The sequence below is a fragment of the Triturus cristatus genome, chromosome 1_2, assembly GCF_964204655.1.
Source record: "Triturus cristatus chromosome 1_2, aTriCri1.1, whole genome shotgun sequence".
Taxonomy (NCBI): Eukaryota; Metazoa; Chordata; class Amphibia; order Caudata; family Salamandridae; genus Triturus; species Triturus cristatus.
Window position 1 is genome coordinate 321,145,358 of NC_140580.1, and position 144,179 is coordinate 321,289,536.

At 45.4% G+C, this 144,179-nt stretch overlaps 1 protein-coding gene across 1 annotated transcript; it reads right to left on the reverse strand.

Annotated features, from left to right (window-relative positions):
- Nucleotides 1–47,969: 47,969 nt before the first annotated feature.
- On the reverse strand, nucleotides 47,970–107,265 carry NDUFB8 (NADH:ubiquinone oxidoreductase subunit B8). The gene is made up of 5 exons (XM_085603889.1): nucleotides 107,074–107,265; nucleotides 95,076–95,202; nucleotides 66,640–66,739; nucleotides 52,108–52,263; nucleotides 47,970–48,165 (listed from the first exon to the last, which is right to left on the reverse strand). Exons 1-5 carry the CDS (start codon nucleotides 107,210–107,212, stop codon nucleotides 48,073–48,075), a joined length of 615 nt encoding a protein of 204 aa, XP_085460015.1. The 5' UTR covers nucleotides 107,213–107,265; the 3' UTR covers nucleotides 47,970–48,072.
- Between the last annotated feature and the right edge of the window lie 36,914 nt (nucleotides 107,266–144,179).

Below are 144,179 nucleotides of genomic sequence, written 5' to 3' on the forward strand. Positions count from 1 at the left end.
GATGAAGACTAACTGGACTGAAATTGTAAGACCCCTTAGAAGGGTGACCCTCACACTGTAATTAGTCCTGTGAGTGTGGAGGGCCAGTAAGGAAACTGGGGCTACATCGAGTCTCTACGATATAAACGTTACCAAAAGGTAAGTAACTGGTTCATCTGATAGAGACTTCTAGCTGCAGATTCCTTACCTTAGAATAGAAACCCAAGCAAAGCCTCCCGTGAGGTGGGAATGCAACGCGGATTTAAACCATGAAGTCCTACAAGATAGAAAGGACAAAGTGCCCGTGACAACGGATCTGAATGTGCAGGCAGCAGCGTTTGGTAGACATGTGCGGAGGTGCCCACGTTGCTGCCTGACAGATGTCCAGGACAGGTACTTCTTAGGCTTACACTGTGGTCACAGCCTTTGCTCTGGAGGAAAGAGAATGCAAGCCCTAAGGGGGTTACTTCTTGGACAATGAGTAGCAGATATTTATGCAAAGAACTATCCCTCTTGAAATGGTCCATTTCTGAATAGCCTTCCTTTTCTTAGCCCCTACGTACCCCACAAAGAGTTGATAGTCTACCTGGAACTCTTTTGTGCCATCAAGGTATAACAAAAACTCTCTTTTTGAGTTCAGATGGTTGTGCCTCTCCTCCTACTTTGAAGTGTGAGGTGGAGAAAAAAAGTTAGGCAATGTGATGCTTGGCCTACATGTAAAGTAGTCACAACCTTTGGGAGGAAGGAGGCATGTGTCTGGAATAACAGATTGTTCAGATAGAAGATGACGTAGGGAGGGTGTACAAAGAGTGCCCGCAATTCGCTGAACCTTCTGGCTGATGTAAGAACAGCAGTCTTGATGGTCAATAAATGGAGAGAGCAATTGTGTAGTGGCTCAAAGGGTGCACACATTAAGTCCCACTGGGGCATGATGAATGGCCTGAGAGGAAATATATTTTGCAAAGATTTGAGAAACAAAGAAGATGGGTTTGGCAACTACAAAAAGGCTGAAATGGCCCATAAGTAGCTGTGCCAAGGATAGACCAAACAGAAGAACCTGAGAAACGAGTGCAGACTGTTGTTCATAGATTAACACCATGCAGCAAATTTAACCTCGCGCCTGGTGTATACCAACTTGGGGGAGGGACGACTGGCTGCCAGAATATCACCACCGAGTTTGTGAGGAAGTTTCAAAGCTGTCAGATGTCACCAATCAAACTGCAAAAACATAAAGGTGAAGGATTTGCATGTTCGTTTGCAGTACCCTCCCTTGTTGCTGCAACAGAAGATCCTCTCGATGAAGTAGCCTGATCGGGGGACCGATGCTCATGTTCAACAGCTCAGGATACCAGACTCTCCGTGCCGAATATTGAGCCAATAAAATGACTTTGCCCCGGTTATTCCTGATCTTCTTTTTTTTTTTTTTTTGAAACCGTTTATTGCAATCTCAAGAATATACAGGTATGGGCCTACAACCTTCCGGCCGGCCGCTAGAATGACAGGAGCATATGACATACATACAAAAACACTTGGCGTTGCAGAGGAGCAAAATCAGGAGGTATCAGCGTCGTGGGCCACATCACTCTGACCCCACAATACGGTTTGATTTTACACAAACAACACAAAAACCACACCCGCAAGGCAACCTGCAATCGACAGTAACAGCACGTGCTCCCCGAATGGGGGACCCCAGCCATCCACAGGAGTCTAAAGAGGGGAAGGGGAACAGATCGAGGACTGGGGGAATTCCGTGCTCGGGGCTAGGAAAGGAGTCAGCTAAGGGGACGGGGCTGGTGAGGCCGCAGGCAGCAGTGGTGGCGCGCAGATACCCCCGCGGTAGGCGTTCCAGGGGCCCCATACTTTCACCCATGCCCCAGGCTTACCCCTCGCCACATACACCACCTTTTCTCGGAACATGCACCAATCCATGTGTTCTTTCCAGGCCGACACCGCCGGGGGCCTCTGGGATCCCCACAGTTGGGCAATGTCACGCTTAGCTATCATATATCCCAGAGTCACCCATCGCGTCTGCGGAACCGAGTAGTCAGTTGGTTCCCACACATTCAGCAGGCATCTCCTCGCTTCAGGCAGCAGCGCGACATGCGTAACCACTCGCAGGACCTCATGCACACCACGCCAGAATCGCTCCACCTTCGGGCATTCCCACAAAATATGCAAAAAAGTCGCCAAAGCACCACACCCACGCTTACACAACCCATCCTCAGCATAGCCCATACGCAGAAGCCTTGGCCCCGTCATGTAAACCCGGTGGAGTATCTTAAGCTGGACGAAGCGAAGGCGAGCCGGTATGGCCACCTCCTTCGGAGAGGCCACCGCGGAAATCCAGTCTTCGTCGTCCAACTCCAGCCCGTCGGCAACCCAAGCCTCGCGGAGGCCAGTCAGCAGGCCCGAGCGGTCATTAATCAATTTTTTGTAAATAAGGGAGATCGTGCTGTCCGGAACGTGGCCATCCAGCACTCTATCCTCCAGGGGGGAAGACTCCGGGATGGAGGCGACGTCTGGGAAGACTGAGCCCAGCGCGTGACGGACCTGCAAGTACCGAAAGTATTCACTGCCCTGCAGCTGAAACTCCGTCTGCAGCGTCTCGAATGTTTTAAATCCCCCTCTCGTCCAGAGGTCCCCCACTTTACTGATGCCGATCGTGTCCCACTTCTCGAAGCCCTTCGAGGTCCACAGGGAGCCCAATCTCTCAGACGCGTACAACGGTGATGCCCGGGTCAAACGGTCCTTCCACCCCATAGCTGCGTTAGCCGCGTGCCATACTCGTACCATGACACGCGTAGGTCCCGTCAGGCGGGGGCCGGGCGCGCCAGAGTAGAGCGCTCGATTATAGTCGCTACCAGGCAGGAGCATCTTGTCCATTTCAAATGCCGGGTTTAAGGCGGGCCCGTAAAGGCCATGATTAATTGCAGCTAGCTGGGAGGCCCAGTAATACCGTTTAATATCCGGGAGGGCAATCCCCCCGTCGTACCATGGGAGCGTCAACTTCGCCAGGGCAATACGCGGCCTCCCGTCCCAGAACAGGCGGCGCTGTAGACTCTCTACCTCACGGAAGTAGCGCGCCGGGACTAAATCCATAGTATTCTGGAGAGCGTACAGGAAGCGTGGCAACGACATCATCTTAAACAATGCCGCCCGGCCGAGCGGCGAAAGCGGCAGGCGCCGCCAGCGCGCGACGTCCTCCTTCAAGCGCTGGAGGGGGGGAAGCAAATTCCGCTCGTAGCGGGCCTCCGGGTCCAGAGTAATGTAAACCCCCAGGTACCGAAACCCCTGTGAGGCAATCTGGATCGGACAGCCCCGCGGGAGGACGGGAGCCTCCCCGGAAAGCACATACACACATGATTTAGCCCAGTTGATGACAAGGCCTGAGTTGCGGCCGAATGAGCGCAAAACATCAACCAGGACAATCAGTGATTTACGCGGGGAGGCTAGGTACAAAAGGATATCGTCAGCGTATAGGGACACGCGGTCCTCATATTCGGGGGTCCAACGGAGACCACGGATGGAAGGGTGCCACCGCAGCCACTCCGCCAGGGGTTCCAAGGCCAGCGCGAACAGGAGCGGCGACAAGGGACAGCCCTGTCGTGTGCCCCGTCCCAGCTCGAATGGGACCGATACTCTTCCATTCACCACCACCTGCGCCAATGGGCCCGAATACAACAATTTGACCCAGCTGATGAACCCCGGGCCAAATCCAAACTTCGCCAGCATGGCCCAGATGTATGGCCACTCGAGCGTGTCAAACGCCATGGTGGCGTCTAAGGACGCCAATATGGCCGGCTCCCGCACAAACGGGACACGCGCGAGCACCCCGTGCAAGCGCCGCAGATTAAGGGCCGTGTTGCGATGGGGAATAAAGCCGGACTGGTCTTGGTGGACCAGGTCGCCCACCACGCCGACCAGCCGGTTGGCTAGCACCTTGGCGAGGATTTTGGGCTCCGCATTCAAGAGCGAGATAGGCCGGTAGGATGTAACCCGGTCTCGAGGTCTCCCCTCCTTGTGGATCACCACGATTGTAGCCAGACGTTGGTCCGGCGGGAGGGAGCCCAGCGAGTGGGCCGCCAGGAACATCGCACGGAGGTGGGGTGCCAGTACATCCGGTCGCAGCTTATACAACTCGATAGGGATGCCGTTCGGGCCCATGGCCTTGCCGGATGCGACCGAGCGTATGGCGAGGGCAATTTCGTCGGAGGTAGGAGCGGCATCTAACGACACCCTGTCCTCCACCGAAAGGGAAGGCAGCGCGATATCCCGAAGCAGGGCATGGGAATCCTCCTCCGAGCAGGGAGAAACCGGGGAATACACCTCGCGAAAATAATCCGCGAAACAAGAGACAATGTCTTCTGGCTCGGTGACACGCACACCATCCATCCTCTCAATCAGCGGGACCACACGACTCGCTCTCTCCTTTTTATCCAACTATGCAAGCAGTTTACCAGCCTTATCACCCACATCATACAGTCGCCCCTGTTGCTCTCTATAGAGGCCCCTGGCCGCCTCCGTGACGAGGGCCCTGTAGGCCGCCTGCTTAAGTTGTAGGACATGTAGTGCAGCATCCGTCACCCCACCCTCTAGATCACCCTCCAATTCAGCGATTTCGGCCTCCACCCGGGTCACCTCCTCCTGCTCGCGCCTCCGGGCATGGGAAATAAAGGAGAGGGCCTCCCCTCTAAGAACTGTTTTGAAAGCTTCCCACAGGGAGATAGCCGAAGGGACGGACCCCACATTCTCATCGAAATACCGCTGCAAGGATTTAATCAAATCAGCGCGAATGGTGGGGTCGCGCAGGTACCAGGCATTGATTGGAGCTACTCTGCCCTCCCCCCTCGGGAAGACATCAACATGCAACAGGAGCGGGGAGTGATCTGAAATACCCCGCGCCAAATGGCGCACCTCTCCTACCCTCCCAACATAGGCCGCAGGGACAAGGACATAATCATGCCGTGAGAGGCTACCATGGGCACCCGAGTGGAAAGTGTACTGCAGCTGCGTGGGATGTTTTAAGCGCCAGCAGTCCACCAATCCCAGTGTATCTAAGAAGCCGGACAGCCATGCCTGCGCCCGGGGGAGGTCCCTAGGGGGGTGACGATCCACGGTCCCAGAAACCACCGCATTGAAGTCCCCCCCAACCACCAGAAGCCCCCCCGGAAGGTCAAGGAGGAGGCGCCCTAGGTCTGCAAAAGTCGTGGACTGTAACCCCGGTGGGACGTACACTGATACAAAGACAACTACTTTACCCTCCATTCTCCCCACTAAGACAGTGTAGCGTCCCCTCTCATCATGGCGCACCTCGTCTATTTCCAACGGGAGCGAGTTCTTCACCATGATGCCCACCACCCGTGAGCCCGACGTGAAGCCCGAGTGGGCCACCAAACGATAGCCACGCCGATTCATGGCACAAAAGGAATTACCAATAAGGTGTGTCTCCTGCAGAAAGACCACATCTGGCGAAAGTCGTTTTATTCCTGATCTTCTTGACAACTCTGGGCAGAAGTTGCACTAGCAGAAATACATCCAGGAGGACAGAGCTCATCTCGAGACGAAAAGCTTCTCCGAGCGATAGACGGCTTGGAAACTCCAGCGCACAAAATTGCAGACATTGTGCGTTCTCGGGGTGGCCAACAGATCTAGTCAAGGCTCTCCCCACTATAGAAAGATACCTTGTACCACCTCTGGATGGAGACGCCATTCGTGATCCACTAGGCATCATCTGCTCTGCCCTTCAAAGAGTCCGCCAACTTTTAAACCACCAGGGAAATGACCTGATGTTCCAGTCATGTCCTGAGCTGCAGAGCCTCTTGACAAAGGGTCTACAGCATTACCCCACCCGGTTTGTTGCAGTACCAGATGGCACTTGTATTGTTTATGAACACATGCACCAGTATGCTCTTTATCGAAGGTAGAAAGGGTTTCAATAGCAAGCTGATAATCCGAAGATCCAACATATTGATGTGATGCCCGGTCTCTGCTGGAAACCAGAGTCCTCTGATCCCATCTGTACCAGATGGCTGCCCCAGCCCAGGAGTGATGCATCGGTTCCTGTAGTCAGTTCTGGTAGAGGAAGGTAGAGAGGGCTGCCACTGACCCAATCATGGTTCGTCAGACACCATTGCACATCTATCGCAGTTACCTCCAAATTTTAGACAATGTTGGAGAGAATCACCTGATGCTGTGCCCACTGGTATTTCAGGTCCCACTGCAGAGAGCGCATATGGCAACGGGCAAGTGTTACAACCAGGATTCAGGATGCCATGAGGCCCAACAGCCTCAGGGTCATTATACCGAAATCCAGGATAGAGGCTAAAACACCTGTATCATAGTCTAAATATCTTGGACTCACTGAAACTGCACTGTGTACATAACAGCTCAGATGAAAGGGAGCACCTTAGAGAAAGTCAGGTGTGATTTCGGTACATTGATAGTGAACCCCATCAAGTACAAGAGGTCTGCCCTAGTCTTGAGGTGGGAGACAACTGCCGGTTGTGAGGCCGCCTTAAACAGCCAATCATCGAGGTAGGGGAAGATGGGAATCCCTGACCTCCACAGATGAGCTGCAATCACCGTCATCACCTTGGTGAACACTTAAGGGGTGGGTGCTGGTAAAGCTAAAGGGGAGCATGGCAAACTGGAAGTGCTCTTGGCCCATGATGAATGGCAGGTAATTCTATGGACAGGCAGGACAGGGATGTGGAAATGTGTCCTGCAAGTCCAACGCTACCATCCAGTCTCTCAGGTGCAGGGCAGACAGGACTTGAGGAAGCATGAGCATTTTGGATTTCTCCTTTTCCAGAAAAAAAGTGTGAAGGTGCAGGTCTAGGATAGTATGAAGGCCTCTGTCCTTTTTGGGCACCAGAAAGTAGCGGCTATAGAAACTGTGACCTACTTCTGATGCCGGTACCCTTTCATTGCTCTCTTGGCCAAGAGACCGAACAGTTACTGATGGAACAAGGAGAGGTGGTCTTCCGTCAGCTGGTTGTAAGTGGGAGCCATGGGTGGAGGGGTCATCACGAAAGAGATGGAGTGCCCTTTTTGACAATCTGTAAAACACAACAGTCTAATGTTTACAAACTTCAGTGGTGCAGGTAATGGCCTATCCTGCCCCCCATGGATGCCCATGATGGTAAGAGGGCAAACTAAAGGGGTTTTGCGGCTGCTGACGGGGGTTACTGGCCTGTCATTTGGCTACCTCTCCCAAGTGGTCTGTTGGACCCGCATCCAAGGCCACGAAAAGGCTGGGAAGGTATGACCGAGGTTGAAAACCACTTCAGTAGCGTAAGGTGGACTGAGGTTGGCAAGGGACCATGGAGATGCCTAAGGACCTGACTGTAGCTCTGCTATCCTTAAAGTGTTCCAGCGCTGAGCCCGCCTTCTCTCCAAAAAGGCAAGAGCCATCAAATGGCATGTCCAAAAGTGTGGCTTGGACATCCCCTGAAAAGCCAGTGGTTCTCAGCCAAGCTTGGCTCCGGAGGGCCACCATCAATGAACTTACTCTACCCAGCTAGTCTGTCGTGTTCAGTCCACATGGTAAGTTTAACTTTGTTGCGTCTCTGCTCATCAATGGCTTGGGACAGTATGCCTCAGGCCTCCTCCAAGACAATAGGCAGCACCTGCGCAACAGAGTCACAGATCATATGGGAGTATCAGCCTAAGAGGCATGCTGTGTTCACCAACTGCAGTGCAAGGCTGGCAGAAGACAAAGAGAACATCCTCTTCCCAAAGGTATCCAACCTCTTGTATTTCCTATCCGGTGGAGTGGTATGGAACACATCATGTTTGACTCTAGAGTTAGAACCTTTGGCCTTAAAGTTCTTCAGGGTTGGGTGCTGGGTAAGGAAATTGGGGTCACCAGGAGCAGAACAACCGTGGCAGGAAATTGCACTATGCACAGTAGGTCCTGTGCAGGGCTTCTACCAGGCCCCAAGTAGGACGCCAGTAAGGGTTTCATTAAAAAGTAGTAAATGTTCAGATGGGGCAACTCCCAGCTGAAGCATCTCTGTCAAGACATTCGTCTTGACAGCCACTGCAGGTCCAAAACCTCAGCCGTTTAACACACCACTATAGCAATTGAAGCACCCTCATCCAGAGACCCGGTAGGGGGAGAGACCAAGCCAGTGTCAATACCAGTTGTCCTCTGTATCATCTAGGGAATGCTGGTATTCATAAGGTTCCTCAGACTATTCCTATTAGTCTCCCTCTCCAAGCCTGTTGAATCAAGAGGAGACTGGAGTGCATGGTCCCAGCTGGTGCTGGAACAGGTGTCATATGATGCCCGTCCATCTCTGTGTGAGAGCCAGAAATCAGGATGGAGATGGTGCCACCGTCGGGTCTTGCAAAAAGAACAATTGATGGACAGAATGCAGAACAATGTCATACATTCACCCCAGTACAGAGATCTGGGCCTAAATCCATCGTTTTTTGCTCACCATGCCATTCCAGTTTGAACCCAGCCATATGCAAATCAGTCTTGACCCTGACCTCCAACCCAATTAGAAAATTAGAATGAAAATATCCATAAAGCAATAAGTCCCTAAAAGCTATTTTCAGGTTGGCAGGTCTTGCTCTCCTATGTTTAAAACGAGAATAATTTCTAATTTTTAATGAATAGAAATAATACAATAAAAGTTAATCTACCTGAGCTGTCAGAAGGCTAAAAAGCATTAACATTTGCCAACTCCCAGTCTGTACTCAAGCCTGATAATAGGTGTGAAAAATGCGTGAACTGCATTCTCGGAGCACACAGTAGGCTGACCTGAATGAGCAGAGATGACCCCTTGGAATAACACAGAATATGCAGAGGGGAGACTGTGGCCATCCTGTTGACCATGTAATGTCCAATCCTGCTCAACAGGACTGTTGAGTCATATCTAACACTTGACAGGGAGAGGACAGGATACCAAGACAATTCTGGTGTATCTACTACCTTTTACTGAAAGACCCTGCTTTTGACCTACCAGGCAACTGTCTCTTGGTTTCTTGTGGGTACAGTTAGTGCCTTAAACTGAATTTTATTCCTAAATGTGGGATGGCACTATGATTACCATGGCACACTCAGCCTCTGAGCCCAAGTTTAGTGTGGCCAAAGATCTTTGCCATCATGGATTTGCTGCGACATTGCATTTGTGGCCTGTTTACAGTAAGGCACACAGGAACTACTGCAAAAGTAGGTTGGTCATGTCTGGGAGTCTTTACTACATTAGTCTGGGTCCCACAGAACTAGGAATCTCAGAAAAATGCTGGACTTGTGAAGAATGCCAGGCAGACTGGGTCTGCTGTACTTGGCTCTGTGAGCCGTGAGAAGAATCAGAGGAATTTGGAGCCCCTTCCTCTTCAAACCCAAGGACAGAAAGGTCTCCAAAGAGCATGAGGCTGATCCCCTTGGTGGCTCCAGGAACCTAAAAAAGCTGAAGAGGACATTCCTGTGAAGAATGCCACTTGACCAGTGGAAACTGGACCTGAACTTGACTTTGCGGTTTTCCTCTGCCAGACACCCTGAAGGCGGAATTATTATTTCCTGCAGTGCAGTAAGCCACCTTGCTGCGCAATGCTGCGTGAAAGAGAAAGGTGAGGATTGCACCGTATTTAACATGATACGGTACGTTCCTGTCCCTTGCTTGTGCAGGTGCATAATGTGCTGCCTATCTCCAACGCAGGCACTGCTGTACCGTGGTACAAAGGTACCTATGTTGCAGACATAATTATTTTTGTGCAGGAACGGGCACCTTCCTGCACAAAAACAATAATCTGAGTCATTTTACTCTTTCTATGTGCGCTACAGAATGCAGCACACATAGAAAGAGGAACAAAAGAGGATAGAGAGATTTATCCTCCTTATGCCTCAACTGGGGTGGCTTAGCATTTTGACCCATTCCCAGGTCTGACTGTAATGGTATATCTGGGATTGTGCCAGAATTCATGGTTGGATGTGTGAAAACACCCATGCTCCATCCATGAAATGCTTCAGTGGGGCAGAGTAACTCGACACAGCGATTTGCACTGCGTTTTGTTGCTCTAGATTTCTCAAGCCATGCAGGCTTGATAATTCTGACTTAGTAGTTGTGTCGCAAGGGAAACGCAACTCGTTGGTAAATCTGAGTCTGAAACTACTCCACCTGAGGTCCTGTGGTCGTTCAGGCACCACAAGAAGTTTGGGAACTTTGCTCCAGAGCTTCAAGGAGATTGACAGCAACATTTATTTGATTGACAGTTCCCAGTGTCCAAATGAAATTCCTCAGAAAAACAAAAAAATTAAGATTTTGAAATTATTTCAAACTTTCCTACTTCCAGGCCCTGGATGGGCCAATATACTTGGCGTATCCAACTTGGTGAGACGGCCCTGATGACAAAATGTACAACACTCTTATCTAATGAAATTCCCCGCACGTTTGAGGCAATGCCCTCCTGTGAAGGCCTCTGGTTGTCAATAGGTGGTAAATCTCTCTTGCACTCTGTGGGTCTACTGTTATGGAATATGACTCATTACAACACGTACTAATACCACGACATGCCATAACATCGCATACTTTTACCACGCATATGCTCTTATCACGCCGACCATTACAACGCAAAGGCATGCGTGGTAAAGCTATTCTCATGGTAAAAGTATGCAATGTAAGTCACACTACCCTGCCCTAAACCCTAATTTAGTACCCCTGCACAACCCTCCCTGACCCCCAGTACTCTCCCTACATTAAGACTACCCAGCATGACCCCCTGACACAACCCTAAACCCAACAACACTACCCTGCACTACACACACCACGGCACTATCCCCAGCACTCTTCCTACATTAAGACTACCCAGCACAACCCCCTGAGACTACCCTAAACCTAACAATGCTACCCTGCACTACACAAACACACACACACACACAACAGCACTACCCTAACCCTATCTCCATCCCGACCCTCCCCCGACCCCCAGTCTGCTCCCTACACTTAAACACTAACCTGCACGACCTCCCTCCACTACCCTAAACGCTAAAACACTACCCTGCACTACACACACACACACACACACACAACCACAGCACTACCCTAAAACACTACCTCCAGCACAACTCTCCCCGACCTCCAGTCCAGTTCCTACACTCAAACACTACTCTGCACAACCCCCCGACACTATCCTAAATCCTAAAGCACTACCCTGCACTACACACACGCCGCACCACAGCACTACCCTAAACCCTAAAACACTACCTCCAGCACGATCCTCCTCAGACCCCCAGTTCAGTTCCTACACTCAAACACTACCCTGCACAACCCCCTACGACACTACCCTAAACCCTAAAATACTACCCTACACTACAACACTACCCCAAACCCTAAAACACTACTCCCATCCCAGGCCCAATCCCCCTTACCTCGCTCTCCTCGTGGTTCTTATCCCTCGTTCCTGCTTCGCTTCACGTCGGCTGAGGGACGGTGCACGATGCACGTCGTTGTGAGGAAACTGAAAAACCTGTTTCCTCACGAGGTGGATCGCCATTACATCGCATGCGTCGTAAAAGCGCATGTGATGTAATAACATGCGTAGCAATGGCTATGCGTTGTTACATCGCATGCATTGTAACGCTTGCGATGTAATGGTATGTGGTGTAAAAGCTGTGTTAAAATGTCTGTTTACCCTGTTATGTGCTATAGGTGGGATAGGGAAGGAAAACACTTATTTAGTCACAATAGTTCTAAATCTTTTACTTTTGTATAGAGACATCAAGACAGTCATAATGAACCACAAGTACTTCAATACCCAACATATTTCTTCCAATGCACCGCATTACTTATGTAGCGAGTCTGTAGATAGCATGGCTTCCATGAGAACAGAAATAGGATCCTTCACATAACCAGCCCTGCTCGTAATGCAGGCACCCTTGTAGCATGATGCAAGGGTGTCTGCATTGTTTTTATTTTTTTTTAATTTTTATAAAAACCTTTATTTCGTCAAGAGTCTGGACACAGCTATTCAGCCGACAACCCGGAGGTTCGGCAGCTTCGACAGAGAAGGACAAAGAAGCGTCCACATTGCATTAAAGGAGCAGTGAAAAGATTCCATTTTTAAATAAACACAAACACACAACAAACCCCAGCAAGGCAAAAACACTGAGTGCCCATGGTGAAAGCCCCCCAGGGGAGGTCAGACCCCAATCATCTAACAGTCACAGTTCTATGTTAAGAGAAAGAAGGGGGACAGCAGAGGCCCAAGCAGTCAATTAATCATCACATCTTATATACTGAGCTGGAAAGAATATCAAGAAGAAAGTTGTTCCTCGGGGGGATCCAAATCAGGGGCAAGACATATTCCCCCCCTATATTGATTCCACCTCCCCCAGATGGCGTGCCACTTCCGAGGGCGGCCTCTAGCGCAATACACTGTCTTCTCCCTGAGCATACTCCAATCCATATTTTCTTTCCACGCGGTCAATGTGGGGGGCCCCACGGAGCCCCACAATCGCGCTATATCTCTCTTAGCGACCATGTTACCCAGAGTCACCCATTGGGTCTGCGCCGCATTGTGATCAGTGGGCCCCCAGACATTCAGGAGACAACACCGCGCTTCCGGCTGCATAGCAATGCCCGTCACCTCCCCCATCACTGCATGGACTCTCCTCCAGAATTCCGCGATGACACCACATTCCCAGATGATATGCAGGAAGGTACCCACCATACCGCATCCCCTCCTACATAGGCCTTCCTCAGAGAAACCCATATGAACCAGCCTTGGCCCCGTCACATACACTTGATGCAGTATTTTGAGCTGCACCAACCTCAGACGCGACGGGATCGCAACCTCCTTGGGAGAGGAAACAGCAGACTGCCAATCCTCATCATCCAACTCGAGTCCATCCCTAGTCCACTGGTCCCGCAGCCCCAGAAGCGCATCCGCCCGGAAGTTTATCAATTTCTTGTAGATGAGCGAGATCGTGCTCTCAGGCATATGGCCATCAAGGATCCGGTCCTCCAAAGGAGAAAACTCAGGCACCTTCTCACCCTCCACGAGGACTGACCGGAGGGCATGACGCACCTGAACATAGCGGAAAAACTCGGAAGCCCCCAGCTCATACTCCTTCTGCAACTCTTCAAAGGACTTCATCCTCCCCTTAATCAGCACATCTCCAACCCTGGAGATGCCGATCAGGTCCCATTTGTCAAAACCTTTCGTATGCCAAAGCCTGCCCAATCTTTCAGATTCAAACAACGGGGTAGCGAGGGTGAGCCTATCCTTCCAGCCCAGCGAGTCAGTTGCCATCTTCCACACACGCACCGCCACCCCAGTAGGCCCCGTGAGGGACGAGTCCAGAGACCGCGAGTACAACGCCCTGTGATAGTTACCACCACACAGCAACCACCTATCCATGGCATAACCAGGGCTGAGGGCAGGGCCATAGAGACCATGATTAATCGCGCTCAGCTGGGCGGCCCAATAGTAGCGTCGGATGTCTGGAAGCGCAATACCCCCATCATACCATGGTAGCGTCAACTTAGCAATTGCTATTCGAGGCCGCCCGTCCCACAACAACGTTCGTTGGAGGCTTTCGATCTCCCGAAAGTATTTGGCCGGTACCCAATCTAAAGTATTCTGCAATGCGTAGAGGAACCGGGGAAGAGACATCATTTTGAACAAGGCAGCGCGCCCAACGAGGGAGAGCGGCAGCCTCCGCCAGCCCTCTACATCCCGCCGCAGTCGCGCCAATGGAGGGAGCAGGTTCCTCTCATACCGCAAAGCGGAGTCCGTGGAGATAAAGATCCCCAAATACACGAAGCCCTGCTGAGCAATCTGGATTGAACAAGTTCGCGGGATCGGTGGAACCTCGCCACTCAGAACATATAAATACGATTTACTCCAGTTGATGACAAGACCCGAATTCCTACCGAAAGATGTAAGAACGTCACAGACCACTATCAGTGATTTCTTGGGCGAGGCAAGATACAACAGGATGTCATCAGCATATAGCGAAATGCGGTCCTCGTGTTCGGGCGACCATCTAAGTCCCCGTATATCCGGGTTCCAGCGTATCCACGCCGCCAATGGCTCAAGGGCGAGGGCGAACAACAATGGCGACAGGGGGCAACCTTGCCGAGTGCCCCTCCCAAGCTGAAACGGAGTCGACGCCCGGCCATTTACCACCACACTCGCAAGGGGTCCCTCATACAGCAACCTCACCCAGCTCACAAAGCCATGGCCAAAGCCGAACTTGGCCAGCACCGCCCACAAATATGCCCATTCCACCGTATCAAAGGCCATCGTGGCATCGAGAGACGCCACAACGGCTGGTTCACGCAGCGTGCCCGCCCTGGCGATCACGCCATGAAGGCGCCGAAGGTTTAACGCGGTGTTACGATGCGGAATAAAACCGGATTGATCAGGGTGGACCAAGTCTCCAATCACCCTGACCAATCGGGCCGCCAGGACTTTAGCCAGAATCTTCGGCTCGGCGTTAAGAAGGGAGATAGGCCTATATGAGGCACACTTATCTCGGGGTTTACCATCTTTGTGTATAACAACAATCGTCGCCAGTCGCTGATCCAACGGGAGTGTCCCACTCCCCCGCGCCTCCACGAACATGGCGCGCAGGTGAGGGGCAACCATATCCGGAAACAGCTTATACAGGTCAATTGGCAAGCCGTTCGGGCCCGAGGCCTTGCCCGAGTTCAGCGCGCGGATAGCTCCCGCCACCTCATCGACCGTTATGTCTCCGTCCAAATCGTCCCTATCTACATCGGAAAGACAGGACATAGCAATATCACGCAAGAGGTCACGCGAGTCCTCGGGCGGCCTATCCGACACTGAGGTATAAACCATACGGAAATAGTCCATGAAGCATTGCACAATCCTCTCAGGTTCCACAATCACCTCTCCCCCTCTCCCATCAACTCCGGCACTACTCTATTAACCCGTTCTTTTTTGTCCAGCCAAGCTAGGAGTTTCCCGGCCTTGTCACCAACATCATACAAACGGCCCTGCTGTTCCCTACTGAGGGTCTTAGCGACATTCGTCACCAGGTCCTTATACTCGGCTTGCTTCAAGCTCAGCTCATGCAGTGAGGCCTCTGTAACCTCCTCCTCTAGCGCTCCCTCCAAAGCCACAATCTCCTCCTCAACCTGCATGACCTCGCCGTCTCTCCGCCGCTTGGCCGCCACTACAAGGGAGAGAGCCTCCCCGCGCAGCACGGTCTTGAACGCTTCCCACAGCGACACTGCCGAGTCCACGGATCCCTGATTATCCTTGAAATTTTTTTTAACTGTCTTCACCAGTGCGCTGCGCATCTTGGGGTCTCGGAAGTACCAAGGGTTAATAGGAGCCACTCTTCCCCCTCCCTCACGGCCAACATCCAGCCTGACCCACACTGGCGAATGGTCCGATATACCACGCGCCATGTGCCTGGCCTCGGACACCATTGAGGCGTGCGCAGCCAGAGTGAGCAGGTAATCAATCCTAGAGAGGCTACCATGCGCTCCGGAGTGGAAGGTGTCTTGGCTCTGTGTGGGGTGCAGGAGCCTCCAGCAGTCTATCAGGCCAAGTGTGTCAAGAAAGTCTGGAAGCCACTTCTGAGCCCCCCCGTGTCTCTGGGCGGGTATCTATCCAGCAGCCCAGAGCCGACAGCATTGAAGTCACCCCCCACCACAAGCATACCCCCCGGGAGATCCAGCAAAGCCCTACCCAGATCTGTAAACGTGGAGGCCTGCAGGGCCGGCGGGACATAAACCGAAACTAAAACCAAAGTTCTTCCTACCCACCGCCCCGCCACCGCCACAAACCTCCCCCTATCGTCAACAATGGTGGCGAGGCTCTGACTAGGATGCCCACACCCCTGGACCCAGAGGAAAATCCCGAATGTGCTACGAATTTATAACCCTTCCTATTAAGAGCATAGCACATGTTACCTATAAGGTGCGTCTCCTGCAGTAGGGCGACATCCGGTAATGACCGTTTCAAGAATTGCAAAACAATCCCGCGCTTAATGCGATCCCCCAAACCATTAACATTCCAGCTAATAACACTTAAACCCCTACCCCCATCCCCAAACGTAAGGAGGCCCACCCCACACCCGAAGAGCCACCATGGAACAGCCCTGAAAATAGTCAATACGCCTTGCATAAACAAACCCCCCAACAACGAACCCAAAATCCCAACTATCCCCCCCACCCTGCACCCCTGCTGCAGCTTATAAAGCCCCCCCAACTTGCAGTGTGCCTGTCGCCCTACCGAACCCAAAATCTACAAAAAGTACCCTAAGGGAGGAAAGAGCTCCCCTCGTCCTCCCACAACCCTCCGTATTTACTGCATTCTGTTCAAGTCATTAACTGGAGTCAAAACGAGTCAGTCCGGTTCCGAAGACATCAACCTTGTTCATCCCGGCCACTGTCCCCATCTGCGGCAGTGTCCTCTCCCGTCCGTCGTCGGGGCAGAGCGTCCAGCCATTCCTCGGCCATGACAGGCGACTCAAAAAAGAATGTTCGGTCTTCGTACACCACACGTAGTCTCGCAGGGAAGAGCATGGCATATTTCAGTTCCCTCTCCCGAAGCCGCCTCTTCACCCCCAGGAAGCCCTGCCTCTGCCTCTGCACCTGCTGGGTGAAGTCAGGATAGAAATTCACCGAAGCGTTCTGGAAGGGGACCGGGCCCGTCACCCTCGATGCTTGCAGGATAGCGTCCCGATCTCGAAAATGAAAGAGCCGGGCGACAATCGGCCTCGGTGGGGCTCCCACCTTGGGCCTACCACCCGGCACCCTATGTGCCCTCTCAACTGCGAAAAACTTTCCAAGACCCTTAGGCTGCAGATGATTAAGCACCAAGTCCTCCACTAGCAGGTCTACAGAAGTCTCGTCCGAGGACTCCGGGACCCCTATAACGCGCACGTTGTTGCGCCTGGCCCGGCTCTCAAAGTCCTCCAGCCGACGGGCGGCGAGATCACTCTCGGTCCGCAACTTACGGACCTCGGTCTGTAGTTCCGAGACATCAGCGGCGAGGCCCGTGGTCTTGAGGTCCAGGGTTTTAACTCGTTCATTCGTTTTGCCCAAATCTGCACGGATCAGATTAACGTCCACCAAGATGGCATCCACTTTGTGCGCCAGGGCATCAAACTGTCTCCCAATCGAAGTCTGCAGTCCGTCGAGCGCTCCCATGACATCCTGGAGCGAGAGCTCCGGGGCCAAGGGTGAGGCAGCCTTCTGTGCCTCCGGCGACTGGCTCGGTCCACCCGGTGACCCCTTCTGCTGGGCGTAGCGGTCCATATTGTTGGCCTGAGTATAGGCTCCCCGCCTGGTGGCCTTAGGCTTCGGCCGATCCACCTCTGCTTTGCCCGACATGGTTGGCTCAAGCAGGTCGGTTCAATCAGGACGACCCTCTCTCAGCGAAAGGAGGCAGGAGTGCGCAGTCCTGCGATGGGCCACCAGAGTAGCGTGCAGAGCGTCCAAATAATAATAAGGCAGCCGAGAGCACTCCCTGGGCAGGGCCAACAAAGGACGAGAAAGTGAAAGTGAAAGGATGTAGACCTCCATCCGGTAGTTCACACCTCGCCTGGCCGCTGTTGTTCAATTAGAGGCCGGGCATCCTGCCAACTCCAGCCCCTGGCATCCTTCGGAGATAGGCCTCAATCTTCCGCCATGCATAACTCCGGTTCCCGGTGGGCGATCCGACCGCGGGTAGCATCAATCGCCTCCCTGACTAGTCATCTGCACGATGCCATGCATGCAAACAGGATTAGAGACAGGATAGTCGACGGAGGGCACGAGGGTCTCGGGAGCTCAAAGCTCACGCGGCCATCTTGGTCAAGCGCTAGGCTCCTCCCGGTGTCTGCATTGTTAAGCAGTAACAAGTGTGCAAGCACTGGAAGAGAGCTTAGGAGTGCCATATATTTTAAATATGGCACTTCTGAACTCTCTCCCATTCACGTAAAGCAGTGCAGAAACTTGCCTTGCTGCACTGTGTTGCATGAATTCTTAGTAAATCTGGCCCTAAACCTGAGCCTGCTGATCTTGTGGCACAGTTGTGTCTTCCCCATTGCAACCCTTGATTGTGGAGTGTGATGCTATCTGGAAGGTGCACATTACTACCTAGATCCGTGTTTTGGTCCTATGACATTTTTGTTTTCATTCTACTTGCAAGGGCTAACAGCCTAACGCTTACCTAAAGGCAATTTATTTAATAGGTTTTGCAGACAATTATTAGGGGAACTCGTGGGATTATCCTTTTCCTTTAGCCTTCGGCATTCAATTTGTCATCCTGTTTCCTTGAGCCAGTTTCCCTGGTGGTGTGGATTGTATGCAGTAGGCTTGTGCAACCATTCAGCCCTCTGCTCTACAGACCCTGGATCCCTTGGAATGGTCCATTGCCCCACCTTCTTGCACACTTCCATGTACCATTCCTCCTTAGATCCCATTCTGACCTGGATCCATTCCCTGCATTTAGTTCTTTACCTTCCCATGTGTACCCCATCCTAGTATTGTTGCCTCAAACCACCTCAACAGGGTAAGAACTCTAGTAGACTTCTCTTCCTGGCCTCCACTTAATATTGTGTATTTCTTTCTTTTGCTCCCCTGTACATACTGAGTGTATCCCATGCAGTCTGTTTTTTTTCTCCATTAGTTCATTATTCTTTCTGCCATATATCCCTTCATGCTTTTTCCTTTTCTGTATTTTTGTGACTGGACTGCTGGACACCCTCATGCTTCCTACTGTTCTTTTGCACGATAATGCAATTTTCATCACCTGGTCCCAACGAGACCTTATCTCCGTATACATCTCTCCCATGCCACACCCCTCTTCTTGTGCAATTGCCTACCTGGTTCCTCTAGCCATTGCAGTCTGTTAATTAACAGAAGAACATGTTACTTACATTTGGTAATATCTTATCTAGTAGAGACTATCTAGCCACAGATTCCTTACCTTAGAATATTCCCCAGACATCAGAATAGATCCAGAGGTTTTCAAGCAGGACTCCATATATGCCAGTAGGTGGCGTGGTTCAGCTCGGTTTGCAGTGTCTGCGACTGCAATTAGATGCATGGTGCCTATATAAATGCCACCATGGAGCACTGATGTCAGTTCCTTTCGCAACTTTCCTGGTCATGGATGCAGAGCCATGATGAAGACTAACTGGACTGAAATTGTAAGACCCCTTAGAAGGGTGACCCTCACACCTGTGAGTGTGGAGGGCCAGTAAGGAAACTGGGGCTACATAGAGTCTCTACGATATAAACGTTACCAAAAGGTAAGTAACTGGTTCATCTGATAGAGACTTCTAGCTGCAGATTCCTTACCTTAGAATAGAAACCCAAGCAAAGCCTCCCGTGAGGTGGGAATGCAACGCGAATTTAAACCATGAAGTCCTACAAGACAGAAGGGACCAAGTGCCTGAGACAACGGATCTGAATGTGCAGGCAGCAGCGTTTGGTAGACATGTGCGGAGGTGCCCACGTTGCTGCCTGACAGATGTCCAGGACAGGTACTTCTTAGGCTTACACTGTGGTCACAGCCTTTGCTCTGGAGGAAAGAGCATGCAAGCCCTAAGGGGGTTACTTCTTGGACAATGAGTAGCAGATATTTATGCAGAGAACTATCCCTCTTGAAATGGTCCATTTCTGCATAGCCTTCCTTTTCTTAGCCCCTACGTACCCCACAAAGAGTTGATAGTCTACCTGGAACTCTTTTGTGCGATCAAGGTATAACGAAAACTCTCTTTTTGAGTTCAGATGGTTGTGCCTCTCCTCCTCCTTTGAAGTGTGAGGTGGAGAAAAAAAGTTAGGCAATGTGATGCTTGGCCTACATGTAAAGTAGTCACAACCTTTGGGAGGAAGGAGGCATGTGTCTGGAGTAACAGATTGTTCAGATAGAAGATGACGTAGGGAGGGTGTACAAAGAGTGCCCGCAATTCACTGAACCTTCTGGCTGATGTAAGAACAGCAGTCTTGATGGTCAATAAATGGAGAGAGCAATTGTGTAGTGGCTCAAAGGGTGCACACATTAAGTCCCACTGGGGCATGATGAATGGCCTGAGAGGAAATATATTTTGCAAAGATTTGAGAAACAAAGAAGATGGGTTTGGCAACTACAAAAAGGCTGAAATGGCCCATAAGTAGCTGTGCCAAGGATAGACCAAACAGAAGAACCTGAGAAGCGAGTGCAGATAGAGGACTGTTGTTCATAGATTAACACCATGCAGCAAATTCATCCTCGCGCCTGGTGTATACCAACTTGGGGGAGGGACGACTGGCTGCCAGAATATCACCACCAAGTTTGTGAGGAAGTTTCAAAGTTGTCAGATGTCACCAATCAAACTGCAGAAACATAAAGGGGAAGGATTTGCATGTTCGATTGCAGTACCCTCCCTTGTTGCTGCAACAGAAGATCCTCTTGATGAAGTAGCCTGATCGGGGGACCGATGCTCATGTTCAACAGCTCGGGATACCAGACTCTCCGTGCCGAATCTTGATTCAATAGAATGACTTTGCCCCGGTTATTCCTGATCTTCTTGACAACTCTGGGCAGAAGTGGTACTAGCAGAAATACATACAGGAGGACAGAGCTCATCTCGAGACGAAAAGCGTCTCCGAGCGATAGACGGCTTGGAAACTCCAGCGCACAAAATTGCAGACATTGTGCGTTCTTGGGGTGGCCAACAGATCTAGTCAAGGCTCTCCCCACTCTAGAAATATACCTTGTACCACCTCTGGATGGAGACGCCATTCGTGATCCACTAGGCATCATCTGCTCTGCCCTTCAAAGAGTCTGCCAACTTTTAAACCACCAGGGAAACGGCCCGATGTTCCAGTCATGTCCTGAGATGCAGAGCCTCTTGACAAAGGGTCTACCGCATTACCCCACCCGGTTTGTTGCAGTACCAGACGGCACTTGTATTGTTCATGAACACATGCACCAGTCTGCTCTTTATCGAAGGTAGAAAGGGTTTCAATAGCAAGCTGATAATCCGAAGATCCAACATATTGATGTGAAGCCCGGTCTCTGCTGGAAACCAGAGTCCTCTGATCCCATCTCTACCAGATGGCTGCCCCAGCCCAGGAGTGATGCATCGGTTCCTGTAGTCAGTTCTGGTAGAGGAAGGTAGAGAGGGCTGCCACTGACCCAATCATGGTTCGTCAGACACCATTGCACATCTATCGCAGTTACCTCCAAATTTTAGACAATGTTGGAGAGAATCACCTGATGCTGTGCCCACTGGTATTTCAGGTCCCACTGCAGAGAGCGCAAATGGCAATGGGCAAGTGTTACAACCAGGATTCAGGATGCCATGAGGCCCAACAGCCTCAGGGTCATTATACCGAAATCCAGGATAGAGGCTAAAACATCTGTATCATAGTCTAAATATCTTGGACTCTCTGAAACTGCACTGTGTACATAACAGCTCAGATGAAAGGGAGCACCTTAGAGGAAGTCAGGTGTGATTTCGGCCCATTGATAGTGAACCCCATCAAGTACAAGAGGTCTGCCCTAGTCTTGAGGTGGGAGACAACTGCCGGTTGTGAGGCCGCCTTAAACAGCCAATCATCGAGGTAGGGGAAGATGGGAATCCCTGACCTCCACAGATGAGCTGCAATCACCGTCATCACCTTGGTGAACACTTAAGGGGTGGGTGCTGGTAAAGCTAAAGGGGAGCATGGCAAACTGGAAGTGCTCTTGGCCCATGATGAATGGCAGGTAATTCTATGGACAGGCAGGACAGGGATGTGGAAATGTGTCCTGCAAGTCCAACGCTACCATCCAGTCTCTCAGGTGCAGGGCAGACAGGACTTGAGGAAGCATGAGCATTTTGGATTTCTCCTTTTCCATAAAAAAATTGTGAAGGTGCAGGTCTAGGATAGTATGAAGGCCTCTGTCCTTTTTGGGCACCAGAAAGTAGCGGCTATAGAAACTGTGACCTACTTCTGATGCCGGTACCCTTTCATTGCTCTCTTGGCCAAGAGACCGAACAGTTCCTGATGGAACAAGGAGAGGTGGTCTTCCGTCAGCTGGTTGTAAGTGGGAGCAATGGGTGGAGGGGTCATCACGAAAGAGATGGAGTGCCCTTTTTGACAATCTGTAAAACACAACAGTCTAATGTTTACAAACTTCAGTGGTGCAGGTAATGGCCTATCCTGCCCCCCAATGGATGCCCATGATGGTAAGAGGGCAAACTAAAGGGGTTTTGCGGCTGCTGACAGGGGTTACTGGCCTGTCCTTTGGCCACCTCTCCCAAGTGGTCTGTTGGACCCGCATCCAAGGCCACGAAAAGGCTGGGAAAGTATGACCGAGGTTGAAAACCACTTCAGTAGCGTAAGGTGGACTGAGGTTGGCAAGGGACCATGGAGACGCCTAAGGACCTGGCTGTAGCTCTGCTATCATTAAAGTGTTCCAGCACTGAGCCCGCCTTCTCTCCAAAAAGGCGAGAGCCATCAAATGGCATGTCCATAAGTGTGGCTTGGACATCCCCTGAAAAGCCAGTGGTTCTCAGCAAAGCTTGGCTCCGGAGGGCCACCATCAATTAACTTACTCTACCCAGCTAGTCTGTCGTGTTCAATCCACATGGTAAGTTTAATTTTGTTGCGTCTCTGCTCAGCAATGGCTTGGGACAGTATGCCTCAGGCCTCCTCCAAGACAATAGGCAGCACCTGCGCAACAGAGTCACAGATCATATGGGAGTATCAGCCTAAGAGGCATGCTGTGTTCACCAACTGCAGTGCAAGGCTGGCAGAAGACAAAGAGAACATCTTCTTCCCAAAGGTATCCAACCGCTTGTATTTCCTATCCGGTGGAGTGGTATGGAACACATCATGTTTGACTCTAGAGTTAGAACCTTGGGCCTTAAAGTTCTTCAGGGTTGGGTGCTGGGTAAGGAAATTGGGGTCACCAGGAGCAGAACAACCGTGGCAGGAAATTGCACTATGCACAGGAGGTCCTGGCAGGGCTTCGACCAGGCCCCAAGTAGGACACCAGTAAGGGTTTCATTAAAAAGTAGTAAATGTTCAGATGGTACAACTCCCAGCTGAAGCATCTCTGTCAAGACATTCGTCTTGACAGCCACTGCAGGTCCAAAACCTCAGCCGTTTTACACACCACTATAGCAATTGAAGCACCCTCATCCAGAGACCCGGTAGGGGGAGAGACCAAGCCAGGGTCAATACCAGTTGTCCTCTGTATCATCTAGGGAATGCTGGTATTCATAAGGTTCCTCAGACTATTCCTATTAGTCTCCCTCTCCAAGCCTGTTGAATCAAGAGGGGACTGGCTCCGGCCTGGAGTGCATGGTCCCAGCTGGTGCTGGAACTGGTGTCATATGATGCCCGTCCATCTCTGTGTGAGAGCCAGAAATGAGGATGGAGATGGTGCCACCGTCGGGTCTTGCAAAAAGAACAACTGATGGACAGAATGCAGAACAATGTCATACATTCACCCCAGTACAGAGATTTGGGCCTAAATCCATCGTTTTTTGCTCACCATGCCATTCCAGTTTGAACCCATCCATATGCAAATCAGTCTTGACCCTGCTGCCCATGGGAACAGTCCAGCCCAGACTGCCAGGCCAGATCCTCCCTGGACCGGAAACAAGTATCCAAGCACCGGTTTCGGGGTTTCACCCCTCATTAGCCAGGATAGCTTGAATCCAGTGGCATGAGTGGAACACACATTCCTCTAATTTTAAAACTTAATTCCCCAGCGCAAGTATTTACAAAGTAAGTTTACCGAAGAAGAATTGTCGACAAGCAGAATCGCCAGAGTCTTTTTCCCGTTTTTGAAGGGATGGCGCATCAGACAAGGTATTTTCTTTCTCTCTCTCAAAGCGGGTAGAGATTTGAAGTAGCGCAAAGGCATTTACGAGGCAAGTCCCGAGTTCAGTGTAAGAGACTTTCTTATTTTTCCTCATATTCAGATAAAGACTTTTCAGGTAAGATTGCAAGGAATAATAATTTCGTTAAAGGATAGACATCTAAAGAAAAGAGAAATCAGCAGTTTTTAATTTAATAGTAAAGAAGTCGGCAATAAGAATTTAAACATTACTGTTGCAACTAAAATAAAGAGAATTTTGAAAAGAAACTCAGCAAGAGTAAAATCATATCTAAATTAGAAAGACAAGAATCAACTAAGTACATATTCAACAACCAGCACAGACAGAGACTGACAGTAAGAGCACATCTATCAACAGCATGCACAGACAGTCAGGGCACATCTATAAGAGTATCATGGTTCTGACTCTAAGAGAGAGGCTCATGCCTTGTGAAATTGGGGTAAAGGTTTGATTATAATGTATAATATGTAGATTAAGAGAAAAGTATAGGAGAATGTTAAGGATGTTGTTTTCTTCCTTTCCTACACTTATAGGTACTTTTCTTCAAGTACTCAGATTGAGATAACTAAAAGAGGAGGTAGAAGAAGGCAGACATCATCCTCTATAAAGCAGTCTCTCTTGTTATTTTCTCCACTTCCCCTTTCACCCCAAGCCATTGTCACATGCTGACAGGATATTTCTTTGTGAGCATGGATAGTGGTGAGGAGGATTTGGGAGTCAGCTTCAGCTCCTGTGGAACCAATTGAGGTTCTTTTGACAGTCTGTCACAGATCTCTGCCAGTGTCAAGCACCACATGGTTCGTAACCAGTAGGGTCTTTTTGGGGATATCCACACCAAGAGAGAACTCTCTCAAAAAAACGTTTGACATAATTCAAGAAAAAACAGTCAGAAAGAAACTAGGGTAGCTCTTCATGGATCAGAGGTACCTGGCTTGCAAAGGAAAGAACTGAAGTCAGCGTGCTGGTGTAACTCCTGTATAGGCTCAGCGCATGCAAATTCTGGAATGACAATGCCCACGTGGAGCGGAACGATACCACCTACCGGCATGCAAGGGCACTGCTCAAAAAAGTCTTGATTCAGTCTGACACCTGGGAAGGGGACACATAAGGTAAGGAATCTGAAGCTAGAAGCCTCAATTAGATATACCAGCTGCTTGGGCCGTTCCCTTCCATTACCCTCCCCATACACCTTGTTTATGCTTTTAGCTCTTTCTCCCCAGCCCTAGTCAATCCGTACCATTTTAATTTCAAGTCTCAAAACCCTCCATCTTCCTTGTGTTATTTACTCATATTCGATCCTCTTATACCTTGATCTTCTGCATGTTCTCAGCCATATGTGGCCTAGACAATAATCCTTGTTACTTCCTGCCAATCACCCTTGCTTGTTTCTTCTTGAGAGCTCCATTCTCTGATTCCTGTATTTTGTCCCTTCCCTTACTAACTGAACACCCATGCACTCTATCCACAAATGATCCTTATTTTTTGCAGTGTTTCTTCGCCTACTCCTGGATCGCCTGTTGTGACTCCAGGAGTTTGTCTCTATTCACCTATGCACCTTACAAGTGCTATTATCTCTTCTGATTATACTGCACCAAATTATCACTAAGATCTGAACAGTGAGCCCTGATATATTCACCCTCTGCCCTGAAGGCCACTCAGACACTGGCTGCATGGGTCACAACACTATGGCATTCAACGTGCCCATCAATGGCTTCCCCCTTGCTCTGGGTCTCTAGATGCATGTAGCTCAATGCCCAACAAACTAAACAGGCAGGCCCCTTCTCTACTTGCCCAAGCTAGGAGATACCTCAGATTGGCCACATAACATTTAGATATTAGATTACTTTACATGTAAACCTTACACACCTTTTATGGAGATCTCAAATCTGCAAGGTCTAAGAAACTCGGCTATCTAAAACTTAATGCTAGCAAAACTTGAGCATCCTGACAGATAACTATCAATGATCTGTTAATGTGTCACCTTCAACCGTCTGGCGTGGGCGGTCTGCCATTGATCTGGCTGCATACCATGAATTCAATAAAGTTAATTTAAAAAACAAAATTATCACCTTAGCCACTCTTACCTTGAGAATCAGTCCATCCATCCCTTCCATCCTGAAGCACTCCCTTACTCATCTGCTACCGCTACCATTTGAAGTTCAACAGGCTCCCCCCAACCAATGAAACATCAAAACTTCACTAACCTCTTCTTTACTCCTATGTCACTCATTCACTTATTGTATTGTCTTTGCAGGGAAGAGACTGCCATCTAATTCTTATATCTATAACTGTAAAGCCATAAATTCTGGTTGCTGCTTTCCTCTATTGGAGCAACCCAGTTTCCAAAAGAACATGCAGAACAGGTCATCTGACATCAACACCATCCATAGGTGCCTTTGACTATCATAATTTTCAGACAACAGCAAAGCCCATGAAATTACCCACAATATTCCAATTTACCATATTAACCAATATGTACCACTAATACTTATCCCTGTTCCAATATGTTAATCAGATACCTCTGACTATCGAACAACTTACCACCATTCAATATTGTGTCTTTTCAGTTCTGTCTAGATATAGTCTTTCTTTCCCGTACTCCAAATAAGAATGTTAGACACACCCCTGGAGACAATCAAGTGGACACCATGGCACCACAGACGTGTAGGACATGAAGCTGAAAAAAGTGTGCATATTTAAACCCCTTGGTCCACAAACCAAAAGTTTACAGGAGTACCAGCATTGCTGGCCGCAAACCTGGGAAAAGTCCGGTCACTATTCTTTTTTTTTTTGTGGCAGTGTCATATTCTCCTCTGAGGAAATATTAAGCAGGGGCAAAATGAATTACAGCTGTTAAATCACTATTTTGTGTGCTGTGCATTTATAATTCTTGCAATTACACAAATTGATTTGTGAAACAAGTCAATAGTATATTGAAAGTTACCACCTCAACTGCAAATGCAAATGAAGCTATTTATTTTTCGCCCTCCACCAACAGAACAGAATCAGAACACCCACTGCGCATCATATGCTCAAAAAGGCAATAAAGTCACTTCTTCGTTAAACATTGAAATATTTTATTACCATAACATGTCCAGCCCATATCAGATCAAATAGTAGGATCGATGGGACCCCAACCTCTGCGCACTGTAGCTATTGGTAAGTCTTACCGTAATATATCTACATCATAAAACTTAAACAATTTTAATCTGGTTAGATAAATCACAAACATAAATGAAATTCTCTTGAAACTCAAGTTTGTTCAAGTATTTTTACAATAAAGTTTTTCAAATTTCAATCATGGTCATTGTCCATATGTTCATCAAGACAAAAACAAAAGTTTTTCCAGAGTGCGTTTGCTTTGAATCAACAGCTTTCCTTCATGCCCAATGCATTTCGAGCCGAACTGGCTCTTCTTCAGGGGCTTAGATTCTAAAAAAATGAACATAAACATTGTACAGCAGGTTTGTCAAAACCATCAAACGTCTCATTGCAGTAACAATACATTATAAGACTATACAAAAATATTCATTCAACTATAATATTTTTGTATAGTCTTATAATGTTTTGTATTCAACAGTGAAAAATGTAACTTTGAGCATTTGTCTGTTTTTTGGGACAGGAATTTCCCCTGCATGGTGTTCAGTTGGGTTCCCCTTATCTGGTATCTTGATTCTTGATATTTGGCCCTAGCTTCATCATAATGTAGATTGTTCATAAGGGCCTAGACCTGTACGTTGAAAGGAGCGAGACTCTGGACAGCTCCTGTGACCTGGTGTGCCCTCATTTACTAGCAAAGTACTACTGCCCCCGTCATAGGTTTAGCATGCACATAAGTGGTGGTAGTTTACCATCCAGTTTTGACCAGCCCTTTTTAGGTCTCACCTGAGCCAGCGCATGCGTTGCTCTGTGAGACATTTAGTAGGTGGGTTTTCAAAGTGCTACCCCACGCTTTGGCTGGCCTAGCGCTTGCGTTCACGCGCGCAACTGCCAGCTTTCAGCGCCCGATCAGGCACCATCTGTCTTTCCTCTCGCTTGCTCTCTGAGGTCTCCTCAGCCCCACCCCCACCGCGTCTTGCGTTAATTCGCACTTACAAGCGTTCGGGATTCTCCCAGTGGGTACATCTTTACTAAACTGCATGCTGTATCTCGAAAAGATGTTTACATTAACTGTTTAAGTTGCCTCTCCACTTTTTGGATCTGGAAAAAAATACCTCCTTGTGAGAACTTTTACGAGGAAGTCATGTTTTCTTGGCCTTTATCATGCGACCTTGGAGATGCATCTAAAGCAGCTCGTGTATATTTTTATAGCGCCTCTAACAGAACTTACGTTGTTAATCGCAGTAGATGGCTGAAGTTCTCAAGTCGAGTAAAAAGTAGTATGAAGTACAAAACTCATACGATAAATCCGTTCAACCCGTCTCTAACCACAATGCCACGGTGTCCGCTGCTGTATGTCGGAGCCAAGACTTCGGTGGGCAGTGGCGCTACGTATGCTGGGCCCCTACAGAGAGCGGGGAGTCACCTCTAAGACGTTGTAAATAAAAAACTCACAAATACTCAGAGGTTCAGTGTGGGCTGAGTTACGTCCCGGCTCGAGCAGTCAGACAATCACTCAGGCCTTGTTCGTTCTGACCACACCTGACCAGTGGTTTAGTCACCGCTGATTTTTCGAACACAGTGGTTGATCGGTACACAGATACTGCATGTAAGGATTACCACATACATAGTACCTTAAACGGACCAGATAACACCCCTCAAACTCGGTCTTTGGAATTTATGTATTTATTTAATGCATTTTTATATAGCGCGCACTTTACCCAAAGGTATCAGAGCGCTTCACAAGAGAACCAAGTACGTTACATGAGGAAAATTTACATATTTACACAAATGGTATGAAGGCACCAGCACTACGATGCCGCACCAATGGCGGGTTGCGCTATAAAAATACTGATATCCCAAATAAGGCGCTTCCGTGTAGCGTGGTCCCCAGCGCAGACCGCCCTGGGAGCACGACGCGCAGCCTTCCCACTCCTCTGAGGACGTTGTCCGGTGGCCTGTGGTAACCCTTCATCCAGTCATGGTTAAACGGCCTACTTTCTCAATCGGCTGTTCGAGGGGGCGTGCCCGCGGTGCGGCTCGTCTTAAAAGGCGGTTACTTCTCCTGCCGCGCAGGTTCTTCGGGCTGGCTTTTGAGGAAGAGGATCTCTGATGAGCTGGCTGCGCAATGCTAGCTTTGCACGACATCTAATATGCATTTATTTGGGTGCCTCGGTGGTTGAAAAGTCAAGTGTTTTTGCTTGGTTGTAAGCAGTATACATTGCACAGGCGTGCCGTGGAATGACCACCCCCCCCCTGCACCTCAGGACTGCCCCATTGCTCCCGCAATTTAGAAGCGATCTAAAGACCGGGATGTCGGAGTGTTCCAAACCTCCACGCAGCATCAGATAGCTCCAGCGCTCCGAGACCCCCACAAGTGATTTGCCGCGCTTTAAACATATTTGGATTTATTGGGGCCTGTTAACTGCTGGACTGCAGGTGACGGTCGGAAAAGGTTATTTTATCATTCGCGGGTGTTACTTGCTATTGAATAAAAGTGCTTTGTTGTGTCTTAATGGACGTGTGCGATGGTCAGAAAGTTGGTTATTTATTGCATTTTTTGTATCGCGCAGACTTTACCCAAAAGGTGTCAGAGCGCTTTACAATGGAAACAAGTACATTACATACAGAGATTGACATAATTACACGTTACAAATACAATCGGGATAGTTGAAAAAGTATAATAAAATAAGAGGTTCTCGTTTCCATTTCGTTAGTGGCAGTCTTTTGAGTGGCCACGTCTTGTGAGGGAGTGGCACGTGATTTGACATTACTACGATACATGTGTCCTTTTACGTGTTGTGTGCCGTTTCTATTCCAGGTGCCGAGTTCAGTCAAGCAGTGTGTGGGTTTACTGCATGCTGTTGTGTCGGCCATTATAACTCGAAGGTTTCTGTCCAATCTAGGTAGAAATGTGAAAAAACCTGTAACTTTTTTTTTACTATCCTAAGTTATTAGGTTGAAGCATAGTTCTGACAAAGCGGGTTAAGCTGAGACAGGCAGAAGCTGCTAGACGGGGCTCTTGCATGTAGCCTCCTCCTGGCCTCCATCTGAAGCAGGCAGTTTACTTCTTCCACCCATAGCCCAGCTACTCTGCCGCCGCTCTGGGCATGTGTCGGGAGGTGCTGGGCATTGCTGTCAAGCCTCTTGTAACTACTGAAATGCGGCAGTGAATGTTTAGTGACTGGTCTTTAGAGCATCCTGAAATGGGGTGCTAGTTCAAACACTTCAAGTGTAATCTTTGTTTTATGTTTTTTAGGACCATGTCGCTCAGTGTAGGTTTAGATTAAAGTTAACATGTACAGATAACTGTTCCAATTTTCAGACATTCCCCACTTTGATTATATTACTGATGAGTAACGGAGTTAAAGGTACAATTTTGGCGAGCGTTATCAAATCCTGGTGTATTAGCAGGGCTTCTTAATGGATGGTTGACGTATCCAGTGCCAGGCTGAACTCAGGGCTGACAGCAGAGGGCGATTTGTATTATGTAGCAGAACATGAGAGAGGGACTAACCAATCAGAAAAGCATACATAATCAGTCCTATCACATCCATGCTCATTATTGGTACCGATGCAGCACAAGTGGCATTCTTTTAACTGGTTCTAGATCATCCTTAGATGCCTGTGGGCGGCGCTAAAGTACCCCTTAATATCTGTGGTTAGAGATGTAACCCAATTCATGTATGTCCTGGGAGAAAAAGTCCAATTTCTTAGTGGTATCTTTATACATGAGAAACCATTCACATTAAAACAAGCACTAGCAAACCCAATATGACTGGCTCTGCTACCACCTTTTTGGCTGTCAGTTCTTGGTTTGTGTAGAACTTCAGTTTTAGGGGAGCTGTCAAGCATTCACTAATTTAAACAAGCATTGGCATAGCGAATAGTTCTCGCCTTTGGGACCTTATAAGTGTTTAGCCATGCAACAGTTGATGTTGTTGCACCAAGGATATTGTGCTGCATAACTAAATACTTATAAGGTCCCAAAGGTGAGACCTATTGACTATGCCAATGCTTGTTATCTGTATTAGCGAGGAGAAGCCTACTTGGCCACTCATGCAATAGTCCATACACTAACCTAGATCCTGTCGATAACCAGGAAAAGTTTAAGTTATGCGTTTGTGGCCTGAGTGGTACATGCATGTTGTGTTTGAGTGAGCCAGACTAATGGGTACCTGTGGGTTTTATTTTTGAAGACCCTGCCCTATTCTCATTTGCAAAATGCAGGCGAGGTTGTTTTCCACATAGTTGAAGTATATTGCTGCCATTCCTGAAACTGGGGGGAGATCTAGACACAGAAGTGGGGCAGAGGAAACATGACACCTTTAGAAATTCAGTCAGGCTGTGCGCTGAGGGAAAATACCGATTACTCCATATTACACTGCTATGTGGTAGAAGGTACAGTGTGGGACTGCAGTCGCTGCTGTGAAGATGAAAGTGACCCACTTTGGGTGAGGTTAGCCTTTGCGCTCTTACTTGATCACCGCTCATTGTGACAGTTGATGGCCAGGTGCAGCAAGCTCACGCCTTTGTGGCTCTGTTGTAGGTACTCCAGACTGGCAACCACCTCGCTAAGAGGAGCATCACTTCACAAAGAACGTCCTGAAGAACAGCTTGCAGAGGACACTTGAAACAGAAACACCCCAAACCATTTCTCAAAGTGCAGAGAATCCACACCCTCCAGTCTGTTTGAACTGAATAGAACTGGAAGCCACTGACTCACTTGTTACAGATCCAAGTTTTCTTTCACCAAGGAAGGGAGGGCTCCACTGAGGAATGCAGAGCTACCAGAGCTGGTGTCTGGCTGATAGCCAGATTCCATAAGGTGAGGGGTCATCACCAGAAGCCTTGTTTGGAAGGAAGAGGCTGTTCCTCTGACCTAAAGCACCTAGAATCCAATCTGCCTAATGAAAGAGGAAAGGAGTCGACTAATTGAGCAGGTGTCCCAATGCTGTGTGGGTCTGTCCCAACAGGAAGACGGAGGAGAGTAATCTGTCTGTCCTGAGGAGTGTGGGCACAGTCCTTGCATATGAATGGTTCCAGGCAGGAAGAGAGACAACAACTTTGCCCAAGAGAACTGTTCCACTGCATCAAAGAACTATACCTGAACAGGCTGTGCTGTTGCAACAAAGAATTGTGCCGCAAATGGACTTCCGCTGCATTGGCGAAACTGTGCCCAGGGCGGAATGTGCCACATTAGAGACTGCACACAAAAAGTTGACCGTGTTGCTGTCTGTGGCCTAATACCCATGTCTCATTCAAGTCCAGACGCAGGTTCATAGAAAGCCAGAGGCCTGTATCTTCACAGTCCGGACACCTCCAAGTACAACGGCGTAGGCCTCTGCTGTTACCTGCTGTGTCCTCTGGCCAAATGTGTGAAGAACATTCTGTCAGCAGGTCACCTCTGGAAGGAGGGAGCAGCATGGCATTGCAAATGACATATGTGGCATGGATTTCTTTACTGATGACGCTTGCATGTTACTCGGTAGAGTGTGTACGTGCTAGGCTTAGGGTCTAGAAAACTAATGCTTTGAACTGTGATACTACTTAACAGAGTGTGCAAGACAGTTATAGTAGCAATGTCTTGGTCACCAGATTACAAAGCATCTTCAGGATCTTATCCACCCAGATAAGACTTGGTTTGTGCCCATCCACAATAAAGCCTGACATAAGACAGCTAATACAGTTTCATTCTCCACCCCCACAACATGTCTCAAAGCCATGGTGATAGCAGCGGATATGGAAAACGCCTTTGACTCTCTTGGTTGGGAATATTTGTATACTGTCATGACTAGCATGGGGTTGGGCAGAGGTTACCTCACATGGACCAAAGTCCTCTATACCAATCCCATCGCCTGTGTGCAGACCAGTGCCTTCATCTTGGAAGCTTCCGCATTGAAAGGGGTATTAGGCAGGGATACCCCTCATCACCGGTGCTCTTTGCTCTCACAATCCAGCAGGGCCAGGCATTTTGAGGTTTGTAAATAGATAACAGCACACTGTATGTTTCCCTATACGCAGATGACCTGTTGCTCTATTTTTGCAGAGAGCCCCTGACATGGTGGGGGCACTAGAAGCTCACAGAGTTTGGTGCTGTGTCAGGACTGGGGGGGGGGGTAGACTGGAATAAATCCCACGCATACACTGTCCACGAACCCGAGGATGAGGCAACAACCACCAGACAAAGGAGAACACTTACATTGAGAACCACACACCTTTTGCTACTTGGGAGTACAGGTTTACTGAATGGCAACCTAATTGCTTGGGGGTAATCTATAAGCAACACTTGCCTCACTATGTCATATATATATTATAGCATTCTGACATAACCTCTGTTGGCTATGGGTCGTGCCGCTTTGACCAAGATGGTGATGTTGCCCCACCTACTGTACTACTTCGGCACAGTCCAAATTCAAGTATCCCCCTACTATATTTAATTAAATAGACAATCTATTATCCTTAACCTGGGGCACACAACGTCGTAGAATTTCCCTTGCTAAATTTGTCCTTCCCAAGACTGAGGGCAGCCTTGTAATTCCTAAACTCCATTATCTGGCTACACAATTGGTATAGACAACTAAATGGCGAGTGACTTGTTGCGCACCTGTCCCCAAGAGGGGAGTGTGAACACTCCCACACTCAAAACATGGCTTCAAATAATTCATCACTTACACAAATCACAAGACGCTACACCAAATAACCTGGTTGACACTCAAATATATGCTTGGTCCAGGACGTTGCAGAGAACAAGCTTTAAATACCCCTATACCAGAGAACTCCCACTAACGGCCGTGCCTAACCTACACCCCAATGGGGACTGGAGAGGAACACCCCAATGGGGACTGAAGGCGATTGAGGGAATAGGAGTAGGGGTATTGGAACCATGGGAGAGCTCTTTGAGAATGATGCACTCAAAACCTTTCAGGATCTACATGAGACATTAGAGCACCCTCCCGCCACACTGTTTATTAACATATGGAGCAATGAGGTCTATGATGCAGGTGTACTGGCATAAGGAGACAGACAAGCAAATGACACAGGAAACTCTGCAGATCATTTTTACCACGATTGGTACGATTTAAGTCATTAGCTTACTGTATAAGAGCGCTCCTTCACCAAGCCAAGGGAATGCTGAGGGGCCTGCGGAAACAGGTGCTTTGCTGACATTGATCTCCTGATCTTGAATAGGGATCAGGCCACTATTTGGGAACAAACCCCATGCACAAAGTAATGCTAGATTTTAGTTAATCCAATATTATTTTACACATAGTTTACCTCACATCTAAGAGAATAAATTTGATGTTCAGTGGAGCACAAGCAGCGTACCCAAAATGCAATAAGGTAGACACTAATTTCGATCACATGATCTAGCATTGCCTTGCCCTCTTCGATTTCTTGGGATTCAGTTATTCCATACATGGCGACAGCCACCATATTTTTGAAACACTGTCCTGTTTGCTGAGGCTTTTGCCTAGGTCCAAGATGAAAGCAATAACATTTAAATTTATTGACTTGGCACTGATGCTAGCCTGATGCCAAACTGCGATATCCTGCCCGATAGCTTTGGACAGCTGAGATGCTGAAATGGGAAGCCAATAAATAATCGGCACTTCGGAAGGAGGCGCTGCGGGGCATGCAGTCCGTGGAACATGCACAGACCTCCCCCGAGCAAGTGGGTTAGCAAGGACGTAACGGTATCAATCATGGATAGAATTTAGCGCTTAACCTGTCCCCTGGAAGATCTACAGAAAGGTAAATTGAAAAGCTGTAGGGTGGAGGGAAAAAGGGAAAAAGGGAGAAAATTGAAACGGATGCCAGAGGATGGACAGGCTGGTGCTTACCAGAAAAAGGAGGTACCAGGAGGTATGTGGAGGAACCGGACCGTTTAGGGCATCAAAGGTAGTAGCGCGGTATTAATGTAGAATGACCTGTGCAAACAAGGATGAATATATTGGGAGAAAGTCAGTGGGGGGGGGGGGGGGGGGGAAATAAGTAATTGCCTGAAAAACAGTGTATGAAGGAAGGGAGGCTTACTCATTCAGTGAAGGCAATGGGAAAAGCACGGTGGCTTGTATTTCCAGAAGGGGGAGGGAGCCGCAGCTGTGTGCTCCAGAGTCCAAACAAATGCTCTAAGGAAAGAATAGGTTCAGTCTAGGAGAAAGTGGTTTCTTCAAGCCTAGTAGTAAATTGCGGGTGAGGTGAGAGAGTGCTTACCTCGCTCCGTGGTCCTGGGTAGCAGGTAATGTGTGCTGGCTTCCGGGATGCGGGGGAGAGAGCCATTAGTCAGCTGGGTTTTTATGGCGTGTGGTGGTGCGTGATTGGACAGAAATGGTCACGTGGTCTCTGAGTGTAAATGGAAGAGGGACTAGAAAAGGATAGAAAGGATGGCAGCCATCTTAAACAGGTAAAGCAATGACAAGGTGGTAGAGTGTTAAAAGCCACTCCAATAGCCGGATTGTTAGAAAAATAACAGGAAATACAAAATGGAAAAATGCGATAAGAGTGAAAGGACTGATATCGAGAGATGAGGAAACAAGAAAATATATTTTTTTTAAAATCATAAAAACGGGGAGCGAGTATCTGGCGCTTACGATATATCTGTAAGAGACATTAGTTAGTGACAGATTCCATACCTTAAAATATCCCCGTCAGACTGGATCCGGAAAGTTTGTCAGCAGTACCCCTGCGTGTCGGAAGGTGGCGTCGTGCGGCTCCGCGTCCATCGCTGGCGTCGTAAGCGGCGAGAGGACGTCACGGAGACTACTTAGGCACCACCCATGCACGGACGTCAGTTCTGTACACAACTTTAAGCGCCTGGAATGCAGAGCCATGCAAGAAACTGACCACTGGTGCCATGAAACTAGGGCCCTGAAAGGGATGACCTTAACCCTAGAAATCAGTTTGCAGAACGGGGAGGATAGGTGAGGCGCTAAGGAATCTATCACTAATTAATGTCTCTTACAGATATATCGTTACAAAAGTAACTTGTGCATCTGAAAGAGACACGTTAGTGATAGATTCCGTACCTTAGAATAGATAACCCAGCAATACCAACCCCGGTGGAGGGTCTGCGAACCAAGATCACACCAGAAAGTCACGGAGAACAGAACGGCCAAAGAAGCTGTCTCTCCGGACTTGGCTATCCAGGCAGTAATGCTTTGTAAAAGTGTGCAGCGAGGCCCACGTAGCTGCCTAACAGATGTCCTGCAAGGGAACGCCGCGTTCCAACACAGTAGTGGCTGCCGTTGCCCTAGTAAAATGGGCACGCAGCCCCACAGGAGGCTCCTTCTTAGCCAACGAGTAACAGGCTTTGATGCACAGAACGACCCACGAGAGATGGTCCGTTTGTGCACAGCCCAACCTTTCTTGGCGCCCACGCAGCCAACAAAAAGTTGGTCATCCACTTGGAACTTTTGTGTGCGCTTTAGATAGAACGAGAGCGCACGTTTTGGGTCCAGATGGTGGAGCCCCTCTTCCTCTTTTGAAGGATGTGGAGGCGGAAAGAAAGTGGCGAAAGTGATGGTCTGCCTGATGTGGAAGGGCGTGACAACCTTTGGCAAGAAAGAAGGACGAGTCCTTAAAACCACTTTGTCCGGATGTACAGAGAGAAAAGGAGGTTTAGAAGAAAAAGCCTGGAGCTCACTCACTCGTCTGGCAGAGGTGATAGCTACCAGGAAAGCAGTCTTGAGAGTGAGAAGACGTAAGGGACAGTTATAAAGTGGCTTAAAGGGAGCGCACATCAGATAGGTCAAGACAAGATTTAAGTCCCATTGAGGCACGATGAAGGCACGGGAGGAAATATGTGAGTAATGCCTTTCAGGAAGTGATTAACGACCGGGGACTTAAAAAGAGAAGGCTGATCTGGAAGCCGTAGAATAGGCGGAAATGGCCGAGAGATAACCCTTGACAGTACCCAGAGCAGAGCCCTGCTGGGCGAAAGAGAGAAGGAACAAAAGAACCTCTGAAAGAGGCGCCGAAAGAGGATCCACAGCCTTTGCCGTGCACCATGCCACAAATTTGTTTCACCTGCAGGTGTATACCCTCTTAGTGGAGGGACGCCTGACTGCCAAGATGACCTCACAGACTTCGGAAGGAAGGTCAAAAGCTGTCAACTGTCGCCGCTCAATCTCCACGCATGGAGGTGGAGGCTGGACAGGTTCGGGTGGAGGACCGTCCCCTGCTGCTGCGACAGAAGATCCTCCCGAAGAGGCAGCCGGATCGGGGGATCAATCGCCATGCTGAGTAGCTCGGGATACCAGTATCTTCGTGCCCAATCCGGAGCCACAAGAATGACTTGGGCCCGATCACGCCGGATCTTCTTCAGCACTCTGGGTAGAAGTGGTATAGGCGGAAAGGCATACAACAGACCGCAACTCCACTCGCGACGAAAAGCGTCACCGAGCGAGTGCCGCCTTGGAAATTCCAACGTGCAGAACTGATGACATTGTGCGTTCTCTTCGGTGGCGAATACATCTAACCAAGGCTCTCCCCACTGCAGAAAGAGACCTTGCGCCACGTCCGTGTTCAGACATCATTCATAATCCACCATGCACCGGCGGCTGAGTTCATCTGCCCAGATGTTCAAAGAACCTGCCAGGTGTTGAACCACTAGGGAAATGCCCTGATGTTCCAGCCATGTCCAGAGGCGCAGAGCCTCCTGACAGAGGGTCCACGACCCCACCCCGCCCTGTTTGTTGCAGTACCACATGGCGGTAGTGTTGTCTGTGAACACCTGCACTACACTTCCCAGGACAGAGGGAAGGAATGCTCTCAGTGCAAGTCGGATCGCCCGGAGCTCCAAAAGGTTGCTATGGAGCCGGGACTCCGCCGGAGACCAGAGGCCTCTGATCTCCGCCTCTCCCATGTGGCTGCCCCATCCAAGGAGGGACTCATCCGTCACCACTGTGTGCTCCGGTTGGGGGAAGGGAGAGGGATCTGCCATTGACCCAATCACGATTCGTGAGCCACCACTGCAATTGTCGTGCAGTGTCCTCCGAGATCTGGACGCGATTGGACAGGATGCCCTGATGTTGTGCCCACTCGAACTTCAGGTCCCACTGCAGAGCCCGCATATGCCATCTGGAATGTTGCCTTAGCAGGATGTAGGAGGCCATCAGGCCCAGGAGCCGGAAGGTCATCCTGACTGAAACCCGGGATAGAGGCTGAAAGACCGGAATCATAGCCTGAATATCCTGAATATCCTGAACTCGCTGCTCGGGAGGATAAACCCGAAACTGCGTTGAATCCAGAACCGCTCTGATGAAGGGGAGCTTCTGAGAGGGACTCAGGTGCGACTTCGGCATGATGGAGAACCCCAGCAAATGCCGGAGATCCGCCGTAGTCTGGAGGTGGGAGACGACTGCCTGGGGCAAGCCCGCCTTTATCAACCAGTCGTCGAGATAGGGGAAGACTGGAACCCCTAATCTGCGCAGAGGAGTTGCGACCACCGCCATCACTTTCGTGAACACCAGAGTGGCACTGGTAAGGCCGAAGGGGAGCACGGAAAACTGTAAGTGCTCTTGGCCTAATGTGAACCGCAGGTAACGCCAGCGGGCCGGCAGGATGGGGATATGAAAATATGCGTCCTGCAAGTTCAACGCTACCATCCAGTCTCCAGGGTCGAGGGTAGCCAAGACCTGAGCTAGAGTCAACATCTTGAACTTCTCCTTCCGGAGGAAGCGGTTGACATGCCTGAGGTCCAAGGTGGGACGCAGGCCCCCTTTGTCCTTCTTGGGGACCAAAAAGTAGTGGGAATAACAACCACGTCCTACTTCTGGCCCAGGTACGCGCTTGATGGCCTCCTGGCCAAGAGGGCCGTGACTTCCTGCTGGAGAATCGCAAAATGGTGTCCGACATGCAGGGGTACTGAGGTGGCATGGCTGGAGGGGCAGTCTCGAAGGGGAGGGAGTAGCCCCTTCGAACGATTTGCAGCACCCACCTGTCCGAGGTAACGGAACGCCAGTGGGGGAGGTGATGGTGAATCCTGCCCCCCACCAGTTTGGGGTGAGTCCCAAAGCTCGGACTACGAAGGTTTTGAGGAGAATGCTGCGGGAGTGGAGGTGGACTGACCCGCACGCTGGCCCCGTCCAGCCGCGTTGGGAACCACGTCCGTGGCCGCGCTGAGGTAGGTTCTGCGCAGGCTTGGGGCTGAACGAACGTGTCGGGGTGCCCCTTCTGTGGCAACGAACGGAACGAAAAGCAGATGTGGCCGGGCATGTGGTGGAGAGACCGAAGGACTTGGCCGTAGCCCGGGAGTCCTTAAAACGCTCCAGCGCACTATCTGCCTTATTGCCAAACAGGCGAGTGCCATCCTAGGGCATGTCCATAAGAGAACTTTGCACATCCCCTGAAAAACCCCAGGCGTGGCGACGGAGGGGCACTGTCATGGAAAATCGCCCTACCCAGTGAGTCTGCGTTGTCCAATCCACACCTGATGGCGAACTTTGCTGCATCTTTCCCCTCAGCAAAAGCTTGGGAAAGCACTGTCCGAGCCTGCTCCGGACACTGAGGCAGCATCTGCGCAACAATGTCCCACACAGCATGGGAATAGCGGCCCAAGAGGCATGCGGTGTTCACCAACCGCAGCCCTAAGCTGGCAGATGAAAACAGTTTCTTGCCAAACTGCTCCAGCTTCTTAGATTCGTTATCCGGCGAGCGGTAGGAAATGCGCTCTGGGAAGTTGAGGCCTGGATGACCAGGCTCTCCGGGGTTGGGTGGGTAGACAGAAAAGCAGGGTCACCCGGGGTCAGGCGATGGCGCCTGGCTATGTTCCTATCCATGGGAACCCCCGTGGCTGGTCTAGACCAGGTGCCCATCAAGATGTCAGTTAAGGCCTCATTGAACAGCAGCAGGGGCTCCAAAGAGCTTGCCGCCGGGTGAAGCACTTCAGTGAGAAGATTAGTCTTGAGGGTCACCGTAGGCAGGTCGAGGTCAAGGGCTTCAGCTGCTCTACGGAGCACCACAGTGTATGTAGCCCCCTCCTCCTTGGCCACCACAGGAGGAGAAAGAAAACCCGGTCAGAGGAGAGGTCAAGGCCACCGGCATTCTCTAGCTCTTCTGTCCATTCCTGTTCCGACCCGTACAAGAGGGTCCTCAGACCCCTCCCAGTCATCCCCTTCCTCCACTGCCCGTGGAACAGGCTGCAGAGGTGGGGGAGGAACAGGGGGAAAACAAATTGTCGAACGGCGCCGGACAGCGTCGGTCCAGTTCGGTGTCCCAATTAGGGTCCCAACTAGGTGCAAAATTGTCCGGAAACCCGGGCAAAGGCGGAACGAACGGAACCCACGGCGGCACAGGGATCGGAGCCGCGAGCGGCGATGGGGCCGGAGCCGCTGGCAGAGGGCCCTGCGGCGCCGGAGCCACCAGCGGCACCGGCGGCAAGGGAGGACCTTCAACTGGGGCCACGGGGCCCGAAGGCATGCCGGCGGAAGCCCGAGGCCTGAAGAGGCGGTCCATGGCTGCAAGAAAATCTTGCACCTGGGCAGGAGTCAGCGACAGACCCGGATAGGGAGAGTAGGCCGCAGAACTCTCAGTCTCCAAAGGAGCCGAGGTGGCGGTACCCCCGGCCCCCTCGTCCGGAGACCGACGGGGAGACGTTGGAGAGCGGAAATGCTTCTTCTTATGTCGTCTCTTACCCGATTCAGAGTGTGAAGACTTCGACCCCGAGTAGCGATGATGATGGCCCCGCGATCTGTCCCTCGATCGACCCCTGGACCTCGAACGGCACAGAGACGACTGCCGGGCCTCTAGCAGCTTATGGGACCACTCCCGTAAGGCCTTCGGAGCCATGGCTAGACAGTCGGAACATGACCAGGAGTCATGGTTGTGCTCCAGACAGTAGAGACAGACGCCATGGGGGTCGGCCACTGACATCGTGCAGCGACAGGCCCCGCAGGACTTAAACCCAGGCATCCCTAAGTGGCACCAGGAGTCAAAGACTCAAAAAGAGAAGAGAAAAAGTCTCAAAAGTATAGTCAAAAAGTGACTAGGGTACGTGCTCTAACCGGATCTGCGCTTGCTGGCGCGGAAAAAGAAAGAACTGATGTCAGCGTGCATGGGTGGCGCCTAAGTAGTCTCTGTGATGTCATCTCGGCGCTTATGACGCCAGCGACGGACGTGGAGCTGCACAACGCCACCTTTCGACACGCAGGGGTACTGCTGACGAAAACTTTCCAGATCCAGTCTGATGCCTGGGGATATTCTAAGGTACGGAATATATCACTAACGTGTCTCTTTCAGATTATACTGTCAAAAAGAGCTAATTACGGTCGTTCAGTGGCTGCCATATCAGAAAGGTGAAAAATTACCTCCACCTCAAGTTAAATGCATGAAATGTGAACTTAAATAGAGGTACTGCGGAGAGGGTTGGGGAACAATAACATAAGGGCAATAAGGAGACACGAGCACAGTACTATGTATACATTGGTGAAAGGATAGTAATGGGTTACAGATGTTAAACACATAAACCACAATTACATTAGGCTTTATATAAGTGTGGTCCAGTCTTCAAGCCGGTTCAGTCCTGTGTGTATGCTGTCGGTCTACAGGATCCATTTTAATTCTTCCTTATTGAATAGTTTGGAGAGAGCCCTGCCTCTCGGGGGTGGCTTAACCACACTAATGAGAGTCCAGCGTATGTTTTTCTCAGTATGACCAGTTTCCTCAAAATGTTCAACAAGGGGGTCATTCTGTGTCTTTTAGCATACTCTGCTGCGGTGTTGGCAGATCCTGATACGTATCTTTTGGGTTGTTTGCCCAATGTAGATTTTGTTACATGGACATAAAATAGCATAAACAACATTATATGTGTTGCAATAAGAGAAAGATTTTAGTTCAATTTTAGGATTTTCAAAAACAAATTCTTTACATTCAATGGTGAAGTCACATACACTGTTCAAGATGGAGTGTCCCAGCATTCAGGACCCCCCAATTCTTAATGATGGTTTTGCATATAATGTTATAAACTGGGGGAAAGGTAGTGACACAAACTAAGCGATTTTGAGAGAGTTTTTCTCTAGGTTCAAGGAGGACATCTCAAGGACAGTACCAGGCTCTTTTCATGGCATTGCGGACTAGCCTACGTGGATATCCTCTGCTTGTTAGTTTGTTATTCAGCACTTTAGCCTCATGGAAATAATCTTCTTTGAGTGAACAATTCCTCCTAATAAGGAGGAACTGAGAACAGGGTAAAGAGTCTGAGTGCGTGGGGATGGTGGCTGTCATATCCTAATAATGTATTCCGCTCAGTAGGTTTGCGGAAAAGGCTGGTAGTAAGTACCCCGTCTTTATGAAGGACATTGAGGTCAAGAAATGGAATGGAAGATTTATTGTGCGTCAATGTAAAATTGAGGCCCTCACAATTGTTATTGAGCCAGTGGAGAAATAAATGCAGGGTTGTTTCAGTATCTTGCGGTCCCCACAGTCTTCATACTTCAAGGTTTGGAGATCTACCTCACCAGGAATTTTTTCCTATTCGATGAGCAGTATCATCAACAGGTGAAAGGCACATCGATGGTGGTCGTTTTTGCCCCTAACTTAGCGATATTATACATGGATTCCCTTAAGAATAACTGCATTTGTCACCTTTTAATCCATTCTAATATTGGCATTACGGGGAAGAGATACATAGATGATATTTTCTTGATTTGGCAAGATACTGAAACAACCCTGCATTTATTTCTCCACTGGCTCAATAACAATTGCGAGGGCCTCAATTTTACATTGACACACAAATCTTCCATTCCATTTCTTGACATCAATGTCCTTCATAAAGACGGAGTACTAATTACCAGCCTTTTCCACAAACCTACCGAGCGGAATACATTATTAAGATACGACAGCCACCATCCCCGCGCACACACTCTTTACCCTATTCTCAGTTCCTCCGGATTAGGAGGAATTGTTCACTCAAAGAAGATTATTTCCATGAGGCTAAAGTGCTGAATAACAAACTAACAAGCAGAGGGTATCCACGTTGGCTAGTCCGCAATGCCATGAAAAGAGCCTGGTACTGTCCTCGCAACGTCCTCCTTGAACCTAGAAAAAAACTCTCAAAATCGCTTGGTTTGCGTCACTACCTTTTTGACGGTTTCTACCATTATACGCCAAACCATCATTAAGAATTGGGGGATCCTGAATGCTGGGACACTCAATCTTGAACATCCGATGTTTCCCTTCAAGAGGAAAAAAAAATATTAAAGACCATCTTGTACATGCAGCCTTACCCAATACCAAGCCCTCGAACACCCTCAATGATTACTGGGGCCTGGCACCTCTCACTGGGCACGCGAAGTGTGGAAACTGCAGTGGATGTGACTTCACCATTGAATGTAAAGAATTTGTTTTTGAAAATCCTAAAATTGAACTAAAATCTTTCTAATTGCAACACATGTAATGTTGTTTATGCTATTTTATATCCATGTAATAAAATCTACATTGGGTAACCTACCCAAAAGATACGCATCAGGATCTGCCAACACCGCAGCAGAGTACGCTACAAGACACAAAATGCCCCCCTTGTTGAACATTTTGAGGAAACTGATCATACTGAGAATGACATACTCTGGACTGTCAGTGTGGTTAAGCCACCCCTGAAAGGAGGGGACCTCTCCAAACTACTCAATAAGGAAGAATTAAAATGGATCCTGAAGCCCAACAGCATACACACAGGGCTGAACCGGCTTGAAGACTGGACCACACTTATATAAAGCCTAAAGTAATTGTGGTTTATGTGTTTGACATCTGTAACCCATTACTATCCTTACACCAATGTATACATAGCACTGTGCTTGTGTCTCTTTATTACCCTTATGTTATTGTTCCCCAACCCTCTCCGCTGTACCTCTTTATTTAAGTTCACATTTCATGCATTTAACTTGAGGTGGAGGTAATTTTTCACCATTCCAATATGGCAGCCACTGAACGACTGCAATTATCTCTTTTTGACACTACAATCACGTAAGCGCTGGATACTCGCTGCTCAGCTTCACACACTGAATACACACGCTACTGTCCAGCAATTTAACAAAGTCTGCTACCCGTTTTTATGATTAAAAAAAAATAAAAAAATGTTTTGTTCCTATTTCCTGGTTCTTATATCTCTCGATATCAGTCCTCTCTCTCACTCATCGCTTTTTTCCATTTTGTATCTCCTGTTATTTTTCTAACAATACGGCTCTTAGAGTGGCTTTTAACAATCTACCACCTTGCCATTGCTTTACCTGTTTAAGATGGCTAGCATCCTTTCGGTCCTTTTCTAGTTCCTCTTCCATTTACAGAGACCATGTGACCATTTATGTCCAATCACGCACCACCACATGCCCTAAAAACCAGCAGGCTAATGGCTTTCTCCCACATCCCGGAAGCCAGCACATATTGCCTGCTTCCTAGGAACACGGACACAGTTATGCGCTCTCTCCTCACCCGCGATTTACTACTAGGCTTGAAGATACCACTTTCTCATAGACCGAACCTATTCTTTCCTTACAGCAAACCATTTGTTTGGACCCTGGAGCACGCGGATGCGGCTCCCTCCCCCTTCTGGAAATACAAGCCACTGTACTTTTCCCATTGCCTTCACTGGATGAGTAAGCCTTCCTGCCTTCATAGACTGTTTTTCGGGCGATTACTTAGCACGCCCCTTACTTTCTCCCAATATATTCATCCTTGTTTGCACAGGTCAGTCTACATAAATACTGATCTACTAGCTTTGACTCCCTAAACGGTCTGGTTCCTCCACATACCTCTGATCCAATTTTTCTGGTAAGAACCAGTCTGTTCATCCTCTGGCATCCATTTCAATTTTCTCCCTTTTTTCCCTCCACCTTAAAGCTTTTCTATTTTCCCTTCTGTAGATCTAGCTGTTCGCCACCGATGCCTTCAGCTTCATATCTATCAATATCTACGCAGGATTTGGCCAAATCTATGTGTCTTGCTTAAATGTTTATTCACGGCCAAGCGTATTGAATGTGCGTGCCCACTCTTCCCAGCTCACATCGTAATTGCTCGCCTTTTCATTCCTCTTAGGCACTTTCACACGGTCACGTGCAGTTTACTACTTTTTCTTTCCTTCCTTGTTTTTATCTCTACTCACACGGCCTCCTTTAGAGTTGATCGTTAAAGAAAGTGCTTATTAGTAATCTACATGTGGTGCTCCCAAAACTTGACTAGTTCGTATTTCTTGTTTTAAATATGTGTACTTGAACCGGAGCTCTCCTTTAATTATTTGTATTTCCTTCTTTTCTCCCCGTTTTTCTTCTCATTGTACCCCAGATATTACAGGCAATTGTACACAGGCATGCTTATTTTAAATGTCCTGATGATGATCCATCTATTGTTTATATGGATCGGAACGCCGTCGACACCCTATACACCTTATGCACTGCTCTAAATTATCACTTAATGTGTAAAGGTGTTCCCTTGTGAATTGTTTGTTACATTGAAAATTGAATGTTCAACAAACCCACAGCTTTACCTGAGCCTTTTGTGTTCTTCGCGGTTTGTCCCTCCCAGTTTAGTAGGATGCAGGCTTGTGTCCCACTTACAAAATTGTTTGTCTATATTGTTCCTATTTGAATCTAAAATATTAAATATTTGACTTCTGTCCGGCTGGACATGTTAGACAAATATAGTACTGACTAGGTCTATATTCAGTCCCCCATTTCTATTGTTGTTTCTCTAGGGACCACTGTTCTTAAAAATAGCTTAATTCCAAAGGTCCCTGGTAGACCTTACTTGGGTTCCCTTGCTTCTTCACAATATATCCTTCATTAATTCAGCACTCAGGGGCGTGGCTGGGTCACCAAACAAGATGGTCATTTAGCTTGATGTCTCTGACCCACTATTATTCAATCCAACATTGTCCCATCCTTCTACAACGCATCACAGCACTTACCTTGCCCCGAATATCAGCCCTAAAATTGCCACTGCAGAGTGTTGGGCGAATGACAACTACAGGCTCTGAGGAACCAATCCGGAACAAATGTTTTAGGCAGAGGCCTGGTAAACTTACCCCAGTGCTAGCACACCTGAAGAGGGAGGTGGATGAATCACCTGGGGATGTCCTGCACATCCTTTCCTGGGAGCCTGCATCCAGAAACTTGTTGTGCATGCTGGGTTGAGTCATGACTGATTGCTAACTGTGCTTGACAAGGTCAGCAGCGACCCCAGACACTGGGCCGGTCGATGCCCATACCATGGCGTCAGAGAAGGTGGGTAAAGGACAACTGGCCTCTTCCCGGGTCCCCCTAGTGCTGAACCAGCGATGCACCACTTTGGAGTAGAAGGGAATCTCCAAAGGGGTGAACGAGTCACCCAAACCCTCCTGTTCCGTTCAAGTCCACTCATTGCACAATACTGGGACAGCTTGCCTTCAGTGCAACAGACTCATCCGGAGGGCTGGGAGTGAATCCAGAGATGCTACCCACCACATGATCTTGTATTGGTGGCACGACAGTCTATACTGGCCCACTCCTTGAAATAGCTCTCACTATGAACATTTCACTATTCCCTGGCCTACAGTCGAACTGGGAAGTGGACCGTGGCACAATATTACCTTTACAGCTTGGGCCTGACCAATCCACCATTGCCTCCCTTAGGCCTCTTTGGACCAGACTGAACACAGTTGACACCCCTCTTACTTTTTGGTGCTTTCACAAAATGAGTAAAGTTGATCACAAACGAACGCAACTGTCCTCTAAAAATAAGTGTCACCTCATACCTTTGAGGGTCTTGAGGAAGGTCTGAACACCAATTACCTCAACGTGCTTCCTAATGCTTGACAGGATGAGCTAAAACCAATTCTGTTTCGAATGGGTACTTGTTTACAGGTTGGAAACATTAAGTGAAATAGCCATACAACAAGCCTTGATCAGATGACAGACTGTGTTGATGCCACACAAGGTAGAATCTGAAACCATGAAGATGTCCACAATGAACCCAAAGAAATTCAAGAACATTGAAAAGACTACTGAATGTCAAAACCAAGAATGAAGACATTGAAGTGAGATTGCAAAAAAATACATTTACCCATAACTGAATCCTCGGAAATTGGCAATCAAAACATTTTCTGGAAGCTTTAATTGACCTATTCGGTAGCGCACATCATTCCACTCAGAATTCTTTGGGGTATTAGATAGGCATTCAGCAAACTATGAGCACTGGTACAAAATCGTAAAACCAAGTACACTGTTAAAAAAATAACCAGGTGCTGTGTTATCAATTTAATTTTTGCCGTTATACATCTAAGGTGTGAGAATTTCATTATTTAGTGCTGTTTTTTCATTTTAAATATTAAATTGCATTCTATTTCCAAAATTTGTGGCGAGATGCAGTGTCAACTGACTAGCAATTGGTTTATATTAATCTGGATTTATCATTAAGTGGCTTTATTTTTTTTATAAATAAAGAAACAACAGCATGATGTAGCAGAAAGGCAGCGTTCAAGGGCTAATTTAGGTAGGCGACACTTAACTGCAGCCTCTGCCTGTTATACTCAAACTGTCACCTTTACATTGATTGGCCTTCAGACCCCACTTTGTTCCTGCAAGACAGATACCTTCCATGTCTGTTCCTGTCGGGAGTAGTGCTCACTCAAAGTATTAAGACCTCAGGACACAAGCTCAAAAAAACCTGTTCAGCTGTTAACTATGGCTAATAACATCAGTGTTAATGCGAGAGCAGAGTTACAGCATACCAAAACACACTACCATCCCAAGCCTCACATGCCACAAGGCAACAACCACTCCACAGACAATTTGATACTCAACAAAACATTACAGCAGCTGGCCTTAGGTGTATCCACCTACTGAATGCAAACATGCTTCCCTCATTTACTGCATACCTTCTTATCTTGAACCGCAACTATCACCACAGCAAGGCCTAACTGACAGGCAACGGGTCATAGCAAGATCAGATTGCGAGCGTCAATGAAAGAACATTGACAAACGCACTCTCAGTTTGCACAGCTGTTTGCCAGTAAATGGCTCTGTGGGTTAACCACTTGCTTAACTTGCTAAAAAGTCCAAGTTAATCCTTTATTCTACTAAAGTTGATAAATTAACTACCTTGAAATGTAAGACACAGAAGAAAGAGCTTGAATAAATACATTTAATTCAGACCCAGTACTGTTGAGAGTAAGAGAAGCACAGCCTGCAGGAACCAGTTCAGTACAGAGTTTTCTTGGGGGGAAAAACAGCTCATATTTCATAATGCTTCTCTTCTTCAGGTGTTTTGTTGGGGTCACCACCTCTCTCCAGGTATAGGTTATTGTATGGATACTGCTTTGGACCCTGCAAAAGAAAAGATTGACAACTACATTAAATCTAGATTTAACAGTGAAACAATGCTATTTACAGTGCAGCCTCATTATCCCCATAATTACTTAACGTGCTATATATTTTTTAGGTATGGAATAGAGAAATCTTTAGCTGTTCTGCTATCCTCAAGTTTCCTAAAATACTAATAAAAGCAGACACATGCAGGGGCTTTTGGTAAGTCCTCTTCTTCCATGGATCTTTTCAAATATCGTTCACATGTTTCAACCCACTACAGCATACATCGTGGGACAATGGTTTGGCCAACTTCATCCACTGGCTGCCGTGCACTGCGAGTGAAGACATTTTGCTTTATCACATGTGCATAGCCTCAGGAAAACAAGAGTGCATTTAAGTGCTGGGGCTGGTGTGCCCCGAAACCGGTCCCAGGATGCTGATTTCCAGTCCAAGGAGGATCTGGCTACGCAGTTCAGGCTGGGCTGTTCCCATGAGGAACAGGGTCAAGACTGATTTGCATAGGACTTGGTTCAAACTGGGATGGCATGGTGAGCAAAAGAACAATGGATTAAACCCAGATCCTTGTGACTAGGGGTGAATGTTTGCATTGTTCAGCATTCCGTACCTGATCTGTTCCTTTTGAAATGCAAGGCCATCATTAGTTTTATATTTTTGCATGTTTGCCAAAAACATAACCGCACACTTGCCAAGGTCATGCCTACTTAGTCAATGCTCGTCCTACTATTGGGAGGTCCTATTCTGCTAATATAGCACTTCCCATATTACTTACACTATATAGTAAGTACACAGGTTCCGTGTGGGCCCCCACAACCACCAGTAACCCCTACATAAGCTGTCCATCTTCTGGCCCAGCCATTTCTAAACTGCAGGCTCAGTATACCAGTTTCAGTTGATTTTATGTCTAACCTGATAGAACATAAAAAACTGTATGAAGGGCCCAATGGAAAAGCTGGCTGAAATAAAGAGGGCTGTTGGTCTAGGACTAGAGTCACTTTCATATTCTACACGTTTATATATGGGGCTGACGTCTGCCTGCCACTCCACACCAACTTCCTCTTACGCATGCAAAGTTTCCAAGCATAAAGAGGTACCAGTAATGATGGAAGATGTAAAGCACCATAGAATCAGCCAAAGATGTTGGTCAACATTGCCTCAGAAAACACAATGCTTTGAGAAACATGGAGCCAGTCTCAATCAGAGTGAATTTGGAAAAGCACTGATGCAGTTTTTTGTACCACTCCGTGAGCATTATTACCCACCGAGTGAAAACAGTTGCTGCATAAAGTATTATCAAGTTCTTCAAGGAATCTGCAACACTGAGTTTAAGCCTCTTTCTGGGATGGCACCAGATGAACAAAATGTTAAGAGTCCTGTAAATATCTAGGTTATAGAGTTAAGTTGTGTTAGAGGAACCCTTTCAAGGTCACTTCACAGGTAACACCTGTGACTCACCAAGCATTATGACAGTGTTCACTTAGATAACTTTTGTAAATGTGAAATACTTAATCACTAGCACTTAATTCTACATGCTCGTAGGCTCAGAGATTTTGTCACGCAAATAGAAAATATATGTAGTGAAGAGCACCCTCAGTCGTTGTTTGAAGGAATTCTTGCTTAAGACACCTAGGACTGCATTCCACAAGTATAGTTTCGGTTTTATTTGACCATGGAGGTGTGTAGGGTAAATCATTACACTGGAGCTACAATGATTTGTACTTTATGGTTTTAGAGGAATAAGTGTGACATATTCTGCACTTCGTTTCCAGATGCTGATCGTCCACATGTAGCCTTTTCTTCCCACAGATTTTGCAGGATCTGAAGAGGCCTTTCTTACAAGTATCAGACATAGTAGTTGTAGGCAAATCTTCATTTCTAAAGAGGAAGAAAAATGAGCAGAGCTCAGGGAGACTCCCTTCCCATGACATGTAGTAGAAAATCTGAGGAACTCAGCCTCTGTTGTGAGTGATCTAGTGGGTGCTATCACCTGACTGGTTACAGTTCAAGTTTGGAACATATTTTTTTTTTTTAAAGGACACAGACTTTATAGCCTATGATACTGATGCTGCTTTAATATAGTAGGGTTTGACCCACACTTCGCAGATGGGGAATGATTCAAGCATGTGAATCTATGGAAGCTCCAATACTGGAGAACTTGCATCACTCGCCATGCAAAAAACATACATTTGCAATAGGCACTCGAAAAAAAGGTAACTGGGAAAGAGTTAAACAAAGGGGCAATAAAAGTTATGTGCAGAAATGGTAAATTTCAGTGCTTTTGTGCATTTGAGCTAGAACCAAAACTCAGTTTTTAGTGAATTACATATAGTTATATAAATCTCTCATGACCAAGGGTTCATTCATGATTGACAGCTTGCATTGTACAATATTGGGTATCCTATGCAATTTGGTTATCTCCTACTATTCAGCCATCTCTAGGACTCCTACCTCTGACGTTTGGTTTCCTCTACAAGTCTTGGAACTGCTTCCTCACAGAGATCTTTGTCATATTCCCAGCCCCTCAGTGAATGGAGTGTCATCATAACCCAGGCCTAGTACAGCCAAGCCAAATTGATTTTGGCTGCTGTAGTAACAAACTAACATATAGAAGGAACAAATGTGAGTTTAATGAGAGCACCCATGTACAGAGTCTCCACAAGAAAATAATCGGCATCAGCAGTTAAGAACACACCATGAGACGACAAGGTGGATGCTGGAGGGTTACAAATATCTCAGATATCCATTCTGCAGACGGTGGGGTCTTCTGTGGAGTCCAGTGTTCGTCAGGAGGGGGCAGGAGAAAGCACCTACTTGTAATGACAATTGCCTTTCCAAACCAAGTAACTAGTGGGTCAGTTAAACAATCGATCGCTGTCTTTACTAATGATTGCTGCAACGTGTTTAACAAATGCTTTGTTATATTTTAGGTTGGCGGTATTTTTTACACGTTTATACCTGTAGTTTATGCAATTTACTGTAGACCACACATAAGCTGTAACAATTTATTTTATTAAATGTTCTGCTTGCTGTATTATGTACACAAAGAGGTGCTTTCAGGGCTTGCATCGATGGAATACATTGTATACAGTGGGGTGCCATACACTAAAGCTAGAAATAACAATGTCTCAAACAATTTTAGACCTCAACTTTCTTATTTGTGCTGTCAAATGGTAATTACAGGTATTGTGATGTGCTTACAGCTTGCGGTGCATGTTGGTCACTCGTAAGGGGATGTCTCACCACGCACTGGGTTTGATTTTTTCAAAGAGTCCAGTATCTGCCACTTCTTTTAAAGTTAAAGTATCTCTAAAAGGCACCTAAAAAAGCCACATTTCTTAATGGCAGATTTCAAAATTGTAATGGGGTCTCTCAGCAGAGGATTTGTTCTTTCTACATGTTTACATCCATAGATTGCATGGTATCGCAAACAAAACAACAACAAAAAACACACAATAAACCTCCGACCTCTAGATTCCTAAAACCCTTTATGAACAATTTAGTTGGACCAAGCTGAATAACCCTTTCTTTACCTTTGACCTTTTGAATACCTCTTGAGCATCTAGACTACGTTAAGTAACATGCCTGTGTGTCTTAGTCTTCTTTGAAACCATATCCCTGCAACCAAACAATATATGTATTCATTCGATCAACAGTATGCTTTTTACATAGCTCCCACTAAAGATCACATTCACCTGCATTGAATAGGTTTCCTTGAGAGCACAAGACTAATTCCAATAACAACTAGACTAGCCACTAACTTTGGGTTCTGGAGTAGTGTGCTAGTTGCAGTAAATAGCTTCAATGCATCGTCCGGGGTAGTAAGTGCAATATAAATTCCATTTTAATTCATTATAAAATATTTTCGTCATCAAACTACCATTTTCACCAAAGTCTGGAAAATGTGCTCACACAGCTACCTGTAACAAAACTCGCAAAACTCACCACTGGCTGGTATGAAGGATATTCTTCTCCAACCCAAAACAAAAAAAGCATGACACCCATAAAACCAAAAAGCTGTTTGCACATGGTGTTCCAATCGACAGGGGTTGGAGACGTGTCCACGCGGTTCCTGATGTACATGTCAAAGTGCCAATGCATCTGAAACAAAACAATTCCATTACTATTCAGTTTCATAGACTGCCAAATTGTTTTGTGTAGTCTTGCCACATCACCACGTTTACAGTGCATTTAATCACACAAAGGTAACCCGTAGGCAAACAAACATTACAAGCAACATAACCTCTAACAAGTTTTTAAATCCAAAATTGTGCTTGCCTTCAACGCACTCATTGAGGGCAGTTTTACTACATTTCCACCAAGCAAAGTCAAGCCCTAAACATTTGGCTTCTATCGAATTTCAGGCAGCAGAGTCAATGCACCAGAGGCACATATGTAGTGGGTCTTCTAACAGAGCCCTAGCCTTCACATGCACAAGTGTAAAGGTAACCACGTTCTTTCTCTAAGAGGTAAATCAAAAGGATTGTGTAAATAGAGATATGCAGCCCTGCCAAGTACCGCGCCTGCCAAGTACAGCGAATCAGGTGTTCGATTACCGTATTTCAGTGGAGTGATCCACATCACTGCATTGAAATGCAAAGTCACGCATAATAGCGCCTTCTTCTCAGCTGTGAAGGTGGAGCGCTATTAGCACCACTGATAGAAAGCTGGCTGGCTCCGCGCTGCTTGCAAGCAGGTTTGGGAGGCTGGCTCATCTCTGTTGTGTTGGCTTAGGCAATGCACAAAATAATGTAGCAACATTCTCACACGCGGTATTCACAGATGTCGCACCTCAGTGATGAGTTAACCAATAGATAGGACTCACAGCCGCACAAGCAGGTGGCAGACAATTATGCTAGCAGCGCACCCCGCGTTGTTGAGCTGCGCGGCGGTAATGATGTGAGGACCTCCCGCAACTGGACCTGGACTGGAGTGGTGCTGTACTGCAGTCCAGAAGCCATGTGAATGACACGGAGCGAGCCATCGAGCCCTGAACCGCAGCGGCAACAAGGATTTTAGTGTAGGAGGGAGGGGGCAGTCGACCTGATGGGCTAACACTGATGGCGCTGCTTGCTATAGATTACTAGTAAGTGTTTGTCACTAGAACATTCTCCAATACTGCTCCAATTTACTTTTAGCATGTCATCATGAGCCAATTAAATTAAAGTTTTAGCTGAACCCGAGGCCTCAGAGCATGTAGCTCCAATGTGACCGTCTGACTGCCCAGGTTGCGTCTGTTGCTGCGCCGGCTGAAGCAGCGGGTCTGCATCTCCATGGAAAACCGTTGCGCTAGTGACAACCCACTTCATTTATACTAAGACAAATTTGATGCCCTCAAATATCCCCCATTCCAGGGGGTTCTTCATCAGAGATAATTGTAAACCAAGGCAATTTTGGAACATGTTTTGCGGTGCGCGGACATGGCTGTCAATGCCACACCCAGAGAAGGTGGCACGGAGTAACCCTATGCTTTGTTGTCTTTGGGGCCTGTAGTTGGTCATGCTCCTAGGCTGGGCAGTGGGCGTAAGATTTTTTTATTCAAAATTAAAGCCATACATCGTTCATCCAAAGCCAAGACCAGACCTTCCTCAGTCTGCATGCCTGTGATTCCCTCAGTGTGGCCCCAGTTTGAAGATTATTGCAGCGGTCGTCGGGCTCAGCCAGTCCTTGCGGTCATGGCTCATTGGCATTGGTGTGGGCAGCGTCAGAGTGTGAGGTACAGGCAGAGTTCATTTTAAACTGCATATAAAATAACAGCGGGAACACACTTTAAAAATGAAAGACAAGTGCAGTTTAAATCAGTAGAAAATATTTTCACGAAGCCTTGCCTTTTCCGTTACAAAATGTTGTTTATCACATCCACCATACTGCATAAAAGAATTTGAAGAAAATTAACGTTCTCTTCTCTTTTCCGTTTTGTTTTTCATCTGGAAAATTAGGTCATTCAGAATGTTGTGTAGTGTTACGTGAGCAACCGTCAAGTGCTGGGTATCTGACTGCAGAGCTGCGCTGTTCTTCGTAGCGTTTCTCTGTACCTTCAGTTATCGTTTTTAATAACACTAACGTGCGCTCTGGTATTGCTACGAGCGTGGAAGATGAGACTTCCTCCTAGTAACAAGTGGCCTGCTCGGAGACAGGGATCTCTATGTGTCATGTCGGTTAGTGCCCTTATATTTCTGGTGCTTTGGACCAGTTTTAAAATCTTCTTAGTGTTTCTTGTTGCTCAGATGGGTGTAATCTCGGATATTTATGTTTTTGTATTGCTTAATTTTTGCTCGTAAAAAAGTGTAATTCATTTATTGCACGCCACTCATAATTACACTGCAATTATGAAAATGTCACAAGTATACATATATTTATATTCACGCAAGTTATAATTTGAGGATCAGACTTGCCCTACCACACAGTACCGAATGACACCTTCTTATACACCTTTACTCAGTCTTAGTACCAAGGTAAAGCCAATTGGTGAAAACCATGGAGTGGACACCAGAAGGGCAGTGAGAAAGGGCGGGTAGAAAAGGCTCTTTTAATCGCCAGCCTTTTGTGCTCCTTCCTCTGTAATGTCTACCAATTATAAAATGAGATAGCACTGCCCCCTAGTGGCGCATGCCGAAATTATTGTCAGCTATTGCACAACGGAGTATAAAGATTCCTCCTCAGATAGAGGATTCAAAACCCAGCATGATCAACGTAGTTTTTCCTCATTCCTAAGTTGATGTGTAAATGCTTAGCTGGGTAATGACAAGCAATATTCATACCCCTATGGGCGACTAAGTTTGGGGTATGCACAATGTAGGGATTTTTAGGTCTCGCCTACGCAGAGCGCCACTTTATAAAACATGTACGAAGCCTCAAATGGTTATAAGCATTAGAGTGGTCTTGCAGCATTTTTTCGAGTCGGTTTGTAATGATGTTGCTGGTACTGTGTTCTGGTACAACTCGTGTGTGCTAGAGTGTGTGCGTTAGATATTCGGGGCTCTGGGAGGTAAGTAGGAGTCTTTTACCAACTGCCTACACATCTCAGTTGGTAGACATGCCCAGCACATGGAAGCCGTCTGAGCATGTTGCAGGGTTTGAGATTTCTGTCTCGTTTTATAAAAGTTGTTGGGACGTTTCTCCAAGAATGTTTGCTATTACATCACCCCGGATACACCAAACCTGATCCATGCATTTGGAATCCTGCTTTATTTACATTGACTGGGATTAAGTGGAAGCCGGTTTGCTAATGACAGCTTGAGGACATTCGGAAACCTTCCGTGGGAATGCATTCCACCCGTTGCCCACCATTGGCTTTGTAGTTTATAACTCACATTTGCTTGCTTTCTGTTTGCTGACTTTATTTCTTTTAGGCTGACCAGTTTCAGTTAGTCCCTTCCCTTGTCCAAACTCGAATTACTAGATTATAATAGTACTGAATTTCGGTAAACGGGGCTTTAAATCTTCTTATCCTGTCACATTTGCTGTTTATTCAAAGACAGTGGTCAAATGTCAGGCTCTGTCTTCCAGGGAGCTTGGGCTTTACTTTTTTTCTCTGACTTCATAGTGAGAGGATTTATGTGACCATCATGTTGGCTACTTTTGGGACCTTATAAGTACTTAGTTATGCAGCACAATACCCTTGGTGCAACAACAACTGTTGCATGGCTAAACGCTTATAAGGTCCCAGAGACCTATTGGCTATGCCAATGCTTGTTATTACCAAGGATAGGTAAGCACTGCCTCAGGTTAATGAGAAAGGATTTGCTCTAAATTTATGAGCGGTATAACATCCCTACGTATGTACGAGATCCCACAACGCATTTTTAAAATAAGTTTTCAATGTTGACAATAATATAAACAAGAAACCATTACAGTGTAGAAGGCAATCCCAATTAATCATGACAAGGTATAACGTATATAATAACTGAAAGACAATAATAGTAACACATGTTTTAAAATGGAAAAAGAAAAGGAATTGGTACTCCAATATGGATCATGTATAGGAATGAAAATGGACACAGACATTTTGAGAACTCTACAAGTGGCCATATCTCATTATGCACAGAAGGCACTGAAAGAATATTTCTCTGATAGGAATTACAGATCACTTGCACATCATTATGGGATTATTTTTGATATTCTTGAACAGTACAATAGAGTAGCAGGTTTAACCCTACCTCGTAAGCACAAACTCAGAATCACACAGCCAATCATGCAAGCAGATTGCACAGGGAAGCCTGATCTACAACGTTATTATTTCTAGAGTCGAGGCTGTGCTTTACTAAGGGGTAGTGTTTAGTAAAAAAATAAAAAATGACTTATCACCAGATACCCATCATTGCCGCTAGGGCAGAGTTTTCCAACTGTTGCCCAGCACTTCCTGGAGGGTCGCGAGCAGATTTTTGGCGGGGTCACAAAGTCCTGCTCTACATGTAAATAATATTTAAAATGATTAGCCCTATTTGTGCACCTGTGTGAAAGTGCTAAACAATGTCCCCAAGTCCAGTTTTAAAACAAACACTTGCAAGTATTCCTAAGCAAGACTCCACGTGAAACATTTCAATATTGGTGGCTGCTGTTTTTTTTATACTTCACAAAGCCATTTCTGCAGAGATTTTGCTCACTAAATAGAATCACACACAACAATACCATTTGTGTAAGTCTTTTGCACACAAATTGTGAAATTTGGATGTGGCCTAACTGGGTAACCAGTTTTGTGGCCCAGCGTTGGCTCAATATCCTTTGATTATTGGAAAATCACTTAATCTCCAGTGCTTATGACAAAATGAATCTGTGCTTGTGCAATGTAATCTAGTGCTCATGTAATGTGTTCCAATGCCCTTCAGCCGTGTTCGCACTATATAAAGGTTTCTCAAATTTAGTAAAATCACAGGTATCAACAGACGTCTAGTAATTTTAGTGAACGAATATCCCAAGCCAGCACCATACTCAAACTATTCCACTTCCAGACTCCAGTGAAGTTCCATATCTGCCACTTTTACGGGAAGGTTAAGGTCTTGGCACCAGTCCTATATTGAAGGGCGTGGTCAAGGTTGTGGAGTTTACAACCAATTGCTTTTATTATATTAAAAAAAATCATCACCCTCACCTCTTGTTCTCTAACACTAGGTGGGTCACGAACGTTTTTCATTCTAAAAATTGGTTTGTGGCTCTAAAACGTTTGGAAAGCACTGATCTTAGTTAATGATCCCGGGGTTTAGCCAGTAAATGCATTCTGATAGGAAGTTATGATGCAATATACTATCAAACTAGTGATCCAACTTTTTTCAAGAGGCCAGAAATGCTCATAGCCCCGTAATTTACTAAGAATGTTTTCATCTTACTCATGTTGTGCAGTCTGTCTAGTCATTAATAGAGAAAACATTTCACATCCAAGGCGATATAAGTTTCCTGCCGCTGTAGAAGGATTTGGAAAAAAGTTGGACAGGAAACAGCCTGGCTGCTATGGAGATCAGCAATAAACTAAAAGCAGAAAGAAGTCATCCCTATGGACACTTTCATAAAATGAAAGATAAAGTAGGGTTCTTCAGTATAAAGAAAATGAAGTTTCCTTGCTCATCTAGTTGTCACGATACCAACTGAGAAGGAAAACGGCGCACTTTAGTAAGTACAATCTCACAATCACAATCATTGTTGCACCTACAAGTGGTTCAGTTTTCTTTGACTATTCATGATTTGTTCTATTGTACATATTTCTGGTGTGGTCAATGGTATCAAAAGCTGCAGATAGGCCCACAAGAGCCAGTGTCCTGACACCACCTCCATCAACCGCATGACTGCGGTCTTTAATTACTCATGGAACTATCAATTCTATGCTGCTAACTGGCCTAAATACAGTCAAAGGGATGAAGGGTTTGCAGGATTTTGTAACAGGTAAATAAGTGTACTTTCAAATGTTTTTCAAATTATGGCAGCAAACAAATTAGCCTAAAGTCATTTGAGTGAAATGCATCAAGGCAATTTATTTTAACAGTAGTTTGATTACAGATTTTCCTCTGCATTAGGCATTTCACTGCTTAGAGGTATTAAACAGAATGGTTAGGTCATCAACGACATTTGATGCTAGTTGCAGATTTTGAAAGGCGTAAGTGTAATGGGAGGGCGACTGCCAGAAGAAACAGATTTAGTTTTGCTAACCATCTGTAAGGTATCTATGCTTGCCTTTACAGCAGAAGTCATATTGTTATTGGTATCAATATTTATAAAGCGCACTGTAACCCTACGGACATCCTGGCGCTGAGGTACATGTGCACTGCCACCACAAGTGCTGAAAAGAAAACCAGGCTACATTAGAAATACTTGTGCTCTGGGATAGAGCCAGGTCTTTATTTACTTTCCAAACTACAGCAGGTCTTTAATCGGTCTCAGATCAGTGGGAAGATCATTCCAAAGGCGCGCTGCTGCAATGCTAAAAGCTCTTTCCCCCAATTTTGTTCTTTTAATCCTGGGCACTTTTACCAGATTGGCCGAGGAAGAGCGAAGACTGCGGATGGGGGCATACCATCCAAATTTGCTCCGCAACGGTTTAGGCCCAAGACCGTGCAGCGTCGTAAAAACAATGCAGAGCGATTTAAATTGTATCCTCTGTAATACAGGGAGCCAAATGCAGCTCTGCCAGAGCTTGAGATGCTGATGACTGTTGTGGTCTCATTAAAGCAAGCTTTGCCGCAACAATCTGGATTCTCTGGAGTCTTCCGATCAGGTACTTTGGAGACTCCAGCAGCAAAGCGTTGCAATAATCCAGTCGACCCAAAATAACACTCCTTACTACTAGTGCTCGGGCCTGGGTTGGTAACATCGGAAGAATCTTTTGAAGTACTCCGATGAGAGATAAACTGCTCCCGACAATCTTATTAACTTGAGTTTCTAGACTCAACTTATCGTTGAAACTAATTCCCAGGTTGCGTACCGTCTCAGAGGGTACCAATGGTGTACCCGTGGGAATAGGCCAGAAAACAGTTGGGAGTGAGAATGGCACTTTCCCAGCGGCACAGCATAGGATCTCTGTTTTGTCACCGATGAATTGCAGGGAGTTATTTCTCAGCCAGTGTACCGTATCCTGCATTCAGGCATGCCATTTTTCTAGTGAGAGGGAATGATCCCCCCTCCAGCGACAGAATGAGCTGTGTCGTCAGCATAATTCACAAGGCTGACATTATGTGACTTAATGACAGCAATCAGATGGCTCATTGTGACAGGGCGGACCCGCTACCCGAGTCCACTAGCGAATGGTGGTTGGCCATACCTCCATCTCTCCCTCTTGTTTCCTCTCAGCAGGGAGACTGGCGAACTTCCGACCCTTTATTACCTCCCGCAGAAACTGAAGAACACTGCTCCTTTAACTGGGGATTCCACTGGGAGGACGGTCCACCCCCATCCGACGTCACATCGGTCCCACCACCAATAAGAACGGAGGAATTCCGGAACAGCGTGTGCGTCACCACCGGAGAGGAGGAAGCCGAGTTAGGAGCTGGAACGTTGGTGATCTACGCGGAGAAGCCCGGAGAAGAAGGAGGGAAGCGAGAGAGCAGTTCCACTGTAGCCGAGGAGAAGCCAGGAGGCCAACTTCCCCACGCGCCGCCGAGCCACGCTCCCGGAGGAGCGTGGCTGACACAGGTACGGGACAGGTTCTCAGGGTAGGTTGGGAGGAGAGGTCGCCCTACCGCCGAAACCTAATTCCTACTCCTCCTATTTTTAATAACAATCCTCACGTCACCTTACCCGTTGCACTGAGCACCACAACATCGTATTGTATAGTTCACCAGTGTGCCTCACAAAACGAGTGAGTGGTGCCTTCTTCACCCCCAGCCCGAAGTGAGTGTGGCTTAAAGACTGAGCGTCCTCCTGATACCCTTTTGTTTTGTTTTTGTTGGCCTTATCTCCCCTCCTCCTTTGACTGGAATCGGAAGGACAACGGAGAGTAGACCCCAGAAGAGAAAGAGTGAAGCTAGAACCTACCGGGTTGAATCAAATCCATCTAACCACGACGGATACCGCCCAAACTGTCTCAGGAAGAGTAACAACTCGACGCAAAAGTGTCTTAATAAAAATTAAACCTTATTCTAGCAGATCTGTTTCCCAAGTTGTTAATCCTACCCCGCCACACTCATGTAAGCATTGAATAATATTGGGCTGATCACAGACCCCTGAGGGACACCGTGCCTAATATCAACAAAATCTGATTGATAAGGGGGAGAGCCACTGCCTGTCGTCTGTTGGCCAGATAAGATTGAAACCATTTCAGCACCACGTCCATCACCCCGGCTCCCTCCAGCCTCGCTAAAAGGACCGCATGGTTAACCATGTCGAATGCGGCAGACAGGTCCAGCAAGATCAATATAGCCGATTGTCCCCTGTCTGCTCGCATTCGAAGATCATCCAGAACAGTTACCAAGGCAGTCTCCGTCCCGGGTCCTGGGCGGAAGCCAAATTGCACATCCTCTAGATAGTTATTAACTCCAAGAACTGGGAGAGTGCCTTGCTCTGTGATCTTCACTGGATAAGGTAGAAGCGAAAAGGGCCTATAACTCTTAGGGCAAGCTGGATCAAGCGTGGGTTTTTTCAAAAGTGGAGTTATTATTGCTTATTTCCAGAATGACGGTACCAGCCCACTACTCAAGGATTGACTACACAACTGTCGGAGTATTGGGAAGAGTTCAGAGCCTAGCTCTTTCCATATTTTATGAGGAAGGGGGTCCATAGGGGAACCTGAAGAGACACCTAGAGCTACTTTATGAAAGTCCTCCTCTGAGGGTAACTCAAAATGATCTAAGAGGGCCAACTGATCTGATGGCTTCATACCACCTACCCAACCCTCTTGCTTATTTGGTGGTGGCCTACTATCCACCTCACCGGATATGACCAAATCGTCCACTTTCAGCCCTACTATTATTTTGCTTATCTTATCCTCGAAAAAGGTTGCTAAACTATCACATAGATCTTGTGTGGGAAGGATCTTGTTTTTTGTGCAATCTGGGCTAGCAATATCATTCACAATTTTAAAAATACCCTTAGTACTGTTGGGTGCCTTCAGAATAACGTCTGCAAAGCACTCTGCTTTTGCAGTGATGATTTCTTTTTTATAGCTAACATTTCCTCCTTCCAGGTGGTATTCTCCTTATCTACATACGCCTTCCATGATAGATTCCTGCGCAATCTGAGCAATATATTTTGGTTTAAGTTAACAAAAGGAAGTGGTGAGATTGTCTGGCGAGCCAAAGGGTTATTATTTTGGATATAATATTGAACAATTATTTAGAAATGTCAAGGATTTTAGTAACTTTAGGGAATTATATTTTGGGTTTTCTTGCTTGACAAAAAGTATATACCCTGAATATATTTCAATATATACATTTTTGGCATAGTCCTTTCAACAATATTTTTCATCATTGGAGTTTTTGATGCATTTATTTTCAGTTCATAACAGAAATATTTGTTACATCATAGATAACTTGAATCTGTGCCTAACTTGTTTGAATGGCAGAACATCACCTATAATACTTATATTATTTTGCCTCAGCCGCTCATGGCTATTCTTACAACAATCAATTTGCATGTGATACAATGGAAGAGAGAGGATTGAAGTGCTTTTCCAAGATTCCAGTTCCTGTCCTGTTTTCCCAATCCGATTTGCAAAAGGGATGTGCAGAAGTTACACATTTTAAGGTACCACATTATGACAGGACCTTGCCATGGGAATGAGGTTATGAGCATGCACCTATTTGCCTCTGGAAAAGATTACATCTAAAAAATATTTCTCAATGTACAACAGAATGTTATTGAGTATTGCTAGTTTGAAAACAGATGTTATTAAGTGCTTGTCATGACAAGGTTTCAAGTTACAGGATCAAATCTACGAGAAGTCTGGGGTAAGAACTTTAGAGAATATAATCTGCTAGATGGTTTAACTTTTCATACGCAATAAACACTACTCCCTCTGCAATTGTTTAAACCATTTCTGTGGATGATCGTCAAATTAGTATGAACTAATTTGGATATAATTGGGATGGAGGCCATCTGAGACGTTGCTCAATCAAAAGGAGAAGATCAAGGGGATATTGATCAAGCATAGTCAAAAGAATTGTTCAGTTTCTTTACTGCTCTGCAAACATTACAACAGCACAGCGTTTATATCAATATCTTCACATTTTTAAATAGCACTCAACTGTCTTGCACATGAGTGAAAACTGACAAGACAAATACTAAAATGGCAAGAGTGAAAAGGAACTACTGGCCTACTACCAAAATGACGACAATCACATACCTCAGAATAACCAATGGCTAAAAGTTGCAGGACTCAAATAGCACCAACAGGCAACATCCACACAATAAGGTCCATCAGATATTTAGATGAGTACACCAGAACATAAAAAGCTAATTTGAGGAGCCCACGCACGCTGCCAAGAGGCTGTCAGACTAAAGAGGGCAACGACAAAGCTCATAGGTTTAAACAAAACAAAAAATATCAGAATATGTACCAAGTTTAGAAGACTAGCAGGATCATCATAGTATAGGGTGGCTTAATGTACGACAATAAAAGAACTGTAAATCAGGTAAGAAGGTTTTGAGAAAGTGGATTATTGGTTGGGGTGGATGGTAGTCCACCACAAGTAATAAGGTCACTGTTCCTGTAAGGTCGAGTAAGGGCTTTAGTAATTTAAACCTGAGCTCAACGTCTGGTAGCTATGACAGAGAGCAGACCGGCTTAACCTAGGAAACGTGCAAAGCATTCAGAAGTACGAAAACTGTTAAAAAGTTGAACAAAACAGGATAAAAATCCCGAAATAGAGAGTATTTTCATTAACCAAATGACACCAAAAATGTCAAACCTCCAACAAGGGAAACCAGAGACATTAATTTTTACTTTTTAGATAAAAAAAAAAATAGCCAAAAGGTGCAAAGTGAGAACCAAGGGCAACTGGTTGCACAAGACCGGGACAGGGTAATATTTACAGCTTACCAGGATGGAGTAAGAGTTGGGCACAGAGACAAGGTTCGTCCCGTTCAGACGTTTACACCTCCTGTCTCTGAAATGGAATTCAAAAATCCTCAGTGGGGAAGGCAGCAGGCTATGGCCGAGATGGGTTCTGCGGAGCTGGAGAGCCATCGGACGAAGTCCCAGTGAAGCCATTGACTTTTGGGGGGAAACATAAAAGATTTGCACCCACTGAATACCACTTGATGGCCGATACATTTTGGTGCCTTCTCCAAGTGAAGATTTCTACCTTCGGACTTAGTCACTTTTTTGGGCGATCAGTAGATTCTATATCCGGACCAGAGGCGAGTAATATGATTTGAGTCTTTACTTCGCTGATAAAAAAAATTCACAGCAGCCATATAAACAACATCTCATTATAAAACTAACAATTCCCAGAATTCCATGAGAGGCTAGTACAAATTACCAATCAAATAATGGCAGCCCCAACAACATCCATCATTACTGTTCATGCTGCATCTTTCCTTCACTGCTCAGCAGCTGCAGATCAGCGTTTCTCAATTCTCTACTGCCTGGCACATGTTTGATGGTATTTTAATGCTGTTTTTCTTGCTCTGAAGCAATTTGGCACTGTACTGCTATTTGTGTCTTTTTTTCCCCCTGCTATAGCGGCGCGGCAGGAGTGTCTAAAAGTTGCAAACTCAAAACCTAAATGCAGCTCACAAAAACGAATATAATTAGGTTACGGAAACGGGGAGGTGGGATAGTACCCAGAAAAAAATCTGGCATGCGCGTGCAGTCATTAAAATAGGAACGTCTTTCTTACTCGAGTTAATGTCGCTCACTGCTGCTACACGTGAATGACCCACACCAAGGCCTGGGTTATCTCATCACTCAGCAAGATGACGTCAGCCAAACCCGGCTCTGGGATGCTGGCGCATCCGCCGGTGGCTTCCACTAGACAGACACAAGGGCGCCCAGACCATTAGAGCCATGACTTTTCTCCCATAGCTGTAGCTATGTAGCTGAAGCTCACACACCAACTCTACCTATTTTGGAAGTATGCTTCAGTTTATGTACCTATGCAAAATAGTAGTCTCCGTTTGCCACCATCTAAATGTTTAGCACCACCCGACCAGTTTTAAATGGTAGCAGATTTACAATAGAGAAACATCAAATTAACATGTTTTCCTCTTCTTATGTATCTAGTTAAGTTAGTTGCGGCTTGGCCACCTCTGTACTCCGCTGTTGGTCGCCCCGGGCATCGTGACAATGCGGTGGGCTAGCGAGCAGTTGAAAACACGCTAGTGTCTGACTGCAGTAGAGACGGTGCAATGTCACAGGCTCCCATTCTGCACACATTTTCAGCAAACCACTATATCCTCCTAAGCTACTTACGTCAAACACTTAGAAAGAAGGGCACGGCTCATAAGAAACAACCTCTAACCACATATGTAATTATACAGGGAAATTTATTTTCTTTAAATTAAAAAGAGGGTATCCTTAATAAAACAAGCGTGCGTGCCTCAAGTAAAAAAAAAACAAGTTTGACGAGGAGAGGAGGAGGCAGCAGGGGGAGGGAAGAGAGGAGGGGGCCTGCGCCTGTTTCCCTTGCAGGAGCGAGCAGGAACCATCTGTTAATTACAAACAGATGGTTTCAAAGCTCGCTCCCGCAAGTGAATCGCCAAACGTGCACGCGTTGCCATTCAAAGCAATGAAATGCGTGCACGTTTTTGCCTGAAAAACAGAATGGATTTCTAAAGGTCTCCTCCTATGCAGCGCATGCGCGCTGCGTAAGCGAGACCTAAACATGTATAGGCAAGCAATTTAGTCCTCTGCTTTTTCTTGAATCAGGGTTTGATATCTAGCAGAATGGCATTACATTTCAAGGATGCTTGAATGAAGAATAGCCTGCCAGGAAGATAAGCAGAATTTTGGGAGTGAGAGCAGGGTTTGTCTTTCATGCCAAGGCCCCTGGCATGGATGCAAGCTCAGAGTTTTGCTAAAAAATAAGCTGGGCACCTGAATGCCAGGCATATAATCTGGAATCTGATGCGAAAAATCCTAGTACTTGGTACTCTTTCAGAAAAGCCATGCACTTCTCAAATGGCCATACTGAGGGTACTCATGGGCAACATGATCAAGTTCAGCAAAAATACTAGAAAACAAGATATTGATGAGGATGCTAGTGAGAAGGTCTGTTTGCAAAGAAGCCTCCTGTGAGACTGGATGGATAGCTAGTGGAGATATTTATAACCCCTTTGGTGAGGCTAGTCAGAACAATGACATTAATTTACTTAAATGGCTTTCTATACAACTAACAGGTCCCAATGGAACTGCAGTTCAACACAATGATGCACCATCATTGCAAAAACCAATATAAAGGCAGTCCATGATACACTGTTTAACAATGCATTATTGCACACTTTTCACTAGTGTAGGATCAGAAAAGAGGATATGCCTATTGCGAGTCAGGCATGGGTGGTCCATGCTAAACAAAACAGTTAAATCAAATAGTCAACTTCCCAAAAGGAGACATTATTTGCTAGCAATCTGAGGCAGTTTTTCACTAGCAACAAGGAAGTTAATGTTTTTAAAACTACCTATATGTATTGCTGTTCACTATGACAATTTACCAAGGGTTGTTAGACTGTCCAAATCAAATGTCCTCCACACAATCCAGACTACAGCAAGTCTTTACCATTTGAAACCCAAAGGTGGTTGTTTAAAGAAGACTCCATGGAACTAGTTCTTTTGCTAGCTCTAATGGAGCAGATAAATATGGCAGAATAAAAATACTCATTATTCAACAGTTCAGAAAAAGAGAGACTTATAGGACATTGGATGACGTCATTAGAGACCGTGACATTTGCTTTCTATACACAGTCTATTCCCTGAAGGAAACAATTCTGCAATCTTGGTATCCATCACCACTCCCAAATATTGAACGACCCTCCTGGTGAAGGGAGGCATTTTATTACACACAATGTTGTGACCCAGGACTTTGAAGAAGGGCAATTGTAGTTGGTTGTGAGGAGTTAATTGTCTAGATAAGATAAGATGAAAATCCCCAGCAATGATGTTAGGATACTACCACCACTGGGCACTTAAAGATCACTTGAAAAGCAGAAAAAAATGAATTGGCCAACCTAGAAGATCAGGAAATGCATGCCCTGCGGGTTTGCAGCACACATGGTATTACCTTCACATAGATTAGGAAATATTTGATGAAAAATCAGTCAGTGGGGTGCAATCCATGGGAGACAGAGCAACCTTTACATAAAGTAATAGATCACTACAGACGGTGCTTTCAACAAAGACTGCATGCCCTTGATATCCTTGACCTATGTGAAATAATAGGAATCCTGGCACTTAAAACAGGTTTTTATTAAGCATAAGCTAAAAGGAAATTAGTCAAAATATAAGTTGGAAACTAGGGAGGAATAACAAAATACTTCATGTTTAAAGACTGATAAGGATTACTTTGGAAGGTGATAAACGGGGAGAGAAGTGTGGTAGTAAAGAATGTTTTGCCATACCGGCTCGCCCCAATTCCTCCGAAGGTCCGGATGATCCCATGAATACCAGGGGTCTCTCTCCTGCTGTGATTTATCTGGTAGTTTAGGATAATCCCCAAATCTGTCGGAGGCAAAAAGGTAAAGAAGAAGTTTATCAAAGATGAAGAAAATTATTTTACTAGATAAACCAAAGAGAACTTTTAGATACATTTCTGCTATAGTTACTCTTAGTTACACAACCTTTAATGAAAATAAAAAGTCAAAACCAAATGTTACTACTAAAAACAACAACAAAAACTCCAACCTTACATATGTAACTAATATTCATTTATAGTTTTCAGGGAAGAATATCTTGTGTATATCTGAAGCTTACTCATAGGACTCGCTGCTGCAGAGTGCTGGGGAAAGCAGCTACCAGGCTCACTTAAGAACGGACCCTTTTGAGATCCTCTTCCATAAATCCTCTCTCCCCTGCCCCGACACATTGCACCCTCGTGGCCACCCACAATGACTGGGTGTCTTGATAACGAGTCTGGCCAATCTACACAACAGTTGCCCACCTCATAGAATGCTTGGCCATTCCATGGGAAGCGCACACTTCCGATTACTCCCAGTGCCCCCGAGGGACTTGTACTAACTGTAATGAGCACTACGAAAACGGTGCTCAAAGCTCTTTAGTTTCACAGCCTCATACTTCAAATATAGATTCAAAACTCATCTGCTTGACACAGTGAATCCTTAATTAAATCAAAGACACTCTGACAATCCTCATTCCATTCCGCTTACATTATTAACGGATGAGCGGTCATAGTTTTAGAGGCAAAAATCAGAAGGTAATGTGAATAAAATTCAGCCATACCTATAAATGACCTAGGTTTAGTTGAGCTTTACTTTCTAGTTACCACCTCAAACGCCTTTACCAATTTCTCATTTGGTGTCACAAAACTGTTTGAGTTTATCCTAGACATTTGATTTCATTATTTGAAAAGCGCCCGACTCTTTTTCCAAATCTTTTTGGACTGTCCTTGTGTACAGACAGCATCACCATAAAAATCTTTTATTTTGCTTGATCTTTCAAACATACGGATCCAAATATTATTGAACTGCTTTTGGTCCCACCAACCTAAAAGTTGGGCTCAAATTATGACAACAAATATAATCTTCTCCCATGCTCTCTCTGGTTGAAGGTTAAGTTGCAGAGATTTGGAGGCAAAGATGCACATTCGTTTGACATTTCATTTGCATGTGTAACATCAAACAATTCTGCAAATACATCTGCTCCTCAATAGTAGTAGACTCCGCGAGTGGTAAATTCTAAAATGATAACTTCCCCCTGTGGTTATAATACACTCAGGAGAGAGTTACTCTTGAATCCTTGTTAGGCGGAAGGCTAATGTTTCTTTGTCAATGCTCAGAATTGCTACCATCCACACAATAAGTTATCAAATCCATTATCTGTTAGTATGACATACACATGGAAAGTATAATGTTCCTACATGCCTTACATTCATGCCCAGTAGGCAGGATTTATTCATTTTATTTTTTATTTTTATAAACATGCTAGAAGGTTTCTCTTTCACAGTGATGACTCATCAATGCCTACCACTTATCTTCATAGTTGGTACATTACAAACACCTATATACTTGTATCCGTTTCCTAACCAACCATTCCACTCACTTTTCACATCATATCTCAGTTTTTCTCCTCGTTTTTGCCCCTCTGCCTCACAATTCTGCCTGGCTTAATGCTGCAGCTGCCTGGAACTGGATCCTGCAGTGGGACTGGATTGACCTTGACCCAGAAATCTTACATTTCTATACAGTTAGTGTGCATTACAGTTCAATGCCCCGTCACCTTACTCTAGAACAGAGGTTTTCAAACTGTGGGGTGCTCCACTCTGGTGGTGCAAATGCCTCTGTAAGTACTTGTAAATAAAGATGGCCTGGACGGGTAACTTTGTTTATTTGGCACATTTCCTGGTTGCCTTCATTTCCATGCAAGGTTGAAGTGTTTAAAAAACATAAGAACTGTAATCTGTGCCATGGTTTTCATAGTGAAAGACTCAGCAAAAAAAAAAAAAAAATTCTGACTTTATATAGAAAAAAACAAAAACCTTAAATGCAAAAATAAATGAAAGCTAAACGAATCAGTGGGAAATGTAGTCTTTTACATTATGAAACCTAAGTTGGTTATTGTGATTACTGCAGATGCCAGTAAGTGTGATCATAGAGCAAAAGAACGGAATCCTGATTGGTGCAGTGAGAACAGTATATTTATAGTACTGCGAGGTTCCACCTTGTAACAAAAAGTACTATGAATATGCAGGTTATTATTGTAAAACTGTTTTACACACAGTATGATAGGCAGCCGCAAAATTTTTAAGGGCTGTGGTGCGGAGATCCATATGCTTGGTAGTCCCACAAAGTATATTAGGGGTTTTCATGGCGTTCCTTCTCCATGGAAACCCTGGCAGAGGGGAAACAAAGGGGGCCACTGGGCACCCTTGTGCATTCCGCCCTGTGGATGCACACAGGGGAGCACAACATGAGCCACCCTGTGTGCATGCACAGAAGTTCCAGCACGACATGTACTTTTTTGTCCATGTCGTGCTGGAACTTTTTTTGACATTCCCTTTGCGTTGCCTATTTTATAGCGCAGCCGTGGGAACGGCAAAGAAAACGCCCGCCAATGACTAAAAAAAGTCATCATATGGTGGGTGGTCTTCACGTGGGTTTGGCAGAGCGTCGGTCCCACTTGGGGTGACCTCTGCGTTGCTATTGAACTAAGTTTTCAGTCATGCACAAGAGAGGCCTCATTAGAAAGTGTGCTTCCAATGTTGAAACTGAACTTATACGGTTTCCCCAGCGTCAAAGCACACTCTCATGCAAAAAAAAAAAAAAAAAAAAAAAAAAAAGAGACCTGCATTGCTATGTGTTTCGCTATGTGCAGAGCTGTGGCCTCCGAAGCTGGAGTCCCCCATTCAAGTCCCAGCTGTGCCGCAACGTTTTGTGATTGTGGTGCAAATGAGTGTGTGGACATGTAAAAAAATATTAATTCAGCCACCCCCACAACAATGCAAGTGAAAGCGGTATGTGAAGCATGTTTTCTTATTTCAAACAAGACGGACCTTGCATGTGAGGCCTTGTTTATTTACCTTTATTCCACCTCGAACAATGCTGCATTTCAATTCTAGACAGTTTTAAACTAGGTTTGTGTGCAAGGTACATGGGAAAATATTACCCCTTATTTTAGCTTATAGGTGTCCAAAAAGCGACCAATAGGGCATCATTTACAATCAGCGCAAATATGTTTTTGTATCTCTGCGTATCCATGGGCATTGGTAGAACAGGAGTCCAACCTATCTTGGGTTTTTCTCATCCCCAAGTGTCTTGCTAAAGACACTTCATGTGCCAGTGACAACAGGAAATTCCTGTGCACAAACGGAACCACTAGCCTCTTGTTAGTTCCTGGCTCAGGATTCACTGTAAAGTATACCATCTTCCCAGCCAGACATAGTGTTTTCCGACCACCCCTTTGCTGACCGGTTTCTGGGTTTCCTTCCAAAGTCCCACAAGCGTGGGGCACTCCTGTGCATTGCAAAAATGTTCCCGGGTGGGCCACTCATTCCAATCATGTAATACAGCATACAGCATGAATCCAAGTCTCAGAGGAACACCATTAACTTTTTTGCAATCACAGAAGCTCTGCAGGTGTTGAGCAGTTTTTAGCCCAAACCGCTTAACAAGAGCTTCCTTCATTTGCTCCTCAACCATCTGGTCTGCCAAAGACCTTAACTCAATGATTGCAGTCCCTTCCAATGGCATAAGCTCCATTAAAGCAGCTGCCGTAGGAACCTCATTTAAGGCCTGCACCTTACAAGCCACTTCAAAGCTCACAAATCATTTAAAAATATCCTGACCTTCCACAAACACATGCACAAGGTTCTTTGAAACTTTGGCCTAACCCTGGTCTAAATTGGAAGTAGAGTCACTTAACCCAAAATGAGTTCTCAATGCTGCTATCCTACGTTCCTCTCCTTCAAGGACTAGCTGATCCCTTTCCAACTCTCCTAGTTCCTTCGGTTTCTACTCCCTTTCTCTCTGTTTCTCGCAATTTTTCTTCCCGGGTCCATTATTCCAATCTCTCCCATCTCCCTTCCTCTTGTTCTTGGTGAGCTAGTCTCGGCATCTCCCTCTCAAAATCTGGCTCTCTCATCTTCCTGAGCTTTAGCTCTCCAAAGTGCCAACTGCAAGCTCAGGGTCTCTACTAGACTCAACCCACCCAAGGGGTTTACTCCTGGAATTGGTGTGAGTGGTACCCGAGAAATTTGAGGTGGTGGACACACCGGAGATATTCTAAAAACTAAAAGGTGGTGAGTGCCTTGGTGAAAATATGGAAAATGTATTAGGGGACACACTTGGCGTGTGCCTTGGACATATCTGTGCTAAGGGGATCCTAGAGCCCGATTCCACAGAGTTCTCTTCACGGGATCAGACCGTGGTTCCCTACCCAGAGTTAACTACAGCCTTATCCCTTTACTCAGTGACTCAAACTTGTCCCTAATAAAATTAGCAAGGGCCTATCTGTCCCTATTCCTAGGAATGCTCTACCCTCTGTACCTACATAACTACTTCATCTAAATCTACGAATATGGTGCCGAGGTGAATTCCCAACCCTGTGTTTTTTAGTGTCTAAGAAAAAAAACACTGGCCTTACTTCACTACTGGTGGAAACTAGTACTGGCCAATGCCACCTCTGTTTTTAGGCTCCTAAACGTTAGGTACTCCACTGCTTGCTGCCAATTGTCAGAACCCCTTTCAGAGAGCCACGGGACACACAGGAGTTATTGGGCCCCGACAGTGGGGGTTTGAGGCCCTTTACTCCTGTTGTCCCAGGGCTTGACCTACTATGGATCCTGAGCAACTGGGCCAAGTACCCCTTAAGCACTTTACTCAGTGGTAGCTGTGGTAGAGCATGCCAAGGCTCTCACAGGAATATGATGGTGGGTGTTAGTGTGAATACAGGTTAGTGAACAAGACTCAAAATGTACAGCAGTGTCAATTAAATCGATGTCCAGTCAAATGCTTATTTTTATATTAAAAAAAGAATTTTATTTTGGACTCTACGCATTCAAAGTAGTATTACAACATACATGAACAATAACACATTCTCTTTAGAGGTCGGGGCCATGTAATGTGGTAGGGGTTATTCTCCATTCATTGCATCCAAAGAACGCTTGTTAGTAGGCCTTAACTCAAGAGTCCACTCAGGGCGTGACAAAAGTTCACATCTGGATGTCAGTCACAGTAATATGTGCATCAAAAGGTTAATCCCGAGCTCCTAGCCCTCCTCTTTATAATTCCCTTATCAGCCTCATCTCCTTCCCGAGAGGGCCCTTCCTTGTGATCTCTCGCTGAATCAAAGAGCATCATTTTAAGTGAACGAGGAAGTCGCTCTCTCCTTTCTTCAGTGTGTCCCACCTAAGTCACAGAAATGCAGCAAGGCATAAACCCGTCTGTCGGGATTCCTCGTGTTTTCATCCGGTAGGCTTGGGGGTTCTCAAAATGAAACCCTGCGACCTCCATGTAATGTACCATTACAGGAACACTTGCACTCAGTGTATGCAAGTCAAGTCAAAGGCTTTATTTCGATAAAAACTTATCATAAAAGCTTCAGAAAAAAAAGAAAGCAAGAATTTGATTACATTTGACCTTAAAATCTTAATTTTCAAGTAAAAGAAGCACATCATAAATAAATATTTAAAAAAAGATTAAACATTTCCTTTAAGCCTTTTGCTTCTAATGCACCAGGCCCATGATAAAAATTTGGAAAGGGCACAAACATACAGTGGGCGAGAGTCCGACATTAAAATACGAAGTGCCTCAATATGATGCCTGGTTCCCAACAAGCGACACAATTGCTTAAGCCATCTTCTTCTTGGTAGTGCATACTCCTGGCATTCAAACAGAAAGTGTGCCACTGACTCTTGTCTGGATATGCAAATAGGGCAAAATTCTGTGGTCTGTGCTGGGGATTTCCACCGAGATGTAAAAGCGTGTAGTGGAAGAGTCCCAGTCCTAAATTTAAAATAAAGGGCCCTATCAAATGGTCTCTCAATAATGTCCAAGTAAAGTTCCCGGATCGGCAAATCCTTAAATTTCAGAAAGTCCTCCGTATGTCTACCCAATGTACAATTAGTGCTCCGTTGGGTCTCAATCCAATTCAAGCTCTTGAGTGTTGCCTTTGGGGGGGGGGGGGGGACCTATTTGCCCAGGCTTCACTTAGACCCAAGTTACACAGGAGGGCTTTCATATCTCTCAACCATTTTATCCTATGCCACCCAGGGAATGACATTACTTCAGAGAGGCCTTTAGCATATTTGGCAAGCTCCGGGGCTCGCCACAACCGGGCCCATAAAAGTAAGGGCCGGAACTTTGCCAAATCACCAATAGGGCGGCAACCTAAGTCAAGCATTAGTGGGATCATGGGAGTTCCCTGGGGAAGTGACATGATGGCCCTACAGAACTTCCTCTCAGATCTTGACAATTCGCTAGTGTTACATGAGCCCCATAGCTCTGCCCCATAAAGAGCAGAGCTAACTCCCCTTGCTGCATAGATTTCAATAACAGGGGCTATAGGTCTTATTGCACAGGAGCGCTGCTCCTTCAGAAGAGCCCCTGTTACCCTCTTGTGGGCTAGCAGCATTTTACATAAATGAGGAGCCCACTGCATATTGTACGACAAACGGATTCCTAGATAGTCAAATACATCCACCCTCCCCAAAGGTACGGCGTTCAACTTTGGGGGATGCACAGGTTTTTTTGGGGGGTTCATCACAAGATATTTTGTTTTATCAGTATTGATTACCAGGCCCCGTTCTGCACAAAAAGACTGGAAATTATGGAGTAGTTTTTGAAGACCCATTGGGGATTTGGACAGCAAGAGTGTATCATCCGCAAAGAGGAGGGTGGGGATACGCTCCCCCGCCAGGGAAGGTTCATCTGAAGGATCTTTCAACAGGTGCTCAACCACACCGTTGACATACAAAGAAAAGAGGGTGGGAGCTAGAACACATCCCTGGCGAACCCCTCTCTCGACCGGGATTCTGCTAGTTTTCTCTCCCTCTGTACCCCATCTTATCTGGGCAAAGCTATTCTCATTGAGGCTTACAAGTAACAATAGAATGTAATGTGGTATCCCCATGTCAGTGAGAACTCTCCAGAGAGTCTCCCTAGGTACAAGGTCAAAGGCAGTCTTTAAATCGATAAACGCGAGATAAAGACTGCCTTTGCCTATGACCACCACCTTCCAGTACACTAGCAACAATCTAAAGGTTTGTTCTATTGTGCCAGTGCCTGCTCTAAATCCTGCCTGGTAGTCAGAAAGGACGTTATTTTCGCTAATCCATTGTAATATTCTAACCAACAGCACCTTGCCGACTACCTTTTGGGTTACATCCAACAGGCTTATAGGTAATTCGACGGGTCGTCCCTGGCCTCTTTTTTAAAAATAGGAACAACCTCCGCCCCTTTCCAGGATGTGGGAATCGGTGCACCCCTGCAGATGGCAATGAGCAGGCAATAGATAAATTTCCCCCATTTCGGAATATCTGAACGAAGCAGGTCCCCGGGAATGCCATCTGGACCGGCCGCCTTTTGGGGCATGATGGTACTAATGGCATACTCTACTTCTTTTATTGAGAAGTCGGGGTCTACTGAATCTACCTCCCAGTCCTTTTGGGGCATAATAGTACCATTAGCATACTCTACTATTTTTGTTGGGAAGTCAGTGTTTACTAGAGCCACCTCCCAGCCCTGTTCATCATTGGGTATAGCTGTGGTGATATTTCCAGATTGGCGAGTATACAATTTAGAAAAGTGGTTAACCCACACTTGGCTAGTAATGTTACATGTTATGAGGTCGCTATCTGGTCTGTTTCTGGCTCCGATTGTATCCCAGAAACGCCTTGAATCTTTTCCAGAGCTTGCCTCTTTTAAAGTACGCCAGTACTCTTCTTCCCACTCCTTTCTTGCACTTGCCAATGTTTGCTTATGCTCTTTCCTAGCTCCCTATATTAGGGCTTGTGATTTGCCTTTAATAGCCTCAATCAAAAGAGATTTTGCGTGTCTGCATGCAGATGTGTACCATTCATGCTTGCCCCTTGGATTCCGGGTTGCCGTGTTCCTACCCACACGTACCTTTTTCAAAAATACATCCCCAATAGACCTAAGTGTTCCCTCAAAAATAGATGTAACCCTTCCAGTTGTTAGCAGGGCCGGATCAATAGTACCCAACTCCGTTTGTGAAGCTGTAAGCATTTAATCGATAGTATTAAGTTTAGTTTCATCAACTGAAACTTTATTCCACTTCAAGCGTCTGCCACAAGAGGAGACAGAAATTTTATGAGCTTGCTTAGAGGGTACTTCGAGTGTTTTGCTAGGCCAAGGGTTTTTAAGAGTCAAAGAAAGCGAATTATGGTCGCTTTCGACAGTAGGTAAAACTACCATATCCTGTACTAATCCCCAAAGTGAAAAATCTAGCAGAATGTAAATCAATCCTCGAGGTGTGGTTGACTCTATTAAATGTAGCAGCACCCATAGGGTCTGAGCTTGTACGACCATTTGTGGCTCTTAGGCCAAACTCCAATGTTAGAGCATTTAACTGTATCGCACTTTGGGTCCATCTTTTAATCGGAGGAATAGTTAAGGCTGGAATACCCCTTCTAACATCATCCTCACCCAGGTCCAAAATGTCATCTGTTATAAGAGGCTCATAGGTGCAATTAAAGCATCCCGCAACCAGGACTTGGGCACCAACAGTATTTTCTCGGAGCTCTATTTCAAGAATGGTCACTATCGGGGACGTAGACCCTTATTTGGTACCTCTAACATATATGTTAAACAAATCGAGGGTTAGCCCCCTACGGAGACCTCTCAAGGAGATTCCTAGAATATATGGGCTATTAATATGCTTAAGTGTTATGCGGCAGTTAAGGGAAATGCTTACCCAGATGAGAAGGCCTCCCGAAGGGCGACCCTTCCCATTTCTAGGGAGTACTGCAGGCACAGAGTATGTAGCATACCCAACTTGATGGAGTGGTTCTAAACTCCAGGTCTCCTGGAACAGGCAGATCTTAGGCGCCTCCACTAAAGCATTCCACTCTGGTGAGCACACTTTCCTGTGGATACCTGCTAGGTTCCAACTAAGAATCTTTAATGTACCCCTAGGATCATGGCCATCGCTATTTTGAGGGCCCAGGCATTCAGTAGAAGGCATGAGTACAGCAGAAGGCATGAAATCAATAGAAGGCATGGACTGAGCAATACTAGGCCCTGGTACGGAGATAAGGTGGGGACAAAAAGCTGGGACCTGTAAGATTGCTTGGTCAATTGTCTGCATCACTGGGGTCATATGGCTAATATCTATATTTGTATTAGTGATAGAGTTAACCAAGGGTTGTAAAGGTTTGGGACTAAGGTATTCAATGCCCTCAAGGCCATGTCCAGTACGCAATAATGGTCAATCCACTGCTTCTAGGCAGCTGAACCTATTTGCGACTAGTATGCCTCTCCAGCCTACAAGAGGAGCTATGTCTCCACCTCCATGATCTGACCAATCAGCCCACTCCCTTCTTCTATCCCAATTTCTTACTTGTGACCAGCTCCAATCAGGGGCATCATTATATCGATTTGTGGGGGGGGGGGGGGGGGGGTAGAAAAAAGAAAGCCTTCTTGTCTCTATTCCGTCATTCTTTGCCCGCATATCCCAACAGCAAATATGATCGGCCGTTCGGGGGTCGTCAAAGTTGACTATGACGCTATCCCCCCGGGTCCTTTTCCTCTCATTTCCTATCCAGGGTACCCTACGCACCATTAAGATCCTGCTACTACAATGAGGTGGCAGCGGTCTATTGGTAGTAAGCCAATGCTGTACCTTATTTTTTAGAGACCATGTCGGTTCCTCCGCATTTTGGCTTAGCTCGGGAACTCCGGTCATGATTACAACATATGGACTTGCCTCTGGTGGTAGATGTGTTGGGTGCCCACTCCCACCCCTGTTCTTATCATTGTTATACAGTGACCCTGATGGTTTAACTGGCATAGCTTTCGTATTGTCAGAAGGGACTGGGGTTTTGAATGGCTCTATAACCTTCTTCAATACGGCTGGAGTTGACTTCGTTTTTATGTTTGGCCGATCAGTGGCTACTTTTTTGGCTTGCAACTCCACCGTTGAATTTTTGCTACTTATTTTTGACCCCCCTGGTTTAACCAACCCGGCACCCGTCTGAATATTAGAAGTTGCATTCATAGAAGCTATCTGCTTTTCAATATTTGAAAGAGATAGTTTGATGGGCTGTATGTAGATTTTGATAAGTTCTCCCAATCTGAGTAATAGTTGGTTGTTTACCTCACAAACTTTGCAACCCTCACCCAAACTGCCAGGGTCATTAAGATTTGTTGGATTCAAAGAGAGGGTTATCATATCTGTTGCTATATTGATTGGACCACTCCGTGTAGATGCATTTTTTCCTGGCGTATGAACAATGGGAGGTTTTTTATTAGGTTTACGATTTTTCACTTCCTTGGGCTTCTTTCGTTTTGGTATAGCGCCCTCCCTCTTTCCCCTTGAATGTTCTGTGTTGGGGACCTCCTGCCTCGGGCTCGCAAAAGGTTCGGGCGTCTTCTCAAGCGCCTCACTCAATTGCGTATCCGAGAGTACCAAGGATGCCGAAAGATCAACCGAATTTGGCACACTATGTGTTTCTACTTGTGCTTCAATTAGGGGTCTGTTCTCCCTTGGGTTAGTGGGTGACTTGGCTAAAACTAAAGAGCCCATTGATGATCGCTTGGCAAAGGCCAGATCCTGAGACACCCTACGCTCCAGGAGTGATATGCCTTGGTTTATCGCCTCATTAGCCCTAGTAATATACTGATCGATTGGGCCAGTAACATGTGCTGACCCCTGTGCAGTTTTACTCCTGCTACCCCTACTCATCATAACATTAATATATTCCCCGACAAACTATCGAATAAAAGTTCTATAAAAAGTCAGTTATGAGTTAGCGTGATATATAAGGAAATATAACTAGAGTCCAAGGTCCGAATATAAGAGGGGGGGCCCAGCCCAGTCTTACCCGGGCTTAAATGGGCGCAGTCCCGTGAGGCGGTGGCTCTGCTTCAATTTGAGCGCCTCCAGGCGCGAGATTGCGCGAGGCGGCTTCCGCCGCTGAGGATGCTGGGTAACGTAGTCCACCTCCACACGGCAGCCGCGTTTGGGTTGCGGCGGCGGGAGGGAGACAAGCTGCAACTGTGGAACTGCGCCCAAAAGGAAGGTGATGCAGGTAAGAGTTGGCCTCTGAGCACTGTCAACCCTCTAAATAAGAACTCGCCCGCTCTGCCCGCGGCTCTGCTTCAATTTGAGCGCCTCCATGCGCGATATTGCGTGAGGCGGCTTCCGCCGCTGAGGATGCTGGGTAACGTAGTCCACCTCCACACGGCGGCCGCGTTTGGGTTGCGGCGGCGGGAGGGAGACAAGCTGCAACTGTGGAACTGCGCCCAAAAGGAAGGTGATGCAGGTAAGAGTTGGCCTCTGAGCACTGTCAACCCTCTAAATAAGAACAGTGTATGCATAAAGCATAAAAACTAACTAGTACCGTAACCTCCATGCACTGTGCCACTGCAGGCACACTTACATCCAGCACACACATTCACTCTGCACGCACTGCTTAGAACAGTAGCCTTCCTGTATTGCACCACACTGTGCTACTTGCAAACACACACTGCTAGCACACACATTCACCATGCGTGCACTGTACAACAGTTCACCCTTTATGATTGTACTTTGAGAACACACTCGTACGAATTGGACAGCACTACATCTCTCATGTAATCTATTCTTCTCTGGTATACATACACACAGTACAAGCACTCACCATGCATGCACTGCACAGGACAGCTCTATCCCTCTACTGCATCCGTCCCAGGCACGCACCCACACATCCAGCTCAGAGTCACCGCTCCTGCGCTGTTCAGCACTTTACATTTAACTGATGTAGGCTGAGGGCGAGTTAAAAACCTACCAGCAGAACTTAAAAAAGGTTGAGTGAGCTGGGAGGCCACATCCAGAGAGACAGGTTAACAAGCATTTGCAATGCAATAGGTCTCGCATTGACGCGAGTTTGATCTATTGACATTGCAAATAACAATGCCTTTTATTTTTGTTTTCTTTTTAAAAACATAAAAGGCATTGTTATTTACAATGCCAATAGCTTAAACTCGCGTAACTGCGAGACCTATTGCATTGCAAATGCTTGTTAATAGTGTCAATAGCAAAAAAAAAAATATTTCCATTGCAACTCTCATTGTTGCATCCTAGAATTGAAATGTTTTATACTAAAATGTTTTGTAAACACATAACATTGGTAATAAGTAAAGGTAGATTACTGTCAAAATAAGAATGAACACATAAAATCCCACTCCCTATATGTATTTGCAATATTGAGAAATGTTAAGAACAGAAGCTGATTGAAAATACATCTCCCTCACATTTCGCACCCAGCCACACCTACTCTCTCAGTCGTCAGTCTGCGTCATGTTTATTGGGTGGGTACCTGCACGCTCATGTTCCTTGCACACCTGAGAGTGCACTGCACAGTTTTAGGCGCTAGGTGTCACAGAGTGACTTGGGCCGGTTGGCGGCCCTGCACATACCTATGTGCGAGGGCCCCACCTCGGCCGAGCTGCTTCTTCGAAGGTGAATTACCCGGCTATTACTGTGCCTGGCAGGCCTTGCCGGGCCTCCGTCCAACTATTGTGTACGAACTGGACTGCTCAGAGCACGCTTCAGTACCTCCAAGGGAGGCAGGTGTAGGACGTGAAGAGGTTTGGCAGGCACCAGGCCACTGGCTGCTTGCTAATGCAGCGCTCCCTTCGGAGGATTTGTGGGTCCGAGTGAACACGGTGGAAGGTGAGTGTTTGGTCTCCCAAGTCCGGCTGTTTCCAGACTCTTCCCGAGTTATGGGTTTTAATAGGGACGGTAGATTTTGTTGTAAAAAGGTCGTTAGAGCGATTCCTGAAGTGGCGGAGCGCAAGTCTGGAATGTAAGTCATCAGAACCGAATGTGAGGCTTTATCCTACGCAGTCAGGGGCGGAGTCATTCAGCCGCGGGTGCCTGACAGAGAGGTGTGCGCTGTCTGAAGAAGGAACATGCCTGCGCCCACGAGGCGCTACATTCGCCGGGGTACCTGGGGCCCTCTGGATTATACGCTGTGCCAAGTGGGAGCAGCCCTTTGAGCTCAGCACCTTGTAAAACCAGAAAAGCGAAAGTAAATGCTGTGCCGCAAGAAAAACGAAGCGCATGCATATGGTTTGTCCTTAAAACCAAAAGCAGAGCGTGAAGCTGAGCGCGTGCATATGTTTTGTCCTGCATGCGCACAGCTAAGCTGTTAGACGTACATGTGCCCCCAGCCAAGTAAACTTTACTCAAGAGGGGCTTTTAGGCCATTGTGTGCAGCAGCCGCGGCCCTCCATCCGTCCCTCGCTGTCAGGCTGTCAGTAGCCGAAGGACCTAGAAGCCACCAACCTCAGAGGTCTGCCAGCAGGAACGATGGCACGTAGAGAGCACCCTGCTTCTCCCGAGTGCAACCCCACGCAATGAGCGACAAAACACCACAGCGTAGAGGGGGCACCCCGGGGGAAAAAAGGGGAAATGGAGAAATCAAATAATGCTGCGTTTTCAGCAGAATCTCCTGTCCTCACTCGGTAGAGAGCAACTGCACTGGGGATATAGCTCCTCGTGGGCACACTGTAGAAGAGGGAAAACAATAGAGATACAGGCATCAAACAGGGGAGGCGGAATAACTAGATATTCTATACATCCCCTACCCCCAGGGTCCAGTACTTACTACAGGTGCATCCTCACTCTGGAAAACGTGGGATTCGGGACAGGATACCTTCCAGGAGGACCAGGCTTTGGTAGATACGTACTTATCACTCCCCAAAACATAAACGGGCCAAAACGTTACGGTGCTGTTTCCTGCACAGCTTAAACGCGGAACGCTGTTCTAGACACAGCCAGGTTCCTGCCGCGCAGCCCAAGAGTCCACTGTTAAGCAACACAGCTGGAAGAAACCAGATAAGCCGTCCAAGACAGTTACGTTCACTGTCGCAGCAACGTCCGTGGGAGTAGCGCGACCGCGCCTCCTACCACGCGCACCTAAATACCTGAAAGGGGGCGTCAATGCCCCAGTCGAGGGTCCGGAGTTTGCCGTGCAACTCGGGATGCGGCCAAAATGTACAGGCTCAATTCTCTCAGGGATCAGCTCGCAGGGGTCTCGATGAGTTGGCAAGCGCTTGTCCTCCAGCGGGGAACACCATACGCTCAGCGCTGCTTCCTGGAAATGAGGAAAGTTTGTCAAGCCCCGCCCCAAGGAAGAGGGGGGGGGGGGCTTTGTAGCCGTTAACTCGCGAGAGGCGGTGCTTCAATCGGCTCGGCTGTCTGCGTCCCATGGCCTTCTGGGACTTGTAGTCATTGTCCTGCTTTCCACCCCTTGGTGGCGCCCCGGTGCCTGCTGTATCTATCCGAAACGCGCTACCATGCAAAGCGGGAGTGTATGCCCTACTCCCCACTGGCCCCTGTACCCGTTCAAGGATCGTGACACTCGCTGACTACAGAGCGAGGAAGTCGGTGCATGGAGTTCAGAGCAACAGAGAAGGGAGCCCGGGGATGCAAAATAGACGTCAGGCTGCGAGGTGATTAACATGCAAGGTGAGGCTGTCTCAAGAGCGAGGGCACGGGTGGGCTGCAAGCGCAGTTGTTTTGGCCAGTGCTTATTAATGGAAGGGCTGCTATGATACGGAGCGCGGGGCTGGGGGGCTTTATGACTCGGTCTCATGTCCTGGGCTGCATGCGCTAGTTAAAAAAAAAAAAACTCAAACAGACGCTGTGAGAAAGGTGATAACGCGTCGCACGTTGGCACGTGCACATGTGCAGTCCTCCTGCTGTCTGCATCATGAACCCCTCCGAGGAGCTCGTTGAGACAGGAAACTTCTAAGGCCCATGTTGTAATGCGCTGAGGCGCTTTACTAACCTGAATTTTTCTGCGTGGTAATGCATCGCAAGTTGGCGCGTGCATATGTGCAGTCCTCCGACTTGTTCAGCAAGGAAGTAGGAGGCGTGTTAACGTGGCGCAAGCTGCAGCGTGCACATGTCCTGTCCTGCCACTTCAGCTAACGCCGCCGTACACGTTCACAGCTGATCTCTTTTAAGCGCGTGCACCTATCCTGTCCCGCATCGCTAAGCAAGTTGGCAACAATAGATCTCGACTACGCGAGCAGCGCATGGCGCTACGTTGCTAGGTGAGACCTAAAAAGGGCCCATTCACTCTTAATTATCACTCCATTGTATGCTGCCACCACCGCGCTTGTGCAGCTTAACTTCTGGTGAGGTAATAGCCTTCCACCACTATGAGAGTAGCACTTTGGGCGCCCCTCCCAGTTCAACAAGACCGCAATTCGCAAGACATCCCTATGTCATGGCGCACATGCATAATCCAGGTTTGCCTTTGACAACAACAAAAACAGCATCAGGGATCGAGACATCCGTACAGTTGGGCACTCAGGACAGGGGTACAGGTCCATAACCATGCAGTGAACTTTTCCGTCCCAACAGAGCCCATCAGTGGACACACATATTTTAGGTCACCAACAAGCATCCAAAGTGGGTGGGTGGGTGGGGGGGGGGGAAGGAGGAGAAGAGGGCGGACTGTGGGAAGAGAGTGGAGAAAGATGGAAGAAGGGAGGTGGTGGTGTGTGTATTATTCAGATGCTGAGAAGGAATTCAATTATCCAATGGTTGGGCGCCTGAAATGCAATATTATCTCATATGTATAATTTTAGTAACCAAGGCATTTACTTAGCCAACACCTGTCTGACTTGTATTTAATAAAAACAGATTTTGTATTCCCTGGCATAATTAACTGCCTCTCTCTAACCAGCTTCTCAGAGGTTGATAGATCTGGGCAGCAGCTAGTTGCATACCTGCACAGAGGCCCTAAGGCATGGGTGAGAGAGACATTCAACAAGTTCTGGCTTAATAATAAAAGAGCACTTAACATGCAGATACTTGGGAGTGTTCACCTATAACAGAAAACAAATCAATACTCTAAGTCCATGGCTGATTTGGTCAGACAGCGCTGTAATCAGCTGTCAGGATGATCTCGGAGAGATTTGCAGACTTGGAACAAAGGCTATATATAACCGGTCAGCATTACCACTGGCAGGCTTGAAGGAGTAAGAAATAGATGATATGTCGGGATCACATCTCAGAACCCCATTCGAATAGGACAGAGTAAGTTATGTCAGTTTTTCCTGGGAAACACGATATAGTTGGGGAAATATCCAATGCACACTAATATCCGATTGACTCCGCCAGCCCTACTACCTCATGATGGAAAATTAAATAAACAGAAAAGGGCTATTTGTGAAGCGCAAATTCACCCCAAGGGCCCTTTGGTGCTAATGTTACCCAAGTCATTGGGTATTCATTCCATCAAGCTGTGGAAATGTGGATTTTCCTGATCAGTTATGTCCCCTATCTTGGACCCCAACGGTTCTATATGCATGTTACAAGTACATGTATGTTCCCTCCAGTTCCAGTTTCTAAGACGCAAACATATGTGTGTCTACCGTCGACATGTTCTCTGTCAGATCCGCCATCACAGGGTTGGATATTCGATTCCTAAGTATGAAAGGCCACCGACTTTATATGGCTAAGTTACTTCATTTTTACAGTTCAGGCAAGTAGGCCCGATTCTGTCCTCAAAGCCTTTCCCTGCTCTCTGTCTCTGACAGCTTCAGCTTGAGCTCGCATCTGTATCCATGAACTTTGTCCTACTCCCTGTGCAGCTAACGGTGCCTGCCTCGGCCAGTTTTCGCCTGTCTGCCAAGAAGTTGTATTTCACCTTCGAATTATCTATTTTGCTCTCCAGCCGATGCATTCCTGTCCAGTGATTTAGGTAAACATTTCCTTTAGCTCACAAGCAAGGGACTCAGCCTTTCCGTCCTCCTGCAAGTGATTCATAGCCCTGTTGCCATGGAAAGTTTTCTATCCCTCGCATCTCATATAGACACTTAGACGCTTGTACACGTACACAGTCAGTATAGAATAGATTCTGTCCGAGAGTCTCTTCCTTGTGGATAACATAGTTCTTTAAACATAGGATGTTAGATATGATTTGGGATTAGGTTGACTTGACCCCCAGACTTCTCGTCTCCACATGTAGAGCTAAATGTCAAGTCCCCTTCACCCCCTAGTTGCACGTCAATTACACGTCATGCTGCCGCGCGCGCATCTATGCCAAGTATTATCTTATAGATCCACCTATGTCTGATAATTCTAACCAATCATGTTTCTTTTATTCCTTGTTACGCCTAGTTTCGATTATGTCACTGTTTTGTCACTTTTCTTATCAAATGTTACGCCTTCTACATTCGTTTCATTGTAATGTACTTATTATAAAAATACATGTCTGTTAATAAATTATTGTACTTCACTTCCTGAACCTTCGTGGTGACGGAACCTGAAGGCCGCGACTCGAGTCGGCCATTTTGAATGGAATAAAGCCCACTTAGAAAACCTCTTATACCACGGATTCTGCCTCTTGTTATTTTGAGCTATTTACTTTATTTTAAGATTCCGTATGAAATTCAGTCCGGTATTTTTATTTACCACATAATGGCGCCCGAACAGGGACACTTTCTCATCTCACGCGCCGGCGGTGCGTTGCAGGCCCGGTCTCCTGCTACAGCTGGACGGACCATAAACGCGTACCAGCAGGATTTCCTGTAAGCTCCCTCCGGTCAAGCGGGGGCGACTGAGGCTGCGATCAACCCAGACGAGGCGGTGAGAAGTGCGAAGTATCCCGACCAGAGCCTAGCTGAGAGAGCAAGATCCGAGGTATACAGAGGCCCACCAGGTTTTCCGAAATTCCGACGTCCAGAGGGTCCGATGTCCGCAGTTATCGAGTCCTGTCCATTCTCTGAGGCCTTCCGTTTCAAGGAGCTACTCGGTGAGTACCATCGCCGGGGAGGCGTGTTGACGCGCACATAGGTTGTGCCGGTCAAGACGGATTTGGGTACACAAATCCGGTCTGCACTGTTTAGCAGTGTATATGTACTGTTTAGCAGTATATCAAGTATTCCGAAGTATTCAGTTATTGTCAAGAATTCAGCGTGGTGATTAGTTAGGCAGACTGTCATCATTGTCGATCATTGTTATAATGTTTAATGTTTAATGTTTAAAGTATTCAGAAATGTCTTGCATATTGTGGTATGAATGACTGTTCATTGTTCACTGTTCATTATTGTGTTTCTCGTATTAAGCAAGTTCAAGAGTAAGTATCAGATCAGTTGTCAATATGCCGCTCTTCTCGAAGTTAAGACAGATTACTACCAGAAAAGGGGTGCTTGAAGAAGCAGTTCCTATTCCTCCTAGGGACACCCCAGGGCATTTCATGTACCATAAGCATGGCTTAGATGCCATATTGTTTCTTGATCTATGGGTAGATTATACCAAAGGATTACCGGAAAGTCAAAGGTGGCCCATAGCGGGAACCTGGGATGCAGAGTGCATCATGAAAGTGGAGGAAGAGTTATGGAAAAGAAAGGTCAGACAGTCACAGAAAGACGCTGTTGAGTTATGGCGTAAAGAATCTCATAGACGAACAGAAAAAGCACGTAGACAAGAAGAGAGGAGTAAAGAAAGTTCAAATAAAGTTCAAGAAAATCTATTAATTGAGGAAGGTATCCGAGTGAAATCAGAACAAGTGAATAGACAAAGAAATGCTCTTATGAATGGTATGTATCCCCTTCTAGCCGAAGGACTACCTAAGGCTGTTACAGAGATGCCAAAAGACTTGCCACCCCCATTATTTCCAATTAAGGTACATCCAAAAGGGCATCCCAGAACCGCAGAAGATGTTTTTCTTTCCTCATATCTAGATGACGCAGCTCCCGAGTATGCTAACGCCGCACCACATAGACCATCTGGCGGAGGGGTTCAACGTCAGGATCAGGTATCTGTCCCCGTGCAACAGCAAGTCCCGATACAAGCTTCGGCAAGCACATCTGTTTCCGCATCTGTCTCCGCAGTCGATCCTATAGGGGTATCGACACCCATAGTTGCTGTGTCACGTTCAACGAATCCATTCACACCCGACGCCCCAGATGGGGCCACGGGAGGTGCTAGCAGTACCTTTACACCACCCAGAATAAATAAACTTGTTTTTCAAGAGTCAGCGCATTCACGTACACCTAAATTCGTAAATGAACGTACGCTTAAGGAACTCCTTGTAAATTGTAGATATGACCCCGTGGTCGGTAAAGAGGACGAAATGGTCCTGGCATCATTACGTATCAGGCGAGCCGCAGAGTATTTAGCAAGGTTACCAGGGATGACTACGCATCTAGATAACATATATCATTTTGTTCAAACAGGACGAGATCCAGGATGTATTAACAGAGCTATGGAATTCCAGAAAGTAGAGATACAGGGGGAACTGTTACGTTTCCTCATAAACTGTGTGATCAGAAATCAAGATCGTCCGGGGGTAGACCCGAATGCAATGCTTATTCTTACAAAATGGAGTCAGAATATATCGGAAGGGAGACACGATAAGCAAAATTGTATAATAGCCATGTGCCGAAAAATACGTAAAGAAATAGAGCGTATTCATGAAGAGAGATTGGGAACAGACGAGTTTGAGCAAGATGAAGTGTCCGAATCAGGGAATTCCGCAAGACAGTCAGAGACCATAGCCTATGTAGGCAGAGGAAGATCTTGTGAAAATACTAGATGTTTTTCTGATCCAATACACTCTGTATGTCCAAATAATAGCAGAACGTATCCGACGCCTGTAATAAATCTGAAATCTCCTGAACATTCGTTTCAAGCCGCAGATAAAATACTACGAGAACGAAGAGGTTACCACCTCCTCGATTCCATGGATGAGCAAGAATTAGCCAGATCAGCCGTTCACTGGATTGTTAGTCCTGAAAAATACGGTGATGAGACCGTAGCACACACGTTTCTCAACCTCAGTACAGATGAACAACGTTTAGCTGGAATCTATATGATTCAGCAACTCCTCATATTATATAAGAGCCAACATACTGACCCTGGTCCTTTACCTGATATATTAACGGAACTACTCACGAACAGATGGAGAGGTTCTAGTAACAAGCTAATTAAAGAGATATTAGTGTCACGTAAGCAGTATGTCCTTTTTGTAAGTCCGGATTCTCTCTCGCTGCCCCACAGAGCAAGAGCGCCGTACTATATGGATAGACAAAATCCCCTACGAGAAGTGCACCCAATAAAAGGCGAAGACAATGAGTTTCACCGTGTATTTGTTTACACACCCATATCAAAAATGGAATTATTAGAAATGAAAAAAGTAGTACCTAGTCATGACAAAGACCCAGCGGGTTTCCACCGAGAAATTAAAGACATGTTACTGATGGGAGAGTACACCTTTCCTGATATTATGACGATATTAAAGGTGCTTTTGCCTGCTGGCATATATGAAAAACTGAAAGAAAAAGAGTGGGAAGTGGGAGACCAAAAGATAGACTGGACAGCATTAGCAGAGGAAGAAAGGGGCCGAGCTGCAGGTTCAGGGCTCGGGGATAAAGTTAAACTATTACCAGGTTTACTAGTACAGGTACTGCCACGTTTATTAACTACAAAAAAGGAGGATTGGGGTGCAATCACAGCCTGTAAACAAAAGCAAGATGAAGACACAAGCGATTATTATGCTCGATTTGAAAAATGTTTTGGTATAAATAGTGGTATAAAAGCAAGTAGTGACTCATATCCACATCTATTTGTGACAAAATTAGTGGAAAATGCATTGCCCCCAGTGAAGAATAGAATATTGAAATTCGAGAGTACCTGGCAAAGTAACACTCCGTCGCAAATGCTACAAATGTTACAGTATCATCACAATAGAATTAGGGATGAACAAGAACACGAGCATAGACGCATGAAGGATACAAAAATGAAAATGCTAGTTTCTCAGACAGTACCAGCAGATGGTCACAAAAAGGGTGTGACACATTCTGGTGATTCTGCAGTTCCTGTAAAAGGAACCTGCAATTACTGTAAACAACTAGGCCATTATGTACATGATTGTCAAGTCCTGAAACGTAATATAGCTACAGGTATTGCAAAAGAGAGACCACGATTAGTTAGACAAGATCAGAATGAACAAGGAGCTATGCAGCATGGACAGTCCATGCCAGTTCAGCAACAGTCTATGCCAGCCTCACAGCAACCCATACAGTTTGTGCCAGCTGCACCACCGTTGCCTGCTACTGCCACACAAACCACAACACGACAAATGTATCAGACTGCACAGTATGAATACCCTGAGTATCAGCGTTACGCATGAACCAGCCTAGAGAGGGAAGTTGACTTACCGCTTATCGAGATTCCTGTAGATCAAGAAGGACCTTATGTACATAGTGAATTATTAGGTCAAGATAGAAAATTCTTACTCGATACAGGGGCAAGTCGAACAACCATAAAACGTAGTGAAGTTCCAGGGGCACCCCTCTCAGGCTCTCAAAATGTTTCCCTTGGTTTTTCAGGAAAACCTATTGTTAATGAAGTATCACAGCCTCTACCACTTACGATAGGACCTTTGACACGAACTACAGATTTATTGCTTACTAAATCATGCCCAGAAAATCTGTTAGGAATTAAAACTCTGAAAGCACTAGGAGCCATAATATGTTGTTCTCCGGAAGGAGTAAGGTTGTTTTTACGTGATTTTAAAGGTCACTATGTGTCCAGAGACATGGACCCCCGACTACAGACTTTACCAGTACATCTATGGGCACAAGGCCCTACGGATGTTGGCTGCATGAACATTACACCCTATCGAGTTACATTGAAAGCAGGAGTGGTACTACCACGAATGCGACAATACAAGTTACCGCATGATGCTGTAGTGGCTTTGTTGAAAATCATTGATGAGCTGATTGCCCAGGGAGTAGTTGTAGAAACAGACTCCAATGTATGTAATTCACCGATAATTCCGATTCTTAAACGAACTGATCCTACTGCTCCGCCAGTATACCGATTGGTTATTGATTTGCGTGAACTAAACAAGTGTATTGTACCACAATTCCCTGTGGTCCCTGATATATCATCATTGTTGACAGCAATTGATTCCGAAGCAACATTCTTTACTGTAATTGATCTCAAGAATGCCTTTTTCAGCGTCCCAATAGATCCGGAAAGCCAATACTTGTTCGGATTCAGTTTAAATGGGCGCAGTTTTAAATTCTCACGCGCTCCCCAAGGATTCACAGAAAGCCCCAGCATCTACAGCCAAGCATTGAAACGAGAACTTGACAGTATCCACATGCCAGTCAATACTGCACTGCTTCAATATGTCGATGATCTGCTGATCACCGCGAGAAGCGAGCCAGAATGTGAAAAAGCTTCTCTGACAGTTTTACATTTCCTAGCCGACAAGGGGCACAAGGTGTCCCCTTCTAAGCTGCAATTCTGTGTTCAGCGAGTTATTTATCTTGGTCACTCGCTGTCCAAGGAGGGAAGGCAGCTTACACCAGATCGCATCCAGTTAATTGCTAACATGTCAATACCCCAGACACAAAAGGAGGTGCGGGCTTTCATAGGCCTCACTTCATATTGTAGGCAGTGGATCCCTCAGTACGCATTTCTAGCAAAACCACTCATTCAGTTAACCACACAGGAGGCAGCCACATCGACTGTTCTCCCTTGGACTCAGGAACATACACAAGCTTTTGAAAGCCTAAAGAAAGCTTTATGTCAAGCACCTGTTTTAGCAACACCATGTTATAGCAAACCTTTTACACTCTTTGTTACAGAACGCGAAGGTACTGCCTTGTCAGTACTCACTCAGGATCAAGCAGGATCACGCAAGCCATGTGCTTATTTTTCCAGTACATTAGATCCCGTAGCTCAGGCTTTGCCTGCATGCCTGAAATCAGTGGCAGCGACAGCTTTAGCAATCAGACAAAGCGATGCCATAGTATTAGGACACCCATTGACAGTACAAGTACCACATGCAGTAGAGGTTCTTGTGAACCGAACACAAACACAACACTTGACCATAGCAAGACTTACCGGTTATGAACTGACATTGTTTCAACCACACATAGAGATCCGACGGTGTAATACATTGAATCCTGCTACACTATTACCTGTAATTGGAACAGACCCACTAGCTCATGATTGTGTTGAAATCATTGAAATAAAGACGAAACCTAGACAAGACTTGACAGACGTTCCATTGTTAGATCCAGACCTGACGTTGTATGTAGACGGATCATGCATGAGAGCAAGTACAGGAGATTTAGTGGCCGCGTATGCAGTCACAACAGACACTGAAGTTATTGAGACACATTGTATAGATACTCTGTCAGCCCAAGCAGCAGAACTTATTGCTCTAACGCAAGCCTGTATTCAAGCCACAAATAAGAAAGTTAATGTATACACTGACTCACGTTATGCATTCGGAGTTGTACACGACTTCGGCGTGCTGTGGCGAGAGAGAGGTTATCTAACGTCCCATGGTGCCCACATTCAGCACGGGCCCCTCATTCATGCTTTGTTAGACGCAATACATCTACCCACTGCTATATCGATTATGAAATGTAAAGCACACACGAAGGTTACTGATACCATTTCTCAAGGCAATGATTTAGCTGACAGAACAGCTAAACAGACTGCTCAGAATCGCACATTAGACATGACAAAGCCAATAGTTCAGACACCAACACAGTGTATGACAATTAAGGATCCCACACTTGACGTAATTGACATACAGACACATGCCACAGCAGAAGAAATAAAGAAGTGGACTGAACTAGGAGGGATCCAGACAGATCAAGGATGGATGACGAAGGAGAAATCTGTATGGTTTCTCCCTGATTCCATGGTTCAAGCCATTATAGCTACAGTTCACAGTCCAGCACATTTAGGAGAGAAGGCTATGCTAGACAGCATTCAGCACATTTGGTTCAACAAACATTTACGAGCAGCAGCTAAACAAAAAGTTCGTACCTGTATGATATGTTGTCAGTTTAATCCAGGAAAGAGTGTTCCCGTAGAGCAGGGTGGATTTCAGCCTCCTGACCATCCTTTTGAAATCCTCCAGATGGATTATATTCAGATGGAACGTTGTCGAGGATTCAAATATGTCCTCGTAGTTGTCTGCGCTCTCTCCCGTTGGACAGAGGCGTATCCCGTATCAGATTACACTGCCCCGACTACTGCCAAGCAGCTAGTTCGAGAATTCTTCCCACGGTACGGTTTACCACGTGTTGTATATTCAGATAACGGTCAGCCTTTCTCATCCGAATTAATGAAACATGTCTCACTCTTGTTGGGATATCAGTGGAAATTCCACTGTGTCCGACACCCCGAGGCAGCAGGTCTCGTAGAAAGACATAACCAGACACTGAAAATCAGACTGTCCAAAATATGTAGAGAGAAAGGTGTCGACTGGATAGTAGCATTACCAGTTGCACTCTTTTACATGAGAATGGTAGCACACTCTAGAACAGGGCTATCCCCGTATGAGGTGATCTTTGGTAGACCACCGAATATGTGGGGGACGCCTATACCACGCAAAATAACTGACATTGACTGTAACATGCTGACAGATTACTTGGCTTCCTTGATGTCTGCACTACAATCTTCTCGTTCACAGGTAGCTGCAGCCTTTCCCGACAACACTGAGGCGAAACCCCATGACGTTGTTCCGGGTAATCTTGTCTTTGTGAGAAATTTCGACAGGAAAAGTCAACTGGAGCCCAGGTGGAAAGCACCCAAGTTGGTCCTGTTGACCACAAGAACAGCCGTGAAGATCGAGGGACGCAAAGGGTGGATTCATTCAAGTCACGTCAAAAAATTTCAAGGACTACCTTCAGATATAGACACTGTGCCCTGCACTCCCTCACAGACTGATTCAAAACTTCCTTTTGTTGAACAGAATGACTCTCAGTACTATAAATTAAAGCTTAGGCCCAAACAGTCGAGCAATTTGATTGTTTAAGTCCTCTCCAAGGTGAAGCGGTTGAATTGTCTCCGACATGTATCCCTTGGACCTGAGTAGAGAAAATACCCGAGAAATGTTGAAACGACAGGCGTATTGTAAATCACTGCGTAGCTACTGTATGAGGACATTATTAATTTTGTTTTTATTGAGTATTTTAGTAATTATTACGAGTGTGATTTTGCACATATATCATCCTATCTCTAGACATGTTTATAATGTTGCTGCAGAACATTCTTTTAGTGACCTACCGCCACATGAATTATCTTATAGACTTGCGCTGCGCAATAACACCTTCATTAGTATGTTACATCATTCCCATCAGACTAGTAATGCGACCAATTGTTGGGTGTGTGGCCGACTTCCTCCCTATCAGAATAACAAAGGAGTTCTGCCTTTCTTTCCACATCCATTCACACACAATGGCTCCTGTGGAGCGTGGTTTAGTTTATTAAATTCCATAGACCCAGACACAGCAGTTTATCAACAACATTGGATATGGGGAAATCTGAATCTAGTTTTATTCAAAGTCTGTCACCCTAATAAGGAGAGTCACCCCAGTAGAACAGGAACTGATTTAGAAAATGAAGTGTATAAATTAGGTAATTTTACGCCTAATCTTATGATTCTGAATGTCAAATCCGAAGTTGAACTAATTCTGCCCACTATGTCAGTATTTCCAGTTAAGGGTGAATTATGTGTAAGAAAAGTTGGTTCCATACATATGGGCCATAGCCAATGCGTTACTACAGTAGAATATAGTGATCAAGGTAAATCTTCATTTAGAGCTTCTCGCCATTCTTACTTCATATGTGGTCAGACGGCATATATGCGTCTGCCTCTAGATTGGGATGGTACCTGTTATATAGCATTCCTTTTGCCACCTGTTTTCCTAGCTCCTCCTGATTATTATCGAAATGTTCATTTAGTACACAATAGAGAGCAAAGAGATCTCCCAGTTGTCGATTATACTGAGACGGCATGGGACAAGTATGTAGATTTCAATAAAGGTATCTTTCCCTATATAGGTACAATATCAAATAGTAAGCTGATACGCAGACTCACCAAGACTCTTGAAGCTGTAGTAAACGAGACTATAGCCGCCCTAGGCAATCTGACAGAGGAACAATCAGTGATGAGAATTGTTGTTCTCCAGAATCGTCTTGTCCTTGACGTCATCCTGGCCGATAGGGGCGGAGCTTGCAGGGTCATCGGATCCAGCTGCTGCATATTCATACCAGAAAATTCGCCATCTGTATATAAAGCTATAACACACCTTCATAAGATTGTAAGCCAGATACACGAAAATCCAGGCACTTGGACGTGGTCCGGGTGGTTTTGGAGTGTGATATCAGCCTGGGGATGGAGAGTTTTATCCTTCCTAGGTATTGGCCTTCTTATGCTCTTCAGTTGTTGTCTATGCCTGCAATGTGGACCAGCGATTTGTGGTCTGTGTGCCACATCGTGTATTCCACATCAAGGTTTTCGCTCAAAATCCCGGAAGAAGAAAGAAGAAGAAATGATGCTCCATGAGCAAATCGATGGATTAATGAAGATTGATGTCTCGTGAAGGGCAAGAAGGGGACAAGGAGGGAATGTGGAAATGTGGATTTTCCTGATCAGTTATGTCCCCTATCTTGGACCCCAACGGTTCTATATGCATGTTACAAGTACATGTATGTTCCCTCCAGTTCCAGTTTCTAAGACGCAAACATATGTGTGTCTACCGTCGACATGTTCTCTGTCAGATCCGCCATCACAGGGTTGGATATTCGATTCCTAAGTATGAAAGGCCACCGACTTTATATGGCTAAGTTACTTCATTTTTACAGTTCAGGCAAGTAGGCCCGATTCTGTCCTCAAAGCCTTTCCCTGCTCTCTGTCTCTGACAGCTTCAGCTTGAGCTCGCATCTGTATCCATGAACTTTGTCCTACTCCCTGTGCAGCTAACGGTGCCTGCCTCGGCCAGTTTTCGCCTGTCTGCCAAGAAGTTGTATTTCACCTTCGAATTATCTATTTTGCTCTCCAGCCGATGCATTCCTGTCCAGTGATTTAGGTAAACATTTCCTTTAGCTCACAAGCAAGGGACTCAGCCTTTCCGTCCTCCTGCAAGTGATTCATAGCCCTGTTGCCATGGAAAGTTTTCTATCCCTCGCATCTCATATAGACACTTAGACGCTTGTACACGTACACAGTCAGTATAGAATAGATTCTGTCCGAGAGTCTCTTCCTTGTGGATAACATAGTTCTTTAAACATAGGATGTTAGATATGATTTGGGATTAGGTTGACTTGACCCCCAGACTTCTCGTCTCCACATGTAGAGCTAAATGTCAAGTCCCCTTCACCCCCTAGTTGCACGTCAATTACACGTCATGCTGCCGCGCGCGCATCTATGCCAAGTATTATCTTATAGATCCACCTATGTCTGATAATTCTAACCAATCATGTTTCTTTTATTCCTTGTTACGCCTAGTTTCGATTATGTCACTGTTTTGTCACTTTTCTTATCAAATGTTACGCCTTCTACATTCGTTTCATTGTAATGTACTTATTATAAAAATACATGTCTGTTAATAAATTATTGTACTTCACTTCCTGAACCTTCGTGGTGACGGAACCTGAAGGCCGCGACTCGAGTCGGCCATTTTGAATGGAATAAAGCCCACTTAGAAAACCTCTTATACCACGGATTCTGCCTCTTGTTATTTTGAGCTATTTACTTTATTTTAAGATTCCGTATGAAATTCAGTCCGGTATTTTTATTTACCACAAAGCAAGAAAGGTTGAAAATGTGAATGGACTCACTGAGATATGAACATGTTTCTAGGGGGGGGGGGGGGGGGGGGGGAAGACAGGTTCATGCAGGGGATGCATTATTTTAGTGAACAATAAGCCTTGGATTTAATTAACTTAAAAGAAAAATGCAACTAAAAAACATATTTTGATGCAATTTTATAGAAATTAGATATATTGGCGACCTTGTTGCTCGAGTTACTCAATCTGTTGGTCTGGAGACCATTTCATGAATTTTCAAGGCATCTGTTACAATTTGTAATATACCAGAACAAACTTAGCCTCACGGGTTAATTAGCAGATGGTACACAGAAAATGTAAAAAAGCAGGGACTCATACCATTCCTAGACATTAAGTAATTGGTGGCTATAACACAGAAAAATGGAACACAAATTCTACTACAAGCCTAAGTCTAAACAATTAGCATTAGCAGACCATATTTTATTTACAACACCGGTACAAGTTATTTACGTTGATAAGTGTATTTCTGATTTGCTACACAAGTTAGCGTTCCTCGAGATCCAATCACCTTATGAAAGACTCAAATTCTTACCCCATTCCGTCGTCTGGATAAGGCTCATAATCTTCCACCCTCATGTTGTACTTTTTAGCTGCTGCAGCTTTTTCTTCTGGGGTCTTTGGGTAGGGACCAGGGAGCATATTCTTGGATATTCCAGAAGCTGGTAAATTGAACGGAACCAAACATGAGAGTAATTTATTAAAGTCAAAAACTTGAGTCAGTGCATTCATGCTTTTGGCAAAGTGTACAATACACTTGCAGTGAAAGACTGATCTACATTATATAGTTAAAAGTGGCTGCTATTTACTTTAAGGTTTGCCTCAAACTTAAACTTCAAAATGACCAGAAATATGGACTAGGGTAGATTGTTAACTTAATAAACAGGAGGACGTGATTATTATAGGGAAGTTGCATCGCAAGTTTAAAATACTGATGGCTGTTACTAAACCGATCCACTGCATTTCACTTTCTTTGACATAAAACAGGAAAGTGGACTCAAACTTTAGCACCAGAGATTTTCGGGTTACATATAGAATTTTGGAGCAACAGCATGAAAGCACAGTGGTATTTTATTACTGGAATCCAGAGAGATTTGAAATGATCGTGATATTAATATCGTTTTTGGATTTGAGTGATGAGGTGCTATTCACCATGCCACATCTGCATTATTCAGGGATACCTCAGGTCATCAACTCTGCAAACTTCCAATGTATTGTGCCAACTTGTGGCAATAACCCTACCTGTAAATTAGGGTGCCCCATGACACTTTACTTCATTTCAATTTACGCAACTTGAGCTGTTTTCACCAATACCAACACCAGCTTTATGCATCACCAAAATAGAAGCCTCATATCCTGGACAGTAAGGAAATTAATGAATGGAGAACTTGGCTGACAACACACAAAAAGAACTAGGTACAGTGAGGCATATGTCAGTTTGAGAGCTTCCAGAATGATCTAGAACACGTTCCCAAAAGATGAAAAAAAGTCACCCCACAGACAATGAGCAAATTCTGTGGATCAAAATATTAACAGCGATAAAATTCCTTCCATTTAATAAAAGTGGAGAAAACGGGTACGGATAATAGTATGTTCTTTTAATTCTATGCAGGATCTTCGATGCCAGGGATGGACTAGACGTTGTTAGGACTCTTAACAGAAAAAAACTAAATGCCCTTCTCATATTTAACTGAAGTCAGTTATATTTAGCCTGTTAAAAGGTTACATAGTAGCTTTTACTTCAACATACTGTGAAGGGGTTGGGCAAAAAGTGAGCCAACATTAGGTTTCTATGACATCCCCATATTTAATTTGTCTACATAAAAAGAGTATGCCCATTTGCTGGAAGCCCGTAGATTAACCACCTATAAATGCAATAACAATGGTTCATTGAGAGTGCAAATAACAGATCAGAAATAATAAGTCTGTTAACGCTTCTTTAAAAGTGCAGCCTCCCTTTGTCATACTAAACAATGTATCCTACTCCATTAATGAGGATATTTTACACTGGACTGAGGCACAAACCCTTGAAATGATTACTGCCCAGGTCGCAACGTAAATTTATAAAATGTTAAATATATTTCAAAGGTCAGGCGGAGTTGATAGTTGAAGCTGTACACTGTATAAAACGTGCAAGTAATAATGGAAAACATGGTTACCTAATATGCACTATCAACTCTTAATATTTGATGAAAACTAAGGTATATTTGGCTAAATGTTACCTCTACAGACGAGTCAGCAATGACTGTCACTTGCACCTTTTGATTTCGAAACGATAAAAATATTTAGCATTTCTTTGGTACTAGCAACGTCAGTCTCCGAACTGCATGCAACTATACTGCTTTTAAGTGCTGATAATGTTCGCTATCTGAGCCATCTCCACGGTATAACAACCGGGGGCAAACTTCTCATCCAACGTGTTTTTCATGGTCTCATTTTTAAATTCTTTTTTTAATCTAGACCATACATTTTTTTAAATCCAACAGTAATCCATATGGTCGAACATGACTGAAAAACACATATATATGATGCATTTTGTGCACAAGGCACTTAGTCAGGGGCAAGGTAAACTGGTGCCTACAGAGAAGCAACAAATAGAAACATAACAGCATGCTGGACTTAACAATAAGAAATGAAATGCACAATGATTTCAAATATATTGGGGTATTGTCATTAGTCTGTGCAACCTGGTCAAGCAGGAAACTCTACACATCTGCAATTTTAAACCTGGGCTCTGGAAAACCCTGAGTGCCAGTAACGCCTAATAAGAGGGGACTGACTGCTTATAAAATTAAACAATAATAGCAAATAATGTATGTTCTTTTATGGTCTACAAACCAGAACAGAGAATATATAATGAATATTAGAAAATGTAATATATTACCCAGTGGTGATTGCCACTAGGTAGTTCCAGTTAGCTCAGTGTTGCCATGGGAAAAGCGTTTTGTGTTGCTGATTACTTTGGCACAGTTTGACAAATCTCGACGAAACGTTAGAAAAAGGTGCTACTTTTTGACTCGTTTGTGCATGGAAAGTTTGGGGGTGATCAGTCAAGTAGGGGCGGAGGATAATGGGGGGTTCCAAAACTTAAAATTCCAATGCATCTTCAAAAGAATTTTTTAGCTAGGGCTACAGCGAAAACTGCAGAACAGAATTACACCACAAGTAGCAGGAAAGTATATCTTGGTCCAAAGATTGTGCTCGATGTAAATCTGTTCAGAAGTTTTTTGAGAAATTAAGGTTAAAAAAATATACAGGTATCTGGATGGTTGGGATCGAAGGTCTCTCGCGAGAGTCCCTCGCTCCCAATTTTAAAACACAGATTAGTTTGACTAGCAAAGGGACCTCCCCCCCCCACCCCTCCCCCGGCCATCTCACTCCTGCAGGAGTCAGACTCCCACTGTAGCAAGTGTTCTGATTGGCTGCCAGCAACATGACAAATATGTTGCCGGCAGCCATTACAGGACTCGTGGACCTAGTCCCCTGTCCGGAAGTAAATTAAACAAGCATTTGCAATGCAATAGGTCTCGCATTTATGCAGTTTGAGCTATTGGCATTGTAAATGACAAGGCCTTTTATTTTTGTTTTGGAAACAAAAACAAATACAGGGCATTGTCATTTACAATGCCAATAGCTCAAACTGCATAAATGCGAGACCTATTGCATTGAAAAGGCTTGTTAACATTCCCAGCCACCAGCATGGCCCCTGATCTGACTCATCCTGTCGGATGACTTCCGGTAGTTAAATGCTCGTGATTCATTTATGATTGGTTCCCGTTCTCGAACACTGCCAGCCCCTCGAAACAAGCTCGCTTCAGCATTTCAGATAATTGTAAAATATGTTTGATTGCTACAAGCCCAAGAACAGCCAAGTGCAATCTAAGCTCATTACACAGTAAAGTAAACCAAAATATGAAAAGGCATCACATGAGTAATGTGTCCTTCCTTGCGGCGCCGCCAGTAGATCGACGCGCGTGACTGCACTCCACCGAGAAGAGAGGCTGCCTGCGCTGGCACCAGCCTATGCAGAACAGGAAACTCTCTGAGGAGTCGGGCAGTCACAGGCCTGAGTGCACCTGGAAGTCCTCAGGGTCTGTGTCCTTTTGAGCTAGAGCGAGACGATGTTAAGGCGCGAGACGATGTTAAGGCGCGTGCCTTTCCCACAGATGAATAGAATGAGCCAGCATCTGCTCCTTGCATGCGCATCTCCTACCATGTTTACAAACAGCCAAGAACATGCAGGCCCTTTCACAGGAAGTTCCCATGTGACAAGGTGGGGGAGGTATTGAAAGGGCGCTTGATAAAGTCCTCTGCCTCCGTTCAGCAGGCGAGACGAAAACAGAGTGCGTGCATATGTTTTGTCCTTAAGAACGAAACCACAGTGCTTGCATATGTTTTGAGCCATACGCGTGCAAATCTTGTTTCACCCGTACGCGCACATTCGTGTATTGAGCTAAGCTGTTAAGACAGACGCACGCGTGCACATGTCCTGTCTTTAAAGCGTGCACATGTCCTGTCCCACTTTGCCCACCAAACCGACAATAGGTTTCGCCAAGGCGAGCAGCGCATGTGCTGCGTCGCTAGATGAGACCTAAAAAATAAATATAAGGTGACAGAGTATGGATACCCTGCCCCATAGGCCTCATAGGGGCTGGTGTGGGGGGAGATGCACAGCAATCTCCCCTGGGCCAAATATATTTGTTTAAAACAGCAATTTTTGCTGCAATCCCGCGGTTCTCCTGCTGGATCTCTTCCCAAAATTGATAGCTGGGGTTGAGTTGTTTACTCAAGGGGAGGGGGTGCGTGGCCCACTTCCCGAGCAATTATAGGCCCCGGGGCTGCGCTTCATAAGGGGAGGGGGAAGAGCGCCCCCACTTTCCAGGCCATTTTTGATATCAGGGACCCTATCCTCTGGGCCCCACAGTTCCTTTTAAAGGAAGGAGGGCGTGCAGCCCCCCCTCCACAGGCCGCTTTCGGCCCCAGGCACCACATCCCATGGGGGCTCACTGTATTTTTTAAAATGGAGGGGGTTCCCTCCAGAGATTCTAAAGGTCCCAGAGACCCCATCCCCCAGGGCGCTAAACTCCTTAAAAAGCGTGGCCACGCACCCGATCCATTAATGGCCTCTGGGACAATTCCCCGGGGCCAGCTCACTTGCCGTGTCCTGGGGAGCCCACCCACTGGAAACAGTGGTTTCCTTGCCTGCACTGACGTGGGCAGAGAAACCTGCGTTTGCTCCTGCCAGCAGAGCGGAGTTCATTTTAGACTGCATGCCACATATGAGGTTTTGAATATTTAAGGTAACACTTCTTGGCCCCGCATTGGTTCATTGTCATAACCTGCGAGTCAAACATTCTGCACTCCGTTACTAGGGGTATAGGCAAGGTTTTGAAATATATGAACAATACCATCAAATAGCGTTAACAACGGGAACTTTCAACATAAATCACAACAATAAAATACAACACTGCAAACTAGCACACCACAAAGCACAACTCAATCAACACAAGAAAAGGCAACAATGATTACAATAAAAATGAAGACTGCAACAGAGCATCACAAAATACAACACATTACAAAATGACCACACAGAATAAAAACACAAAAAAATGGCTCGGCATAGGAGCACCATACAACAAGAAATAACATCCATCACCCATGCTCCAAATGACTAGAATAAAGTGAACAATTATCAACTTGATGGTGGTATGTGCAAATCTACATTGTGGTACTTCATACATCAAGTATGGACTGCACTATCTAGCTACATGTGTAGGTCTATTCAATCTTTGGAAGGTCACATGCTCATACAGCTAGTGGCCTCTCTTACAGGCCATACACGTACACAATATATAGTATGTTAGCTTTTTTAACAGCATTTTCTTACCTCTTGGTGAGGTGCTAAATCGATTTAGGTTATTTGAGTAAATAGCTACTTCATTTGATGTGTATGGTCATAATAAAATGGTGGTGTGAAATGTGTGTTTTGGTGTTGCGCGGTAGGGTCGAAGATGTGCTCCAGGCTTAACGCAGCTGCATACAGATGAACTGTATGCTTGAAACATCATGCAAATGGAATGAGATTAATAATTTTGCGAGCTGCATTTACAATCCAAAGTAATGTGTCTGTGAAATACTGGCGTCATGAAATTGGGTATAGCCAGCTCTTTAAAACTTTTGTAAATTCTAGGGGATTATTGATCTTCAAAGTGTCCCTCGGATTTGTGTAATTGTTTAGGATGGAATAATCTTTAGTGTAGCACTTTTACATCTCAACAACACTGCTCAGAAGTGAATGGCACGATTTGCCCATCTGTGCCCCAAGGTTCTGCATGCTTTTAACTAGAAGTTGGAGGTCTATGATGTCAAAAAGTAACAAATAAATGCTCAATTTTCTTTGACTCAAAAGGGTTCTTAAACTCATCTCAGATGGAAATAGAAGGGATATCCGGTATTCCTTCTGGGATAGGACTTTGTTTTGTTTAAGTCAGTGATAGATTTGAGAGAATCCAGACTTTATAGGTTTCATTTAAAAACAGTCCACTGCATATTAATCTACAATTTGCTGAATCGAACTGCTTAGGTCCTGGCTTCTTTAATATGGTAAGTTTATCAAGTCACGTGTGGTGAATTTAGGATAGCTGTAGCCAGGATGGCAGCTCAGATTTTTAGAAGTATGCTTTCATATATGATAGGAGAGTGAGGGCTTATGAAAGATCCTGCTATGTTTTGTAGCTTTGATTGGATCATTGGTTTCTTCTATCATTAACAGGCTCATGGAGAACATTGTTGGGAGGATTGTGAGCATCAGGATTTAGCGATGTCTGTAGCTGAGGGGTGCTGCTGCCTGATTTTGAGAATTAGTGGGTTTCAAGACTATCCTCTTTTTGATGAAATGATGTGCCAACGAGCAGTAGAACTCCAGAATGTGTTCTACACTAGTTGGAAGAGCAGGCTGGGTTATGAAATTCAGGGATTTTTGGTAGTCCATGTAGCTTCTTACCTGCAATGAGAAGAGTGGAATAAACTGACTTTCTTGACTGATGTTCTGTATATTCTGGCCAGGTTTTATCATTCTGGTTGTGATTTTCCTCCTATGCCTTTCAAGATTTCTTCATTTTATGTCCATGCTGAACCATCCTATTTTCCGGCAATGTGGTTGTTTTGATGGGAAGTACAGCATCAACAGCCTTTGTCAGCCACATGGGGACTTTTGTATGGACATCGCAGGATCCAGAGGCTTGTAGCAATGAGTTTTGCTCGGAGTGTGTTTAGGGTTAGTGTCTTCCAGGGCCTACAAGCTGTACATGTAGTTTGTCCTACTAGAAATGAAGTTTTCCTGGGGAAGTTAAAGCTAATGAAATTTTGATGGCTACAGGTAGTGGGGTTGTTTCCAGTAAATGGCGGTGGGGTGGAGAAGCTGGGGTGAAAACTGAAGCAGTAAGCTCCCAATTTGACTAATTCAACATTCTCTAGATCAGCCTTCTCAGACCCTCCTAGATCAACCTGAAAAGATCCAGAATGCACAGGCCGTCAATGGCTGAGAATGCAGAGGCTGTCAATGGCCGAGAACAAGAAACTATGTCTTGCTTGCATGTAGAGCATTACTTTGTCTACATGTGACAAGTGGCATCACATTTTAGATCATGAACATTGCTTTTAAGTGCTTTTAACACTTAGCTACTTATCAACTAAGATTAAGTACTACATCCCTCGTGACTTGCACTACAAAATAGCACTTACTGAGTGGTACTATAATTCAATCTGACCATGCAGGAAGAACGATCATTTGAAAGCAGGCTCCTTTGATACACAACTCAAAGTCACTGGATGTCAGCCTCCTGAAATCATAAATAACCTTCAGGAAGAAGTTTAAGGCTTGTTATTCAATACCGTATTATATATCAGCACCAACATATTCCTGTGGATGGTGGGTGCTTCGTTAAATTTTGTCTGCAAGTCATCCTTACCATTTTTTTTTTCCTTTGCCAATGTAAAACTAAATATCGTTAATTCATTTCCTTGCTTAGTACTCTCAGAGATGTGCTTTGCATACTACTTTTCGGAGAGTCTGGAGTCTCCTTACATTGGGAAGTCATTTCAATAAGAAGCTGGACCAACCTTTGCCACAAACATGACCATTATGCTCAATTAGGTCACTTACAGTGGCCAATGTGTGTTTTACGTTGATCATAAGTAAGCCCCTCGTTGGGCTACAATGCATTTGAAGGGGCAGTTTGAACCACTCCTATTAATAGCCACTACATTCCAAAGACTCAAATATGAAACTCAAAAGCCTTAAAAAGAAAAAGTTGCTTGCATGGAGCCTGCCCTATAGAGTTTTCCTTAAGTTGCAACCACAAAAGCACATCAATCCTAAACTTTTAACAAGTGCTTGAACAACAGCGGTGACATCAAACCATACATTTTTAAAAGCTTGTCAATGCGATTTTAAACCGAAATCATAAACAGTGACACACAATGGACCAAAAACGCAGACCTGTCCTTCACAAAAAAACTTTTTTAGAAAGTCATTAGCAAACGGTGCACTGTTCTACTCACAAACTTGCCACACATATAACAGACAGTTAACCAAATGGCAACAGTAACACTTTCTGCTAATTCTGGCTTCTTAGCCAAAAACCAGTTTGCATTCTGAGCCTGGTAGATTAATGTTCCCCTTAAAATGTCTCGCACGGTAAAACTTGGCATGAAAAAAGCTACTGGAAACAAATTCAAATCTTGCTTAAGGTCTCGCGTGAAACGGTGCTGGAAAGGAACTTTTTTTATGGTAAAACCTAATCCTGAAAAGATGGGTGTTGCGTCTATAAGGATGGCTGAATGCAAGGTTGAGTTGGATGACAGAGAAATAGTGGTTCTAGCTGACTGATTCACCACGTACTATGGAGGGGGATAAGATCTGGGAAATGAAAGTTGGATATGAACTAATCACCATGTTTGCCCCAGATATAAACCCAGTGAGTTATGGGGGTTCCAGGATTGATGTTCTGGGTTATGTTATCAAGAGAATCACATTTGAGGGGAAGGAGACAGTTGGGAAGGTGTATGTAGAAAAGAGAGGGGACAATTTGCTAGGTTGGCGTCATCAACGTGACATAGAAATCCTTGTATCACCAGAGCAGGAGCATGGTGATGTATTGGAACGATTTCTCAGTGACAATTAGGGTCTCTTTAGGAATTTTGTACATGAAATCATTTTGAAACAGAATGCTGTTCCCTGTGTTCATAAAGTAAGGAAGTTCCCCAATCTCATGGTTGAGCCATTGAAGGAATAACTAAATAACCTTGTTAAACATGGCGTGATAAAGGAAACTGACTCCTCAGAATGGATTGCTCCAATTGTTTTTACCCCAAAAGATGGGGGTAAACAAATCAAGATGTGTGTAGATCTTAGAGACTCAAATAAGCACATTTGGGTTGATCGATCTCTCACCAATATCGCTGAGGCCTTGACAATGTTGCGAAGTGCTAAAGTATTTAGTGTGTTGGACCTCTCGTCTGTGTACCATCAGGTCAATCTACAGGATGATTCTAGGTACTTGACGTCATTCCTAACACAGTTGGAAAATACAGTTTTATTAGGATGCCGTTTGGGTCGGCATCTGCAGCGGTATGCTTCCAAAGGATCATGAAAAAGGTGCTAGGAAATAAGCCCAGCATACTTTTCTTTCATAGGGTATCCACATCTATGGTGAAGATTGGGAAGCTAATGACACTACTTTGATAAAAGTATTAGAGAGGTTAGAAAAGGCAGGGTTAACGCTGAAAAAGGAGAAGTGTAAGTTCCGTGTTGGAGCGGTCTCATACTTTGGACACGTGATCTCAGCTGAAGGAAATCAAGCCTAAATTGGAGTTGGTGTATTCAACTGTCAAGGCAACAGCTCAAGGGGATAAAGATCAAGGAAGATCTTTCCTGGGAATGGCAGAGTACTACTCCAAGTTTATACCAAACTTTTCTGCAATTGTGCAACCCATCAGAGCCCTTCTGAAAAAATGTGTGAGGTTTGAGTGGTCTGCGGAGTGTGGTGAGGCTTTTGGGGCCATTAAATTTGCAATGGGAAGATGCCCACCCTCTGGCATTTTGATGTTAAGAAACAATATTGATCACTGATGCTAGGACTTAAAGGCCTAGGGTCTGTTCTCTCACAGATTGATGGTGGGGAAGAAAAGATAGTGGCTTTTGCATCACAGTCACTCAGGGATGCTGAAAGGGAGGCTTTGGCATCTACCTGAGCAATTTGACATTTTAAATTCTATTTTTGGGGAATGCCATTTGTGATCAGGACTGATCATAGGCCTTTAGTCCATGTATTTTCCACCAAAAAAGATGATTACTTTACACCTAGGATTAAGAAGCGGATTGCAGGTTTAAGTGATTTTAATTTACGTGTGGAGTACACCACTGGTTCTAGAAATAAGATGGCCGATTGTCTCGTCTACTACCGGACAGGGACTCTGAGCTGAAAAGGTCTGTGCGAATCCGCTGGATTTGTGAGAATGCATTACAAGAAGAAGAGTGGTGAGAAGGGAAGATGAGAAGACCAATGAGCTCAAAAAGTGTATAGGTAAAGGTTGGCCTGAATACAGAATTATTTCTGAATCCATGAAGGGATTTTGGAATGTGAGGGATTAATTTAGTTAGAATGGTAATTTATTTCCAACTTCCAGGTTGACTCCACCTAGGGACATCCGAGACAAAATATTGAATTTGGAGCATGTAGGCCATTTAGGAAGAAGCCTCACCAAGGCCAGAGTGAGAGAATTATACTGATGGTCAAGGATTACGCCGCATGTGCTAGGAGCGAAAAGCGCAACACAGAGTAAAACTCACCTGTGAAGATTCCCTAAGAGCCATGGAGGAAATTGGGTTTGGACTTTGCTGGTCCTTTTGCCACCTAATGAAAGGTATGTAATATTGTTAGTGGATTACATGTCCAAGTGTGTGGTTATGAAAATGTGTTGGGATCACTGGATACTAAAGGTGGCGATTACGTTTTTAAAAGACCAATTTGTTTGGGAAGGCGTTTCCCAGGAAATTATCAGAGGCATAAGAGTCCAATTAGTTTCAAGAGAGATGCAAGAATTCTTGAAGAGTATGTCCATAACTCATTTAAAAACAGCTTTATATACTCCACAGGAACATGGTTTGGCTGAATTATTAAATCATGCAGTGAAGTTGTGTGTTCAAAAGGTGATAGAGACTAGATGACCTTTGATGTCCTGGATGAGGTATGGTGGGCTCATCGCAACTCCTCGAGTTTAGTAACAGACAAGCCGCCTTTTTTCTGGATGAGGGGTAGAGTTTGCAACACCATATTGTACCCAGTATGGGCGAGTGGATAAATGCAAGGATCAGAATGGGTGGAAGAAAAAACGAGCGGGATGAACTTAATAGGAGAGTTAAATGGCTGAGGAGTAGTTACCAGATCAAATACAAGAATAGATATGATCAAAAGAACTGCACCAAATTAGGTAATTGAATGGTGGGCAAGATGGCGTTTATGACAAGACCAGGTTTTGTAAGGAAGTGTGAATCCAATTACATGGGTCCTTACAAAAATGTATCTGTATTGGGAAATGTTGTCAAATTCGATAATGATGTTGTGTCCAGCACGTCCAGGTGGCCGAAATGGGGAGAAGCACTTAGTGGAGTGTTAATGGGGGATATCAACTCAGGGACAACTATTTCCTCCTACTGCATTTTCTAAACATTCTGGTGATGGTGGTTTGAATGCAGCTGTGTCATCCTTCTGTGGGCTGCCTGTCATCATGGAAAGTGCAAAGTTCCATGATGACAGAGATGAAGACTGTTGAAGGGTGTCTGCGTCCTTCTCTTGTCTCCCGTGTTTGAGCTTGTAACAGTAAGCACAATCATTTAAAATATATATACCAATGTGAACGTTAACTCTGCTGGCTTTGCTCCACTTAGCATCCTTCTTACTGAGTGTAAGGGTATAGATGTACTTCAATACATAACCATACTGACATACTGTTTGTAAGAGGCAGAATTTGCGTAAGTGATCAGACAGCTCCAAAATTCATGCAGTATGAGATTCCAGTCAACCATGAATACCTCGATGCATTTGAATTTAAACAAGTCAATAGGTACGAAGTGGATCCCTCCCAAACATGGCATATTTAGACAACCAACTCCCTTTTATTTAACGCCTTGCTGGCACAATTCCGCATTTGTATTGGTAAAATGAAACCAGAACTCATAGATTGCCAAAGTTAAATGGGCTAACGCACAAGAACAGGCTGCAGCAGCTCATTTTAGATGGATACAGAGCTTTAGAAACATTATTCCTTCGCTTTAGGGAATCATATATAATGGTAAGTTGGGGCCAGGAGATATAACACTTGTTGTATACCATCTACACCACCAAAACCTGGCGAAGAAATGGGTTCGACTAGCTTTTGTTAAAATCACATCGCTGAAGGTGACCCCTTTATTCACCTGTCAGACTATCTATGGGGACTTCCAAATTCCGCATCCACCTACGATCACTCACCAGCACGAGCCCCGCTTGGTCTCAATACTCCAATAGCCCCTCTTGTCCTCAGTCCCGCAGCCACGGCCTGGAGACTCATACTTCGTAACCACCTAGTAACGTGGGCCGCCATCATGCCCTCAACACACAGAGAGCGCATGCGTTACATTACGTCCGCCAAAGAAACTGCGCATGCGCTGACTAATTTTCATCACACCGGATGCGCAGGCGTAACTCTTTTAAAGTCTACGAGGGTTTGTTTGACAGATAGGCTTCTGCGCATGGTCGGCGAAGGGCAGTGCTTTCCGCCACAAAGGGGCGTGGTTATGCATAAATGGAAAACCTAGTACTTTTGTGGCTTGAGAGCTAAGGTGTTATCTGACAAGTTCAGGGCTCCTTTTTAATGCCCTATTTCATACACCACATGCAAATCCCTGTTTGGCAGAACATCCGCTCTCTGTGACCAGAATTTTTCTGTTAAAGAGGGTCCATATGGGAGAACAATTGAGACACCCGTCGTTGAGCACGTATCAGCACAAATCATTTTTTATTTTACATTTTTGGACATTGTATTGTAATTGCATTTATATAGCGCTTACTACCCCTGACGAGAGGTCTAAGCGCTTTTTCGGCGAGTAGCACGCTACTCCAGAACTCATAGAGGATTCGTTTTTTTTGTGCAGATTTATATAGCGCGAACTCGACCCGAAGTTATTGGAGCGCTTTTTAGGTCTCGCCTGAGCCAGCGCTTATAGCGCTGCTCTGGCGAGAGTTTTAGTAAGCGCGTTTTGGAATTGCTTACCTAGTGGCTTTTTTCAGGCCTCCAGCTTGCGTTCGCGATGTCGTGCACGCGCACAGCTGTTATCCTGGTTTCTAGCATTCCTTTCCTGCATGGCCGGCTTTCCTCCCCCTCTCTCACCCGCTCCTCCCCCTCCCTTACTGCACAGAAGAGTTTCGTGAGATGCTAAGTTTCCCTCTTACTTCTCTTCCTCAGGCAAGTAAGCACAAGCATTTGCAATGCAATAGGTCTCGCAGTTACGAGAGTTACAGCTATTGGCATTGTAAATAACAATGCCTTGTATTTATTTTTTTAAAACAAAAATAAAAGGCATTATTATTTGCAATGTCAATAGCTCAAACAAGCGTAAATGCGAGACCTATTGCATTGCATATGCTTGTTGTTCAAAAGCCGTCCCTCCAGAGTCTGCATGGTAGTGGTATAGCCAGCAACCATTAATTCGATGTGCTGGTGATCGAAGTGCATGCCCCAAAGTATGTGTCAGTGTGTGTCTGTTTAAGATTAGGGCTTGCCTTTTACGTGACATGGTGAGACCAGTGCTACTTCGGGTGTACAGTGGAGTGCATGCAGTCATGAAATCTTAGCTGGACCTTCAGAAATGTAAGAGTGGCACCTTCCTCCATATGTACAGGGTGGTGTAGATGTCACTGGATCTCAGAGAGGCCACTCATTGTGAGTTGTGCAGGCATGTGTTGCAGCGAGTGCAGTGCTGTCATCCTATGGCTATGAGAACAGTGCCTCACGTGTGGTGTGCACGGCAGCCAGGCGGCACAGAACAGTGGTAAAAAACATCTATTGGAAACGTGCTGCTTGAAAAAATGAAAGGCAAAGGAGACACGCTGTGTTACGTTGTTATTATATCTCCTTTGAAAGCACCATGGGGGAATACTTGTGAAATCACGTATGGCTCATGTTAGAGGGCAAAAGTATAATGTGCTCATATGCACTGTCGGGATTAGCAACATGCTTTGAACAGCAAACAAGACTAATTGCGGGCCGCATTTGAGCTGCAGCAAATAAACGTGACAGGGCTCGCATATTGAAAACGCCCTAAATAAGCAATTTGGGTCATAGTGATACTACTAACAGTCTCCAGTTCTGCAGGCCGGGACTACATGTCCCATAGTGCCTTAGTGGTGTTGTGAAAATATTGGAGGAGAACGCCTGCGCAGCCACTGACGTTCGTGCTTTTCCTGATAAACACGGGCGCTGCGCTTGAAACCAAGGGTGGGCTGGGTAGAGGAGGGGAGAGCAGCGAAGCAGAAGCGCGCGAGGGCAGGGGGGGACAAGGAGTGGGGAAAGCATGGAGTACAGTGAGACCTCACAGAGGCAGCATACATTGCCAAAATCATATTTTTTTTAAAGCGTTTTTTTGGTGTCAGAAGTTAACTTTAAAGTAGTCGCTCAATTACAGATCTGCAAGTGGCCCCAAGACAAGCAGTGGAAAGAAAAAAAACAAGACAAGCAGGAAGTGGGATAAGGGAGGGGGTGGCAAATGGCGTGTACATTTCGCGGCCTCTTTGATGTTTGCAGTGGCCGCGCGGCTCACTGAGAACATCAAAGCGCCCGCGAAATGTACACGCAGGCTGCCAAATGGTGCGCGCGCCCGGCGCACATGCACTGTGTGAAAGTGATCGCGATCACGATCACATCAAAGCAAAGTGAAAGCAAACGGTGTGCAGGCTGCCAAATGGTGCACGCGCCCGGCGCACATGCACTGTATTTGGAGGCCTGAAAGCACTTGTTTGCACTTCCAGATCCCCCATTTACAAAAGCTCTCGCGAGGGCAGCGCTAAAGCGCTGTCTCAGGCGAGACCTAAAAAAGTGCTGTACAATCACTTTACATGGTACCTTAGTACCTTTATTTAGTTACTATTTTTCTTTTTAGGTCTCGCCTGACCCAGCGCATGCGCTGGTCTGGCGAGACTTATTGAGAGGGCTCCAAAAAGTGCTACCAGGCCAGCCTAAAGCTACAGTGCATGTGCGCGGGCGCGCACGCTGCGCTTTACCGCTTTGATGTTTGATAGTTATCACTTTCACTTTCGCGGCCTTACAGCTGCTTTGCATAGCCAATAGGTCTTGCTTTTGGGACCTTATAAGTATTTAGTTATGCAACTGTTGCATAGCTAAACACTTATAAGGTCCCAAAGGCGAGACCTATTGGCTATGCCAATGCTTGTATTTACAGACTCTAATCGTAATTCTTTTAAAATAAATGACGCTTGTTATATCAGCACTTGGCAGAAATGATTATTTCAGCAGCTCAGTTAGATTTTTTTTTTTAAAACGCTGCAGCCTGTAAACGCAATGAAGCTGTAGGACTGAAACCTTGTGCTGGTTTTGCTTCTCTGACAGGAAGTTGGGCCTCCTCGAGTTGCATCAGCAGCCAGTACTGGGCCAGGCCTGAGTCACGCGCCGGCTCTAATCTCTCCTCAGACGCAGCCATGCGTCAAGCGTGTTACGGCATAGACCACCTGGGGACGGTTTACAGGGGCTTTTGAAATTCTGCCAGAATGTCTTTTACATGCCACGCTTTCCACACTGTATACTAAACACTTTGAAAGAAGTTTCCACCACGTGCTTTACTCGCAGTAAAGCCTTAATTTAGGGGTTCATTAGGAGAACAGCGGAAATGGCATTTCCAGTTTACTTTGGTTCTGGCCACAGAAGACGGGGGTAAGAATAGCGCTGGAACATTTTATTTCCAAGTACTTTCTCAGTACACGTACACGTTTCAACAGGGAAAACAAGCATTAGCATAGCCAATAGGTCTCGCCTTTGGGAACTTATAAGTGTTTAGCCATGCAACAGTTAATGTTGTTGCAGTAAGTATATTGTGCTGCATAACTAAATACTTATAATGTCCCAAAGGTGAGACCTATTGGCTATGCCAATGGTTGTTACATGAGCACCGGTTACGTTACACATTCAGGCACGGGGAGATTTAGTGATTTGCCCAGAATCACAGGATGTGGACGCGACCCCGAGGCTTGAACCGTGGTTTCCAGTCCAAAGTTGTCAGTCTAGCTGAGGGACCACATCCTCTCCCCAACAATTTACATTACGCGTGCTGCATCACCAACTCGGTGTAAATTGTTGTATTTATTTATTTATTTACTTAACTCCATTCTGCCGTAAGCCGGAGTTTATTACTCCCCACCCTGCCCCTCCTCCGCCCGCCCCGCCCCACCACCCCGCAGTACACCCTCGGCGAGCCACCACTGTATATAGCGCTTGCTACCCCTGATGGGGTTTTGAAGCTCTTTTTTTGGCGAGTAGCGCTACTCCGTAACCCATAAGGATTAGTGTTGAATTAGTATGGTGAAAATGAAAGTAATTTGAGTGGTGGATATGTTAGTCAGTTATTTGGATTGAGATGGGTTGGGGAGGGGTAGAAAAGAGAAAAAGGTTTGCATTTTTATAGCGCTTGTAACCCTGATGGAGTGTTGAAATGCTTTATTGGCGAGTAGCACGCTACTCTTTAACCCATAAAGGATTTGTGATGAATTAGTATAGTGGAATATGGCATTTGAGAAGTGAACATGTTAGTCTGTTATTTTAATTAAAAGGATAATGGAGGGATAGAAGAGTGAAGGATTTGGATTTTCTTTTTTAGGTCATAGCAGTAGGAGGAGGCTTTTGGATGAGTAAAAAGGGGTTTTGGAGGGGAAGAGTCAGAGGGAAGAGTTTAGAAAGGTTTTTTTGGGGAAATCGATATAGTAATAGAAGTGTCAGATGATGGAAGGAGGGGTAGAGTAGGAGAAAGTCTAGAAAGGGTTATGTTGGGGATCATTGTAGTGGTATGGGATTTGTTATAAATGAGAGAGTGGATGTAGAGGATATATTGATAGATGTATAGGGGGAGAGATAGGGTAGTGCATTGGAAAGAGTAGTAGAAAGAAGTTTGAGATTGGTCAGAAAGTTGGGCTAGAAGATATATTGAGAGAAGTATAAGCTTAGAAATAGGGTAGTGCATTGGAAATGCTAGATTTGAAGAAAGTGATAAATACATAGATCCATAAGTACATTGAAAGCATATAGATGCATAAAGGAGGTAAGTATATGTAGATTAAAGATATTGATAGAGGTACAGGATGAGAAATAGGGTAGTGCATTGGATATGATTTTTCAGGAGAAAAGTGACAGACACACAGATACAAGTACATGGAAGGTACATAGATGCATAATGGAACCAAGTACATGTAGACCAAAGCTGATTTTTTTTAACAACATAATTATTCCACATGTTTATACAAAGCAATGCACAAAGATAGTTACATATATATATAGTGAAAATAAATGCTTATGTACAGTGGGATATGCTGTAAATTTCTGTTTGCGTATGGTGCTTATGTGGGGAAGAGCCAATTCTTGAGTAGTTTTCTGAAGATAAGGTGGTTGTCGGTAGATCTTATGTTGGGGGGTAAAGAGTTCCATAGTTTGGCTGCTTGAACAGAGAAGGATGTGCCACCCATGTTTTTTTTTTGTATCTTGGGATTTTGAGGTGAGATGCCCCTTTAGAGCGGAAGTTCCTTTGTTGAATGTGTTTGGTGATTTTATTCCTGATGAAGAGCTGTCTCATTCTGTGAAATGAGTCCACATATTTGGAGAGGTGTTCAATAAGACTCCCAATACCAGAGATAATGGGTCTCCCAGGAGGTTTCTCCCTGGACTTATGTACTTTGGGTCAAATGTATATAAAGGGAAATCTGGGATGCTGTACATTGAGATATCTGAATTCCTTTTCATCAATAAGCCCTGTTTCATTCCAAGAGTACAATTTGGTGGATAACAGATTGGTGGCCTCTACCAAGGGATTCCTAGTCAATCTCTTGTAACTACCTATGAAGTCCATGCACGTTCGGACTAATGATCAAGTACGTGTGGTGATTGGTCCATTAAGCGCGGACCGGAGAGGGAACCACGAAGGTCTTTAAGAAGAATTAATAACAGGGAAGCCAATTGGGTGTTTAACTGTAAGGAGAAAAATGATTTGATTGCGGAGCATAAATAAGTTGCCGCTTCAATTTGGTTCGGATTTCTTGTTTTTAATAATAATAATGCACTCTTTATTGATAGGTTTAAAATAAAAAAAAATGTACAATTTGAAACATGACTAAATTGAATGATAAAAATGACAGTGATAAATGTTAAAAACTGTGGATTTAAAATTACTTAAAATTAGGGGGACCATTATGGGCTAATAATGTTCTGATGAAGGACATTGCTCTGGATTTCTTGTAGTCGCTGATTTAATTGTTGAGTCTATTAACTCAGCCGCCATGCTGTGATAAGGAGGATTTGGGTGTAATTGTGGATTTCAATAGTTTTGACACTTTATGGACGAATTTCGTAAGCCCAATGTTTAGCTTGGTGTTGTCAGGGTTAAGAGCGGCCATTATTGCTTGGCGACAAGATCCAACTCCCAACGTAATACATTGGCCTCGCAGCAGTGACCGTCTGGCTGTGAGCAGTGCAGGGCATGCACAGACGATGTGTTCCATTGTTTCCGAATGATAACCACACAACCTGCATTCAGTGCTACTACCTGGCCGGCGCCATTCGGGAAGGTTCTTCAGAAAGGGCCAGTCACCCATCTTCATGGCTAAAAACGTAAGTTTCCAATAAAGTGCATATGTGCTTGATAGGTAGAGCGGCTGAACACCGACTTTAAAATTAGCAATTACAGCCCAAGCGTGTCTCCTCTTTGACAGGATTGCCCTGTCCTAGTGAAAGGACCACAATCTAACGTTTTTTTTTAATGGGGGTCTTTAACACCGGGTGAGAGGGGTTTGTTTCCCAGAAGTCTTTTACACCTAGTAGCTGTAAACTGCGATCCAGGAGTTGCCGATGCTTATGGCTGGTTTGATTTTTCTGTATTTCCTGCCATAGTCGGGCCTCCAAGGAACCCTCCCGGGCACGGCGCAGTCTGTGACATAGTTTAATAAATGTGCCTGCCTCCACGCCATGATGATCTTGAAGTCCCAGTTCGAGTCTCACTTGGGCTGGCGAGGCAGATCTTGACAACCGAAAAGCTCTGTTAAAATGTGTTGTTGTTAACTTGTTTATTAATGTACTGGTTGTGCCCTTTGTGATCTCGTGTCCATACGTCAGGGAGTTGATTACTTTAGCATTCATTACTTTCAGAATGGGGGTTAGGCTGGGACCTAGTAGTTGTTTTGCTAATTTTGCAGCGGCCACTTCTAACAACAGGGCTTTAGTTTTCAATGCTTCTTTATGCTTGATAAAAGTACCTCTTGTGTCAAGAAAGATGCCCAAGTATTTATAACTGGGGGTTTATTCTAGCTTTGTTTTGGTGAAGTACCACCTTTCTATTGACCTTTTTTGCTTCCCAAAAGATATAGTTTTGTTTTTTGACAGGTTAAGCTCTAGATGGTTTCTTGTCGTGTAAGGTAGCAGTTCATCCAGTAGCCTCTGGAGACCCACTTTTGTGTGGCTCAACAACACCAAGTCATCGGCGTAAAGCAAATTGGTGATGGGGGTCCCGTCTAGTTGAGGAGGGTGGCAGTTTACATTGTCGAGTACTGGAGAAAGGTCAGATATAAACAAATTAAAAAGGAGTGGGGCCAATACACAACCTTGTTTGACGCCTGTTTCAGTTCAGATCTTCCTGGAAACTTGGGAGCCTTCACCCAGCTTGATTCTTATCCATGTTTCCGTTTGGAGTTGGATTATTGCTTGAAGAAGAGGCTGGGGTATGCCCCACGATTTTAGTTTCTGCCATAACAGACCCATGGGCACACGGTCGAAGACCGCTTTGAAGTCTATAAAGCAACAGTGCAGCTGGATTTGTTGGACTGTCGCTTTCTCCATCAGGACTGTTAGCGTTAACATATTGGTTGTAGTACTGGTGTTAGCCACAAAGCCCGTTTGATTAAAAGGAAGGCGCGCAGTTGTTTCGGCCCAGGCATGTAGCTCCTCCAATAGAATATTTGCATAGTACTTAGACTCCACGTCGAGAAGTGCAACCATTCGGTCATTTTTTGGCTCGTTTCTCTTCCCACTTTTGTAGATTGGGTGAATGATTGCACCTCGCCAGGACTCTGTGACCATGTTGTTTAGACTGCAATAGAGAAACAAGGGGGTCAGGTATTCTGACCATAGGCTGACATCGGATTTGAACATGGCTTGATGGAGGCCATTCAGGCCTGGAGCTCCTTCGGCCCTGGCTTTCGTTATGAGGTGCGAGATCTTGTTTTTTTAAGGCATCAGGAGTCACCGTGGGCTCTAGTAAGGTATCATTCCTTTTCGTTGATTCCTTGTGTGTCGGATCTTCAGATGGAATTTTTACAGGGCGAGCTCGCCTCGGACACTCCAGTCCCGGGGGGGATCATAGGGTTAACGGGGCTGGAGGAATTGGTGCAAGCTTCGTTTATATTGGTGTCCCCAAAGTGAAGAGATAAAAGCTTACTCCAAACGGCTTCACTAATATTTGCACTGCCGTACCCACTTGTACTTTGTTTGCTCCTATTTACAAGAGACCAGAATTGCTTAGGATTTTTACTTTCATAGATGAGCTTCAGCCAGAATTGATCCGAGGCCGCAAGTTTTTCCTTTTGTGTAGAAATTCTAAAAGCTGCTTGGGCTTGCATATAGTTATTGAAGTTGATTTTATTGCTGCGGTTCTTTCTTGATAGACGGAGTGCTCGGTTCCTCTCAGTTCTTAATTTCCTTGTGGCTTTTGAGATTTAGAATTGAGAGATTTGGTTTCTTGGGCCCCTCCTGATTGGCAATTCGTTGAGGAGGAGGTTTGTAAGAGAGGTCAAACCACTAACGACATGAGTATTTAGCTCTAGGGTTTGATGTAATAGGGCTCTGCTTTTTTCCATCAGGGAAGGGGCCGTGGAGTCTGACCACTTTATCCTCTTTAGATCCTCTGTGTGGCTGCCTGAGTGAGTATGGGCAAGTTCTTGATGGTGCGGAGTGCTGGTGGATAATGTTATTATTTGTGCCCGGTGGTCACTCTCTTTTTGTGGTGCGATTTGATAACTCTTGATCCAGGGCAGCATTTCTCTACTCCCTAGAGTGAAGTCCAGAAACGAGAAGGTTCTGCCATCAGACTGGGTCCATGCGGGCAGGATGACGGTGGGGAGGTGCCCATTCAATAAAGTAAATCCTAAGCTGCTGAACTGCATTGCCACATATTCGCCCAGTGTCGAAGATTTGTGTCCAACAGGAATTGACTGGGATGCAAAGTGTGGAGGAACTCTTGGGGGGTCCGGTACTGTGTCATCGGCATGATTGCAGTAGAGATTGGTATTGAAGTCACCTGAAATGATACTTGGTGTGCTGCCATACTTGCCAATTAAGTCACAGATGGAGTTGATCAAGCTGTCCATTTTTGCTTTTTTCTTGGTGGTGCAGGGGGAGATGTAGATGTGGAGAAGCTGAGGATCCATAAGTGAACTTCCCAGAATTATTCTGCAGAGCCAATCCTCCTCAAAGTTAATCTGTTTAATGCAATTGGATAATTTTGTTGATACGTAGATCGAGAGACCGCCACTTGGTCTACCGAACTTGGACTGCCTGGTAGCGGGTGTCATAAACTCCAGGAAGCCCACTGTCGGGAGGTACCTCCTGTCCCTCGGCGCCCGACCCCGGACTTACCAGTGTCACCTCCCTCTTATGCCCCACAGTCCCCGGAGGCCCGAACAGGGTCATCGCTGATGTCATCGGATGAGAAAGTGGAGCGCTGGCCCTTTCCGGAATGGGCTTCCCCGGCAGACGAAGGACACGCCCCCTGTGACGACGTCGCATGGGATTGGGTGAGCTACGGGAGAAAGGGCGCAGATGCGGAAGCAGGAGGAACGCCGGTGACGCGAGGAGAAGCGACGGACCAGGAGGAAGGCGAGCGGACTGCGGAGAGCGAGAGACAGCGGGCCACGGAAGGCGGAGAAGAGTCGGAGAAGGAGCCAGGAGGCGGGAACCACGCAGCGCCCTGCCAGGGACCCGGAGGTTCCTGGCTGCAACAGGTACGAAGTCGTATCCTGGGCCCAGGGAGGCGGGTCTTGGCTAAAGCGGGGGACACCTCATGGTAGTCAGTGGACGGTTCATCTACGGCTACCGTCCTGTGGTATAGCTTTTGGTGTTGGCCGTTCTTTCACTCGCACGCTAGTTCCTTACTGCGGTGTCCCACACAAACCCTACCCCAGACTGTTAATTCGTCCCTTGAGACTGAGAGGACTCTCTTTCTTTTTGTTTATCCTATGTGCGGAGCCTACATTCCTACCGGTGAAGTAACCAGGCAACGTGGGGGACCCTAGAAGACAGACGACCCAGGCAAAAAAGCCCGAAGGCCGAAATCCTGTCAAATCCCTCTCTTGTGGGACTGTACAAATCCAGAAGCGATTATCAGGACCTATAATTAAACCAACCACCCGATCCACATTAGTCTCGCGTCCTTATTTACGCTGCCCGGGGAGGGTGACCCCCACACCCAGTATTGGGATACTTTCTCCTGCCCATGTTTCCTGTAAAAGAAGGATGGCGTATTCTTTTAAAAAGTCCAGGATGGCGGCAGATTGTTTTTCCTGCCCAAATCCGTTAATTTTCCAGGAACATATTGTTAGACCGTAATTAATGGTGGTTCCATTGGTCCGGTTTCTGGATAGAACCCCCGGCAGCCATAACCAATCTGCTCCGTCGAAGTTTCGCTGGTCGGTTGCGGGCTCTGGGATTACTGTTGGTGAACTGCCTCTTGCGGACCTCAGTACTGAATAGGGGGCTAAGGAGGAGCTGGAAGTATGGGCCTGATTGTTTTCCAGTATTGAGGGGTAACGAGGAGCACTTGGTATTATTGTTGTTATACCCCAGGATTTAAATTGGTCAGTTTTCGTCAGGACCAAATCCCGGGTTACCGGGGTTACCAGTGTTACTTGCGTAGCTTCACCCGTCTTAGATCCGGTAGATGGAATGAATTCGATAGCGATTATGTCTCTCGATTGTAGGTGGCTTAGGTCTGGTAATGATTTGAAAAGTTTTAGTATATTCCCTCGATTGAGGATGTCATGAGGGCCTCTGGAGGTAAATTCTGGAATGAGCAGCAGTTTGGTGTTTTGGCAGCTGCTTGGGGGCTCCCAGGGCTCGTTAGACAATACTTGCTGTGTTCGCTTTGATTTTTCTTCGATGGGCTTTTTTGGTGATGTGGATATAGTGAATGATGGAAGGGGCAATTCCCTATGATGGGTGATTGGGGATGGTGAAAGATGACTTTTATTTGTGGCCACCTGTCAGGTTCCTCCGTTCCGATATCCTCAGGGTTGTGTTGATGCTCTAAAGGGGCCCACCTCTGGACGACCCCAAGTCCGGCTTACAATACAACACGGACTGTTGGGGTAATCGAGCGGGGGAAGGAAAGGGTAGGGACCGCGGGGAGGGAGATCTGAAAAAGATACAAACGCAATATGAGCTCGGTGTCTGAATATACTAGTGCACTAATAGTTTAAATGGAAACCAACATTATACACAATATCCCCCTCATCTCACCTGAAAAGCAAAGAAGGTGTAGCCTAACGCATAGAAGAGAGCAAGGGGCAGTGGCAAGGTCACTTCAGGCAACTAGTGTTTAAAACAAAAGAAACAGAAGAACATACGGATTTGATAGTCACTTCAGTGATCGTGATACATCGGACAATGCTGGACTCAGTCTCTCTTAGTACACCTACCAACTTGTACTTGAAGCGAGGCTTATATGCCTAGCCGGTGTGGCAACACCCCCTCTCTGGAAGCTCTCTCCTATAATATGCATAGAACACAAGAAAAACAACAGTGAAGACTGGCTGCTGGACCATGAAGCAATCTACGCCTTGCCTCTGCCAGAGTATGAGTCTGCCAAAATTAGTCATACATCGCCAGTACCACATGTAAAGCAATCCACGTAAAATTGCAGTAATTCTCTACTGCTCAGTGATGATATTTGCAGGAAATAGCAGTTGCCAAAAATTGTGTTGTCAACATAATCTCTGTCAACACACGGAATGCCAAGACTGGGAATTACCAAGTATGAAATGCTCCCCCGCACGAGATCACCAAAATGGACCTCATCCAATGGAGGAGTTATGAGGCTCTTCTGTGGGGGCTCCGTACAAAACGCTCTTCTGCACGAGACCTCCCAATCAGGTCTCCACCAACAGAGGAGCTAGGTTGCTTTGAGGGTTTGAAACAAGAATGCCCCTCTGCATGAGACCGTCCGAACCGGGTCCCTGCCAACAGAGGAGCGAAGGGAGGTACCAGCTAAGTTTGCCTACCTCGGTGAATGGCGATGCCTCCGCACTCTTACCGCACAGAACCTTTGAGGTCGAAGGAATCCTGTTGCCAGTATCTCCGGGAAGAATTATCGGCTCCGAAGAAGTCGTCCTTCGCCCTTTTACTTCCGTAACGGGCGTTACGCTGGTCACGTGAGGCGTGCCTCGCAAAGCCTGCCGGGACGTGTAGTTTCGGCAAGGCTGTGTTCAGAGCCGCTTTACGTATGGAAATGGCAGTCAGTGTACTGCCGGTCACGTGATCCTGACACCACCAATTTGTGTGACAGGTTGCTGAATTCATGAGATTCTTACGACCAGGTTCTGTGGTTATACTCTGTGTACGTCATTTGTTGTCCTCGACGGTAAGAAGACGAGAGAAACTGACTTCTTGAGCTGACATCTGGAGAGTTGCAGGACTCTGTTGCCCTGCTTCCAATGCTAGGTGCTTAGTGGGCGGTTGTATAGGGCCGGGGTTTGCTTGTATTGATGGTTGCAGGGGGTGTCCCATAGCTTGAGGTAGCCCTAACTGCTGACTGATCTGGTGTGGAGGTTCTGTCTGAGGGGGCAACTGATTTGATGTTAATTGCGGGCTCGTCTGTTCTCCTTTCAAGCATAAATAAGTTGCCACTTCAATTTGGTTCGGATTTCTTGTTTTTCATTGGCTGTTGAGGTGCTTAAATTCATCACTGAAGAAGGAAGTCCTCACCACGGCTAGACAGACGGCATTTCGCACACAAATGGAGAGTATGCCAGGTGAGCTATACTAATGGGGGGTACAATTGTGGATTGTTTGGATTGACAGTTTCATGAAAGGATTGTTGTTTGAAACTTGGGGATTTTTTGAAGGTTGATGTCCTTGGTGATTTTCATATTCTGAGATTGGGTCTTCTAATTGGTTGGAAGTTCATCAGAATATTACTCATTTTACCAGCTAGTGTGGAGAAAATATATTTTGAATAATTGACATATAAGACTTTTATGAAGTGAGTTTGAGCATGCTATTGGCAGGATTATGAACCTCACATAAATGCCAAAGCGTATTATGGCTGATTTTTCAATTTGGATAAGTTCATCATGTTAGCTTATTACATTTGTCATAACAAATGTTGCTTCTGGATTAGAGGCTTTTTTGCATTGACAGGATTTGATCTGTTTTGTTTTCTGTATGGATATAAGGCAATTATCCTTATAAGTTCATGACCTAACAGACGCTACGGGGACCACCAGCGTATGCACTTAACAAAGTATAGTGGAAGATTGCTTCTACTATCTGTAAGAGATCATTACAAGTGAGTTCTATGCAGTTTATGATCATCTCTGTAAGGTCTGTGATTAATCAATAGTTAATAATTGTTGGACAGATCCCCAAGTGACTTCTGTGCTAAAATAGGCGCATCTTTTGCAGTACTGTGACTTATTTATTTAAAGTACTCTTAAGCACCTACTAGAATATTAATTATTTTGTTGAATTACTATGAGCCACCATCTCTTTGTAGGTTATTGTGTCTACCTATAGACAATTGGACCTTGAGGAATTGCCGTAGTTCCCATCTTCCTTTTTGGATATTAACTTTGTCCTAGTATTAACAGACAGACCAAGTGAATCCTGTGGTAAATTAGGCGCATCTCTTGTAGTACTGTAACTTATTTATTGAAAGTACTTTTTAGCACCCACCCACTAGTATACTAATACTTTTGCCGAACCACTATGAGCCACCATCCCTCTACAGATTTTCTGTGTTTACGCTTAGATTAATAGACAGACCATCTGAAAATGAAGAGTCTTAAGAATAGCATAAGGTATCACTATGTAACAACGTTACAATTAATTTTGTTTGACTATTTCTGATTGTATTAATTGATTATACTAAGGCTGCTGTTTTACATGAACTATTTGTTATTGGAACAATGTGTTAAGAATGGATATAGGCAGGGAGTCGTGTTTGAGAAGATAATAAGTGTATTCACATCATGAATGTTTATTACTTAAGGTCAAATTGTTTTTTGTCCTTTGTTTCATGTTTATGTCTATCTAGTCTTTTCAACTTTGGTTTCTTTTAAACCTTTTTGTCTATAATTTACAAATTAAATGGTGTTCATTTAATTGTTTTTACAGCCCTGAGGAAGTCCATATTTGGACGAAATGAGTTGGCTGGGCTGATGCATTTGACTGAAAATGAAAATGAAGATTAAATGATGAAAAAAGGAGATTTGAAGACTCCTTGCTAAACAATTCTTTGTGAATTCCGTGGATCTGAAGAGACTGTTTATAATTGATAAATGATTTATACTTTACTTTATGCACCTTTTCATCATTCATTACATTCATTTTTTGGTAGGCACGGGGAGATTAAGTGATTTACATCAAGGGCTGAAAAAGAGAAGCATAAACCCACCAATCTCTCGTATAACGACCTCACTGCGAAGCAAGGCATGGAACCCTATCTGAGGGTCATGTACAACGCGCAGGATCGCTACCTCATGACCCGTTTCAGAATTAACATGTTACACCACATCCTTGCAGTGCCATCTGGGTTTACCCACACAGTGGAGGAGAAGGGTACCTGCGGCTGCGATCTTAGATCTCCGCAGGATACCCTCCACTTTGTTTTACTGTGTCCATTTTACACGATGCCAAGACGCAAGTTCCTGGTGGGAATCCTGAAAGAGCTAAAATTTAAACACGCAAAACTGGCGCTGAGATTCCTACAGGAAGCGGAGGACGCTTATACCCTGTTTTGCACGATAAACTTTATTCGAATTGCAACAAGACTGAGGAACACCAGAGACATTGGCCCCTAACGTGAATTGAACATTTAAACTCTTTAAATCCCCTGGCCCTCTCCCTGAGTACAGAAAATCTTAACATTTATACTTTTTAAACTGAATACCACTTGCTGTGTTTTTAATTTGTGTATATATATTGTAATTGCGCTTTTATGGTGTCTTTTTAAGAACCGAATAAAGATAAAAAAAAAAAAAAAAAAAAAAAAGTGATTTACTCAGAATCACAGGAAGCTGAGCCGACGCTGAGACTCAAACCTGGTTCCCCAGCTTCAAAGTCTACAGCTCTAGCCGTAAGGCCACAACCTTTCCCCAATGGACTTCGGCAGTTCAAAGCCGCTGAAAATGAGATGGAAAACCACTATTTATAGTGGTTTTCAGTTCGTTTTCCATATTACTGGGTGATATCAGCTCCTCACCAGGTGACCGTGTGATGAGAGCCGATGTCATGTGTCACACAGTGGCACTGTGTGAGTTGGCAGGTATGTAAGCACCTCCTAGCAAATTATGTAATTCCTCTGTTGAGTCCGCCCACAACTACAAATGTCCTAGCACACAAAGTCTTATTGTAGCGAGGGAATGGGGTAAACTGCAGACATTGCTAAGTTAGCATAAGTAGTATATGCTTGGCTGCCATTCTGCCGCTTTTGAACACGACACTACATGGCTCTGTTCTCGTAAATACTTTGCTGGCGCTGCATCACATGAGAACTGTCTACCTTTCACATATCCAGCTGGCCACCGTGCTCTCTGTCTGCACAGCGTGTTCAAGGTCGAATAACAATGTATGCTGTTGATTCACTTTGGTCAGTCCCACGTACATAGACATAACATGAAGCACCGCGGCCAACTGAAACTCTGGTGCTTTTTAATATGGCATTACATGCTTGAGAGGGCACTTGGAGAAAACCTTTCCAACATAGAAGAGCTGTGCTGATCCTGGGATGTTATTCAATGCATCTGATCTCGTAGGTATGGGGTCTCGCTGACAAAGCCCAGAGGTCCTCTATAATTATTCTAAACTAGCTCATGAGCACGGGGAGGGTGGTAAAAGGCGCTATAGTCCTGTTTCCACTGTCATTATAATATGATTTCCCCTTTTGTGCTTAATGGAATTGTAACAATGCTGATTATATTGTTCTTATGCATTATGCTGCTCGTATTGGCTAGAGTACAGCATCTTAGAGCATGTTACTTAAAAATAAACCTTTTAAACTATACAGTGTCTCTGATTACTCATGTTGTTGACAAGTATGAGTGTGAACGAAAGAGTGTTCTTGTTTCCCACATTTCCTGAGAGTTTACTAAGTTGCATGTTCTAGGCTGTCAAATCATTGGTAGCTTCGCTGTAGTACGGAGAACGAATGAGACACTATTGCTAGTCGGATTGGGGTTCTGGGCACTGAGGTGGCTTTTTTTGGTACACAACAATACACCAAGGTCCTGGTTTCTGTTTTTGTTTCTGCTTGCCCAGTTCCCTGTCACCTTCATCAAAGACTGTTTCCGGAGCTCGTCGATGCCGATCAGCATATGTTTTCATTTTGCATTTTCGAGAAGTGTCTGTTACACAAATCTTATCATAATTCATGGATTGGTTAGCTGTCTACTGTGGCAGTTAGGTTCCAATAGCTCTCCCAAATAGCAAGGTGGCAGGACTCTCACCAGTAAGGAGTTGAACGATAACCACAGAGGCCGTGACACAGGGCCTTGTTTAACTGATTTCCCTCCATCAATGCACTTTGAACTACCCTTTTGATGGTACCCATGAATCGTTCCACAACACCATTGGCTTGGGGCTACAGAGGTGTACTCTTCTGATGCTTGACATTGAGTCTTTCTAGAAACTCTTTTCATTCTCATTGTCAGATTCGAGAATGGCGGGGGTACCCCACACTGCAAAGATGTCATCCAACCGCTCGATGACTTTGTCATGAGTTGTTGATGATAACTCCTCTACTATAGGAAAATGTGAATACTCATCAATGACAACCTTGAGATTATGTTGATTTTCTAAGGGCCCAAAGAAATCAACTGCAACTCTTTCCCAGGCCTGTAAGAAGGTCAGACATTGCCACTGAATGCTGCGTCACTTTGGAAGAAAGGCAGTTGCAAAGATGGCACTCTTGTAGTTCCCTCTCACCATGCTCATCCTGGCGCGGGAACCACACTCAATCTGTTAGGGTTATTTGGTGGCTACAATGCCACGATGCCCCTCATGGGCGTGTTTAATGACATGATGTCTTAGGCTCTCAGGTATGACGATTCTCAAGCCTCTCAACACAACACCTTCCTTGGTAACGGTCAGTTCAACCTGTACATTTTGGAATTGTTTTAATTCAACATTGTCCGCAAAAAGTACTCTTCTTCCACGACTGTGTTGAAATAATGTCTGTGAGGATAAGCATGTTCTTGTCACCATTAGTAGCAGCAATAATCTGTTCAACAGATAGTACTGCTGGCGTACTGGACCTTACAATGAAGGTGCTGTACTCCTCCGCCGTTTTGGATGTCGAACTGGGACGATGTAGAGGTACTCGTAAAAAGTAATAAGCAGGGTTCTGAAGTTTACCTGGCTTGTGTACAATTGAATAGTCATACCCTTGCAGTCACAACTTCCATCTCTGAATGTGAGGGGGCATTTTGGCATTCAGGTTTCCAAAAAGTGAGCAACGCTTGGTGGTCTGTAACTACAGCCTGACTTTCCTTCTCTGACTGAGAATAGTTACGTGCTGTGTCAGACAGGCTTCGACTGGCATATGCCACAATGTGTCTGTGATCATTCGGATGACCATTATGTTGAGCAAGGATTGCCCATAACCCCACCGGGCTTGCATCTGCTGTGATCTCAGTATGTAACTTGGGTCTAAATAGGCCATCTTGGTTGCATTCTCTATCGCATCTTTCATACTTTTGAAGATTTGATCACTTTCAGCATTCCATTGGAAAGGGATATTTCATTATGTCAAGTCACTCAATGGGGCATTCACAGTAGCAAAGTCACAAATGTATCTTGCGCAGTAATTGGCCATGCCTAAGAAGGATCGCAGCATGTTTGACATCTTGTGTGGGGCAAGTAGCTGAAAGTATTTGCACTTTATATGGGTCAGGACTCATTCCCCCATCAGTGAATATGTGCCCAAAGAACTTAAGTTTGGGCTTGTGAAACTCACACTTTTCGGCATTCAGAGTGAGACCTGCATCCGCAAGTAGCTGGCACACTTGTGCAAGAGACTTGTCATGCTCCTTTTGCGTTGGCCCAAATAACAGTATGTCATCACTGTAGTTAAAAGTATGTGCAACAGGTTTCCCCCAAAACTCAACCTTTTGTATCTGAACAAACCAACATGAGTCAAAAAAGTAGTAAGGTACCCACAGTTCTCTTCCAGTTCAAGTTGATGGCATCCCTTGTTCAGGTCAAGACAAGAGAGACTTGGCTCTGTTCAGCTGGATGATCATGTCTGCTATGTGGTTACCAGGATGTTTTTCTCTCTCAATTGCTTTGTTGACCTGGCGCATGTCAACACAGATATGCACCGCACCTCCACTGTCCTTTTTTGGCACCACCACTATGGGCGAGTCCCAGGGCGATGGACCGGTGGAGCTTCAACAGCGTTTCCAGTTCCTTCTAAGCATCTTCTTCAAGTAAAAAGCAACTCTGCGGTGCCACTGAGCAACAGGGCAAACATCCTCGTTTATATGAAGTTGCACTTTCATTTTCTTAAGCTTTCCCAGGTCATGAAACAACAACAGGAACTAACTCACAATTTCAGCTTGAGTATGGAGGTTATAGTTGAGGGATCTCAGACCCATGTCAGTAGTGGTGGCAAAACTGAATAGGCATGCACTAGATGAAGTTCCTTGAAGAGCGTGAATTGGTACTTGCACTGACATTTTATGTTGCATGGTTGCTATGAACGACCCTTGACTCTGCAGCGTTTGGCGGCAGCCCACTTGTACACCTTTGTTTTTGACAGGTTGAGGTGCAGCACAGAAGACAGGCTGTTGAAAGTTTAGGCTGGCATGATGTTAATTGACGCACCACTGTCTATGATGAAGGTGATGGGGCAACCAGTGACCTTTATGGTGATCTTGGGGCAGTGTCCAAATGATTTCTGTTATTTCATGTGTCGGTTTGTCTTTGGAATTTGTTCTTCTCTGCAAGGAGCCAAACATGCATGTGCATGTTGTTCTTCGGCCGATACCATCATTACGCATCCATCTTCCTCACTGGTGCTTGATAATGACATTGAAGAGCCTTTGTAGGATGAACTTGATGACGAGCGACTTCATTTGCAGGTTTCTTCTTGTCTTCACTGATGCTGCTTTTTGATTTGTGGGTGTGGCTAGAACACTTCTGGAACCTTCTGATGCCCATTTTCTCTTTTTGCTGTGACACACCTTGTTTCTGTTTTGCCTTGCAAACTATTATGAAGTGATTTTCTTTCCCACAACCTTTGCTGGTCTGTTCTACGGCTGGACGTTTACCTTCATGAGGAAATGAAAACCCACATCCAAAACACAACTTTTTCTTTGGAGACATTGACTTGCGTGTGTAGGAAAGTGCCCCTTTTTGCATGGTTACCCCCCACTTTTTGCCTGGCATTTTATGTAACTTGATTTGATGTGCTGTGCGTCCCTGCCAATCTGGTTACCAGGGCCTGTGTTCTTTCCAAAAAACAATACCTTTGTGCCCACAATTGGCACATCTCTGGCCACAGGTAAGCCCCTTGTAAAAGGTACCATGGATACCAAGGGCACTGTGACCAGGGCACCTATTGTGCTACCCTTCCAGACCCTGTACCTTAACACCCACACACTGCCATTGCAGGCTCCATGTTTTGGTGCAGAGAAAAGTGAAGAGTCAACATGGTGCACGTCCCTGTGTGCCATGCCTGCAACCCACTGCCTGGGGCCTAGGTAAGTCACCCTTCTAGCAGGGTGCCCTAGCCCCCAGGTGAGTGTACATTTGCAAGAGAACTGTACCCCTACAGTGTCTAGGTCCATTCTTAGACATTGTAAGTACAGTAAAGCTATAAAGAGCATATGGTCTGGGACTTGGTCATTACGAACTTCACAGCTCCATAATGGCATTACTGAAACCTGGAAAGTTTGGTAGCAAACGTCTCAGCACACTAAACCCACACTGATGCCAGTGTGGGATTTAATATGAATGCACCTAGAGGGCATCTTAGAGATGCCCCCTGAAAAACAACCAGCCCTGGCCTGGTTCCCGAATGGCTGCCCACCATTTGCCACCACCAGACAGGTTTCTGGACCCCTGGGTAGAGAGCCTCTGCTCCCTGGGCCCAGAAACAAAGCCTATCCTGGACAGAGGTGTCACGCCTCCTCCCCCAGGAAGGGCTGGGTCCACGAAGGGGAAGCGTCAAAAGCCTGCCACCTTTGTAAGCTGTCCCTGCTTTTTGCTGTCCCCAGCAACTGGCTCCCACTGGTTCTGACCCCACTTTAGGCGTGGAAACCAAGTTAGGAGGAGAGCTGTGCCCACCTTTGCCAACCCCACCCCTCAGGTGAGGGAGGTCAGGTGAAGCACACATCTCAGTCCCCTACATCTTGAAGATAAGGGGACCCAGCCAATTAGAGAGAGGCTCATGCCCCCTCCCACTGGAGGGTGGCATAATAGGTGGTATACTCACCCTAAGGAAGGGACCTATTGGTCCCAACCTGCACACACCTGTAAACACCTCTAAATTTTGTATTTAGGGGTGATCCTGAACCTTGCCTCCTCAGGTTTGAGGAAGAATGAAGGCCTGAAGATTTGTGCTGACCGAGGAAGATGAGGACACCAACTGCTTTGGGCCCAGCCCTACCGACTTTTCCCGACTCGGACCTGCATACAGCGGACACTCTGGCGTGTCCAGCAGCCAGCAGCCCCCTAGAACCCAGAGGACCTGCCTTCATCTCACAGACTCTGTCTCCCGTGAGCACCGGATTTGCTCAACCAAAGACTCCAACACAGAACCTGGATCCAGGTGACACCGCAGTTCTATACCACTCTGCACCCGCCGACCACGTCCCGAGTTTGAGTGGCCCAACACCACAAGTAGGTCTCCCCAGCGATCCTGACCTGGGAGCTGGTGATCCCCGACCTACCTCAAGCTTCACGCCAACGCCTGCAGCCTCAACCTGAAGGGACCCCCCTGTCCGGAGCTGATAGGAAGAACCGACACCTCAGGACACCCCTGTATCTGACGCCCCACGGCCTTGGGTGTCCAGGAATCCCCCAAGAACCCAACTTACCTTTCCTGCTGGTGGCCTTCAGAAAAACCTCCTTACCGAGCCTGCATCATTTCCATCAAACCCGAGATCTCCATTGCAAACAACAGGACTCCCAACGCCTTCTTGGCATTCTGCATCCAGCTGCCTCCGTGCCGCTGGTGGTGCAGCTCCTGTGCTGATTATTGGCCTCTGCAGTGCTAATCCTGGTCCTAGGAGCTTTGCTCACAGATCTGAGTGACCTGGTTGTAAGCAGCTGCCAACCGACGGCCCCCTAGCCCTATTGGTTAACCTTGGGCCTCTGCACTCTGCACCCGGCCCCTCTAATGACGCAGGTGGTGCAATTTGAGTGCCTAACTGGACCTTGAGGAACCTTGGTCCTAAAATCCAAACAGCCATACTTGCAGGTCATTTATTTACCTGTAAGCCGTTAACACTCTTTTACCAATAGGAACCAATGTTACGAATTCTAAAATGTTCTGTTGAACTGTGTTTTGTATGAAAAAAAAGTACCTATGCTTTAGACCAAAAGGTGTCTAACTTACCTTTGTACTGTCGGCTCCACGGTGTGATATCTAGGCATATCATCCTGAGTAGTAGATGTAATCCAAAAGTAATCTAAAGTATTCCAATGTACTCACAATGTATTTGAAACTGTTTTAAAAGTGAATACAAACCTGTAACAATTGCAATTTTAACCCCAACTGCATTTCCTTGTAAAATTTAGCATTTGAAAGTGTATTTCACTTACCTGTGCCAAATCATGCTTGGTTCTAGAAATAAAACATAAGTATACTTTTTTTATACTTACCTAATTGCTCTGAATTCCATCTCTGAGTGTGTGCCATCAGTCTTGATAGAGTGAATACAATAAATGCTTAACATACCCTCCTGATAAGCCTAACTGCTCGACCACTCTACCCCACAGTGAACTGTTAGTGTTTATCAAATTTAGCCTCTGCTATACCTCTGCGGATCCCCTGGACTCTGTGTACACTATACCTTACTTTGGTATAGTATATACAGAGCCAGCTTCCTACAGCATGCATCTACCCTGTGCTTGCTTTTCATGGCCAAGGCTGATTCTCTTTTCCCTGTTCCAGCTTCCATATCAGCAGCTTGTCATTCCGCTCTGTCATTGGCCATTGCAGCCTTTAGTACTTTCTCCAAACTGAGTATCTCTCGCAACATACTTCTTCTGAATGAGTCTAAAAGACAGCTGTAGGAAGATGGCTCTCTATATAGTGTACTAAAACAAAGTACACTGTGCAGAGAGTCCAGTGGGTTCCCAATTAGTTTACAGAGGCTTAAGATAATACTAATGCTCTCTTTTGTGGTAGTGTGGGTGAGCAGTTAGGCTTATCTGAGGGTAGTGAAAAGCATTTGTATTACACACAGAGGCAATAAATGAGACACACACTCAAAGAATAAATGTGGGACCAAGTTAGAAAAATAGCAAGCCTTTTTATATTTATTTTTGATCCGCAATTGCGCACCATACAATCCTATGGGAGGAAAAAGCAGGTATGGAAAGCATACAGCACAGTCAGGTGTAGGGGTTCACCTTCCGGGTTTAGGGTAGCAGGAAGACAAGTACCAATGTTTTACCAACAGTAAGTCTAGTGTGTCCTGAATTCTGCCCAGATTGGGCTTTGTTCCTGGCTTCTGAGTGTGAAGGCTTCTGAGAGTAAAGGCTCTCACACCAGGAGGCCAGAAACATGTCTAGTGGCGGCAGGTTGGTCGAGACCTGTGAGTCAACACACTAGTAGTCGGTAGGTTTTGTCCTCTGCGTGCATTGATTAATAAATCCGGCACTGGCATTATTAAGATGAGGTGTTTGATCCAAAAACACCTTGGGTACAGTGAAGCCATCAAGTAGCTGGGGAACCCATAATGATGAGTGTCTAGCTCATGTACTCATTATGGCTTTCCTGTGCACTGGTAATATCTAATGGTTAACTTACATATCACCGGGACGTATCCACTCTTGCTGATATGCCCTCAAATGGGTATAGTGCACCCTGCTTTAGGGCTGTAAGGCCTGCCGTAGGGGTGACTTACCTATACCACATGTAGTGTTGGCAGGCATGGCACACAGGGATGTGTGCCATGTCGACTCTTCGGTTTTCTCAGCAACAAGACACACAGGCTGTCATGGCAGTTTGCATAATCTTGGTGAGAGGTCCGTAGGGTGGCACAATTCATGCTGTAGCCCTGGTTGAACCCATTAAGTCACAATGCCCTAGCTACCATGGGTACCATTTACTGGGGACTTACAGTGGGGCTGAAGTCTAACCAATTATGGAACAATCGTACAGTTTAGGGAAAAAACACTGGTGCTGGGGGCCTGGTCAGCTGTATTCCAGCACACTCTGTCAAAATTGCACCAGATACCAGGCAAAATGTGGGTGGTAACCATGCCAAAACGGGCACTTTCCTACAGCAGCCATTGATGACTCTGAGGCGTATGGCTTCTTCGTCATTAAACTCATTAAATTTGTAGTGTTTGAAAAGCACATCAAGTCTCTTTAACAAACGTATCCATTTTTTCACCATCTTGCTGTTTTGCTTGATTGAAAATGTACTTTTCATAGTCAACATTTGGCATTGGATTGAATTCGGCTTCCAATGCTTCCTTGATTTGATGTTATGATACTGCACCAGCTTGTGATATTTTCTTTATCACTTCTTTGACTCCATCACCAGCAAGGTTCTTTAGGTACTTAATGATTTTCTTATTGTCTGCTTCTTCCAGCTCGTCTATGAAATCATTGAACGTTTCGATCCATCAGTCCACATGGCACCAATATTTTGCTTCTGGGCGGTGTTAAATGGCGGCAGTGCTTTCAGGAACGCAACTACTGTGTTTTTCGCGCTCTTTTCTGCAGCCATTAAAAAATTTCACTATTCCGATGGCCTTCATTGCGCTGGATGCCACTGGCTGCTGTGCACGTATCGGTCCCTCAACCAGGTATGTGGCATCATACCTGATTCGAGGTCATGTGGAGCTTCCCTCGTTCCTCTTGGAAAGTACGTTTGTACTTATGTACCTGTTTGTCACTGCCTCTAGAATTTGCTTTGCATGGATGATGACTCTTTTGTGATGCAGCTCAGTTTCTCTTCTTTCAACCGGAAAATTGGGTTCTGGCAGGCTTTCCGATTGTGCTCCTCCGCAAAGCCTCCACCTTTTTCGAGGGCTGTTGTGACATCGGAACTTCGGGGGCTTGTGGTAGTTGTCCCGGGGGCACTGAGAAACCCTGCTTACTGGTCACATCGTCAGCTGTGGGACCAGTACTTCTGGGTCAAAGGGGAGAGCCAAGATTATCAACCCCAGAGGAAGAAACATAGCGTCATACACCGATGCAAGGAGGTGAGCGCACCACGAGATGAGAAGAGAGCGAGACAGCGGACGCCAGAGAGGACATCAGCAGCGGGAGGAGTGGAGAGGAAGCAGGTGCAGGAAAGGACGCGTCGACCCAAGGAGAGAAGGGCCAAGTGGAGGTCAGTAGCCAGGACGGTCGACGGGAGGGCGTGCCGGATGAGGCGGCCGTGGCTCTGTCAACGAGCCATGGCTTCAGGCAAGTGCTCTGGGATTCTGTGGGTAGGGTGAGCATCTGGGTCTGGTTTTACAAGTATAGCACGGGACTAGCAGGGTGTAACACTGTATGAGGTAAGCGTCCTGGGAGCAGACATGCTACGCTCTGGCATCACTACCACCAGCCCCTTGTTTTCTCAGCTCCTGAAGCACAACTCTTCCATAAAGTAATGGAGGGTAAAACACCCCTTTGAGACCACCACTTCCTATCCCCTCATAACTGCACAGTTAAAGCAGTGACGGTGAAGGACTTCTGCGTTCATTTAAGGGCAAAGACGATAACGCCTGTGGCTTTGTTTTCCCCAAGGGCTTTCTGGCTCCAGAGGAGCTGCTCCACCAGTGAAGGAACTGCGAGGGAGAGAAGGAGGTCAGGAAGACCAACAGAAAAGTCCAGAAGCAAAGGACTCATGTGGCCATCGTCAGGACCTCTTGTGTTGTTTAAGGAATGTGCAACCCCCTGGTCTGCGGTCTCGTCCTGTGACAGCCATGTCTGGGCTGGAGCGGGGCTTCGACTCCACATTCGCTAACTTCAGGCTGCTATGCCTTGACTTGGGGTGCATGTGGCACGCATGAGCAGTTTGCTGTACCATTGCAAACTCTCAGGGAGAGCAGTCTCGTTTCTTTGGGGCAGGTATACCATCCTCGTCGCCTGATGTAGCGTCCTACCCAGCCCGGAAGCATGCAAATGAATACGCTGCACATCGAGCTCTGGAAAATACGTCTTTATTACACAGCATACGATCATACACAGCACTCTCATTACGTCATAACTGTTAATATCCCACACCTTAACACCTCCCAGCAAATTACGTAATTCCTCTGTTGAGTCCGTCCAGAACCACAAGTTTCCTAGCGCACATAGTCTCACGATATACAAGCTTCTCACAGCATTTAGTCTTACTTTTATGTCTGACGTCGCCCAGTTTTTGTGTAGCCATGTTACAGTATATAAAGCTGAAACTGGTATATTTCCATATTTTTTTAATGAATGAATACGCAGTCGTGCTTGAATGCCTGCCAGGTTTCAGTGATATGAACACCTGCAGAAGAAAAATCAATGGCTTATATGAAAATTTGCACACTTCAGTATCAGCCTTGTGCAGAGCTACTGCTGTTTAAGCCTCTTTACTAAAATTCCTTTCTTTTTTAACCCCTTACCCATCAATCCACACAGTTATTGACCTGGCAGTATTCATGGTAAAGTGTATTTAGAATCACACAAAAAGCACTCAATTTCCGTTTTTTATCCACATTTAAAAATAAATACAAGAAAATAAATGGTTTTCTGTCTGTATTTATCTGTAAAAATCAGTAAAAATGGAAAACAGGGAGCCTTTGTTATAGTTAGGCTCAGGTTTCCCGAATACAAAACCAGTGAAATTCAGCAGGTCTAGTTACATGAGCTAACTATAACTTACGCCCCTACAATGCACTGCTTATGACCTCACATATCACATCACTCATGACATGGTCAGTGACATCACTGATGACATTACTCATGACATCTCAAATGACATCACTGATATCATTGATGATATCATCAAGTGAGTTTACGTGTTTTTAAGAGTTTATGGGTGTTACACATATACAGTAACCTACTACAAAAGTTAAATTGGTATACTTTGTACACTACTACTGAGATAGTATTTCTAACATACATTATGTGAGTGACTGTGTGACTGTATCCTTGTGTTTATGGGTATGTAAGTGGCTGTATAGTTTTATAAGTGGATGTGTGAGTAGCTGTGTAGGTGAATGAGATGCTGTGACAGTGACTATATTGGTGAGTGAGTATCAGTGGCTGTATGGGTGAGTGAGTGGCTGTTGAGAGGGTGTTTGGTTAAGTGATTTGGCATGTGAGTGGCTGTATTGGAGAGTAAGGGCCAGATGGACGACCATTTTTTGTGGTCGCAAATGGGCATTTGGCCCGTTTGTGACCGCAAAAAAACGGATGCATAATGTACCAACCCTAGTTAGCGAGTCGCTAATCTATTAGCGATTCGCAAAATAGGGTTAGCGACTCGCTATTAGGAAGGGGTAGGTCAAGGGCGTCCCTTCCTAATAGCCAGTCTCAAACCTATGTATGATTGTTTTGCGACCGCATTTGCGGCCGCAAATCACTCGCAGTTTACCACCCTTTTCAAAAGGGTGATAAACCATTCACAAACAAGAAGGGGTCCCCAGGGGACACCTTCCCCTTTGTGAATGAGTGTGCAAATATTTTTTAAGGGCAGGCAGTGGTCCAAAGGACCACTGTCTGCCCTTAAAAAATAAAACAGAAAAGTTTAAATTTTCTTTTTTAAATGCATCCCATTTTCCTGGAAAACGGGCAGCATTAAAAAATAAAATAAAACTGCTTTATTGAAAAAGCAGACCCAGACAAGGTGGTCTGCTGACCCCAGCAGGCCACCATCCTTGGGAGTGCTAGCCCTTCTCAATGAGGTCGCAAATTGCGTCAGCCTCATTAATATTCATGAGGCATGCAATTTGCGACCTCATTGGGAATCGCAAACAGTGTCTGAGACACTGTTGTACATTGAATTTTGTGACTCACGACTCGCAATTTGTCACAATTAGGGAGTTGCAAAATTCAATGGTCCTCCATCTAGCCCCAGGTGTCTGTGTGAATGGCTGTATGGGTGAGTGAGTGAATGTGCAAGTGCTTGTATGGATGTGTGAATGGGTATGTAAGTGGTTGTGTGGATGTTTTGAGTGAGTGTGTGAGTGCTTGTATGGGTGAGTGAGTGGTCATGTTGAAAGGCTGTATAGGGTGAGTGAGTGGGTGTGTGAGGGATTGTGTAGGTAAATTAGTGGGTGTGTGAGTAGCTGTATGGGTGAGTGTGTGGATATGTGAGTGGCTGTACAGGTGAGTGACTGGTTGTATGAGTGACTGTATGAGTGAGTGAGTGGGTGTGTGTATGCCTCTGTGTAGGAGTGTGTGGGTATGTGACTACTGGTAAGGGTCGGTGAATCGGTATGTGAGTGGTTGTTTGAGTGTGTGAGTCAGTGGACGAGAGGTTGTATGGGGAGTGAGTGGGTGTGTGTGTGGTTTTGTGGATGATGTCATCAGTGATGTCATCAGTAATGTCATTTGAGATGTCATCAGTGATATCATTAGTACTGTCACTGACCATGTCATGAGAACTGTAATACGTGAGGTCATAAGCAGTGCACTGCGGGGATGTAAGTTATAGTTAGTCCAGCCTCTGTTGTAGATGGCCTGGTCCAACCCAGGGCACCCACTTTGCAGTGTTGGGGACTGTAGGGGGAGCCTCACGGTGCCCACGGTCCTTGCCTGCTCCCCTCCTCCTACGTGAGCCATATTTCTTTTACAAATAGGGAGCTGCTAACATACGGCTCCCTGTGTGTAAAAGCAATTGAGCTCCGCTTTGAACAAGCAAGACCAAAATGCTCTTGGTTGCTCAAAGCGAGCACAGTTTGCAATGGCTTTGCGGGAGCAGTAAAGTTTCCTCCAAGCCATAGCAAACAGCTATGTCCCGGTGGTGGGCACCCCAAGATATAACAGGAGCTGACCTGGGGGAGGGGGTGGCGGTCCCCAGGGCCATGTATGGCCTTTGAGTTTGCCCCGGGGCGGTGGTGGTTTCCGGGCTGCGGATGTGCCATACGGCCCCATCACGTTCAATTTGTCAAAAGCCACTGGTAGGTGGTGGTCCCAGGGGCTGTGAGGGTGGGTTCATGTGCCACCCATTAATTAAATGTAAAACCCCAGGAAGGTGGTGGACCCTGAGGCTGCGAGGGGTGTCCACAGGCCCCCGCATGCTTTAAACAAAAAGCCCCAGGGAGGCGGGGGTCTCCGGAGCTGGGGGTGTCCTTGCACTCCCCACTAATTAAAGTTAGAGCCCCTAGGAGGTGGAGAGGCCGGGGTTGCGAGAAGTCTGAGCGCCCCTGCCGCATTTTTACTAGCAAAGCCCCGGGGTGGTGGTGGTCCCAGGGGCTGGGGGGTCCTTAAGGCCCCCCCATTTACTAATTAAAGAAGCCCTGGGAGGTGGTGGTCTGGGGGGCGTGCCGTGCGGGCACCCCAGCATAATTTAAATGAAAAACCCAGTGGAGGTGGTGGTCCTCAGGATTTGATTAAACTCTAGGAGAGGGGCACGATGTGCTCCCCCCTTCTTTATTTTTCATATGCCCAAGGGATTTGGACCTCAGGACACAAGTGGACTTCATCCCCCAGCAGCAGTGTGCCAGGAGCCGCGTTTGGAGGAGCCGCGTTTGCAGAGTGGTATAAAAAGGGGGCGTGGCCTTTGACCACTCCCAGCAATCCAGGTGTGTGGCGCTTATAGGAGGTACCTGGTGGGCTAGTTGGACCACAGGGACCCTAAGGATTCAAGGGGACTTAATCCCTCAATTTAGAACACGCCAGGAGGCGCGATTGCAGAGAGGTGGGGAAAGGGGGCGTGGCCTATGTCCAGTCTCAGCAATCCCACTTTGTGGGGCTTACTGGAGGTAAGAGGTAGGCTAGTTGGCCCCTAAAGGACCCCCAGCAGCGAAGGGGACTTCAATCCCCATCCAAGAGCACGCCAGGGAGCGCGTTGGCCGATTGGTGGGCAAAGGGGGCGTGGCCTTCTATGAGAACTTAGCAATCCTGCTGTATGGGACTTACTGGAGATAATAGGAGGGGTAGTTGGCCCCCAAGTTTGTCCTTGGGGGCCAGAGAAATGTGGCCGTTATAGTTGACATATGATGACGTCACATATTACATCATTTATGACATGGTCCGTGACATCACTGATGACATATCAAATGACATCACTGATGACATCATCCATGTGATAATCTGATGCACCTCCTCACACCCTAATATAACCTTCGATACACCCACTCTAAAATACAGACTACCATTTTCGAAACCATAGACACACCAATACCAGTTACTACATACCCACTCACTGTTTCCTAGGTCTACACACACATTCACGCAGTCACCCATACAGTCACTCATACATGCAGTCACGTATGAATACAGCACTATCCTTTGCACTCATACACCTATACAGACACTCACACACCGCCACTCATCCATGGAGTTACTCACACACCTATTCAGTCATGCAAAGAATCAATCACACTCCCATTTATTCACCTATAAAGTTATACACATACCACCTCAGTTATTCATACAGATACTAACACATACTTACTCTCTTATACAATTACTGATACAGCCACTCTCACAATCACTCACTCTCACATATAGAGTGGTAGTAGCTAAATAAAATGGCTGTTGCTCCGCTACATCATCTATTATCCTCTGCAAGAAAGTGTGTGCCTCAATGCAGAGTGTTTTAAGTTTAAGAGACTGAAGGCGTCTGGCACTCTGTGGAGCTACTTTGCAGCATTGAGGGATTTTTCAGACATATTTACTGCCCTCAAAACCCAGAAAGATTAGCATGTGGATTGAAAAGTGTGTGTTTATATGTGTTCCTCAAAAGACGGATCAAACAGGTTAAGGGTGACTAATGCTTTAACAGTGGACTCGTCATAATAACTAAATCTGTAAAGCGCTCTGACATCCTTCGGGATCTTGTTCGCCCTATATAAAACTTTATAAATAAATAATAGTGATTTATATACTCCAACACTCACATATACTGCCTTTCACATATGTAGTTACTCACACATCTACCACTGAGACATCCATTCACTCACCAACACACCCATACACACACTCACCCACCCATACAGCCTGACACAGATGCACTCTTGAACCCATACACCCAGTGAATCACCCACTCACACATCTATACACAGAGTCACACACTGTCCACACAGACACTCAGGCACCCATACAGATTCTCAGACAACCAATTGATAACCTATATAGACACTCATGTAGCTTCTCACCAACCCATGCAGCTGCTTACACACCAACTGACAGACTGATACAGACATTCACACAGTTTAGTCACAAACCCATGCATTCAGTAAGGCACGTTTAATCACTCACTTATACAGTCAGTCACGCACCTACTAGATCATCTTACACTTATACACCTACTCATTCATACACCTTGGCCTATATCTATATAAAACATATTTAAACTTTACAGAAACACACAGTCACTGGAAGATGTCATCAGTGCTGTCAACAGAGATGTCATTTGAGATGTCATTAGTGATGTTATCAGTGATGTCACTGACCATGTCATGAATTATGTAATATGTGACATCATCAGTAGTGCAATTGCGGGGGCGCAAGTTATAGTTAGCTCAACTAACTATAAAGGCCAAACTTCTCTGGTTTTGTACGAGTGAAATGTCCAACTAACTATAAAGTCCCTGAAACCTGTGATTTTTTCAGTGAATTTCTAAGGTTTTTTAATGCTGATTTATAGCTATAATGTCCCTGAAACCTATGTTTTTTTTCAGTATATATATATATATATATATATATATATATATATATATATATATATATATATATATATATATATATATATATATTACCTACTGTCGCCAGTAGGTAGTTATAGTTAGGACCTATTTTCCATAGGAAATCCGCAACATTCTATTCCCAATAAGTCTGGCGCCGGTTGATGAATCCTCGCAAAATTTTCCAAACATTTGGCCAGCTCTGCTCCGCTCCTACCCCGAAAGTTTTGTGGTGATTCGTCAAGCGGGGGCTGAGAAGAAAGGGGGGTCCCAAAACGCGATTTTCCCATGCAATTTCCCATAGGATCTGTTGACGCAGCTACAGCCCGAACCGCTGAACGGAATGATACCAAATTTGACAAAGAGGTAGTCCTCAGTTTAGACTTGTGCCTTTTGCTTAAATGGTGTAAATCCGTTCAGTAGTTCCTGAGAACATTAGAGTTAAAAGTACATATATATCTATGGCCAGGGAGGATCCGCGGACCCTACCCGCACCGTAAGCGCACCCTCCCCGAACCGAGCGCGCACCCTCCCGATCGCGCGCTGAATGCTAATTGGCTGTCGAGTGTCTTTCTACATTCGAAACCAGGAACTGTTGGCGGACATTTTCCGCCTCGGTAGAAGCGAGGCTGAAGAAGCAAGGGGAATAAAAGTGTGTAAAACATATAAAGGGGGTAGAGTGGAAATACTCTTACCCTCTAGACCTGCTTAGGGGGTCCCAGAAGGACCCCCTGGGGCCCCTTTTTTTTTTTTAAACGGCGAAATGCGCGCACAGTGCACGCATCCGATCGCGTTGAGTGCTCGGATTCTCTTGCGTTGGGTGCGCGGATCCACGGAATTGTTTTTGAAAAAAGACAAGAAATCATTGGTTGTATGACTATTTTCTACACTGAAAGGTAGGGTGTATATTTCTGTTTTTTAAAGGTATGATTCTTATTGGTTAACAAAAACAGATTGTAAGGAACATTATATATGATAAGCTGATATGTTGAAAAGTCAAGCACACTTGCTGTCTTGTTTAGTAACATTGTGTGCTGAACTTGTGACCTGTGTGCTCAGTGCAGTGTTCCATGACCTGTTTCTATGGTAACAGGCAGAAGGCAGATTGGGGGAAGGGTTGAAATGTATTTCAGTTGGAAAGGGTTGAAATGTTTAACCAATAGAAATGTGTGTTTGCTTTTGAGTTTATGTGTGAAGGATTGTGATTTGATGTTTACATGTATATGTGTGGTAAATGAAAGGGAAACTTTTCCATTCTTTGTTTTTGCTGAGAGGTGCACAGTGCAGAGATTCTGTAAAAGAAAATCTGGTGTGTGACTGATATACTTCTTAATCTACAAAACAACTTGAAAAGTGAGTTATTTAATTGCGAGGGGATGTATGTAGACTATTTTGATTTTAATCAGACTAATGTATTTCTCCTGCTAAAGTGTAGGGAGTACTTTTTTTCTCTACAATCTTATTGACAGTGTGTGTGCATGTAGAAACCATTCTGTGATAAGCATTTGTGTTTTTCATGTGTTTGCAGACAGATAACTGTGTTGTTTTTATATTTTGGTAGAATTAGAAACCAGTCATTGTTTATGAATTTGTGAAATGAGTTATGTTTCTATATTAAAATGTAGTACTCCTTCTAGATGAAGAAATGTGTTTTGGTATAGTGCAAGGGATAGTGTTGTTTGTCTAGAATCACACAGTGAGTATGTGTGCATTTGGGAACCACTGTGAGAGAAGTATTTGGTAACATCGTGTATTTTCTGACAGATAACTCTTTTAAAACCTGTCATGTTGTCAAGTTTTAGTAGCATTAGAAGCCAGTCTTTGCTTATGCATTGATTAAATGAGTTAGGCTTTGACACAGAAGTGCAGTCCTGAAATATGTAGATTGTGTGCAGTTCCCTTACAACTTCCACAGTAGTGAATGAGATTTGGTAAACTGTGGTTGTTGTCTAGAATCACACAGTGAGTCTGTGTGCATTTGGGAACCACTGTGAGAGAAGCATTTGGTAACATCATGTATTTGGTGACAGATAACTGTTTTAAAACCTGTCATGTTGTCAAGTTTTAGTAGCATTAGAAGCCAGTGTTTGCTTATGCATTGATAAAATGAGTCATGCTTTGACACTAAAGTGCAGTACTTAAATATGTAGATTGTGTGTAGTTTCCTTACCCCTTGCACAGTAGTGAATAAGTTTTGGTAAGCTGCTAGGAATAGTGTTGCTTGTCTAGAATCACACTGTGAGTCTGCGTGCATTTGGGAACCACTGTGAGAGAAGTATGTGGTAATATCGTGTATTTGCTGACAGATAACTGTTTTAAAACCTGTCTTGTTGTCAAGTTTTAGTAGCATTAGAAGGCAGTTTGTGCTTATGCTTTGATTAAATGAGTCAGGCTTTGACACAAAAGTGCAGTCCTGAAATATGTAGATTGTGTGCAGTTCCCTTACCACTTCCATTGTAGTGAATGAGTTTTGGTAAACTCCTAGGGATAGTGGTGCTTGTCTAGAATCCCACTGTGAGTTAGTGTGTATTTGGGAACCACTGTGAGAGAAGCATTTGGTAACATCGTGTATTTTCTGACAGATAACTTTTTTAAAACCTGTCATGTTGTCAAGTTTTAGTAGCATTAGAAGCCAGTCTTTGGTTATGCATTGATAAAATGATTCATGCTTTGACACTAAAGTGCAGTACTGAAATATGTAGAATGTGTGCAGTCCCCTTACCCCTTCCACAGTAGTGAATGAGTTTTTGTAAGCTGCTAGGGATAGTGTTGCTTGTCTAGAATCACACTGTGAGTCTGTGTGCATTTAGGAACCATTGTGAGAGAAGCATTTGGTAACATAGTGTATTTGCTGACAGATACTGTTTTAAAATCGGTCATGTTGTCAAGTTTTAGTAGCTATAGAAGCTATTCTTTGCTTATGCAGTGATAAAATGAGTCATGCTTTGACACTAAAGTGCAGTAGTCTGATGATTTAGTCAGTTTTCAAGTACTCATGTTGTGAACCATACATTACCACATAGATTGCTTCAAATGTCTATGCAGTATGCATGCAGTCTTCTAACATACTATACACTTGTCTTTCACATTTTCAATTCCCTAGTCAGAATCCATACACATCTAGGAAACACCCTGTAACTCCCTTTGCAGTCCTCTGGTGACCCATTCAGCACCATGTACTAATCCATTCACTGTGCCAAAACCCAAACACTTATAAATTCACCAAGACACTCTCTTTGCAGTACTGTAATCATTCAGTCAGTGCCTAAGTATTCATGCACTGAGCCAGGCCTTAGCACATGGACTGCTTCAAACCCCTATCCACTATGCATGCAGTCTTCTAACCACCTAGACACTTGTCTTTCACACTTTCAATTCCCTAGTCAGTATCCATACAGTCCAGCAAACATCCTGTCACTCCCTTTATACTCCTCTAGTGACCCATTCAGTACCAAGTACTAATCCATTCCCTGCGCCAAAAGCATACCACTTATAAATTCACCCAGGCACTCTCCTTGCTGTACTCTAATCATTTAGTCAGTACCCAAGTACTCATGCAGTGAGCCAGGCCTTAGCACATGGACTGCTTTAAATGCCTATCCAGTATGCATGCAGTCCTCTAATCACCTACACAGTTGTCTTTCACACATTCAATTCCCCAGTCAGTATTCATACACTTCTAGCAAACACCCTGTCACTCACCCAGTATGTCTGCTTATAGTACTGTAATCATTCAGTCAGTTAGCATGTAGTCTTTTAGTGAGGTAGGCTTTAGGGCATGAACTGCTTCAAAGTAGTATGCACTATGCATGTAGGGTTTTAACCATCGTCAAACTTGTGGTTCAGGGCTATAGTTTCTTAGTCAGTTTTTATATAAAATGTGTTTGTACAGTAATGGAATAGTATATATTTGAAAGTTATTAATATACATTTATTTGTGATTCTTTTTTACAGATACAGAACAGGAGTGTTTCTCATCTGTTTGCACTCTTCTCGTGCAAGATTGTTTGGATGAAGGGTCCTTCGGTGTTTCATCATACTTGCCGTGCCGTACGAGTATTTCTTGTTAGGATCCCCTTGCAACAGAACTCTTTTGCAAATCTTGCACGTGACCAAGCTGGCATTGGCCTTTGTTTGCCCCTCGGGAACAGTAAAAAATGTCCACACCACTGAAGGAAAACGTTGTGGGCGTGGCGTGTCCTCCAAAAATTCATCCTTAGATTCAGTGAATATTTTAAAGCGACAACATTTACAGTTTTTGTAAGTTAAACTTATAACATTTTGTTAGCTGTAAGCATTTTATATATCTGTGATTTGTATCTTGTGGTATTTTGTTGAGAATAGTATGTTGTTTTTTTTTTAACAATCTTTGTGATTGTTTATTTTTTGCCCGCTGTTAAGTGATGAGTACGATTGAAATCACTATTTTTAGTGAAATTTAATATATTCTGAGAACAGCAAAAAAGTCAAACAAATTACTTTGTGAAAATTATGCTGTGTTGTAAAAAATGTATTATTACATGTTATAATTTTTTTTTCCTTTTCTTTCACAGATCCAAATTTTAAAATAAGCAATTTATATGAATTTAGATTGGAATGAAAATCTGAAAAAAATGTATACCATTTTTTATTCCTATTACTGTGAAGGTAAGTTTAACTAAGTCTCAATATGCAGAATGAGGAGGTCTGCAAGAAGCTACAAAGTTGAAACACGTTTCTAAAAACACTCTGTTTATACCTATGTAGTTTTGAAATCTGACCATAATCAGATATCATGTGACCTGTAAAAAAAGAGATTTGAGGGGTTCATAATATTTCCCATTTTAGCTATTGAAGGACCGCAATCATTTCAATCATTCTTCTTTGAACATCTTTGCAGACAAAACTCTGTGCTTACCTTCTATCATTCGCAAGGAATTTTAAAAACGGAAATATGTCACTTTTTGTAACATAGTTATTGTGCAAGATACTCTTTCATATTTACAAAGAGAGGAAAAGGCACTCTGTGCACTTTTTATACTCCATGTAAATACATACTCATCTTGCACACCACTTTGTGTTGAAAGGGTGTTCTATAAGTGTTGTTGTGCATGATTGCACTTAATACTCATAGAACAAGACACATGTCTAGATTTATCAGAAATCATAAATCTCGATATGTGTGTGAATGCTGCACCATTCTAAAATTGGTGTAGGAAAGCACAACAAGGAGAATTGTTTTAATTTCTTCACATTTTTATATCTTCAATGCATGCTGAAATGTTCAGCATACATTGAAGGAGAAAAATGCATTTTCTCATTGTTTTTGTGCAGGAAGGTGTGTCTTCCTGTAGAAAAACAAACAGCACATGACACAGATTTCCTTGCACTATGGTGCAAGGGTGCCTGTGTCACCACATGGCTGCAGTTTAAGCAGCCGTGCAGAGAGAAGCATAGATTTGCAACATATTTATGTACATATGTTGCATCCCTGTGCTTCGGAAGTACTACAGCACACAGCAGTTAAAGAGGTTACTGTGTGATGCTGCAGCACTTCCTCATAGTTCTGCACTTATACATTCACCATACGCTACTAATGCATTCATTCAGTCAATTACGTACTACACATACATTCATCTAAACTTTCACACACTAACAAAGAAATTTAGCTCTTTTTTTAAACCAGGAAAGTTAGTTCTTACAAGAACTTTTTTTTTCTTCTTTTTTGTACTTTTTGGAACAATTTTGTTATTTTTTTATTTTTTTCAAAAGGAAAAAAGTCAACAGGAGGAACAAAACAGTCAACTTCTGCAAAAAATAAAATAAACACAAGTTTAGCACTTGTGGTTTTGCTGCGCTCGGCAGATTAGTTCAATTGACTGCTCGCCGTAACATAGTAGTTTGTTGCATTTAATGCAACTAATTTTTAGTTTTTCAAATTCTGGACGTATGTCCGGGTGAGTGCTTGATTGTGATGCTGCAGAAGTGCTTGTCACTGCTGGCTGAGGCTGCTGTCGGAGTCTTCTGCATTCCTGCTTGGCCAGGTTCACGGGATGCAGGTGTTTTAACATACTCACAGTCCCAC

Coding starts and splice junctions, on each gene's coding strand:
- NDUFB8 (XM_085603889.1), bottom strand. CDS start 107,212: ATGCGCTCTCTGTGTGTTGAGGGCATGATGGCGGCCCACGTTACTAGG. Junction 95,203..107,073: donor ACCAAGCGGGGCTCGTGCTG/GTGAGTGATCGT, acceptor TCAATTTACCAG/CTTCTGGAATATCCAAGAAT. Junction 66,740..95,075: donor TATCCAGACGACGGAATGGG/GTAAGAATTTGA, acceptor TGCCTCCGACAG/ATTTGGGGATTATCCTAAAC.